Genomic DNA, 144179 nt, shown 5'->3' with positions numbered 1-144179 from the left:
AATATGATTTATTAAATCGTCAATAAATTTAAATAATAAAATTTTTGATTTTTATAAAATCCGTTCATGAATTTTTACCGCACGAAGCAATGGACGCTAAGTGTTACCTTTAAGGGGTGTTGTATAGTGCGGGCATGCGACGACGAGCAAGGGAGTTCGTCGCCCATGCGGTACGATGCAACGAGCAAGGCCGTGGCACACGCGCGTAAGGCAGCAGCCCTACTATGTGATGTGTGCTACAAGCACGTGGGCGGATGGGCGAGAAGCAAGGCAGCAACAGCAAGCGTGGCCGTGCATGGGCAGTGGGCGCTGGCTCGCACAGCGAGAATTGCCCCGCAGCCATGCCCCGCAGCCGCGCCCAGCTAGGGTGCCCCTGCCACAGCGAGCGAGCTTCTGCGCGCAAGCGTGGCTTGCTCAGCTTGCTGCGTTTGTGCGTGGCTGCTCGTGACTTGCGATACGATCAGTCGAGTGGCAGCCCATGGGGCGTTGCTGCTACGTGGAATCGACGAGGCATGGGCGCGAGCCCATGGCCTTGTCTTGGCCCGATTGGTTCGTTTTAATTTTGATTTTTCGGTTGAAAAACGATTTTAATTAAATTTAAAATTCGTAATTTAATTTTTTCTCGGAATTTAATTTTGAGTAATTTAATTATTATAAATTTATTTATACTAATTATTTTACTAAAATTAAAACCTTGATTAAATTTAAATTAATTAATTTAATCAACTGAAAATAAATTAAAGGATTTAAATAATAATTTATATGAGCTTTAAATTTTAATTAAATTTGTAAGTTTCCAGTTGGACTAGGAAATACAATTTTATGTTTAAAATTCGTAAAGCATGTAAATTTCTTGGTTTTAGTGGGAGCGTTTTAGTCATAAACTCTAAATTAGGTCTACGTTCCTTTAAGGTTAAAACAACTCGATTAGAATTAATAAGGATCGAATAATTTGTAGATTATTGGAAGCCTTGATTAATTGATGTAAATATTTATGTGATGCAAATATTTATGTGATGCATAATATGTTCTACTAGCCAGCTATGTGGGCCATTCATTAATAAATGAATGGGTGAATGGTATATTGTAAATGTACTGTTTTGCAGGTTATGGAAAGTGACTAGTATGGCCCAAATAGGATAGAAAATATGGTCTGCGTACCATTAATTTGAATGTAAAATTGGTCTAATGAACCAAAGTTTTTAATTTTAAATATGGTATGCGTACCATCAAATAGTTGTAATTAGTTTCACTTATAGCTTCTCCTATTTGAAGCAAATGGCGCCTCCCATGGTGAAATTCAAGATGGAATTTCCAATCCATTTTGAAGACGGATCGGAGTTTGAAGTTGAAGTTTCAAGATGAAGTCGGGCCATACTAGATCACATTTATATCTTATGCGTGCTGTAGACACCTACTTTTGTCCCCATTCCCGCTAGGGAAAGGTTCGATGATGAAAGCATAAAAACTCCACTTGACAACGCATCTCCTATAAAATAAACGAGTCTCAATTCCCCATTTCACCCGAAACCTGCTATTTATGGAAACCCGCTAAAAATAGTAACTGCCGTAAAAGGTAGCTTCTAAAAGTGGCAAATCATAAAAGATAGAAACCTGTCAGATTTAGGTGTTGCATTCCAACATAAATCCTAAATGAGATAGAAAACCGCGAGAATCCTATTCCTAATAGGATTCGGAAATAAGAGTTACGTATTAAATAAAATCATAACGAGCCTAGAGTTCGTAACGGGCCCAGACGCATTCCGTCACAAAATTGATACGCGCTAAAAGACTCGAATTAATCTCAAACTCTACGGATTTTAGGAATCCGAATCTGACAAAACAAAAACTGCCCAGACCCTATTTTCAACGCCTGGCTCTGGGCGCCGATATCTTCGACGCCCAGGCCTGGGCGCTGAAAATACCTGGGTACGTTTCTTTTCCTGATTCTTTGCGGATTAGAACTATACAATTCTATCTTTCCACGAACTCTTCCCTATAAATAGGCCCCTAGTTTCGACGTGAAACAGACAACAACACATAATATATTCTGAGTATTGACTCTAAACCCCTTAGCCTAAGCCTCTCGCTGCGAAACTGTTCACGCGTTCTGTCGCAATCAATCCATAAATCGAACAGAACGTATCCTGTCCCATAATCGAGATTCGTTAAATAAAAAGGAGAAATAGCAAAGTCAAAGTGGTTAGTTTTCTGAGAACCGTGACGCACCTCTCAAGGGTGCGTCGTAATGTGTCCCTTTTCGATGATTTAACTGCTTTCCTCGCCCTTTTTATGAACTGTTAAACTAACCTAATATGATTGTTCTATCACGCCTAACAAATATAATATTTTTGGGAAATCGGATTATCATGCTAGGTCCCTTAATGCTATTTAAATCAGATAATCATGATCGAATTAGTATTATATGTTGCATATTGCTAAAATCAATTCAGATTAGTTTAATAGTTAATGCATGTCCCTTCAATTATTTATGCTGAGCTAGTAAGGATATCCTGCCTCTGGAGTTATCGACGAGCGAATTACTCCTCTCGGTAGTTACAGTCCCCCGAACCCTCAATCTCTACCTTGCGGGTGTATATTGAGAGATCCCCACACCAGGGATCACAAGGGAACCTACGGCCGTCGTGGTCAAACATAATTGCACTCCCTTTATGTCACGATAACCGGGTTTTGTCAGTTTTTCTCATTGTTGTTAAAAACTGAATGGCGACTCCTATATTACTAGTCAATTGGGTGTATACTCACAGGAAATCCAATTACACTTGATTGAATAAAAATAATCGTCACACCCACGAGGGACAAGGTCACACATTAGCCTCGCGCTTTTTCGACCCCCTCACAGTGGCGACTCCACTGGGGATAGTGAAGGAAATACTCGTGCTCGTAGGTAATCAAAATATCCGAAGGGTGAAACGATCCTACCCCGCGTTTATTTCCCCATCAAGTTGGGACGACCTGAAAATCAGCATATTAATGTGAACGGGCAGAACATCATAACGAATCTCGGCTCCCTCGGGAGTTGGGACTAAGGATACCTTTTTTCGCCAATAGGGGGGTGCATACGCCGCGCATGTTTCCCACTCGTTACTTGTGCAGGTAGTACACCTATCCCGAACCCAATCGCTCGCTCATTAGGTCCCTCTCGCCTGCATGCCCCCTTGGCTTGCACTTGCGGGTTGGCCTCTTGAGCGAAATTCGTCTGTTGAAGACACTACCTCGACCGGGGCATGTGTTGGATCTACGATAGAAGCGGTACCAAGCCAGGCGCAAATAAACTACCCATAGAAGCCTATCATAAACTACGTGACATATTTAATTTTCAAATCCATGCTTGTAATGTAGTTATGTGTAGCGAAATATGTGATTGTGTGTGACAAACTATCCTAGAAAACCAATGACCTTAAAAATTGCCCAAACATTCATAGACTAATTTGCCAAAGAGTTATACCGAAGCACGTGTTCCGCAAACCCGAATGATCGCGACAAAATAAGCGACGCTCGGGATGGCCTGTAACGAATCCCACAAACGCTGTTACGCGTAAAGAACGTTATTAGGCAAGCACGCAAATCGAAGTCGCATAAACAGAAAACAGAAAACGAGAACCAGCTAGGGACGCATTTTCAACACCCCTGGCTGGGCGCCAAAATTTCTCACGCCCACTGCTGGGCGCTGAAGTTGCCGCTTGGCTTTCTGGTCAGGCGCAGCAGCTTCGGTGCCCAAGCAAAAAGAAAGTACGTAGCACAAAAAATGTTCATCAAAAGAATTGCTACGAGGGCGTAAGAAAAGCACTCGATTTCAAAAGGCGACTCGCGAAAAATTAATAACTCTTCGTGTCGTCGTTAGGCCTCCTACGACGGCAATGCTCAGCACCAAAACCGAACATGCTAACAACTATGAATGTCACACAGGCAAGTGTTTCGAAAATCCAAAGAATGACCAAAGTAAAAAAAAACCCCCCAAAAAGTGTACCGACAGAAGAAAGAGCGAAAAAGTGAAAAACCAATTTAGAGAGTCGAAGTCTAGACTAAGTAATGCTTGAAACTTTGGGAACCTAAACTTTAGCTTATCTTATGCCTAGGACCGGTCCTGCCACTTGGTGCCGATCAGGGAATCAACGGCTAGTGCGTCTCGAAGATACATCACCAACATCAGGTTTAGTAACTCCAAGCTCCGTCCGTCGTCCCTCATTTCAAGGATCTCCGCTTCCCCAACCTCGATTCGCACCTCCAAACATGTCCATCGATGATTTGCGAGACCAGATGGTCCAAATGACCCAACTCATGGGCCAACTGAAAATGGAAAATGAAGCCTTAGCGGCTGCGCAAGCCAAAAATGACCTCAAAAACGAGAAGAGGATTGAAAAAATGGTCCTACAGCAAACCATGGGGAGCAAATACTTCTCCCTCGAGCCTGAACCTTTTTCTGGCAAATTACCAGAAAAGTTCAGTTCATCTGACTTACCAAAGTTCAAGGCCACGGATAACCCCCGTGATCATCTACTGAGCTTTGTGAATACCATGAACTTGAAAGGCGTGGACAAGTCCATGTACCTACCTGCCTTTCCTTTGTCCTTGGAACCTGTGCCGCTCAAATGGTACTATCACCAGGACCCTATGCTCTTCCCCACTTGGGAAGACTTTGTCAATGTCTTCATCCAGCAATACTCGTCGAACATGGATTTCCAAGTCACCATGCGCGAGCTGGAAGTTCTCTTCCAAAAGAAAAATGAGGGTTTCACAACCTACTTTGCTAGATGGAGGGACCAGGCGGCCCAGCTAATCAATAGGCCTCCCGAAACAGAATTGGTCCAAAAATTCATTGACAACTTAGACCCGGCTTACAGACAACACCTTAGGTACCTGGGACTCGACACTTTCAAAAGGGTTTATGATGTGGGAATAAAAATCGAGGAGGACCTCGCCAAAACCATACAGAGCAAACCTGCATATAAGACCAACACCTATAATCGGGGTAACACACCCCAAGCCCAAGAAGTCCATGTTGTAGAAGAGGCTCCCGCCCGAAGATACCCTGTAAGATGGGTCCGAGACCGAAAGTTTGCCCCACTCGGGGCAACTAATTTGGTACAAGCCTTTGAAAGACTAACCAATCAAGGAAAGTTGAGACCTATAGGCCCCACCCGTGACCCTCCTGTCAAAAACAAATATTGGGTCGAAGGTACTTACTGCAAATTCCATCAAGGAAATGGGCATGACACTGAAAACTGTTGGCATCTAAAACATACGATCCAGGACATGATAGAGGATGAAGTAATACCTCTCCCTAACGTTGGCAAACCCAACAACAACAAGAGCCCACTCGGCTCTTGTCACATCTCTCTTGACCAACCAGAGAATTTCGACCCCACGGTGTATATTACATCTCAAGGTGCACCACTCGCTGTGGTACCTATGGATCGAATCGAGGGGGAAGTATGCGGTGTGTGGAACGATGATGCTGAAGATATTTACCTATCTCAAGTCTCGGGCCAGGACCTCTTCACTGAAACTTGGCCCGGGAACGCTCTCATTGACACCACCCCTCAGGAGCCCGAGGTCGACAACCTCACCCGATCCGGAAGGATATACCAACCGGATATTCACCCAACTCCTGAGAACGGGCGGCACGCCACCGTCGCGGAAGTCATTGAAAATCCTCTCCTGAAACAACTGAAAAGAACCAAGGCTGAGATTACCATCTGGGATCTTATGTGTACTTCAAAGGAACCTCGCGAAAAGCTTATTCGCTCACTTGACCTCATCTTAGTACCCACAGATATCACACCTGACTCATTGGTTAGCCATGTCACGAGAGATGCCGGAGAAAAGGCCATAGTTTTCACTGATAAAGACTTACCCAAAGAGGGGGTTGCTCACAATAAAGCCCTTTACTTAGTGGTTGGATGCAAAGGACAAAACATCCCCCTAGCACTCGTAGATAATGGTTCGGCGGTTAATGTCTGCCCATTGCGAACCGCCCATTGCTTGGGGCTAGGAAGCGATGACTTCCAAACCTCCTCACAAGGGGTACGAGCTTATGATAACTCCCGAAGGCCTGTGTTGGGAAAAATCAACCTTACCATACAAACTGGGCCTGTGGCACGCACCACGGAGTTTCAAATAATTGACATCAAGCCCACTTTCAACCTCCTCTTGGGGCGACCTTGGCTCTATGACTTAGGAGGTGTGGCTTCAACCTTGCACCAAATGGTTAAACTTAACCATAACGGGGTAATACTAGAAATCCGCGCCCCTCCTCTCGACGTCAGTTGTACTATGGTTGGAACGGCCGAAACTGCAGATGACCTTTATGGGTTTCAAATGGAAGAAGCAATCCAGTTCATCGAAGATTATGATCCAGCATTCCTAGACCCGCATGCATCCCGAGTTATCCCTAGAATGCTGTTGGCTCAAGGTTATTTCCCAGGAACCCCATTGGGCATAAGGAAGAAGGAATGCACATTCCATCCTTTTCCCGATAAATCTACTCCCTTTGGCTTAGGTTATGAACCAACGGAGGAAGATATTGCTGACCGCCTATCTAGGCTACGCCTTAACAAAGCCAAACAAACCACCCTCCTTCCCCCATATCAAAGGACCCTTAACGGGATGTTTGTTCGGGAAGGAGAAGAACACCCATGCTGTGATTTCCCTGAACCCTTCGTTCAGGATGGCTTGCTAAAACCCGGATTTGAAATTTTCCATGACTGCCACACCTTGGATGAGGCACCCCACCTCACCAAGACTAAAACAGCTGAAATATTGGACAACCAGGCTTTATGGACATTGTTTAACGAATCGAGGCCTATGGAGAACGAGACTGTGATGACTACCTTAGCTTTACAAGATGTAGGTTTCGATCTAACCCGGTTAATTTCTCCCGCATCAACACTAGAAGAGGTCGGGAACGGATGGGTGAAGACATGTCAGTGGGTCAACGCAAAAGGAATAGGATTCAAGATGAGTACCGGTGAAGGACCGAAGTTTTATGAGACTAAACCCCAGGCTTGAGCCATATAGAGCACCATTAGTAAAAAACGCCTAGTAGTTCTTTAGATTGACAGAAAAAATAATAGAGACTTTAGATGGTCCTAAGGCCCTTTAGAATATGGGTCAGTTTTATTTCAGTGTGTTTTCCTTACTTTCCAAATCAATAAAGGCGTAATATTTCTCCTAAGAATTTTATTCTAACACTAAATAAACACCAAATGTACTTGCAAAATAAAAAAATAATAATAATAAAAGCGGCCCACTATAGGCCCGACAAACAAAGCCTACTCGGTTTTGAAATAATGCCATGTGAACCAGTTCCCGAAACCCACAAAATAAACCACACTATCCCATCCTAAAAAGCCAACCAATGTCATCATAAGAGCCAATCCATGCAACCCAAAATCAAAAAGAAATCAAAAATTTAAAACAAATGCAAATGTTACCAAAAAATAAATTCATAAAACATAGAATCCACCAACAGCGGTTTCACATAGATTCCATCATACCCTCCACAAAGATCTTCATAAGTTCCGCACCCTAACTCCATTTTCAAAACTGTTTTGAGTCACCAATAGAAAAAATTAATCTGGACAAAAATGCGTTTCACGCTAACAGTCAAAAAAAGCCTCCAAAATAGCCTCAAAATTAACTTTAACTACGAAGCAAAATATCAAGGCACAAAAAACGAAATAGAAATAAACGCAAGAACATGTGAAGCAAAAACGTCAAAATTGACCGCCCAAGTTATTTTCAGCGCCCAGGGCTGGGCGCCGAAAATTCTGACGCCCCAGCCTGGGCGTTGAAACTCTCTGCCTGCCAAAAGTTTTCCTTTTTTCGAAAAGTGCTCGTCATTTTATCCGCACACAATGGAAAAATAACGAACACTTGGGGGGTACAGTACGTATCCAAATAGGTTTACCAACAAATTGGTCGAATTTTACGCAACCTATGGAAAACGGCAGATGAAAATAATGGCAAATACTTCACTCATTTGACCGGTTAAGTAATATGTTTCCACTTAAGGACATATCTACCGAAATCCGGCATACTAGAGCTTATTCTAAAGCTAAGAACTACGCGCGACCTGATTCTGACAAGATACGTAGGCAATCCTTACCAAGGATTCGGTCCAAATAATAATAAAAAAATTATATTCTTTGTGTAAAAAAGTGTTAGACATATAAACAAAATTGAATGGGAACTAAAAATACGCCTTTATTAAAATATAATAAGAAGGAAAACAAAATGCTAGGAATAAAAACAAACACAACTGAAATTAATAGAGGGCACCTACACCCTAGCAAAGAACTACACTACTCTAGTTCTTCCGGATCATCAAATAAAGTCTTGAAGAGAGCAATGTTCGCAGGATCCACCCCCATAGTCTTCTGCGCTGCCCCAATATCAATCTCCATAAGAACTGGTTCCTGGACACTAACTTCCAAAGATGCCAAAGCTTTATAAACATTCTCAGTTATAGCCCGCTCAGCCTCAAGGGCACAAACAGTGGTGGGAGAAGGATTACTATCATCAACTGGACTAGCCACTATTTCTACAGGCGGCTGAGCCTTCCTAACCCATACATTGTTCCGGCGACGATCTCCGCGAGAGCTTGCATTTATTTTAACAACAGCAGGCCCCTTCATGTTAGGCACCTTTTTAGGCCTGACACTGGAACGGGGAAGAACTTCCTTTCGCTTTCGATCAGGACGAGCTTTCACACTATAGGTACGAGGTCTGGCAGAATCAGGACCCTCATACTTAACACGAATACGAGGTATCAAAAGCTCAGCCAGCTCCCCATTACGAGCCTCGGTCCTCACATCCTTGTCATCGGAACTCATCCACAACTTATAGTTTTCAGAAAGACCCACAAACACATTTGTAGCTACAGCCCAACGCGGGAGACCATCATAATACCTAGCCCACGATAAGACCCGTGGTTGTGCAAAGGTCGCTACCTTAGCTGGTACCGTATCAGAAAATGGGATAGTCTGCCTTAAACCATATTGACGCATGACTCGGTAAGGGAAAATATAAATGGGACAAGATAGCCCCAACAAAGAAATATAAACCGATACATCAGACCCCCCTGTCATAGTAGTCAAACCCCACCATGGTACCACCCACTTAATAGAACAAATGCCATAAGTAAAAAAGGAGGTCCATTCGGCCTCGTCCTGGCCTTGGTGCAAGTATTTTCGGTTACCCAAAGCTATAGGGCGATAATGTTTAGGATCGGCAGGAGCTTCCAAAAGTCTAAGCCGTTCCGCAAGCCAGATCTGCAAAAACAGGTACGATCGAATCAAAAGAATGAAAAGAAAAAAAAAAGGGGTTCCTGGGGCGCAGTTTCAACGCCCAGGACCGGCGCCGAATATTCCAGCGCCCAGCCCTGGGCGCTGAAACTCATCCCCAGGCAAAAAGAAATATATAAAAGTGGCGTATGTGTGCGCAAAGAAAAATAGATTACCTGCAGTAATAGGGGGCTTCCCTTAAAAATATCGGATTTGGCATCCTTCTTCAGCTCATCCGCACTCAGCAAAGTCTCAGCAACAACCAACGGCATAATAGAATAGCAACTTTCCATCTGGCTAATCAAGGGGATCAGCCTTATGTCACCGAACTCACCATTAATGTTCGACAGCAAATAATGATTCAACAAGCAAAATACAAGGGCTAGAATGTTCAATTTTTGTTCGGTCATATTCTTACTAGGCCTAAAATGATGTTTTACGAGTTTTGCCAAGTTAACCTTATCGTCTACAACAAGTTCAGCAAACATGTTATCATCTAGCCCTAGGAAAGCCCTTATGGTTGTTTTACCCTCTTCAATAGTGCCAGGGGTAACAAGAGTAGCATTAGTAGGATAACCAAGGATCGCAGCAAATTCATCAGGCAAATGACATATTTCATTGCCCCGAAAGGAAAAAACATGATGATCGGAGTCCCAAAAGTTTAGGGCAGCATGCAGAAAATTATAATCGATATTAATTTGTTGTAAGCCTAAAAGTGCCTCTAAGTGGTATTCTTTTAACAAAGCTTTTTCTGTGGGAGTAAGGGCTCGTAGCCAACGCCTAACAGTCCGTTGGAGTGAGAAAGTACGGACCGACATGGCAAAAGCAGTAAATAATTAGAGCACAGCAAAAAAGAGAGAAGGAATTTGAGAGTGGTGGAAAAAAAGGACGTACCTAGCCCCTATATATAGCTGAACGCACCCAATAAACATCCTGATCCCATTCGGAAACGTGTTTAGAAATCCGAAAATCAAACATTACCAGGAAAGAACTTTCAGCGCCCACCTCTGGGCGCCGAAATTTTTAACGCCTGAGCTTGGGCGCTGAAAATGCAGCCCAAGGCCCAGATTTCACAAAAACACGGAATAGGAAAGAACTTAAGACTGTGTTGCTAAAACACGAGGCCCTATTACAAGAAAGATCAAGCCCAAAGCACCTTTAGCTCCCAAATAAGCAAAAAAAATAATAATAACATTGAAACTTGGTCGAAACTTAGACTCATCTCAGAAAACGCTCATGTACACTTTTTAAAAAAAAAGCAAGTTAAATATCATGGTCATTCTTTGAAACACCAAAAATATGTGTCGTCAAGTCATTGGTTTTCCAAATAGAAAATATCTGTCTGTCAAAGGGATAATCCGGGCCAAGCCAAAACCGGATGTCGCCTGAAAGCTAAAGTCGCACTCCACGGCTTCACTAAAATAGCATACTACTATAGGAGGTCGCTCGCACATACGAGCGTGACCCCACACATGATTACAAGACGCGAAAAACAACCGACGAGCCCCAACACTTGGGGGCTCGCGAAAAGTGGACTCCAACAAAGAGCGCGCAATCAAAATCACATTCCCAGACTGCGCCACGCACCATATCATGTTTGGATATCTCAAAAAAAATATTGTTAAATATACACAGTGTGGACCCACTTATAGGACACATCTAATCGGGAAATATTACGACCCACCAACAGGTTGTAATCACCGAAGGCTCTTCTACATAGGCAAAATAAGAAATTCAAAATGGGCTCGCCCACCCTCAGCGGGCGGGGTCTGCGTCACTAGCCGCGCAGGTCCTCAGTTTTCCGAAGAATAAAAGTCTTCAAATTTAAAATAGGTTCGCCATCTTCAGCCGGCGGGGTCTACGGCGCAAACCACGTAGGTTCTTATTTTCAAAAAAAAAACAAAAAAAAAAAAAAAAAAAAATTTCAAACAGATTCGTCCACTTCTATCGGACGGGGGGTCCACCCTCAGCGGACAGGCTCGCCATCTTCAGCCGGCGGGGTCTACGTCACAAACCGCGTAGGTCCTTATTTTCAAAAACATCAAACAGATTCGTCCACTTCTATCGGACGGGGGGTCCACCCTCAGAGGACAGGCTCGCCCACCTTCAGCGGGCGGGGTCTGCGTCACTAACAGCGCAGGTCCTTAGTCGCTGCAGCGATAACTTTTATTGGTTTTCCCTTTTTCCAAAAATTAAAGGATTGGTTTGTTGGATTTTCCTTCGTTTTACATCCTATAAAAACAAGGGGGTTTTCTCGTTTAGTAGCCCTGAAAATGAGAATCTTTAAAAATGTTTTACCTCGTGATTGGGCTTGGCCAGGCCCAATTACACTTTACAGCTTTAATTTCGAAAACATCTGTAGTTACTCCCAATGACAAAGTGAGGGAGTTTCTACGCATCTTTAGATCCTTCCAATGACAAAGTGAGGAAGTTTCTATACTATCAGTTGACAAATCCCAATGACACGTGAGGGATATGTCGACACTTCAAGTGATGACCCTTAAGTCAAATGTTATCACTCGGGGGCTCGTGAGACCCTCGCAAAACAGGTCACATACACCATGGCTTGTGTGACGCACTCCGTCTAATACTTTGACCATCGTCTTACTCCAAGACTCAGTCAAAGTGGGGGCTAACTGTAGACACCTATTTTTTGTCCCCATTCCCGCAAGGAAAAGGTTCGATGATGAAAGCATAAAAACTCCACTTGACAACGCATCTCCTATAAAATAAACGAGTCTCGATTCCCCATTTCACCCGAAACCTGCTATTTATGGAAACCCGCTAAAAATAGTAACTGCCGTAAAAGGTAGCTTCTAAAAGTGGCAAATCATAAAAGATAGAAACCTGTCAGAATTAGGTGTTGCATTCCAACATAAATCCTAAATGAGATAGAAAACTGCGAGAATCCTATTCCTAATAGGATTCGGAAATAAGAGTTACGTATTAATTAAAATCCTAACGAGCCTAGAGTTCGTAACGGGCCCAGACGCATTCCGTCACAAAATTGATACGCGCTAAAAGACTCGAATTAATCTCAAACTCTACGGATTTTAGGAATCCGAATTTGACAAAACAAAAACTGCCCAGACCCTATTTTCAACGCCTGGCTCTGGGCGCCGAAATCTTCGGCGCTCAGGCCTGGGCGCTGAAAATACCTGGGTACGTTTCTTTTCCTGATTCTTTGCGGATTAGAACTCTGCAATTCTATCTTTCCACGAACTCTTCCCTATAAATAGGCCCCTAGTTTCGACGTGAAACAGACAACAACACATAATATATTCTGAGTATTGACTCTAAACCCCTTAGCCTAAGCCTCTCGCTGCGAAACTGTTCACGCGTTCTGTCGCAATCGATCCATAAATCGAACAGGACGTATCCTGTCCCGTAATCGAGATTCGTTAAATAAAAAGGAGAAATAGCAAAGTCAAAGTGGTTAGTTTTCTGAGAACCGTGACGCACCTCTCAAGGGTGCGTCGTAATGTGTCCCTTTTCGATGATTTAACTGCTTTCCTCGCCCTTTTTATGAACTGTTAAACTAACCTAATATGATTGTTCTATCACGCCTAACAAATATAATATTTTTGGGAAATCGGATTATCATGCTAGGTCCCTTAATGCTATTTAAATCAGATAATCACGATCGAATTAGTATTATATGTTGCATATTGCTAAAATCAATTCAGATTAGTTTAATAGTTAACGCATGTCCCTTCAATTATTTATGCTGAGCTAGTAAGGATATCCTGCCTCTGGAGTTATCGACGAGCGAATTACTCCTCTTGGTAGTTACAGTCCCCCAAACCCTCAATCTCTACCTTGCGGGTGTATATTGAGAGATCCCCACACCAGGGATCACAAGGGAACCTACGGCCGTCGTGGTCAAACATAATTGCACTCCCTTTATGTCACGATAACCGGGTTTTGTCAGTTTTTCTCATTGTTGTTAAAAACTGAATGGCGACTCCTATATTACTAGTCAATTGGGTGTATACTCATAGGAAATCCAATTACACTTGATTGAATAAAAATAATCGTCACACCCACGAGGGACAAGGTCACGCATTAGCCTCGCGCTTTTTCGACCCCCTCACACATGCTTTAAGTTATTTATTGCTTTAAATATGTCTTAATTATGCATGAGATTATGGCTTGATTATGTTGCATGATTAAGGATTTTAGTTCACTTAAAATCTAACCAACATAGTAAGAGCCTTAAGTTCCAAACTTTAAAAATTGAGTTAAAAAGTGCCATGCCAAAATAACACTTACTTGGATAACCTTTACATCAATCTTATTAATAGTTTTCCACCATAGCGAGGTGTTACTTATTGATCCTAAAGGGGTAAGGTACACAATAATTGTGAGTACATGTTAGTTTTAGTGAAACTCAACGATATAAGTAAGGAGTCCTTTTATGTCGTGGCAAACAGGATAGGTTTACCTAATAAAATCTTAGACGTACCTATCAAAGACTAGTTTCTAGACTATTAGCAAAGGATTTGCTTACCTAAAATATTTTAGAATTGAGTCTAAATACATAATGTGCTTAATTCTTCAATGATTTAAGGATCTTGGAATTATTTTATTCACACCTGCCGGAACAATAAATTCGAATAAAATACAAATGACTTGTTTAAAATTGCATGATTGCTCTAATATTCAAGTTATTACTCATGATAAATGTTTAGACTTTGCATGCTTCAATATATGTTTTAATTATTGTTTATAGTTATATATCTTGCACTGCAGTAAATCCTTTTAGAAAGGTAACAGTAAGTTTCCTCGATTGGTAGTGAATCCAAGAATGATTCACGGAAATGAGAGAATTCGAAAATGAGCAATTTAAAATGTACGTTTCTTTTAGCGACTTTTATGGTTGTTTTTGAGTATCAAAGTCGAATGGCAAACCGATTGGTGCTTGTGAATTCAAAATACAATGTAGTTTTGAGATCATAAAGCATTGAGTTTAAACGCTCAACTTTACCAATGGTTAACAGCCTAATATCTTTGTCAATTTAATTCTCGAATGAGTCTAGTCCCTAGACATTCGAATAGATCGATGCTTAGAGAACTTTAGAAAGTTCTGGTAAGATCATCTAGTTGAAAAAGAATATTCAACATAAATAAAATGGTGAGAACCTTGTTGGAGTGACATTGGACATGTCTAACCAAGTATAAAATTAAACACTAGAAGTCAATTCTTAAGACTATAAGAAAGGGTACAAGAAATAGGAAAACAAGGAACAAATGAAAGGAATTTACGATTCCGTTTCTACCCATAAGTTTATGTTTGAAGAGAAGTGACCTAGCAATAAAACTTCCTTTGTATCATATACCGCTAGGCTACACAAATGGCCTACAAGTGGGAAATGAAGAATGGCAATGCTACATTAGTTGTAGGGTCATCTGGTTTGTTTTAAGTCCTTTCAAGGATGGAACTTAATGGCTATTTTGTTCCATAATCAGCACACCTAAATTTCTGTTTTCAAACACATAAAGTCTCACATTCAAGAGAAACAAAAACAATGTTTGTTTGTTTATTTGAATGAAATGGTCATTTACGGGTTGAGTCAATATGCATGATTAAAACAATCAACTCTTTACCAATAAGAACTTTACTAGGTTCAAATCAATCTCTTGATTTGAGTTCCACTAACCCTTTAGCATTGTTGCTTAGACCATATCAACAAGTTAACATTCTAAAGCTCTATTTTGATGGACTTTTGAAAGTTGATTGATTTCTAGATCATTCAAGACAAGCTAGTCTTACTTGTTGAAAGTAACAAAAGATATGAACTATTGTAAGAACACCTAGACAATAGAATTCAAAAGCTAAAGAAAGATTTTATGACTTTATTATTTCACATGGCTTTGAGTGAATATGAATTTATTTACTCAATGTGATATAAGTTTGAATCTGTTTGGCTAATTCAAAGATTCAGAAGTATAAAATCCACTTGGCAAGAAATCATAAAGATCTAGGTTAGATCATGACGATGATTACTTTAAGACCAAAAATGATCATCAATGATTGTGTGTAGTAATTTCACGATCTAGCTCCATAAGATATGGCATACCTACCTTGGAATGATCGAAGTAAATTAGTACTTGATTCGATCAATGATGAATCAAAAAGACTTTTCCTATAATTTCTAAAACAAAATACTCAACTACCAACAAACTAAGCCAAATTCGTCAAAACTATTGAAAAGTAATTTCAGAATATCTTTTCAATAATATATATCTAAAGAGTTCCTAAACTCAGTGGGAGCTTAGTGTTTGTTATTCTACAAACTAAGGCCCAAGTATAGATATATGTTTCATTGTGATTTATTCAAATGAGACACATGGGTATTGTTTCTACCACGAATTTTGAGAACATAATGTTAGTTTGCTCGAAATAGTGTCCTTTTGGGATTCTTTTCCAAAATAACAAGTGGGAGAAAATAGACCTTGAAAAGTCTTCGAGGCGAACAACAAACATAAACGGATGTTCCGGAGGCTTTTCGAAGTTCCTCAGAAAATCCGAACACTTATTCTTTAAGGACTTTAGAAGTGTCTTTAAAGAATAGACATCTCTTAAAAGACTTTACAAGTGCTTCAAGGAGAACAGAATATCAAAGGACTTTCAAGTGTTTGTTGATATTCTATTGTTTGATGTTCTATACCCAAGTCGGCATAGAGTTCAAGTCACTGAAACTATGAGATTCTTCTATTAGATAGTGAAGAAACATAGAGTTCAGGTCACTGAAACTATGAGATTCTTCTATTAGATAGTAAATAAACCTACAACTTGCAGTCAAACTATTATCATGTAGATTAATGAGTTTGTGACTTGTAAGAAAGCTATGACGAAACCCAGATTCCCTAAAATGGTTAGATGCCATATATAGACTCAAATGTTTTAGATGGTTAAAGGCCATAAAACATAACCAATGTTTTGATGACAAAATTGAAGTTTTATTGATTTGCAAGAATGGTTTACATCTATTGGTTGCAAATTGGTTTTAAGGATAAAAACCATCTAACATGGAATTGTGTTCACAACTCAAAGCTAGATTAGTTGCTAAAGGTTGCAAGCAAATTCACGGAGTGGATTGTGTTGAAGCCTCATGCAAAATCATAATGCTCAAGTCTATAAATTAAGCAATGATTGCATATTGGTACATATGGCAATTGGATGACAAAAAAATCTTCCTCAATCAAATTTTGGAAGAAACTATGTATATGTCATGTCATTGGATTTGTGGATCCAAATAAATACTTGAAAAGGAAAGCTAGCTTATGAAATCTAAGTACAGATTTAAGCAAGCAATTGGGAATTAGAATTGTATTTTAGTGAAACTAATAAGTATTTTAGTTTCATAAAATGTACATGATTATTATACATATATAAGAAGTTTAGTGGGAGTACGTTAAACTTAATTGGTCCTATGTGTATCACACACATATCTCTCTTTTGTGAAATAACATTCAAATGCTAATGACTTAGATTTGAAATTATTCATCACTGATGGACCAAGGCGAAACTTAGTACATACTGGGTACTAAGATCTATTTACAAAGATCTTAGAATATTGTTTTAGATTAAGTAATGGCATTTACTAAATCAAACACGAAAGATTCCATAGGAGATATTCGACCCATATGAATAAATCTAAGTAATGAATGTTTGAACTATGTATAAGCATTTACTAAGTTAAACATCAAAGAACCTAATAAGATTATTCACCTATATTATATGTCAAAGTATTTAGCTGGATTCAGTATCTACTGAAATTGGATAGCTAAAGTTACATGAATAGAATTCAATTGAGAATAACTTTGCAATAGAATTTATCATGTATGATATAATATGAGGATCGCCAAAAACGTATTCTATGGCTTTAGTCATGACGAACATATACCAATCTGTATTGGTCTAAGTGAAGATCAGCTAGATTGAGATCAAGAAAAACTTATGGTACTTGAAAAGGTACATAAGATTAGTTCTTTATTCAAGGAAATGAAGATATGCTAAATAATTGATGCTACACGCATAAACACTAGCAAAGGATCAAGCAAGATCTCTTTGGAGTTAACCATTGGCAAGGACGAGCTATAGAGCATCGTGTTTTGAAATGGCAACATGGATTGAAGACCATGAGTTGTTGCGTGGGAAATTAAAAATTAATTTCTATGTTCTGAGATACGGATGGAAAGTCTTCCACATATCTGTGAACTGCTTGGATAAGTAAATCCAAAACAAAGCATCACTAGCAACCTATACAGTTGAAGTAAAAGTACTTATTGCCTAAGATGCAATGAAACAGAGATGTTTACGTAAAGAGTTCTTCACTGAACTTGGGTAGATCACATGTCTGTTGACTTAATGGTTCTTCATTGCAAAATGCGTAGAACCACTATTGAAGTAAGAAAGACTAGATCACATAATAAACAAACTCAAAAGATCTTATCATCCTATCTCGAAAGACATTCGATGAAAGGGATATTAAGAATGGCAAAGCATGATAACTAAACCTATGCAACAAGTGAGAAGCAACACTCACACTGTAGCACTGGAAATCAAGCATAGCTTTGAAATCCATGAACTGTTTTAAAGATGGGCTAGAGGCCCATGTTAGGTTATGACAAATATAAAACATATATTTCATGCGGAAAAACCATAAAGCTAGGAATCCAAATTAATTGCCACATAACAATTAGCATAATTTAGGATGCATACATTTGTAGCGTGCCTTCCCTAGCTGCTCCCGAACCGAACAAGAACAAGTTTAGGACTCCAAGTATAGTCCCTCCGTAGATAGTCCAAAGCACGTTCGGATCCGCCTTAGATTCAATTAACTAGAATTAAGCCTAAGGTTTTATGTTATTCGATTATAATTTGTGGCAAATTATTAACTTTAGTTTTTAGCTTAAAACTATATGAATACTTTTTGATGTATTATAAATTGTGATTGCCATCACCTATTTATAGGGTAGGATCATCGGAACTAGAAACCTACTAGGATTTCATTAACCTAATCTTATTAGAATTATATACTAATTAAATCTATTAAGTTAGTGTTTAATTCAACAACTAACTCTAGTAGTTTTAGGAAAATAATCTTTAATCAAACTAATCCTAAACGCTTAAGGATTCGATGCATGCACGAACTCAACGCACACACACCCACAGCCCATGAAGGGCGATGGGCGCGCGCGCGTGGAGAGTTCGGCCCAGCAGCGCTGCACCCCACGCTTGGGTGTGCCAGCCTGCTGGCCTCGCTGGGCATGGCCTTGCGTGTGGCTTGGCTGGGCCTTGCGGTTCTTGGCGGGCTTCTTGCTTGCCATGCTGCGAGCGGGCTTTGCTAGGCGCAGGCCTAGCTTCGTGCTGGACCTTGCGTCTAGCAAGCTCGTCCGATGTTTATTTCGTACGACGCGCTTCCAATTAATTTTCCGATTCCGGAATTCATTTCCGATTCGAACAATATTTAATATTACCGTTTCTGGAATTAATTTCCGTTTCGAACAAATATTTAATATTTCCGATTCTGGAATTTATTTCCGATTCCAATAATATTTCCGATTCCGGCAATATTTCCGTTTCCAGCAATATTTCCGATTCCGGCAATATTTTCATTTTCGATAATATTTTCCGATACGTACCATGTTTCCGTTTCCGACAACATCTACGACTTGGATAATATTTATATTTCCGATACGATCCACATTTCCGTTTCCGGCAATATCATCCTTTCCGGAGTATTCATAATTTGCCTTTTGACGATTTCAGCTCCCACTGGAACCGAGATCCGTCGATTCCGAATATCCATAAATAGAGTATTTAATTCACTTAAATACTTGATCCGTTCACGTACTATTTGTGTGACCCTACGGGTTCAGTCAAGAGTAAGCTGTGAATTAATATTATTAATTCCACTTGAACTGAAGCGGCTTCTAGCTAGGCATACAGTTTACTTGATCTCACAGAATTATTAACTTGTATAATTAATTAATACTGAACCACATTTATTAGACTTATCATTGAATGCATACTTGGACCAAGGGCATTATTTCCTTCAGTCTCCCACTTGTCCTTAGGGACAAGTGTGCATTTCCTAATTCCTTTGTCGCTTGATGCTTGCTCTTGAACATAAGGTAAGAGTTGTCATCCTTATTATGTCCAGAGGTATTTCTCGGTTTCAGAGTTCAACTGATCAAATAAACAGATACTCAAAACCTATGATTCATCTGAGCACGGCCATACATTTTACAGTTTCTAGCTCTCCGAGTGGCCTTGTACAACTTTCAGCATCTCATCCCGATTTATGGGAGGACAATCCCAATCTTGTGATCTTGAGATTAGACTTCGTTTGATAGGTGATTACCCGAGCGTTGCTGTTATAGCCTCCTTTTACGGTGCGACGGTTGACAACGTCAAAGTAACTAGTTCTCAAACAAGTAATCTCAAATCACTCAAGTATTGAGGATTAGTGTCTAAAAATTTTAATGAAATTTACTTATGACAGATTTTCATCTCTTATAGTAAAGTTTCATAGGTCTGTCTGATACTAGTCTTCCCAAAGTAAGTATCTATGCAAATGTTTTCGACATTGCCATGTCCACATAGTTCAAGAAACAGAACTACTAGTCATCTTGCATTTTACTCGTCTAGAGTTTTCTATGCGTCCACCTTTATAGAAAACTACCGACCAGGGACCATTTTCAACTTTTAACATTCAAGTTCACTTGATAGACATTTCTTAGTAACATGACTGGTCCTGACAGTCTATCTTAAATATATTGTCAAATTGAAAGGACTCATCATTTAATACTAAACCAAGATTAAATGGAATATGAAAATACATTTCATATATGATAAATTTTCAACCCCGGTGTTTTACAACCATGGGCCTCTAACCCATCTTTCAAACAGTTAATGGAATTCAAAGCTATGCTTGATTTCCAGTGCCACAATGTGAGTGTTATTTCTCACTTGTTGCATAGGTTTAGTTATCATGCTTTGCCAATCTCAATATCCTTTTCATCGAATTTTCTTCGAGATAGATGATAATATCTTTTGAGTATGTTTATTTTGTGATCTAGTCTTTATTGCTAAAATAGTGGTTCTGCGCATTTTGCAATGAAGAACTGTCAAGTCAGCAGACATGTGATCTACCCAAGTTCAGTGAAGAACTCTTAACGTAAGCAACCCTGTTTTATTGCTTCTTAGGCAATAATTACTTTTACTTCAACTGTATAGGTTGCTAGTGATGCTTTGTTTAGATTTACTTATCCAAGCAGTTCACAGATATGTGGAAGACTTTCCATCTGTATCTCAGAACATAGAAATTAATATTTCAATTTCCCACGCAACAACTCATGGTCTCCAATCCATGTTGCCATTTCAAAACATGATGCTCTATAGCTCGTCCTTGCCAATGGTTAACTCCAAAGGGATCTTGCTTGATCCTTTGCCACTGTTTGTGCATGTGGCATCAATATTTAGCATATCTTTATTTCCTTGAATCAAGAACTATTCCTATGTACCTTTTCAAGTACCATAAGGTTTTCTTGATTTCAATCTACTTGATCTTTACTTAGACCAATAGAGATTGGTATATGTTCGCTATGCCTAAAGCCATACGATACATTTTTGGCGATCCTTATATTATATCATACATGATAAATTCTTTTGCAGAATAATTCCCAATTGAATTCTATTCATGTAATTTTAGCTATCCAATTTCAGTAGATACTGAATCCAGCTAAATTCTTTGACATATAATATAGGTGAAGAATCTTAATAGGTTATTTGATGTTTAACTTAGTAAATGCTTATACATAGTTCAAACATTCATTGCTTAGATTTATTCATATGGGTCGAATATCTCCTATGGAGTCTTTCGTGTTTGATTTAGTAAATACCATTACTTAATCTAAAACAATAATATAAGATCTTTGTAAATAGATCTTAGTACCCAGTATGTACTAAGTTTCGCCTTATTCCATCATTGATGAATAATTTCAAATCTAATTCATTAGCATTTAAATATCATTTCACAATAGAGAGATATGTGTGTGATACACATAGGACCAATTAAGTTTTATGTACTCCCACTAAACTTCTTATACATCTATAAGATTTATGTAAATTTTATGAAACTAAAGTACTCTATTAGTTCCACTAAAATACAATTCTAATTCCCAATTGCTTGTTTAAATCTGTACTTAGATTTCATAATCTATCTTTCCTTTTCAAGCATTTATTTGGATCCACAAATTCTATGACATACCATGTACATAGTTTCTTCTAACATTTGATTGAGGAAGATGTCTTGTCATCCAATTGCCATATGTACCAATATTTAATCATTGCTTGATTTATAGAATTGAGCATTACGATTATGCATGAGGTTTCAACACAATCCATGCCATGAATTTGCTTGTAACCTTTAGCAACTAATCTAGCTTTGTGTGTGAACACAATTCCATATTTGATGGTTTTTATCCTTAAAACCAATTTGCAACCAATATATGTAAACCATTCTTGCAAATCAACAAAATTTCAATTTTGTCATTAAAACATTGAGAATGTTTTATGGCCTTTAACCAATTAAAACATTTGAGTCTATATATGGCCTCTAACCATTTTAGGGAATCTGGGTTTCGTCATACCTTTCTTACAGGTCACAAACTCATTAATCTACATGATAATAGTTTGACTGCAAGTTGTAGGTTTCTTCACTATCTAATAGAAGAATCTCATAGCTTCAGTGACCTGAACTCCATGTTTCTTCACTATCTAATAGAAGAATCTCATAGTTTCAGTGACTTGAATTTTATGCCTACTTGGGTATAGAACATCACACAATAGAATATCAATAGCCACTTGAAAGTCCTTTGAATATTTCGTTCTCCTTGAAGAACTTGTAAAGTCTTCTAAGAAATGTCTATTCTTTAAAGCCACTTCTAAAGTCCTTAAAGAATATGTGTTCGGATTTTCTAAAGAACTTCGAAAAGCCTCCGGAATGTCCGTTTATGTTTTTTGTTCGCCTCAAAGACTTTCGAGGTCTATTTTCTCCCACTTGTAATTTTGGAAACGAATCTCCAAAAGGACATTATTTCGAGCAAACAAACATTATGTTCTCAAAAAATCGTGGTAGAAACATACCCTTGTTTCTCATTTGAATAAATCACAATAACATATATCTATACTTGGGCCTTAGTTTGTTGAATAACAAACACTAAGCTCCCACTGAGTTTAGCAACTCTTTAGATATATATATGTTATTGAAAAGATATTCTGAAATTACTTTTCAATAGCTTTGACGAATTTGGTTTAGTTTGGTGGTAGTTGAGCATTTAGTTTTAGAAATTATAGGAAAAGTCATTATGATTCATCATTGATCGAATCAAGTACTAATTGACTTCGATCATTCCAACTTAGGTATGCCATATCTTATGGAGCTAGATCGTGAACACACAATCATTCATGATCATTTTTGGTCTTAAAGTAATCATCGTCATGATCTAACCTAGATCTTTATGATTTCTTGCCATGTGGATTTTATACTTCTGGATCTTTGAACTAGTCAAATAGATTCAAACTTATATCACTTTGAGTAAATAAACCAATATTCACTCAAATCCAGGTGATATAATAAATTCATAGAATATTTCTTTAGCTTTGAACTCTATTGTCTAGGCGTTCTAACAATAGTTCATATCTTTTGTTACTTTCAACATGTAAGACTAGCTTGTCTTGAATGATCTAGAAATCAATCAACTTTCATAGATCTTTTGAATGTTAACTTGTTGATATGGTCTAAGTAACAATGCCAAAGATTAGTGGAACTCAAATCAAGGGGTTGATTTGAACCTGGTAAAGTTTTTATTGTTAAAGAGTTGTTTGTTTTAATCAAGCATATAGACTCAACCCGTAAATGACCATTTCATTCAAATAAACAAACAAACATTGTTTTTGTTTCTCTTGAATGTGAGCCTTTCTGTGTTTGAAAACAGAAATTTAGGTATGCTGATTATGGAACAAAATAGCCATTAAGTTTCAGCCTTTAAAAAACTTAAAACAAACCAAATGACCCTACAACTAATGTAGCATTGCCATGCTTCATTTCCCACTTGTAGGCCATTTGTGTAGCCTAGCTTCCATTGTTTGAGTAATTACCGAAGTAAGAACCTCAAGCAGGATATAATGATACCAAGGAAGTTTTATTGCTAGGTCACTTCTCTTCAAACATGAACTTATAGGTAGAAACAGAATCATAAATTCCTTTCATTTGTTCCTTGTTTTCCTATTTCTTGTACCCTTTCTTATAGTCTATAAATTGACTTCTCTAGTGTTGACTTTTATACTTTGTTAGACATGTCCAATGTCACTCCAAAAAATTTCTTACCATTTTATTTATGTTGAATATTCAGTTCAACTAGATGATCTTACCAGAAGCTTCTAAAGTTCTCTAAGAATCGATCTATTCGAATGTCTAGGGATTAGACTCATTCGAGAATTAAATGGACAAAGATATTAGGTTGTTAACCATCGGTAAAGCTGAGCGTTTAAACTCAATGCTTTATGATCTCAAAACTACATTGTATTTTGAATTCACAAGCACCAATTGGTTTTCCATTCGACTTTAATACTCGAAAACAACCATAAAAGTTGCTAAAAGAAACGTACATTTTAAATTGCTCATTTTCTCTCATTGCCGTGAATCGTTCTTGGATTCACTACCAATCGAGGAAATTTGCAGTTACCTTTCTAAAAGGATTTACTGCAGTGCAAGATATTTAATTATAAACAATAATTAAAACATACATTGAAGCATGCAAAGTCTAAACATTTATCATGAGTAATAACTTGAAAGTTAAAGCAATCATGCAATTTAAACAAGTCATTGGCATTTTATTCGAATTTATTATTCCGGCAGGTGTGAATAAAATGATTCCAAGATCCTTAATTCATTGAAGAATTAAGCACATTATGTATTTAGACTCAATTCTAAAATATTTTAGGTAAGCAAATCCTTTGCTAATAGTCTAGAAACTACTCTTGGTTGATAGGTTCGTCTAAGAACTTATTAGGTAAACCTATCCCGTTTGCCACGACATAAAAGGACTCCTTACTTATATCGTTGAGTTTCACCAAAACTAACATGTACTCACAATTATTTGTGTACCTTACCCCTTTAGGATCAATAAGTAACATCTCGCTATGGCGGAAAACTATTACTAAGATTGATGTAAAGGTTATCCAAGGAAGTGTTATTTTGGCATGGCACCTTTTAACTCAATTTTTTTTTAAAAGTTTGGAACTTAAGGCTCTTACTATGTTGGTTAGATTTTAAGTGAACTAAAATACTTAATCATGCAACATAATCAAGCCATAATCTCATGCATAATTAAGACATATTTAAAGCAATAAATAACTTAAAGCATGCATAAGATATAAATGTGATCTAGTATGGCCCGACTTCATCTTGAAGCTTCAACTTCAAACTCCGTCTTGAAAATGGATTGGAAACTCCGTCTTGAATTTCACCATTAGAGGCGCCATTTTCTTCAAATAGGATAAGCTATAATTGAAACTAATTACAACTATTTGATGGTACTCAGACCATATTTAAAGCAATAAAACTTTGGTACTTTAGACCAATTTTACATTCAAATTAATGGTACGCAGACCATATTTTCTATCCTATTTGGGCCATACTAGTCACTTTCCATAACCTGCAAAACAGTATATTTACAATATACCATTCACCCATTCATTTATCAATGAATTGCCCACATAGCTGGTTAGTAGAACATATTATGCATCGCATAAATATTTGCAGCAATTAATCAAGGCTTCCAATAATCTACAAATTATTCAATCCTTATTAATTCTAATCGAGTTGTTTTCACCTTAAAGGAATGTAGACCTAATCAAGAGTTTATGACTAAAACGCTCCCACTTAAACCAAGAATTTTACATGCTTTACGAATTTTAAACATAAAATTGTATTTCCTAGTCCAACCGGAAACATACAAATTTAATTAAAATTTAAAGCTCATATAAATTTATTATTTAAATCCTTTAATTTATTTTCAGTTTATTAAATTAATTAATTTAAATTTAATCAAGGTTTTAATTTTAGTAAAATAATTAGTATAAATAAAATTTATAATAATTAAATTATTCAAAATTAAATTCCGAGAAAAAAAATTACGAATTTTAAATTTAATTTAAATCGTTTTTCCAACTGAAAATCAAAATTAAATTAAAACGAACCAATCAGGTCAAGACGGGGCCATTGGCTCTCGCCCATGCCCCGTCGAGTCCACGTAGCAATAACGCCCCACTCGACTGATCGCATAGCAAGGCACGAGCAGCCACGCGTAAACGCAGCAAGCCGAGGCAGCCACGCCTACGCGCAGCAGCAGCTCGCTCGCTGCAGCGCTCGCTGGGGGAGGCATCCCTCGTTGCCCGCACGCGTAACCTGCTTGCTTCGCTTGCCTTGCTTCTTCACCCCACCCACCCACTACTCGCAGCACTCGACGCAAGGCATGCTGCTGCCTTGCACTCTCGTGCCACGCCCTTGCTCGCTGCATAGGTACCGCATGGGCGACGAGCTCCCTTGCTCGTCGTCGCATGCCCGCACCATTCAACACCCCTTAAAGGTAACACTTAGCGTCTATTGCTTCGTGCGTGCAAGATTCGTGAACGGATTTTATAAAAATCAAAACTTTATAATTTAAATTTATCGAAGAATTGATAAATTTTATTAATTTCATAAATTTAGGGCAAAAAATCGAAAATTTATTATTCAAATTAATTTCCGATCAAGTTTATTTTTATGGATTTAAATCTAGGTCATAAAATTTTAAAATTTTCCAAATTTAACAAATTTAATGGTGGTTTTTAATCATGAATTCCTAATTAAATTGCTAATTAATTATGAAAATCAAATCAAATTCTAAATTATTCGAATTTCAACAAATTAATTACAATTACAAATTAGGTTGTATAATTAACAAGCTTAGGCATTAAAATTGTTAAACATGTACAGTAGGTCAATCATAGATTCAAGATTTACAAACAAGAATCGCAAATATTTAATTTAACATCCTAAAAATTATAAATTTTGCGTTCGAAAAACTAAAACCTCCGAAAAGTCATAGTTAGGCTTCGAATTTGGGAATTCTGGGCGTCAAATCATAGATTTTAGTCAAAATTTTAAAACGCAGTTTACATGCGAAATTCACTATAAAATTATACGATTCCGACCATTATTGACTAAACCACCGAAAATCCGGCGAACATATAATTAAATAATCGCACGAATTTGCAATTAATTACAAAAATTGAAATTAATCACCCCTTTAATTCATTGCAAATTTATAAAATTTAACCATGTTAACTATAATTGATTATGGAATTAATTAGAGGCTCGTGATACCACTGTTAGGTTATGACAAATATAAAACATATATTTCATGCGGAAAAACCATAAAGCCAGGAATCCAAATTAATTGCCACATAAAAATTAGCATAATTTAGGATGCATACATTAGAAGCGTGCCTTCCCTAGCTGCTCCGGAACCGAACAAGAACAAGTTTAGGACTCCAAGTGTAGTCCCTCCGTAGATAGTCCACAACACGTTCGGATCCGCCTTAGATTCAATTAACTAGAATTTAGCCTAAGGTTTTATGTTATTCGATTATAATTTGTGGCAAATTATTAACTTTAGTTTTTAACTTAAAACTATATGAATACTTTTTGATGTATTATAAATTGTAATTGCCATCACCTATTTATAGGGTAGGATCATTGGAACTAGAAACCTACTAGGATTTAATTAACCTAATCTTATTAGAATTAGATACTAATTAAATCTATTAAGTTAGTGTTTAACTCAACAACTAACTTTAGTAATTTTAGGAAAATAATCTTTAATCGAACTAATCCTAAACGCTTAAGGATTCGATTCATGCACGAACTCAACGCACACACACGCACAGCCCACGAAGGGCGCTAAGGGCGCGCGCGCGCAGAGAGCTCGGCCCAGCAGCCCTGCACACCACGCTTGGGTGTGTCAGCCTGCTGGCCTCGCTGGGCTTGGCCTTGCGTGTTGCTTGGCTGGGCCTTGCGGTGCTTGGCGGGCTGCTTGCTTGCCTTGCTGCGCGCGTGCTTTGCTAGGCGCAGGCCTGGCTTCGTGATGGGCCTTGCGTCTAGCAAGCTCGTCCGATGTTTATTTCGTACGACGCGCTTCCGATTAATTTTCCGATTCCGGAATTCATTTCCGATTCAAACAATATTTAATATTTCCGTTTCCGGAATTATTTTCCGTTTAGAACAAATAATTAATATTTCCAATTCCGGAATTATTTCCGATTCCGATAATATTTCCGATTCCGACAATATTTCCGTTTCCGGCAATATTTCCGTTTCCGGCAATATTTCCGATTCCGGCAATATTTCCATTTCCGATAATATTTTCCGATACGTACCATGTTTCCGTTTCCGGCAACATCTACGACTTGGATAATACTTATATTTCCGATACGATCCATATTTCCGTTTCCGGCAATATCATCATTTCCGGAGTATTCATAATTTGCCTTTTGATGATTTCAGCTCCCACTGGAACCGAGATCCGTCGATTCCGAATATCCATAAATGGAGTAATTAATTCACTTAAATACTTGTTCCGTTCACGTACTATTTGTGTGACCCTACGGGTTCAGTCAAGAGTATGTTGTGGATTAAAATTATTAATTCCACTTGAACTTAATCGGCCTCTAGCTAGGCATACAGTTCACTTGATCTCACTGAAATATTAACTTGTATAATAAATTAATACTGAATCGCATTTATTAGACTTAGCATTGAATGCATACTTGGACCAAGGGCATTATTTACTTCAGCCCATGGTTGTAAAACATTGGGGTTGAACATTTATCATATATGAAATGTATTTTCATATACCATTTAATCTTGGTTTAGTATTAAATGATGAGTCCTTTCAATTTGGCGATATATTCAAGATAGACTATCAGGAGCAATCCTGTAACTAAGAAATGTCTAACAAGTCAAAGGTCAAAAGTTAAAAAAGGTCCCTGGTCGGAGTTTTCTATAAAGGTGGACGCATAGAAAATGCTAGACGACTAGAATGCAAGATGACTAGTAATTATGTTTCTTGAACTATGTGGACATGGGAATGTCGCAATCATTTGCATAGATACTTACTTTGAGAAGACTAGTATCGGAGAGACCTATGAAACTTTACTGTAAGAGATGAAAATCTGTCATAAGTAAATTTCATTAAAATTATTAGACACTAATCCTCAATACCTGAGTGATTTGAGATTACTTGTTTGAGAACTGGTTACTTTGACGTTGTCAACCGTCGCCCGTGAAAGGAGGCTATAACGGCAACGCTCGGGTAATCACCTATCAAACGAAGTCTAACCTCAAAGATCACAAGGTTGGGATTGTCCTCCCATGAATCGGGATAAGATGCTGAAAGTTGTACAAGGCCACTCGGAGAGCTAGAAACTTTAAAATGCATGGTCGTGCTCAGATGAATCATAGGCTATGATTATCTGTTTATTTGATCAGTTGAACTCTGAAACCGAGAAATACCTCTGGACATAATAAGGATGACAACTCTTAACTTATGTTCATGAGCAAGCATCAAGCGACAAAGGAATTAGGCATTGCACACTTGTCCCTAAGGACAAGTAGGAGACTGGAGGAAATAATGCCCATGGTCCAAGTATGCATTAAATACTAAGTATAATAAATGCGGTTCAGTATTAATTAATTATGAAAGTTAATAATTCAGTGAGATCAAGTGAACTGTATGCCTAGCTAGAGGTCGCTTTAGTTCAAGTGGAATTAATAATATAAATCCACAGCTTACTCTTGACTGAACCCGTAGGGTCAAACAAATAGTACGTGAACGGATCAAGTATTTAAGTGAATTAAATACTCCATTTATGGATATTCGAAATCGACGGATCTTGTGAGGGGGTCGAAAAAGGACGAGGCTAATGCGTGACCTCGTCCCTCGTGGGTGTGACGCTTCTTTTTGTCAAATCAAGTGTAATTGGATTTCCTGTGAGTTTACACCCAATTGACTAGTAATATAGGAGTCGCCATTCAGTTTTTAACGACAATGAGAAAAACTAAAAAAACCCGGTTATCGTGACATAAAGGGAGTGCAATTATGTTTGACCACGACGGCCGTAGGTTCCCTTGTGATCCCTGGTGGTGGGGATCGCTCAACGTACACCCGCAGGGTAGAGATTGAGGGTTCGGAGGACTGTAACTACCGAGAGGAGTACTCTCTCTTCGATAACTCTAGAGGCAGGATATCCTTACTAGCTCAGCATAAATAATTGAAGGGACATGAGTTAACTATTAAAATAATCTGAGTCGATTTTAACAATATGCAACATATAGTACTAGATCGAACGCGATTATCTGATTTAGATTGTTTTAAGGGACCTAGCATGATAATCCAATTTCCCAAAAATATCATATTTATTAGGCGTGATCGAACAATCAGATTTAGTTAGTTTAACAATTCATAAAAGGGCGAGGAAAGCAATTAAATCATAGAAAAGGGACACATTACGACGCACCCTTGAGAGGTGCGTCACGGTTCTTAGAAAACTAACCGCTTTGATTTTGCTATTTCTCCTTTTATTTAACGAATCTCAAATTATGGGACAGGATACGTTCTGTTCGATTTATGGATCGATTGCGACAGAACGCGTGATCAGTTTTGCAGCGTGAGGCTTAGGTTTAGGGGTTTAGAGTCAATACTCAGAATAATAATTGTGTTGTCCTTTTTTCACGTCGAACATGGGCTATATTTATAGAAAAGAGTTCGTGGAAAGATAGAATTTGCAGAACTCTAATCCACGAGGAATTAGGAAAAAACACGTACCAGGTATTTTCAGCGCCCAGAACCAGGCGTTGAAAATAGGGTCTGGGCTGTTTTCTTAGTCAGATTCGAATTCCTAAAATCCGGAGTGTTTGAGATTTAATGGAGTCTTTTAGTGCGTATTAACCTTGTGACGGAATGCGTCTGGGCCCGTTACGAACTCTAGGCTCGTTAGGATTTTAATTAATACGTAACTCTTATTTTCGAATCATATTAGGAATAGGATTATCTCATAATCTCTATCTCATTTAGGATTTATGTTGGAGTGCAACACCTAATTCTGACAGGTTTCTATCTTTTATGACTTGCCACTTTTAACAACTACTCATTACGGCAGTTACTATTTTTAGCAGGTTTCCATAAATAGCAGGTTTCGGGTGAAATGAAAAGGGGAATTGAGATTCGTTATTTTATAGGAGATGCGTTTTCAAGTGGAGATTTACGTTTTCATCATCGAACCTTCCCTTTCGGGAATGGGGACAAAAGTAGGTGTCTACAGTTAGCCCCCACTTTGACTGAGTCTTGGAGTAAGACGATGGTCAAAGTATTAGACGGAGTGCGTCACACAAGCCATGGTGACTTGTTTTGGCGAGGGTCTCACGAGCCCCCGAGTGATAACATTTGACTTAAGGGTCATCACTTGAAGTGTCGACATACCCCTCACGTGTCATTGGGATTTGTCAACGGATAGTATAGAAACTTCCTCACTTTGTTATTGGAAGTATCTAAAGAGGCGTAGGAACTCCCTCACTTTGTCATTGGGAGTAGCTACAGATGTTTTCGAAATCAAAGCTATAAAGTGTAATTGGGCCTGGCCAAGCCCAATCACGAGGTAAAAAAAATGTTTTTAAAGATTCTCATTTTCAGGGTTAGCTAAACGAGGAAACCCCCTTGTTTTTATAGGACGTAAAACGAAGGAAAATCCAGCACATCGTTCTTTTTTGGAAAAAACGGAAAACCAATCTTTGGAAAAAGGGAAAGCTACTCACATCGTTCTTTTTTGGGAAAACGGAAAACCAGAAAAAGTTATCGATGCAGCGACTAAGGACCTGCGCGGTTAGTGACGCAGACCCCGCCGGCTAAAGATGGCGAGCCTGTCCGCTAAGGGTGGACACCCCGTCCGATAGAAGTGGACGAATCTATTTTTGAAATTTGAAAATAAGGACCTACACGGTTTGTGACGTAGACCCCGCCGGCTAAAGATGGCGAACCTGTCCGCTAAGGGTGGACACCCCGTCCGATAGAAGTGGACGAATCTATTTTGAAATTTGTTTTGTGTTCATTTTTTGAAAATAAGGACCTACGTGGTTTGCGCCGTAGACCCCGCCGGCTGAAGATGGCGAGCCTATTTCATTTTGTTTTTTGAAGATTCTATTTTTCGAAAACTGAGGACCTGCGCGGCTAGTGACGCAAACCCCGCCCGCTAAGGGTGGGCGAGCCCATTTTGAATTTCTTGCTTTTTCATTTTGCCTATGTAGAAGGGCTTTTTGCGATTACAACCTGTTGGTGGGTCGCAATATTTCCCGATTAGGTGTGTCCTACAAGTGGGTCCACACTGTGTATATTTTTTTGTTAACGATATTGCAAAAATACCGTTTTTGGGAAAGAAATGTCCAGATAACGGATGTTTTACACAAATAGGGATTGCGCGTGCCCGACAGCGAATATTTGCTGTCTGGGAAACACTTTCAGCGCCCAGCTCTGGGCGCGAGAATTTCTAACGCCCAGAGCTGGGCGTTGAAAATGCGAAGGGGAGACTGGTCTTTAAATACGCGGACCGTCTCCTTCCTTTCCCATTTCCGCCATTTTCGCTCAAACTCCTCACCTCTTTCAACTGATCTTTTGCTCGTTTCATCACTTTTCTTTGCGAATTCTACTCCAAGTCACTCCCTAATCTTCCCAATGTAAGTTATTTTCAGTAATTTTGAGCTGTTTTGTCAATTTCAGTATTTTTGGTCAAGTTTTTTGTGCATGAAATTGATTTGGGGGTTTTTGATTTTGTGCCCCTTTCCTTCAATCAGATAGTTGGAAATGTTCTACATAACATGTTAATTAGTTTGTGCATGTTAATTTTCTCAAGTATGCTGATTCTTGTTGAATTTGGGCATGTTTATACTAACCCCCAAGTATTCCTGCGACTCTAGTGTTTTCTTACAATGTAGGTGTTTTGGTATATTGCTTGCGTTCCTCATAATTCATGAATGACAAATTATGGAAGAATTTTGATTTTGTTGGAGTTAATAATAATTTTCTCTACTTAGGGAATTTTTGCTCAATATGAACTTAGTATCATGTTTTTAGGGAACAAAAATTGTATGACTCCATTTTATGAGCGCAATGCACTTTTTAGTGATTGGTGTGAGTGCCAATTTTGTTAAAGGTATAATGCCTTGTTGTATCGTTGATCAGCATGTCTGACGAGTTGTCACCTCCTTCTGGTGGCCACGAGGAGCGTGGCATGACGCGTCAGTCTACTGGCGCGGGACCCCTATGGGTGGGTCCTAAGTTCTACGACGGTCAAGACCTGCACTACGACCTAGAGCACCACGTGACTACCCGCCTTCACGCGAGGAGGGACACTACGGTTCGCGGCTACGGTGCAGCGACGAGCAAGACTATTTTTGGTTTCCTGAGCTCGGACGCCCAGGCTTTGGTGAGGGCGAGGTCACTGTTTCCGGTGGTCGAGACCTTCTGGGAGATTCTGCGGCTTAACATCTCCCTGTCCTTTCTGCGGTCGTTCATGAGGTGGTGGTGGGATACCACCAACACTTTCCATTTTCCTTGGGGTGAGGTGACGATCACTCCTGAGGACTACACGGCTTTGACGGGCTTGACCTTTACAGGGAACCCCGTTCGCCTGGGGTCGGATGGCCCGCCGCCGACGGTTGCTGAGGGTACCAGGCTCCTAGGCTCGTGGATGGGCATGAGATTGCGTTCGTACCAGCCCCGTGGGATACCTTTTGCTGACCTAATGTGGGCCCTGGAGCATGGAGTGGAGGAGTCGTCTTCGAGACAGGCCCGGCTGTTCTACCTCCATTTTATTACTTCCACTTTTCTATCGGGTCCGATTGACACCTTTGACCCGAGATGGATAGGCATGGTGGAGGACGTGTCTACGCTGGGTGACTATTGCTGGGGCGATTTGGGCTACGCGATGCTCGTCGGCCAGATGAGTTTGGCGGTGCGCGACTCGGACCCGTGTAGACGTCACTTTGTCATTACATTGGCGGGAGTGCCGCGTTTGATCGAGGTATGTGCCTAGCCTTTCTTTTGTTTTCTCGCTTTTACCGGGCCCTTTTTTTTTGACGTATTATTGTCTTTTCCTTTTATAGCTGTGGGCTTTTGAGCACTTGCCTTGGCTGGCTCCCCGAAAGGGGTAGAGGCCTTTGGAGAACCCTGCCGGTTGTCGTTGGGGTTGGAAGAAGAAGCTGACTGCGCGTCCACCGCCCGATACCGTGTGGGATCTCATTCGGGACGGGAACCCTGAGCATGTACAGAATCTTATCCTCTATCTCGTATTTCGTCATTTTTCTTTTATTTTCTATGTGCGAGATCTGACCGTGTCTGTACGAAACAGGTGGTTTGGACCCCATGGCTCTCTTTTAGGGGTACTTATGCTTCGGTCAGGGATAGTTATGCCCTGAGCCAGATGCGGGTCTTGTTCGTTGGCCGCCGCGACCCTGTCTGGTACCTGGGAGAGCGGGTACGTATGCAGACGGTCGGGGTTTTTTCGGTGCCTAAGCCTCCGCCTGCGACCATGCTGTCTACTCGTTCGATAGGCGAGTCGTGGAGGGTCCACTCGAGGACTGGCGTGCCAGCGACGGAGTTGGTGATAGCGGGAGCTAGCTATTATCAGTTTATCCAGGATTCTCTTCGTCTCCCGGAGCCTGGCGTTGTGAGTTGCTCTCTCTTTTTGTACTGATTTTTTTAGTGAGGGTTTTTATGCTCGTGCCTATGTGTTTATGTTTACTGTGTTTTGTGCAGGAGTATCCTGACCCTTCGTTAGGGGGATGGGTGCTTCCCGGTGCTGGAATCTCGTATACCGGAGAGAGTGGATCCGAGATTGTGGAGACTGTCCCGGAAGATCGGGTTTTCCATGCTCCGCTCCATGAGGGAGTACAGGCGGTATGCACCTTTTATTTGTGCACTCTTCTTATATCTTTTGTTTTTTTTTTCTTTTGTTACTAACATTCCTGTTTCAGGTTCCGGCCCGTACGGCCAACGCGATGGTGGGGGTGATCAACCGGTTGAAGTCCGCGTTGGTTCGGGCCCGATCTGCACTTTCTTGCAGGAGCCCCCACTCCACTCGGGTAATGTGCCCTCTTTTCCTTTTCTTTTGACCCGTACCTTTTGTTTGGCTTTCCGTTACTCACCCTCCTTTTTGTTTTTGCAGACGGGGGCTGGACGAGCCGGGGCCGACGACGCAGGTCCCTCGGGTGGGGGACGCGGTCGTGAGGAGAGAGAGAGGGCACGGCACTCGCCCCTACGGCATCGTCGTTCCGATGTGAGGGCGAGTTCTTCTGGGGAGAGGTCCGAGCCGGAGCGTAGGCGACGTTCCGTATCGGTGGCTCGAGAGCCTAGCCCCGAGTTGCAGCCACAGCCTCATTTTTGGGGTGATTCTGGTTGGGGGTCCTCATACCACGGGGAGTGGAGTGGATGGACCGGCGAGGCTTGGAGACATGAAGCCGATGACGAGTCTTAGGCTTGCCTCCTGTTTTGTATATATTCATTCTTGTATTCCGCATGTATATATATTTTATTTTTTGCGAATTTTTGGTGCAAGAATGTTTTGAGCCTTCCACGGGCTTTGCCTCAACACATTATAGCGGTACTAGCTTTCTAAACCAACGACGAATTTCGAAAAGAGAAAGAATTCTATATATAAAAAAAATGAGTTCATACAAGAGTGCACACATATTTTTAGACTAGCCGACTACTTGGGGTATTACATATGCATGTTCACTATTTTTCGTTTTTTGCCGACTCATGCCATACTCCTTTGTTGGGCTTGTTCCTGAAAATTCTTGTGTCTTTGTTATCATTCTATTTGGCCTTGCCCGTGCATGGGTTGGGGTATAGTGCCCTTTGTAATATCCCTTTGTCTTGATGTGCTCCATGACTTTAGTATTTTTTAACTTTTATTGGATCGAATCCTTGATAAGGATTGCCTACGTATCTTGTCAGAATCAGGTCGCGCGTAGTTCTAGCTATGATTTTTTGAAATTTGAAAGGGGCGGCGTTCATTACACATCTGCTACCCCCCCCCCCCCCCAAGTGTTCGTGGTTCTTTTGCTGATCCGAAAAAAGGAGTACGAACACTTGCAGAAGCGGGAGGATAGGTGGCAAGAGAGAATGACGCCCAAATTCGGGCGTAGGAAATATCTGCGCCCAGGCCTGGGCGTTAAAAATAAAGGCGCCCAGTCCTGGGCGTTTAAACTTTGTCCTTCGTCCTTTCTACTTTAGCGAGTTTTAAGCCGTTTGCCTAGAGTAATGCGCAGAATGCTTGCTTATGAGTCTTAATGTGTTTTATTAGATGCCTTAACTCCGGACTGAATTTTATTAAACATAGTACTTTTTCAATTGGTCTAAATTCGTGAGGTTAGCGAATTCCGCTCCATCTATGTCGGCTAGTTGGACTGCTCCGCCAGGTAGGATGGTCTTTACAAAATATGGTCCGGTCCAATTAGGCCGGAATTTTCCTCGTGGGTCCGTAGTAGGTGCGCGGACTTCTTTTAACACAAAATCGCCTTCTTTGATATTTCGAGGTTTGACTCTTTTGTTGAATTGCCTCGCGATGCGCTTTTGATACACTTGCACGTGATGTAAAGCTCTCAACCTCCGTTCGTCTAAAAGGACGAGCTCGTCGTACCTAGCTTGAACCCAATCGGCCTCGGGCAGCTTGCTTTCTAGGACGATCCGGAGGGAGGGAATTTCCAACTCGATAGGTTGAACTGCTTCCATTCCGTATACCAAGGAGTAGGGTGTTACTCAATTGGAGGTGCGGATTGAGGTTCGATAGCCCCATAATGCGATGTGTAATTTGTTGGGCCAATCCTTATAATTTTCGGCCATTTTTTCGATTATGACTTTAATATTTTTGTTGGCCGCCTCTACCGCGCCGTTCATTTGCGGCCTATAGGGAGAGGATTTATGATGTTTGACATGATATTTTTCGAGCAGGTCTTGGACTTCGGCCCTAAAGTGGGAACCTTGGTCACTTATGATTTCATGTGGAACCCCGTATCGACAGAATATGTTCTTTTCTAGGAATCGAGCGACATGTTTGGCCGTTAATTTTGCATAGGAGACTGCCTCTACCCATTTAGTGAAGTAATCAATTGCGACTAAAACGTACTCGTGTCCCCCTACGCCTGTTGGTGTTACCTTGCCGATTATATCTATACCCCAGGTGGAAAAGGGCCATGGAGAAGTGAAGGTGTATAGTTCTGAGGGAGGCAAGTGGTTAAGGTTACTGAAGATTTGGCATTTTGGGCAAGTTTTTACAAAGTGATGGCAATCGGTTTCCATAGTGGTCCAATAGTACCCTGAGCGGGATATTTTTCGGGATAGCATTTTTCCGTTCATATGAGGTCCGCACATGCCGTTATGGTATTCTTCCATTAGTCTTTGGGCTTGGTTTTGGTGGACACAAAGTAACTTGATTTTATTTGGCGTGTATTTGTACAGTTTCCCCAGAATTATGCTATATTGTGAAGCGAGGAGGCGTAGGGCCTTTTGTGCTCGCGGGGAGGTGTTTGGGGGGAATTCCCCACTTGTTTTGTAACGAAGGATGTCCGTATACCATGGTTCTTCTTCGGTGTTTTCAGGTTCGGAGTCTATGGCACAGCAATAAGCCGGCTCTTTCCTTCGTTCGACCCGAAGGGTCATTCCGTCCCATTCATTCGGGATGTTGAGCATTGAAGCTAGCTTTGCTAGTGCATCCGCGAATTGGTTGTCGTCTCTTGGTAAGTACGTATACTCGATTTTTTCGAATTGCTCGACTATTCGGTCTAAGTGAGCTTGATATTTTCAGAGACTAGTGCTTCGGACCTTCCATCTTTTAGATATATGGTTGAATATTAGGGAAGAATCCCCGAAGACTTGTAGATGCTTGACTCCGAGGCTAACTGCGGCCTCTAGCCCAACTATGCAGGCTTCATATTCGGCGGCGTTGTTTGTGGCCTCGAAAACCAGTTTGACGGAAATTGGTATATGGGCCCCTTCGGGACTGACTAGGAGAACTCCGACGCCGCATCCCTTTTGATTGGACGCGCCATCGAAGTATATTGTCCAATAGTCGTCTCGTATCATCAGAAGTTCCTCGTCGGGGAGGAGGTAAGCTTCCGTGGTTTCCTCATTCGTGGCATGTTCGGCCAGGAACTCGGCTACCGCTCTTCCTTTGATTGTTTTTTCTGGCATGAATTTTAGGTCGAATTCTGAGAGCATGACTAGCCACCTGGACAGGCGACCATTTAGGGCGGGCTTTTCGAACATATATTTTAAGGGGTCTGGTTGTGACACTATATGAACAGTGTGGGCCAATAGGTAATGTCTGAGTTTTTTGGATGCCCAGACGAGGGCGAGGCAGGTTTTCTCAAGTTCTGTGTATCTCGTCTCGTACTGTATGAACTTCTTGCTCAAGTAGTAAATGGCTCGCTCGGATCCATGTACGCACTGTGAGAGCATATCTCCTGCTGCAGTATCCGTGACGGTTAGGTATAGGCGTAAAGGGATTCCGGGCAAAGGCGGGGAAATGACGGGTGGTTTGCTTAGATATTCTTTGATTTTATCGAAGGCAATTGGGCATTGTTCATCCCATTCGGCTTTTTCTTCTTTTCTTAACTTTTTGAATATTGGCTCACAAGTCATAGTAAGCTTGGAAATCAACCTACTAATGTATTGCAGCTTTCCTAGGAAGCCCCTTATCTGTTTTTCAGTTTTCGGTGGGGCATTTCGGTAATAGCTTTGATCTTGGATGGGTAAATCTCGATTCCTCGCGTACTAACAACATATCCTAGCAATTTTCCAGAGGTTACCCCGAACACACATTTTTGTGGATTTAGTCTCATGTTATATTTCAAGATTCGGGTGAAGAACTTTCTAAGTGCCGGGAGGTGACGGTGCCGGTCTTTAGATTTGACGATCATGTCGTCTACATAGACCTCGATTTCTTTGTGTATCATGTCATGGAGTAACGTGGTGGCTGTTCTTTGATAGGTGGCCCCCGCGTTTTTTAAACCAAAAGGCATTACAGTGTAGCAATATGTACCCCAAGGGGTAATGAAGGTTGTTTTTTCCATGTCTTCTTCTGCCATAAGTATTTGGTTATATCCGGCGTACCCGTCCATAAAGGAAAGAAGCGCGTGTTCTGCGGTGTTGTCTACTAGTATGTCAATGTGAGGTAGAGGGAAGTCATCTTTAGGACTGGCTTTGTTGAGGTCTCGAAAGTCTACGCACATTCGCACTCGTCCATCTTTTTTAGCTACGGGGACAATATTGGCCACCCATTCCGGGTAGTTGGAGACTTTTATGAAGCCCGGCGTCTAATTGTTTAGTGACTTCTTCTTTTATTTTCAAGGCTATTTCTGGTTTGAGCCGCCGTAGCTTTTGTTTTACTGGCGTCATTTTGGGATCTAGCGGAATTTTATGCTCAGCGATTTCTCGATCTATTCCTGGCATGTCTTTGTAGGACCAAGCAAATACACCCTCGAATTCCCGTAAAAGCCTTTTCAGTGGGAGTTAAGGTGAGGCCAATTTTGATGATTTTAGGATTTTCTTCTGTTCCAATATTTACCGATTCTGTGTCCTCAATTATAGGAGTTTTGAGTTCTTATTCACTTACAGCTTTTATTAATTCGGTATATTCCTCTTCTGGCTCTTTTTCGTGCTCATTAGTGGCGAGACATTCTGCATTATTGCTCGGATTTTTAAGCGGCGTATACTCAAAATTTTTGTTTATCTTATTAAAGTCATGAAGCATTACATCAAAAAGATCTCCCGGAGTAGATATTTCCGGGTCTAAACTATTTTTGGGAGTGGTTACAATTTTGCTAGGTTCGGACTCGGAGTCAGACTCGGATTCAGACTCTAATTCTTCGTACACCGGACCCTCTCCCGCAGATATCTTGAACTTCATCCCACGAGCATTAGTCCATTTGAAAGTGTTGCGCCACCCTCGTTGGATTTGGTTATCTTTTGAGGGTGATGGAGCGATCAATTTAGTAGGATCGAACAATTCATCTTGAAGGGCTAATGCCATAATTTCTGTTTCATTCCTCGCTCTTTTCTTTTCTAACCCAAACAATAGCCCGAAAGCATGCGAGTTGGGGAGAGTTTTTGGCATAGCGTGGTTCTTTGAGGCGAGTGGCCTTTGAGAACATAGAGGGTCGTGTTCCAGAGCATGCATTTCTTGGGTTTGTGCGACCTCTAGGTATAGGTGTTCGGGATATGCTCCTTCCATTGCGCTCCTTGATGGCTATCACGGGTAGGTATTCAGGGGCCCTGCATTATTGTTTTGGAGTAGGAGACACATTAGTTTGTTTCGTGAGTCGGTTTTTAGACATTTTATGACTACCCTTAAGTCGGACTAGTATATTTGGACTACTATGTGTGCAATTTGAACTCTTTATATTTTCGAAAATCTTTGCCCGCGTGACATTTATAATTATTGGCAGGTTCGGTTTTGGTGTCGAGCATTGTCGTCGTAGGAGGCCTAACAACGACACAAAGAGTTATTTATTTTTTATGAGTCGCTTTTAGAATCGAGTGCTTTTCTTACGCCCTCGTAGCAATTTTTTTTTTACGAACGGTTTTTTGTGCTACGTATTTTCCTTTTGCGCGGGCACCGAGGCTGCTGCGCCTGACCAGAAGGCCAAGCAGCAACTTCAGCGCCCAGTGTAGGGCGTGAGAAATTCTGGCGCCCAGCCAGGGGCGTTGAAAATGCGTCCCTGGCTGGTTCTCGTTTTCTGTTTGCGTCTACTTTTGTTTATGCGACTTCGATTTTGCGTGCTTTCCTTATAACGTCCTTTACGCGTTGTGCAGCGTTTGTGGGATTCGTTACAGGCCATCCCGAGCGTCGCTTATTTTTGTGGCGATCGTTCGGGTTTGCGGAACACGTATTTCGGTATAACTCTTTGGCAAATTGGTTTATGAATGTTTGGGCAATTTTTAAGGTCGTTGGTTTTTTTAGGATAGTTTGTCACACACAATCATATATTTCGCTACACATTACTAACATCACATCATGAAGCAATAATAATATGTCATGCAATTTATGATAGGCTTCTATGGGTAGTTTTTGCGCCTGGCTTGGTACCGCTTCTATCGCAGATCCAACACATGCCCCGGTCGGGGTAGTGCTTTCAACAGACGAATTTCTTCCCAGAAGGCCAACCCGCAAGTGCAAGCCAAGGGGGCATGCAGGCGAGAGGGACCTAGTGGGCGAGCGATTGGGTTTGGGACGGGTGTACTACTAGCGAAAGTGCCGAGTGGACAACATTCGAAGCGTATGCACCCCCCGGTTGGCGATGGGTATCCTTAGTCCCAACTCCCGAGATGAAACACCAAGGGAGCCAAGATTCGTTATGCGGTTCTGTCCGTTCACATTAATATGCTGATTTTCAGGTCGTCCCAACTTGATGGGGAAATAAACGCGGGGTAGGATCGTTTCACCCTTCGGCTATTTTGATTACCTACAAGCACGAGTATTTCCTTCACTATCCCCAGCAGAGTCGCCACTGTGAGGGGTCGAAAAGGCACGAGGCAAATGCGTGACCTCGTCCCTCGTGGGTGTGACGCTTATTTTTGTCAAATCAAGTGTAATTGGATTTCCTGTGAGTTTACACCCAATTGACTAGTAATATAGGAGTCGCCATTCAGTTTTTAACGACAATGAGAAAAACTGAAAAAACCCGGTTATCGTGACATAAAGGGAGTGCAATTATGTTTGACCACGACGGCCGTAGGTTCCCTTGTGATCCCTGGTGGTGGGGATCGCTCAACGTACACCCGCAGGGTAGAGATTGAGGGTTCGGGGGACTGTAACTACCGAGAGGAGTACTCTCTCTTTGATAACTCCAGAGGCAGGATATCCTTACTAGCTCAGCATAAATAATTGAAGGGACATGCGTTAACTATTAAAATAATCTGAGTCGATTTTAACAACATGCAACATATAGTACTAGATCGAACGCGATTATCTGATTTAGATTGTTTTAAGGGACCTAGCATGATAATCCAATTTCCCAAAAATATCATATTTATTAGGCGTGATCGAACAATCAGATTTAGTTAGTTTAACAATTCATAAAAGGGCGAGGAAAGCAATTAAATCATAGAAAAGGGACACATTACGACGCACCCTTGAGAGGTGCGTCACGGTTCTCAGAAAACTAACCGCTTTGATTTTGCTATTTCTCCTTTTATTTAACGAATCTCAAATTATGGGACAGGATACGTTCTGTTCGATTTATGGATCGATTGCGACAGAACGCGTGATCAGTTTTGCAGCGTGAGGCTTAGGTTTTAGGGGTTTAGAGTCAATACTCAGAATAATAATTGTGTTGTCCTTTTTTCACGTCGAACATGGGCTATATTTATAGAAAAGAGTTCTTGGAAAGATAGAATTTGCAGAACTCTAATCCACGAGGAATTAGGAAAAAACACGTACCAGGTATTTTCAGCGCCCAGAACCAGGCGTTGAAAATAGGGTCTGGGCTGTTTTCTTAGTCAGATTCGGATTCCTAAAATCCGGAGTGTTTGAGATTTAATTGAGTCTTTTAGTGCGTATTAACCTTGTGACGGAATGCGTCTGGGCCCGTTAAGAACTCTAGGCTCGTTAGGATTTTAATTAATACGTAACTCTTATTTTCGAATCATATTAGGAATAGAATTCTCTCATAATCTCTATCTCATTTAGGATTTATGTTGGAGTGCAACACCTAATTCTGACAGGTTTCTATCTTTTATTACTTGCCACTTTTAACAACTACCCATTACGGCAGTTACTATTTTTAGCAGGTTTCCATAAATAGCAGGTTTCGGGTGAAATGAAAAGGGGAATTGAGATTCGTTATTTTATAGGAGATGCGTTGTCAAGTGGAGATTTACGTTTTCATCATCGAACCTTCCCTTTCGGGAATGGGGACAAAAGTAGGTGTCTACAGATCTCGGTTCCAGTGGGAGCTGAAATCGTCAAAATGCAAATTATGAATACTCCGGAAACGATGATATTGCCGGAAACGGAAATGTGGATCGTATCGGAAATATAAATATTATCCAAGTCGTAGATGTTGCCGGAAACGGAAACATGGTACGTATCGGATAATATTATCGAAAATGGAAATATTATCGGAATCGAAAATATTATCGGAAATAAATTCCGGAATCAGAAATATTAAATATTTTTTCGAAACGGAAATTAATTCCTGAATCGGAAATATCAAATATTGTTCGAATCGGAAATGAATTCCGTAATCGGAAAATGAATCGGAAGCGCGACGTACGAAATAAACATCGGACGAGCTTGCTAGACGCAAGGCCCAACACGAAGCTAGGCCCGCGCCTAGCGAAGCCCGCGCAAGGCAAGCAAGCACCGCAACAGCCCGCCCCACCAAGGCAAGGCCCTGTCGAGCGCAAGGCAAGTCCAGGCCCAGCCAAGGCGAAGCAGCAGGCTGGCGCGCCCATCGTGGGCCGCGTACCAACGCTGCTGGGCCGAGCCAACCCGCGCGCGCGGACAGCGCCCCTTGTAGGGTGTTTGTGCGTGTCGATGTGTTCGTGCATGCTTCGAATCCTTTGGCATTTAGGATTTGTCCGGTTTGATTATTTTCCTAAAACTACTAGAGTTAGTTGTTTAACTAAACACTAAAAACAAAGGTTTAATTTAAGTCTAATTCTAATTGAATTAGATAAATTGAATCCTAGTAAGTTTCTAGTTCCGATAATCCAACCCTATAAATAGGTGATGAATAATCACAATTTATACATCATATTCTCAAGTGTTCAAATAGTTTTAAGATTAAAACTAAGCTTAATAAGGCGGATCCGTACGTGCTGTGGACTATCTACGGAGGGACGACACTTGGAGTCCTAAACTTGTTCTTGTTCGGTTCGGGAGAAGCTAGGGAAGGCACGCGTCACATGTATGTATCCTAAATTATGCTACTTGACTATGTGGCAATTAATTTGGATTCCTAGCTTTATGGTTTTTCCGCATGAAATATATGTTTTATAATTGTCATAACCTAAGAGCTCGATGGCCGTGGTCAGTGTTTGGGCGATGTACCAAAGGACTGGCTCCCCGGCTAGCTTGTGGGCGGGAACTTTCTCCTGCTCTCCAGACGTTAGACCTGAGCGGCATTCTGCTTATCCGATTGACGCCTAGGCTGAGGGGCCTTTGTGGGGCCATCCTTTCAGTGTTATATATCAGCATGTTCCTTCGTATTTCATCCTGCAACGTGGTTCTCATCTACTGTTGGAAAGTTTGATTCATTTGTTGTTGGAACCCTGCTAGGATTTCGCGTTGCGATCCTACCGAGACTGGTAGGTCCAAATTTTCATCCAACACGGCGTCCCTGAAGCTGGGACTTAGATGGCCGCATGGGGGAGGTTCCTCGACGTCCGATTCCTCCTCAACAGTCACCTCGGCTTCCTGAACTCGGCATGGTGTGTTTCCAGCATTGGCGACTCGATTTGCTTCCTCTATATGGTGTTGACTTCTTTCTCGGGGCCGTCGTTCCCCTGATCCGCCGTTGTGCTCTTCACCTTCAGATTGCGGTTCGGCCATGATACTATACCTCCCCAAAGACGGCGCCAAATGTTGTGGGGTCTTTTGTGGTGATGGCGTGTCACGCGTTCCTCGGAGGTATCAAGTATGCGGTGGCACGATCTTCCTGCAACCTGCAAAACAAGAATATTCCCGTAGGAATATTCCCTCCGGTGCCTTAGTAAGTATTGGCTAGAGAGAGAAGTAATTTGTAGAGAGAAGACAGAGCAAAGATAGTTTAAGGTAGGTGGGAATGAATTGAATGCCCCCTTTACCTTGGGATCTGAGCTATTTATAGGGTTAGGGTTTCTTGGGAATTGATCCCTAAACCCTAGATGCATGATTGGATGACCTCTGAGATTAGGACATGTGTCCTTTAGATGATGTTTTCTAGGGCTAAGGGTGTCTTTCTGAGCTGGGCCTGCCTTTTGAGCCAGCAGTCTATTTTCTCAATAAGACGTTTCTTAGGTGTCCATTTTATCATACGAAGACCATGTGTCACCTTTTAGTTTAGGCCACATCAATAATGACTAACTATTTTGAAACAAATCTTCAAAAATTATGAAGTAAATTAAAAAATAATTATAATCAATTTAACAAATATAGCTGTAGACACCTAATTTGTGTCTCCACTTTGGGATGATGACGATACCATTATCCTTGCTAGGTAATTAGAGTAACTCCACGCGGTAATCCCAATTGCTAAGAACATCTCCAAAATTCAAGGTCCAAAATCCAATCCCCGAGGCCGTTCCCCTCCCGGAACTCGGTACAAAATACAACTTCCAAAATCCAATTTCAAAATCCAAGTACAATCTCAACTAGTAGACCATCCCATTGGTTTTACTAGGCCTTTTCCACTCAAAATCATATAAGGCAAGTCAAATTCGGGCGCCGACCCACAAAACCGAGCATGCCGGGCCCCGTCCCGTAAAACCGGAATTCAAAAACCCGAGAAAGGCTTGTTTTTAGACGCTAAACGATGCCTTAACCTCCAAGAAAATACAAAACTCCAAACCTAGTACTATTCGTACAACAGGTACAACGCTACAAGACGAAACAAGGAGGATTCCCCGTCCTTGCTTTGGCGGCATTCAAGCCACGTCAGCAGCGCGCAGCGCTGGCCTGGCGCCAGGCGCTGGCGTGTGCTGGCGTTTTGCACCATTCCCTCCTATAAATACCCCTCATTTCCATCGAAAAAAGGGGGAGGACAACACATACAACGTCGTAATTTCGACATTACTCCTCACAATACAAACTCAAAAACTCCTCAAAAACACATACAAAATTCAAAAGCAATTGGGACCTCGTGCCTAAACCTAACTAGGTAAATCCGAATCCCATTTCAATCAATCATGCCATTTTGATTTCAAATGATTAGCAAGTTGGTGTTTTTTTCCATAAAAAAACACCACTTGCAACAATCATACACGTTTTTCAAAAATACAAACCTTTTCAAAATACAAAATACAAACTTTCAAGATTCAAGGATGTTCAAAGTTGCTTGCATTCATCTCTTTGAACTAGAATCACCTTCAAGCATGGAGTAATCAAAGATGACACCTTTTAGCATTTAAAGGTTTAATCTTTTGAGATTCAAAACTCCATTTTTCAATATACAAGTTCAAGTTTTCAAATTTCAATCATTTCAAGTTCAAGTTTCAATCTTTTCAAGTTCAAACCTTTCAATATTCAAGCTTTCAATTTCAAGTTCAATATGCAAAATCTAGGACATTTGGGTTGAGCAACCTCTCCCAAGTTGAGATTTTTGGCTTTGAATTCATGTCGGGCGCACTTATTTTTAAGGAGCCGCTTGGCGTTCGAATCTCATGTGCCCAAGTACAAGTTTCAATTATGCAATTTCAATATCGCAATTTCAATATCGCACTTTCAATTATGCCATTTCAATATCGCAATTTCAATGTCGCACTTTCGATACCGCACTTTCAATTCCGCAATTTCAATTATGCACTTTCAATTCCGCAATTTCAATTCCGCACTTTCAATTGCGCACCTTTACTTGCCTAGTCCATTTCTAGGCAATGTGGACCTACTCCCTAGTCCATTTCTAGGGGGTCTTGTATTTACTAATTCCGCATTTTATTTAGTATTGTGATGTTTCTTTATTTGCTTTATTGCTTTCATCACCAACATGCTAAATACAACAAACTACAAAGGTTACATCACGCTTAACAAAGATAATTTCTTGGACAAACCGGCCTTAGGTTCCTTAAATTAATCTTTAAAGCAAAGTGACCACCATACAATTAGAAATTCTATTTGCTCTAAATTCAAACCCACATAGTCTAATCTAGGGTGTATTTTCGAAACAATGTTGTGTCAACGTACTTGAATATTTCTAAAGCTCGCCGAATAAGCATTTTCGTTCCCGAGCCCGGATCTCACCCATCCGTTTCAAGGATTCAAGGCCTTATCCAAAAATAGAGTCATTTTGCGATCTTCCCAAACGGGACCTAAAATAAAGTTTGGTGGCGACTCCTTCGAGGTGCAAAAACAATTCAACGGTTCTCTAAACGAACCGCCGCGTGCCAACCCCCCTTGTAGGAAATGGGAAAAAAAAAACGAAAAAAACCCCCTACAATTCTGTTGACTCCACTGGGGACTTTTCTAATTTCAATTTCGAAAATGAGAGCAGATTTCGAGCAACCGGCCACTGATCTGCCGAAGTACTGGATGCCAGCATTGGCGCCAGGCACAGCCCCTGCGCCCAACGCCACTTCCTGCATCCAGGACAGTGGCTCACAGTGGCTTGTCGCCCACTTTTGCTCAACTTTTCTTGTTGGGAGTTAGTCTGTTTTTGCATCTGGAAGGACGCTCCCAAACCTCGTGAACGAGTGCCGAAAAACAAGCTTTACAAATACAAATTCAAGTACGATTTCAATTTCAATTTCTAGGCATTTCATGCATTTTTCGAAAACCATATTGGGGCAAAATGAATTTCTACCTTTGCCCAAACGGATGTGTTCTACATTCGGGCTAGCCCCGGGGGCAACGAAATGGTGACTCTCCATACGGTTCCCGACCAAAGTGTGTGACCATTTCCGCACCTACCGAAACTTGGCATTTACTTGACATTCCTGATGTCAAGTATGGAGGCCGTCTGCCGACACACACTTCCTTAGACGGATGTGCAAGCATGTCGCCGGATCCGTCTCTTAGCCGAGTACCTTTTGACACCCAAAGCCGACAACTTGCATCATACAAAACTTAGACCGACCTTAGGTTGAGAACTTTGCATGTCGCATTCATATTCATGATTAGTGTGACAACGTGCTACTTATGCATTGTGTGGGCGTCTTTGCACGCGTGAATGGCTAACCTCGAGTTCTAGCTTGCCAAAACCAATTAGTCTCCAACTAGGAAACCAAACCCCTAGGAGCATCATTCAACCTCATGCATCTAAATCGCCGATTTTTAGGGTCTTTAGGGTGCCACTCCGTTCGATTCAAAACCCTCAAACACGCCTCACGCACAAATCAATCCAACGGCGTCATAATGCCGGATTTTCAAGTCCAAATTCCAAGCTACAAATTCAAAATCAATCCAACGGCGTCATAATGCCGGATTTTCAAGTCCAAATTCCAAGCTACAAATTCAAAATCAATCCAACGGCGTCATAATGCCGGATTTTCGAGTACCAAATTCTAAATTTCGAATTCAAATTCAATCCAATGGCGTCATAGTGCCGGATTTTCCATTTCGAGTTCCAAATTTCAAGTTCAAAATTCAATCCAACGGCGTCATAATGTCGGGTCTTCAATTCCAAATTTCAAGCTTCCCATTCAAAACCCAATTTTCTAGTCCAAAACCTCAATTGTCAAGTCCAAATCCAACGGCGTCATAATGCCGGATTTTCTAGTTCAAATTTCGAGTTTCAAGTTTCAAGTCAAATCCAAATCCAACGGCACCATAATGCTGGATTCTCTAGTCAAAATTTCAAGTTCAAAATTCAAAACCCAAAACCAACGGCGTCATAATGCCGGATTTTCTAGTTCAAGTTTCGAGTTTCAAAGTTTCAATTCAAAACCCAAATCCAACGGCTTCATAATGTCGGATTCTCTAGTCAAATTTCAAGATCAAATCCAACGGCGTCATGCCGGATTCCCTATTTCAAACAATCAAGTCTTCAAACCTCAAACTCAAGTTGCTAACTCCAATCTCAAAACCTCAAGTTCAAATATCCAAACTCATTGCCGGCGTAATGCCGACTTTTCAAATCAAACCTCAAGTTCCATGTTCAACCTTTCGAACTTCAAGTCCTATACTCAAAGTTTTAAGTTCCAAATTCACACCGTCATAACGCCGACTTTCCTCAAGTTCGAAGTTCAAAAATTCCAAACCTTCAAACCTCAAGTCCTGTACTTCAAGATTCCAAGTCCACGGCGGCATAATGCCGGACTTTCAAGTTCCCAAATTCAATGTTTCAAATCCAACGGCAGCACAATGCCGGATTTTCCAAACACAAAGCCTCATATTCTATATACGAAAGTGCATCTCCTCCCATTTCAAAATTCAAACTTCAAGTCAAATTCAAAGTTCAAGCTCATCTTCAAGCTACAAAAAATCCTTGCCTTCCCAATACAAAAGTCAAAATACTTCCAATGGGTTGAAAATCCCCTGAAATAATACAAGTTTCACATCGGGTTAAAAATCCCCTGAAATAGACTCAACTTTCCCACTAGTTGAAAGTCCCCTGAAATAATACAAACCCCTTGCCAATCTTCCAATGGGTTGAAACTCCCCTAAAATATTGACGGGTTGAAATTCCCTTTTAAATAATACAAAATCAATCCCCTTTCAATTGGGTTGAAATTCCCTTCAAATATTCCAATCTTCCAATGGGTTGAAACTCCCCTAAAATATTGACGGGTTGAAATTCCCTTTAAATACTACAAAATCAATCCCCTTTCAATTGGGTTGAAATTCCCTTCAAATATTCCAAGTCCAATGGGTTGAAACTCCCCTAAAATATTGACGGGTTGAAATTCCCTTTTAAATAATACAAAACCAGTTCTCTTTCAATCGGGTCGAAATTCCCTTCAAATATTCCAAGTCCAATGGGTCGAAATTCCCTTTAAAATTCAATTTCCTAGTACAAATTTCCAAATCCTAGAGCGGGTTGAAATCCCCTTCAAATAAGTTCAATTTCCAATAGGTCAAAATATTCCTTTTCGATTTCCCAAATTCTAGTACTAAGAGTCAACTTTCACAAAAGAATGAAGGCTCCTCTCAAACATTTCCAACGGGTTGCAAATCCCGAATACAAGTACAAAATCCAAAATCCCGAATCTTCGGAGTGGCACTTAGAGTCAAATCTAGGTCTCATTCATTGCATGCATATATCATATCATGTGTCGGGAAGTTCAAGTTCTAAAGTTCAAAATCATGTCCAAAATAGGTACTCAGACTCCTCTTCTCAAGATCCTATTCAAGATGACTTCACTAGCAGCAGCTGTAGCAGAGCTCTATGAACGTGTTGAGGAAGCTGAGGCTCGCATAAGGGCTCTCGAAGACAATCAAGAAACCCTTTTCCATGCTGTGGGCCCATTCGAGGTAGAGGAAATATTTCATGGCTAAGGGTCAGTGCCACCCCTTGTGCAGCCAAGTGAAGACTCAGAATCGGGGTTACCTCAAGGAGACATTTGTGGGATTTGGGCCAGCGACGATGAAGACACATATCAGGACCCTCCTATCGAAAACATCTCTGATGATGAATGCAGAGAAATTGTAAGCGCCAACTGGTATTTGGACCCTAAGGCAAAAAACAGTGTTCAAGTCATGACTAGGTCTGGTCGAATTCAAGAGCCAGCCAACAGAACGGCACCGGCAACAGATGTTCCTCTACCCACCGAGGAGAACCCTCTAATCAAGCAATTAAAGCGCACTAAGGCAGAGGTTAATATCTGGCAACTCATGGCTTCCTCTGTGGAGCACCGCACTGCTCTTATAAATGCTCTGGTCAAGTTGAACGTCACCCCAGAAGTCACTCCTGACGAGCTAGTCGGGTTACTTACGAATCTGGAAGAAGGGATCACCTTTACTAATGAAGACCTCCCACCTGAGGGGGCGGGCCATCACAAAGCTCTCTATCTGACTGTTGAATACAAAGACAAGATCATCCCCATGACTCTGGTGGACAATGGATCAGCTATCAATGTGTGTCCTCTCCGCACTGCTGAAAATTTGGGTTTCACCCCTAGTGACTTTTCTAGTTCCTCCCAAGGTGTTCGTGCCTATGACAACACTCGCCGGGAAGCAATGGGAACTCTCACCCTACTACTCCGCACAGGGCCGATCGAGCGGAAAGTAAGCTTCCAAGTGCTCAACATCAAAGCAAGTTTCAATCTCCTACTGGGAAGACCTTGGATTCATGACCTCAAAGCAGTGCCATCTTCACTTCACCAGAAAGTCCGGATGGAGGTCCAAGGAAATGTCATTACCCTGCACGCGTCTCATCCAAGGACCAAGATAGCCGACAAGGCTCTGATATTAATCAAACATGATGACAAGGACGAAGACCTCTGGGGATTCAGTGCTGAAGTTGGAGCCATCGAATCCCGAATCAATCCCATGGCAAAACGCATGATGATCAAGCGTGGGCGTTTCCTGGGCACTACTCTGCCACCATCCACCGAATCTCCCTTCCAAGCCAAGGACAGACTAACTGTTGCGGTCTGGGATACAAGCCAACTAAGTTCGATGACAAGCAGCAAAAGGCTAAGCTAAAGGCCCGTCGAGCTGGCAAAGATCAATTCAAAATACCTCCTCATCAACTCACACTCAATGGACAATTCGTGAAAGAAGGAGAGGATAACTTATACTTTGACTTCCCAGAACCATTCTATGACTCTTCAAAGGGGGTTCTCTACCCCGGATTCGAGATCTTTCAAGACTGTCACTTTCTAGAGGATGCTCCTCCAATACAAGATAAGGCCTCCCCTGAATGCCTTGATTCATCAGCTTTCGGTCTATTGTTTGGCCAGGAGATAACCCCAACCATTTCCGAAGACACCATGGTTCAAATGATCACTCAAATCGAAGACTTCGACCCATCTAAGCTGATTACTCCGAGTGAGAAGATGGTCAATGGCTGGAGAAAGTCTCTCAAGATAACAGCTCCAAATGGCAAAATGTTCAAGATTACTGTGGGCGAAGGATCTATGATTAGCGAGTCCGAGTCGGAGGATGAGTCTGGATCTGAGTCTAGCAATGAGTCTAAGTGTCTAGAACTAGAGTCTTGCATCAATCAAGTGCCTCTAAAGGTCGAGCTACAAGTCAAAACAGTCCATGTAATGATTGCTGATTTCAATAACACTTCACTTTCTACTTACTCTTCGAGTCCTAATTCAAAATCAAATCCTAATCCACACAACTTTGCTTCACAAGAAACTGACCTTGAAATTCTAAAAGCTATCGAAAATCATGAAAACAGGACGCCTGTAATTGAGGAAACAGAAAAAATCAACCTTTCTAACAACAGTGATTCAAAACTAGTTCAGATTGGTTTAACTCTTTCTCCAGCAGAGCGGGACGATCTTATCAAGCTACTGTCAGAGTATGTAGACGTCTTCGCATGGTCCTATCATGATATTCCAGGGGTTGATCCAAGCATCGGTCAGCATACAATTCCCCTTATTCCAGGGTCAAAGCTCATCAAGTAGAAGCTCCGTCGCATGAAACCGGATGTTTCCCTCAAAATTCAAGAAGAGGTCTCCAAGCAGCTAGAGGCCGGGTTTATTCGAGAAGCAAAATATCCAGAATGGATCGTAAATGTCGTCCCAGTTCCAAAGAAAGACGGAAAAGTACGAATGTGTGTGGACTACAGGGATCTTAACAGGGCCAGCCCTAAAGACGGTTTTCCATTGCCTCGGATCGACATCTTGGTCGACAACACCGCAAATCATGCCTTACTCTCTTTTATGGACGGGTACGCAGGCTACAATCAGATTCCCATGGCAGAGGAGGACATGGAGAAAACAACCTTCATCACTCAGTGGGGTACATATTGCTATACAGTTATGCCGTTCGGACTAAAGAACGCAGGAGCAACTTATCAAAGAACAGCAACAGCTATCATGAGCGATATGATTCAGAGGGAAATTGAGGTATATGTCGACGACATAATTGTCAAATCCAAAGAACGGCACGAGCATACCTCAGTACTTCGAAAGTTTTTCAACAGGCTCAGGCAATACAATATGAGGCTCAATCCTCAAAAATGTGCATTCGGGATAACGTCAGGCAAGTTACTCGGATATGTTATCAGCTCTCGGGGCATAGAGGCTGATCAATCAAAAATCAAAGCAATTCTCGAGATGCAACCACCAACGAACGAAAAGGAAATTCGGGGTTTTCTCGGCAGACTACAATATATCAGCAGGTTCATTTCAAGACTCACAATGATCTGTGAGCTGGTATTTCGAAAGCTCCGAAAAAGCGAGCCCAAGGTGTGGGATGACGACTGTCAGCATGCATTCGATACAATCAAAAGCTACCTTTCCATCCCACCAGTACTAAAGCCAGCAATGCCAGGGATTCCCCTCAGGCTCTACCTCACAACAACAGATTCAGCAGTGGGGGCTATGCTTGCTCAAGAAATTGAAGGCAAGGAGAACGCCGTATACTACATAAGCAAAAACCTGATCGAGTACGAGACCAAATACACTCAGCTCGAGAAACTCAGCATCGCCTTGGTTTGGGCCACAAAGAAACTGCGGCACTACTTGCTCTCCCATACAATACATGTGATCAGCAAAGCCGATCCTCTCAAATATCTATTCGAGAAACCAGCACTCAACGGACGTTTGTCCAGATGGTTGGTCATGCTAGCAGAATTCGACCTCAAATACATTCCACAGAAATCTATCAAGGGTTCAGCAGTCTCAGATTTCCTAGCCGACTGTCCTGTCCAGGCAGAAGAGGAATATTACGACTTACTCGACGAGCAAATCTTAATGACCAGTGATGACAGTTGGTCAATGCATTTTGACGGTGCCTCCAATCAGAACGGATGTGGTGTTGGAGTAATTCTAGTAGCCCCAGACGGCACACACATTCCTATATCAGCAAAACTGCAATTCAACGTCACAAACAATGCGGCAGAATATGAAGCATGCATCATGGGCCTGGAAGCCGCCTTAGCCCTAGGCGTCCAAAAACTTCGAGTGTACGGGGATTCCTCCCTAATCATCAATCAAATTTCCGGCAAATGGAAAGTAAGGAGCGAGAGCCTGGCTCCATACCAGTCTTACCTTGAGCAGTTGTCCGAACAAATAGAAGAGCTCCGCTATACATACCTCCCAAGAGAGGAGAATCAATTCGCCGATGCACTGGAAAAAGTGGCCTCAACGATCAACATTCCAAGCGGCATGGCTGAAATGCCACTTACAATTGAAACGCGTCAAGAAGCAGCATATGTCCATGCTATTGACAACGTCGAGCAAGACGAAGAAGAACCTTGGTTTACAGACATTCAAAGGTATCTACAAAATTCAGAGTATCCCCCACACTTTTCAAGCAAGAATCGAAGGGCTCTGCGACTACAATCAGCCAATTTCGTCATAGAAGGCGGCATTCTATACAAAAGGTCCCTTAACGGTCCTAACCTCCGATGTGTTGAAAAGCACAAAGCTCAAAGAGTCATGGACAACATACATGCAGGAGTCTGTGGCACCCACATGAATGGGAAAATGCTAGCTCTCAAGATCGTCAGGGCATGATACTACTGGACTACCCTCGAACGAGATTGCTACTTCTTTGTCAAGAAATGTCCCACATGCCTAAAGTGTGCGAATCTGAAGCACATTCCTCCATCATTGCTATACTCTCAATCATCACCGTGGCCAGTCTCAGCCTGGGGTATCGACGTCATTGGCAAAGTCACCCCAACAGGAACCGGGGGCCATGAGTTCATACTGGTTGCTATCGACTACTTCACCAAATGGGTCGAGGCCAGATCATTCAAAGTATTGGGTACTAAGCAAGTGGCCCAGTTCACACAAGAAAACATCATATGAAGATATGGCGTTCCTCACAGTTCATCTGTGACCAGGGAACCCATTTTCAAGGAGAGTGTGAAGATCTATTCACCGAGTACAAGATTCAACATCATCGCTCTTCGCCTTATCGCCCACAAACCAATGGGGAAGTCGAAGCGGCCAACAAGAATGTCAAAACCATTATCATGAAAATAACTACCAATTACAAGGACTGGCCCCAAAAGCTGCACTTCGCATTGTGGGGATATCGAACTTCAAATCGAACTTCAATTCGCACTTCAACAGATGCAACTCCGTTCTCATTGGTCTATGGAATGGAGGCAGTACAACCTATCGAACTGAAGATACCTTCTCTAAGGATAGTCCTAGAAAGCAAAATCCCAGAAGCTGCATGGGTACAAGCAAGGTATGACGAGCTAGTCATGCTCGATGAGCGTCGGCTTCAAGCCGCTCACCATGTACAAGTCTATCAGCGCCGAGTGGCCAGACATTTCAACAAAAGGGTTAGAACCCGAAACATCAATGAAGGCGAGCTTGTCCTGAAAGCCCTTCGCAAAAGCATCATGGACCCAAGGGGAAAATTCAAACCCAGCTGGGCAGGCCCATACATCGTCAAGAAGATCCTCTCCGGGGGAGCAGTCGAACTAACAGACATCGACGGAACAGAATTCAGATCTCTGACCAACCTCGATCAACTCAAAAAGTTATATGTCTAAGTTCCATGTTCAAATTCAAGAATCCAAATTCAGTTCCTGTAAGGTAGGCAGAACTACGTCCGGCCTGATTCCCTAACGGGACACGTAGGCAACCTCATTCCGAGGCCCGGCCACTTTAATACAAAAAAATTCAAAGTTTCCTCAATTAAGGGCATCCTAAAAATCAAATCAAATCAAAACTCAAATTTCAAAATTCAATCGTTGTTATTCCAAATGTGCCAATTCAAAGCAAAGCATGTTCAAGCGGAATTTAACACAATAACTCTTTATTTGGGCCCTAATGCCTTCAAAGCTAATTCAAATACAAAGTCAGGATCAAGTGAAGCAAAGTTCAAAAGCCTTTTCACTTCCTAAACACATCTTCTAATCACATCTTCCAAACACATTACAAACACATTCCAAACAAAATTCATTCCAAACACATTTAGCCTACAAAGATCTAGGGTCGGGCGACTATGCTCTCGAGTCTTGGCACCTTGAGTACTATCCCCTGGCTCCTCCCGCAATCCATCATCAATCTTCCCCTTGCCCAAGCGGCGGGAGAAGGAACTTGCAAGCCTTCCAAGACGGGAGGACGACGAACCTCCTTTGGATTCCGAACGGTCATGTAACACCCTAATAATTCCTTGCTTTTATAAAACCATTTTCCAACTCAAAATAAAGGAATTACTAAAGCATTACCGCCACCGTGATAACGGTTAAGGCTATTACCAGAATTACGCAGCGGAATTAAATGTCAACTAACTTTTAAAAACCATAATTTATGAAATATTGAGGCCTTCTACAATTTGGAACCATAATGGCCCAAAACCCGAAGTATAAATAATTCAAACATTTCAAACATAATTAAAATATTAAATAAAATAGTTTCAAAGAACGAAATCATGCAACTCTCTCAATCATCCCAAGCCACATGATTTCGATCGTACTTGATCTACCAACCTGCTATATTATTCTACTCCCCAACAATGCAAGTGCAAATGATGGATCATCATAGGGTCATTAAGGCAAAGGCCATGACCAGAAACACACAAAGCACGTAGTCAGCAAAAGCTGAGTACTTACAAGCATAGAGTAAATGAAACTAAAACATGCATCACTCACTAAGTACTAATCAACATGCAAAAGCCATATAATACTTAACAAACAATCATGAGACACAAGACTCGACTCTTGACTCGACTCTTGACTCACAATTTAATTAGAATAAGCTTCGAACGGGACAAAAGAATAATCCACAAAGGGAAAAGGTGATGGGAGCCAACCATACACCAAATATAATAATAATAATAATAATAATAAAATCGGGCCATACCGACGGAATTCCTGCGCATAATATAAATAAAACAACGTCTTGTATCATTAGTAGGAGTACGAGATTTCCGGCAAGACTCCCCCCCATTGTTCATACTCAAGGTATATACGTTCCAAGAGTTTTGAAGCTTGTTCCGGTTGCACTTTACGTTTATTAATATTTTAATAAAGGTGAACTCAAGACTCGACAACATGCATACATACAATTAATAAACAACAACCAAAACAATCTTATTTTAATGCTTTAAGACTTGTGATCAACCAAGCAAGACACTTGTGATATTACTACCATGTTCCCCCTCACCAAAGTGAGACTCCACATCATGCACATTAACATGAGGGTTGTGCCCTTGCACAACAAATCCTAATTCATTTCATACATAATATTCCCAACTAAACCCTACATGTGCGGTGGCTTACGTGAGCTAACCCTTCACATGTGGTAAAGTAAATAGTACAACGAGGTACAAATAAATGGCTCAAAGTATGCTAGACATCCCGTACAATAGCATACAAATAAATAATCCATCCCTTGCCTGTGAAATAAACCATACATGCATAAATATTGAACAACATGATTGACAATGAAATCCATACTCATAATAATTTCAACATGCTTATTCAACAATTAATCCAATAAATCCAACATCACAAATCACATGCTCGTTCACCAAAATAAACATGATTCCACATAATGTAATTCACATCATCAACAATCATGTAATGTCATTGACAAAAGGTGTGGTCGCCCTAGACTTGTACGTACCTTGAATACCTAAGCGTAGGGGCCACTTTGCAATAACGAGCACTCAACTAGAAATCACCTCCTATCATCAAAATAATGAAACTTAAATTATTTCCATGTTCATTAAATTTCCAGCAACTTTATAAAAATTAAAACCTCCTTTAGACTTTAGAATTCAATCGTTTTTCAATAATAAAATCGTCTCAATTTGCAAAATCAATCCCTAGTACGAAAACATACTTTTTCCGCCTTTAAAATCAATAAAAATCGACACTTTAAACCTTTATTCAAATCTGAAAATATAATTGATTATCATAATTAAAATCACCACCTAATTATGCTAATCAATTGACTCATTAGGTCTAGGTTAAAACCCTAACATGAAAATTCCAATAAAACTAGTTTAATATCATAAAAATCAATGCTTTATTAAATAACCAAATCTTAAAATTCATCATTTGATAATTAAAACAAGCCTAATGAATCACAACACACAAATCCTCAAACCACGGTATTCATAACCGGTTCCCAGCATTTTAATTACTCAAAACAATATTAATATAATAATTTAAAATACGGAATTTAAATAGAATAGGTAAGGAAGAAGAGAATTATACCAATCCGGCCTATAGCACGGAACAACCACGAATTTAATGTGATTGGGCGAAAAGAATTGAATAACGAACGAACAAGCAACAATGACAACACACAACGTACCAACCGTGTGCGTGTGTGCAGCGACGAAGAGGAGCGGGCAGCAGGGGCCGCGCGCGGGCTGGGAGAGAGGGGAGCAGCGCGCTGGGCGCGGACGAAGAGAGTGAGGGAGTGTGGGTGTGAGGCTGGGCGAGTGAGGGAGAGCAGCAGCGACAGCCACACAACACAACAACAACGACGCAGCAAAGAGAGGAAGGGGGTGTGGGCGTTGGGCGCGCGCGAAGAGGGAGCGAGCGAGGACGAGAGGGAGTGCAGCGCGGGGCGCGACACACTCGAAGGCACATGGCAGCGCGCGGGCGTGAGGTCGAGCACGCGAGAGCACGAGCACGGTTTGCGTGCGTGCGGACGAGAGAAGAGAGGGAGAGGAGTGTTGGGCAAGCAAGGCAAAAATAGGGTTTATGAATTTTAGGGGCTCATTTAATGATGGGGGTGTCTATTTATAGGCTCCCTAATCCCTTGATGGGCTAGGCTTAGGATATTTGAGTTGGGCTTAGGAATTAAATGAATTGTGCTAGCTTAGGATTTAAATTAAACTGTTTGGATTGGGCTCGATTAATAAAACGAATTGGACTTTTTATTTAAAACCCGAAGCTTTAAAAATCATTTACAACTCATTTAATTTCCCGACTCAAGAATTAAATTCGTTTCGTAATTAATTAAAATAATAAATATTCTAATTAATTAAAATACATTAAATGTAATGCGTTTAAATATTATTTAAACGATAATAAATCGTAAAATGCTTTATAAATATAATAAAATATATTTATAAATATTATAAAAATAGGAGGTATTACAGGTCAAGCACGGGATGGGCCACACTCCCGTCACCTTCCTCATAGTCAGTTGATGCAGGACGTTTAGCTCTAGAACCTCGGACTCTAGCTGGTCCTGGGAAAGAAATGTCCCTCTGGCTTAGGCCTCTCATCCATACAATATACCCCGTAGACAGAGTAACTGACTCAGGTGGGAACTGAATACTCAAGAATGGTTTGGCAACCCAATACCGCCTCCAAACTTCAAGTCGACTGGCATTCAGCACAACAGGTTTCGGGTTCTCTTCAGTACGGTCCGGGATCTCCTGTTTCAAGCCATATTGTCTCATCACTCAAGCAGGCGAGTAGAAGACCAGCATTGTGAGGCTTGGCGCCCTCAAAGTAGTAGAACCAGGGGCATGTCTCATAGCAGCAATTCCCCACCAAGGAACTACCCACCTTATACAAGATTCAATCCCAGAGAGTGCGCATCTCCACTCATCCAATGAAAGCCGGCCATACACCAGGGGCCGCACAGTGAACCCTTTCCTATTATAGCTCTCCATGTTCTCCGGTAGTGCCACCAGCATGAGCCTCTCCATAAGCCAAACCTTGGGGAGTATACAAGAAACACATTTCAAAATTCAACATTCAAGATTCAAATACAAGTACAAGTTCAACAATACAAAGAAGGTTCCAGATCCTTACTTGGAGTAATACCGGACTTCCCGACGGCAATGAAGAGGGGTCCGAATTCAGCATATCAAGGCCCATCATTGTTTCGCCAACCACGAGCGGCATTGGGTCCCGACCATTAGCAAACTGTTCTATAATCTCAATTAGGGAGGCATCGCCATTGCCAAACCCCTGCTTCGAAAAGAGGAAGCGAGCAAATATACAAAAACTCAAGGCTCTCAAGTGGAAAACTTTGGGAACATCAAGCCCAGCAAAGTAGGTGACAAAAAGGGACAAATCCACCCCTCTGCCATATACAACAGCACTCAAAAGTGGGGGCTTCAGGTCCATATACCTTTCAAAGCTAAAGAAAAAGTGTTCTTCAACACAAGGCATGCATGGCTCCAGCATCATGGGCCACCCCAATATGGCACTAAATTCCTCAGGGAGAGGACATACCTCATTATTTCCAAAGCGGAAGACATGATGATTCGGGTCCCAAGCCTCCAGAGCAGCAAGAATGAAGTGCAAATCCAATTTTACAAACCGGAAAGAGACGGGCACCCCAAGATGCATGCCATCAAGCTCCCTCTTCTCCAACTTGCCTAGCGAACCAAGCCACGAGTTCAAGGCATTTTCAAAAGACACAGCCATATTTTCTCTTCGTGAGGAAGAAATATGCAATGATAGCAGGGAAGGGTTGATACAAGAAATGATCACAAATGCTCCATATTTATACAAGATTTGGCTTGCACGACAGCTCACAGGCGCCAGGCGCCAAGCCCGCGCTGAGCGCAGGGAGCCTGCATCAAAGGACGAGGCCACCGTCCTCTCTTATGACTCCAAGTACACACTCTTTAGTGTTTCGGACAGCAGAGTACAACCTTCGTTATTCAAGATTCCAAAGCCGCAAGCCGCGCAATTTCAATCAGTCCGGATCAACGCTTCGAGCAGATGTCGGGTCAATTTTATTCAAAATTCAAGCATTCTAGTCCTAGATCGGCATCCTAAGTCGAGTCTGCATGTGCATAAGCAAGAGTTGAATATACTTTGACTTGCGCTTTTCCTAACCAAAAAACCTCAGTCAAAGTGGGGGCTTATAGTGGGTATATACACCCGAAAAAAAATGGGAAAATTTTTTCAAAATTTTTCGCAAAATTATCATGCATGCATATAGCTACAAAATTTCAAGGCACACACAACGCATACAATTCCAAATATTCAAACATACAAATCCCAATCTTCAAAAAATTTCAAGCCGATTCAAGTTCAAAGCCAATACAACCATACAAAAAATTTCAAGTTTTCAATCCATACAAAACAACCCAGCCTATACAAAATCAACCCAGGCAAGCTGGAACTCGCTACCATGCAGGGTCAGTCTGAATCATCATCTACAGCGAACTCAATCACAGGCGCCTTGTCCCTAAGACGCTCCAGCTCTTGATCCAACTCCGTCCCAGGGGTACTAGGATCCTGCTCCGAGATACGAAGTGTGCCGGGAGAGGGATGGACTCCCTGCTGAGGAGAAGAATATTGATAAGGCGGCGGCATCGCCATGTACTGGTATGGCCCGAACATCTGAGCCTAGCGCATCCTATCCATCTCCGACCAGTAAGCCCATGAATCGGCACCCCAAGGCTGAGGACCACTCCCTCCGAAGTAGCAACCGGGAGGAGGAACAAAGGGCCTCGAACTGCCAACACCCCCAAATGAATGTCTGGTGGGATCAACATGTGCAAAAAGGGAAGCTCCCCGCTCAGCATCAGAATGCCACTGATGAGCACTAGCACCGGACCCCTGTCCCAGCTCCAAACTCGGTCCTTCCTGCCTCAAGGACGTCTCCACCTGGGGCTCTCTTTCAAAGGAACCTCCACGGTCTCGATGGCGTTCCTATACAACATACAAGTTCAAAAATCAATATCCAACCTCGAATTTCCATAATACAAGCTTCAAGATCAAGAAAGGCACCTCTCTGTTCTGGCCAGCAAGCTTCCGGGTCAGTTTCGCACACTGCCTCTTCCAAGAATCAAGCAAGAGCATCTAGCGACGCACTCTCACCCGAGGCGCCTGCATACAAAATCCAAGATCAATTTCCAAATACAAGATTACACACAGTTCAAAGAGATGCAGCAGTACTTACAGGGGCGTAATGCTCAGGTACAGCATCATATGATTTCCGGTGCGGAGAAGAAGACCAAGGGATGGTCTCCACCGCCTCTTCCCCGTCCGAGTTCTCATAGCGGAGGATCCTATCAGCATGAGGAGTATCCTCAGGATCAACCTCCTCCTCCTACATACAATCATGCAATCAATACAAGAATACAAAGAATACAAGAATACAAGATACAAGGTCCAAAGCTCACCGGCAGTACGAAGCGTACTGGTGGAGCCAACCTCCTCAAGAAGTCATCATAGCTACCCTTCTTGTGCACAAACTCCCTCCAAGAGCGGAAAACCGCATCGCCCCTAGCCTCCGCGTAGAGCCGGGCAAGATCTTCATCTAGAGCCAGCGTGGACTCCGGTGGATCCTTGGGGACAAGCCTATCCCCCGGATGACGTTGAAGGGACACCCGCTCCCTTAGATACCACATATGGCGGTACACCCCTGGAAGCAAAACCCGCCACGCATACAGGAAATGGGCACGAGCAGCTGAGGTAGGTACAACCGCGTTGGCAAAAGGACGCCATACCACCTGCGAAACCAACAGCTCAGGCAACAGTACAAATACAAATACAAGAGAGCAAAACAGTACAAGAACATTACCCTATCAGCAGGTAAAACTCTCCAAGCTCTGCGAGAAGCCGTCAGGGACGCACCCACGCGCACCGCTCCTATCCAAGAGGCAGCATACGGGTAAGCCGCATCTCTAGTACGCTCCGGCGCCAAAGTCGGAAAGTGCTCATAGATCCAAATCTTTCATGGAACAAACAAAACATCAGTCAAGTTCAAGATACAATCATACAAATACAAAGTACAAAGTACAAGGAGTCTCGAATACCTCCAGCACGCTCCACAGAGCAGCCATGCTCGGGTCACTCCCCAGTGCAGTCCGGGAGGCCCGCCCCATTTCATACAAGAGGTGGCTATATGCCAAACCACCCCAGTTATAACTCGAGACAGCTCTCAAGTCCCTCAGAGCGGACAAGAAGCTAATATGCACCCGATTTTTCCTACTCGGGGCAACCACTCTGCTAACCAAGACAAGGAGGAAGAGCCTAACCCTCTGCTCCACGGACACACCCTCACCACAGATAGCATCCACAAGCACCGTCACAGAAGCGTGGAAGTCGTCCTTTGACAAATCAACAACAGGGCCGAGCAAGTCCCTGGCAATGGCCGAGCGCCACGTCAGCTCAGAATCAAAGGTCACATTCCTCTCAGAAAAAGGAAGACCTGTAATCATAGCAAACTCAAGAGGGGTAACAGTGATCTCTCCCCATGCTATGTGGAAAGTGTTGGTGGTATCCCACCACCGCTCTAACAAAGCCCACAAACGGTTTTAATCCTCGTTCTCCTCGGGGAACCTCCCATGGTGCGCCAGAAATCGGCCAGGCCCATCTGCGACCAAATCTCCATAGCCTCTGCGTCAGCACGAAGAGCTTTAAAGGCCCTCTGAACCTCCACCAAGGACCAGTAAGTACGGAACGGCTTTCCATCGGCCTACAGGTGAATGAGTTAGCTCAAGACCTATACAACTACAAAGTACAAATTCAAAACACAGTACAAGACTCACCATGCGAGCGCGAGGCCGCTGAGACAAGTGCCAATCCGGCCAAAACACCAGGTCGGAAGGGGTCCAACCAACACCAGGGAAAGCAGACGCATCTCAGGGAACCATACCCCCACCTGGCGCATTTATTGCAGCCCCTTCGTCATCCGAAGCGTCTTCCTCAGCAGCTCGAACCACAGATGATTCAGCGAGCTTTCTCCGAGTGTGACGAGGCATACTAAATCAAGCAGCATACAAAGTGTCAAAATTCTAAACTGGGGGCTATCCTATACTGGCCCACACAAGGTCAAACGATGCAAAACAAAATCCCCAGTGGACCTTTAATTCAAGATACAAGTTCTACACCAACGCCTAGGCTATCCACGCCGAAGCAGGTATTCAAGTTCTACACCAACGCCTAGGCTACCCACGCCGAAGCAGGTATACAAATTGTACATCAACGCCTAGGCTATCCATGCCGAAGCAGATACAAGTTCAAAAAAAAAATCAAAAGTACAAGTTCCAACAGTTCAAGTTCAAGTGGCTATCAAACAGTTTTCTACAAGATTCAAGGAGCTTAAGCATACGAGCATCATTTAAAGGTACGAGAAAATCAAAACTACATGCAATCCTAGAGTTATTTCATAAGCAAAACATGAAATACTTACATGGACAAGGCAAGAACAAGACCAAGGGGAGAAGCTAATCGACCTTTGAGAGAAAAGAAGCAAGAAATCAAGAATATGTGCCTCAAAAATGGCACGGCAAGGGGAGCTTTTATAGCTCAGCCCCGCGCCAGGCACCGCCCCAGCGCGCTGCGCTGACCTGCTGCATGCGCGAATCTGCAGCGCGCGCGGTCTCCCGTGTTGATTGCACGTCCTTTGCTGCTACGGTCTTCCGCACCAAGCATCAAACGTCGCATCGAACCATCCATCGAAAATACGGGTATACACCTGTATCTCCAAGTACAAACAGATGAATATTTCAAGAATGCAAAGTCCAAAAAAATACAACGACTCAGGTGTACAACTCCCAACGGACCCAAGCTCCGGGAAAGTCAGTCGAAATTCAAAAATTTTAAGGGCCAATAAAAAGCTCTTATCCCCAGCAAAGCACATCCCAACGGATTAACTCCGGGTGTTCAAGTTCAAAAATTCAAGATTCAATTTCAAGATCCAAAGTTCAAAACTCGAGTTCGAGGTTCAAAATTTTCAATTCCAAGCTCCATCCTGAACTGAAGGCAGAAAAATACAAGTACAAACCGGAGTCATCACCAACCGCACCGAGGTAGACTCTATCCCTTTTCTAACGCCTGTTTTATGCAGCTACCGGCGTACAAAGAATTGTCTTGATTGCAGAACATCTTGAACATTCTCCGTCCCTTTCGAAATACTTTGACTTGCGCTTTCCTAACCGAACGCTCAGTTAAAGTGGGGGCTTCTGTAGACACCTAATTTGTGTCTCCCCTTTGGGATGATGACGATACCATTATCCTTGCTAGGTAATTGGAGTAACTCCAGGTGGAAATCCCAATTGCTAAGAACATCTCCAAAATTTAAGGTCCAAAATCCAATCCCCGAGGACGTTCCCCTCCCGGAACTCGGTACAAAATACAACTTCCAAAATCCAATTTCAAAATCCAAGTACAATATCAATTAGTAGACCATCCCATTGGTTTTACTAGGCCTTTTCCACTCAATTCGGGCGCCGACCCACAAAATCGAGCATGCCGGGCCCCGTCCCGTAAAACCGGAATTCAAAAACCCGAGAAAGGCTTGTTTTTAGACGCTAAACGATGCCTTAACCTCCAAGCAAATACAAAACGCCAAACCTAGTACTATTCGTACAACAGGTACAACGCTACAAGACGAAACAAGGACGATTCTCCGTCCTTGCTTTGGCGGCATTCAAGCCACGTCAGCAGCGCGCAGCGCTGGCCTGGCGCCATGCGCTGGCGTGTGCTGGCATTTTGCACCATTCCCTCCTATAAATACCCCTCATTTCCATCGAAAAAAGGGGGAGGAAAACACATACAACGTCGTAATTTCGACATTACTCCTCACAATACAAACTCAAAAACTCCTCAAAAACACATACAAAATTCCTAAATTCAAAAGCAATTGGGAGCTCGTGCCTAAACCTAACTAGGTAAATCCGAATCCCATTTCAATCAATCATGCCATTTTGATTTTAAATGATTAGCAAGTTGGTGTTTTTTGCCATAAAAAAACACCACTTGCAACAATCATACACGTTTTTCAAAAATACAAACCTTTTCAAAATACAAAATACAAACTTTCAAGATTCAAGGATGTTCAAAGTTGCTTGCATTCATCTCTTTGAACTAGAATCACCTTCAAGCATGGAGTAATCAAAGATGACACCTTTTAGCATTTAAAGGTTTAATCTTTTGAGATTCAAAACTCCATTTTTCAATATACAAGTTCAAGTTTTCAAATTTCAATCATTTCAAGTTCAAGTTTCAATCTTTTCAAGTTCAAACCTTTCAATATTCAAGTTTTCAATTTCAAGTTCAATATGCAAAATCTAGGACATTTGGGTTGAGCAACCTCTCCCAAGTTGAGATTTTTGGCTTTGAATTCGTGTCGGGCACACTTATTTTTAAGGAGCATGTGGCGTTCGAATCTCATGTGCCCAAGTACAAGTTTCAATTATGCAATTTCATATCGCAATTTCAATATCGCACTTTCAATTATGCCATTTCAATATCGCAATTTCAATATCGCACTTTCAATACCGCACTTTCAATTCCGCAATTTCAATTATGCACTTTCAATTCCGCAATTTCAATTCCGCACTTTCAATTCCGCACCTTTACTTGCCTAGTCTATTTCTAAGCAATGTGGATCTACTCCCTAGTCCATTTCTAGGGGGGTCTAGTATTTACTAATTCCGCATTTTATTTAGTATTGTGATGTTGCTTTATTTTCTTTATTGCTTTCATCACCAACATGCTAAATACAACAAACTACAAAGGTTACATCACGCTTAACAAAGATAATTTCTTGGACAAACCGGCCTTAGGTTCCTTAAATTAATCTTTAAAGCAAAGTGACCACCATATAATTAGAAATTCTATTTGCTCTAAATTCAAACCCACATAGTCTAATCTAGGGTGTATTTTCGAAACAATGTTGTGTCAACGTACTTGAATATTTCTAAAGCTCGCCGAATAAGCATTTTCGTTCCCGAGCCCGGATCTCACCCATCCGTTTCAAGGATTCAAGGCCTTATCCAAAATGGAGTCATTTTGCGGTCTTCCCAAACGGGACCTAAAATAAAGTTTGGTGGCGACTCCTTCGAGGTGCAAAAACAATTCAACGGTTCTCTAAACGAACCGCCGCGTGCCAACCCCCCTTGTAGGAAACGGAAAAAAAAAAACAAAAAAAAACCCCTACAATAGCAAATGTCATATTTTAATTCTGCATGTGATGTATATTTAATCAGTTTAATAAAAAAAAAAGTAGGTATAGAGAGACCGACATAGATATATCCTGATTTATTAATCTCATAACTACCTCCTATTTGTGTTACTACCATAATAATGTACAAAGTAAGAGTTTTAGATCTAATGTACTATTTTATTTATTTTCTAGTTTTATAGAATTCTCGTGCATTGGCACGGGACTATAATAGTGTAAACTTATTTACGTGTGGAAGTGTTTTAAATAAAAAAAATTCCCCCCAAACTTAGTTTGTCTGGTATCTTCTTATCTAAAAAAGCCGAACAAACTTCTTTTTTTGTTGTAATTTTTATTCCAAAAATACCCCTCCTCTTGAAAACTAATTACAAATCAATTTGTTTGTGGTTTGAAAGGCACATGTCTTCCACGTGGCTACTAGCTAACTCTGCAAAAAGAAGGCAATCGCCGCAATCCCATCTATACCTAGTATTTAAAAACTCAAACCATAGTTACATTACTGACATGTGTCACCTTCTCCATTATCTTACATTTTTTCATTTTTTTTATTTTTCCTTTTCTTTTTTGTTTGTCTCATTTTAATGCTAATTCAATACTTCCAAAACATAAACAACTCAAAAGACACTCATAATAAAAATTTAGGTATAATCACTAATCAATAAACTAACATAAATTGTGATGAATCAACTAATGTTTTATGCCAATAAAAATAATATTTTATATTAGTACCGATACGTTATTACTTAATAGTCTTTTTAAATTCTTAACTTACAAAAATAATAAGAGTACAAGAAAACTAAACATCTTTTCCCAATTAACCATCAACTCCTCATCTTCCGAGCCCCTTATAAATAAATTTTACTACCAAACATTATTCGTGATATCATTTACACAACAAACTATATTACCCCGTACCAATTCATCGTACAATTTTCAAAGGTAATATGTTTTTATTTTATGTATGTTCCTCTTTTCTATGGTATAATCTCAAATTTTCTCATGTGTTTTTATTATGTTCATTGTTAAATATTTTTCTTTGCTATTTTAGAGAAATTATGTTGTACGTTACCTTATCCTTCAAAATTATACCATTGTCGTTTATTGTTTCCCCAAAATTTTGTGAGGAAGTCTTTGTTACAAGTGACTTGTGTCCATATTGGACACAAGTGAGTACCAATACAGAATTTGGAGTACCAATACAGAATATGTTAGTACCAATACAAATTATGTGAATACCAATAATAACACATATGACTTATATTGGTGGTATTTCTAAGCAATTTTGCATTTTGGTACTGACATATTATGTGTTGGTACTCAAGATGATTGTATTTGGATCACTTGTGTTTATGTGGACACAAGTCACTTGAGGTTTAGAAACCCTCAAATTTTGTTTGAAGTAATTTTATAATAATTGTAGCTTAATGCAAAGAAATATTAATAGACATAAAATGATTCTATTTACGCTAATCAAATATTTGTCGTAGCATAAACAAAAATTATTTTGTAATACCTCATCTAAAGTTTGTATTACGAACTGTTTAAGTTTTTCAAACAATTCATATGATGTTCTTGTGCGTTGCACGGGCAAAATAGATTGTTCTTCTTTAACAGAGATCAAAAGCAGAACTATCAGCTATCAATCCCTCCTTTCCCCATCCCTCTCTTCTTTGTTCAATTACTGTCTGTTATTTGTTTTGTTTTCTTTGTGATTCCATTTTCTTCAGCGGTGATTTTTTGCAGAAATTCAGATGGACCGGATCCGAGAGATGAATTTGGAGAACTCTATAGTCTATAGACTAATCGCGGAGTTTCAAATTGATGTTGATACTGGGAAATCGAGAAATGGCAGATGCCCATATTATTGATCTCATCGATGGTGAATAAGCAGTACTAGATAAAGGAGTAGCAGGAAAAAAAAAAAAAAAAAAAAAAAAGGGAGAAGGAGAAGAAGAGCAAGCTCACCTCGATTCTCTCCCCTGAGCCAATATGTAATTCGTCTCTTTCTCTCTCCTATTTTTGGTTTTAGGGTTTTTGTTCTTCCCTTTTTTTTTTTTTTAAAGAATAACTGATTGGGTTTCAGGCTTTTTTTGGTTGGAATATTGGGATTTTGGGATGGTTTAGAATTCAATTAAAATGGGTATTTTTGCTGAGGAAAGATGGTTGTGGTGTAAATTTATTATTTTTTCCCAAGTGTATTTCCATGTAATTTAATGTGCAAAGTATACTAATTGGTTAAAAAAATTATGTGAATTGGGTTATGTTGCCTGAATTTTGGATGGACGATTGTTATTTAATTTGATGGTCAGAAGTAGGTAGTGGTTTATTTGGTGGCCGGGAGAATTACATTGTGAGTGTTTTTGTTTGAGCATGTAGTTATATACATCGGCCGAGTCGCAGTTCCTTGTGCTGATTTCTTCATAACTGGGAGTTGCGATGGTGAGTAACCTGTCCTTGCTTGCTTGTCTTTGTTTTCAATATGTATTATGTTGGTTTGAATACCTTGTTGCTTATTCAAGAAGAAAAACACGAGTATTAAGTAAAGAACATATGAGGGGAAGAGATTAAGTGGAGATGAGAAAGTGAAAGAGGCCAAAGAACGAGAGGGAGATGAGGTGAGAGAAAATAGTGGGAGGCGGAGAGAACAAGAGAAGAAAGAATGTGATGTGAGAGGATGGAGTGGGAGCGGAGAGAACAAGAGAATGTAGGGTTTTCTTTTTTATACTAGGAGGATCAGTCGTATTCTAAAAGTTGAAAAAAGAATTACCTACTGCTATAGGGTCGGTACATAATTTTCTCGGTCGGTAATTTCCGACTGTCAATTTTTTCGGTCGGTAATTTCCAACTGTAAATGAAGAAGTCGGTAATTTGTATATTACCTACCAATATTAGAGCTGTCGGTAATTTTTGGTAGGTAAAGTCCGGATTTCTTGTAGTGTTGGTTTGGTAAATTCATTTTTCAGTAGTTTTATCTTATCTGAGGATTAAATCGGAGGAAACGGGACGGATGAAGAGACTAATCCAATTTCAAGCATAAGAATCGCATAGTTATATTTGATTGAGATCTTATTATTATTTGGGGCATCGCTTTATAACTTTTTATCAATTGAATTTGTCCATCAAAAATTACATTAGCATGTAGTATGTTGGGCACAATAAAATCTAGAACCTGTCGTCTACATCTTATAATAAATTGTTTTCTTTAGTTTTGATTTTGGTTCTTTTTAGATTTATCATTGATGTTATTTATGTTTTTGTAATCTAATTGAAGTTTTTAGTTGTTCAAAGTGTGTTTTTTATGTTTATTTCAGGTGGACAGTGGACAGAGGTGCCATTCTTCGAGGTACTATCTACTTTCTATTTTTATTTTAAAAACATAGTATGTTGATCAAATTGAAAATTTTTATATGCTAATTTTTTCGGTTTTGCTAGGATTGTTTTTTTGGTACTTTTAAGGTGACAATTGATTTGAGATTGTTTTGCTCGCTGGTCTAATACTCTAATTTCATTGTTTTGCAAAGTTGTAGCTTTGTAAATATCGTCCTTAAATGCAACAAAGTAGCCCATAAACAAAGACTTGTTTTAGAACATAGGTTATTAAGCCTTGTTTTATTTTTGGGAATTTATGGTTAATAAGAAATATAATACTCGTACATTTTAGCAGTACTGCAGTTTTAAGGCTTGCTTGAAATACGAAATACTTTGTACTTTTATATTTATATTTTTGGGAATTTTCAGATAGTGTTGTACTCCGTATGAAACACATCTAGGAGGGATCTATAGAGAGTTGAGACCATTTTTTTTTGACATTGTATCGACTGATGAGATTAATATGGTTGGAGTTTTCTAATTTTGTAAATTCTGACAGGCTTTGCTTAAGAAGAGGAAGTTATCTAATTCATTGTTAATGTGGGCATGCTTTGCCGCGATGATGTATTGGAATGCCAAAGAAGCTAGATTGAGTTCTCTAATACGTATTAGAAGCTACCATAGTATATTTTAATGTCCTCCTATTAATAATAGATACATAATACGGAGTACCCCGTAAAGAACATATTCATTACATGTTCAAAATTATAGTATATATGAAGTTCTTTCACTTGCAAATGAGAATGATACACTTTTGTTTTATTAAATAACTAAGAAGGTTACACCGGAAGAAGAGGTAAAAACACTTTGTTCTGTATGGAGTACGGAGTAGTAAAAATTATAGATGTAGAGTCAACACGTGCAGGCACGTGCTTCTGACTCGTAGTCAAAATAAGTTAAAAAGAACATAGTCTAAACTATTATTCATCTGAATGCATAGGCTCCTAAATTCTAATTTCTTCAAAGGCTTAATATTAATAATAAGTGTTGTAATGGTGAATTTGCATCAGAAACCATGCTAGAAAGCTTTGAAAATTTTAGATTCTGATCAAATAAATTTTTTTAACCATCTTTGTGAAACGGAGGGAGTACTTAGTAGTAAACGTGGATGACCATTATCTCCACTAGATTGGTCTGTCTAATGGGCTGATTGAAGGTTAAAAAAAAAACCAGGCCAAAATATAACTCCTTCATTCAAACTTCAAAAGCCACCCGTTTTCCCTTTCTTTTGCTGGGAATTCGTCGTCGTCGTCTTCTTCTTCTCCATCATTTTCATCATCATCTTCTATTCATCATCAAATTCCAATTTTATTTTTTCTGTTGATTAAATATATTTTGTTTGTCAATTAAAAAAGGGGACATAAATTTGCTTTCAATTTTGATTACTTCGTATTAAAATTTAAAAAATGGGAAGATTGACAAAAATGCAAGTGCTGCAAAGTAGATTAGGGGAAGGGGCGGATTAAGGATTTTGAAGATAAAAAAAAATTATGATTCGCTTTTTAATTTCTCATATTTGCTCGTCGTTTTAGGGGGTTAAAGTTGAGAGGTAAGTAGTTGAAATAAAAAACGCCATGATAAAATATGCGGAGGATTTAGGATCTTTAATTTTAGGTTTTCATAACAATAAAACTAGTCTAAATTGCAACAATAACTTGGTTTTAATTTAAATTGGAAAAAAATGATACTTTAAGGAGATTTAGTTTATTAATATCTCCGTTTCAAAATGATCTTTACACTTTCCGTTTTAATCTGTTTTACAATGTTTTTTACACTTTGTTTTATTCTATTTTTAGACATGAAAATTAACTACCTTACCCTTCTACGGTTCTATCCCATAATATTTACAATTTTCCAACCATTTTCTCTTAATTTATTTATTTTTTTTCTTACACTCACCCACATTTTTGCACTTTTATTTTACTTTATCCATATTTTATTATATTCAACCAATTTTTCTACTTTTATCTTAATATTTGTCTAAAAATTAACCGTAAAGATCTTTATGAAATGGATGTAGTATAATCATTGTCACTTAACATATAGCACACAAATACACTAATAAAAAACATTAACCAAAAAAAAAAACATCATTCTCAACGCTTATGGGGTATTATGCTATTATATAAGAAGGAATTAATTAAGTCTCTAAAAAGTTCAAAGAAACATGCAACTATAAGTCTATAAAAGTGGAGTATAAAAATACATTACTAGAAGTATATCTTATGGAAAAATACAAAAACTTTTTGAAGAAAAAATAACATTATATTCTTTTATGTTTTTGTAAAAGCAAAATCATGAACCATTATAGAAACAACAATAAAAAAAATATTTAACGTCCTCTCAGGAGGATGCGAACCTACACAACCCGTGTAGCATAGTATTCAAGCAACCATTATACTACAAGTAATTTCATTGTTATTAGTGTAAGTTAATTACACCTAAGTTAAATATTTCAAGCGCATGTAATTACCCCTAATATCAGTTTTACAGTTTTTTTATAAAAAAATTGGGGGTTCCTTTAGACCCCTCCGGACCTATATAGGTCCACCCCTGATTAGGGGTGCTTGGGGTGGGATAAGGAAACACCCTTGTGTCCCATTTTAATTGTTGCCATTTACCTGAATGCAAAGGGTCTTAAATCCTAATTGCTTCTAGTCCATATAAGCATTGTAGTGGTGAATTTGCATCAGAATCAATGCTAGAAAGCTTTGAAAAAATTTAGATTCGGATAAAATAATATTTTTTTAGTATATCCTAGTTGATCTCTAGTTCCTATGAGTTAACAATAGGTGTGTATGAAGAATGGTAAGGGTCTTCTGAGAAGGGTTGTTTTGCCATCTGTTTGATTTGAGAGTTGTAAATGGGTTTTCGGCGATACTTATTGAAACCTTTTTACTGAAACATTTCAGGGTGAACGTCTGCCTAGGACCTACTGAGGGACGACTCCTTGCCAGCGGATTGCATGCTGTTTGTGACATATATTGTAGCTCTTGCCAACAAATACTCGGTTGGAAATATGTAAGTATCAAAATGATCATTTTTCTGTTCATTCCTGCCATCAGCTATTCGAGCAAACATTTTTCAAGTCTGTGTTTTATTAGTATAGTATACTTGAAACATCTTGAACTTCCCCTTTGTCCATTCCAACCTCTTGACTCTTGTTTGATCAAACTCTTACGTCTTCATTTCATGAAAAATCAAGTATCGTGTTATTGAAAACAATGTAGAAGATGAGTATCTTCATATGCATAAAATGTAAAGTCTTTCACCTCCCTTACAGTTTGTCCTTACCAATTTCTTGGTTGATGTGTTTGCTAAGCATCAAACGCATACGCTAATTAATCGTAAGGTTTGTTAAAATGTTAATCTAGAAAAATCTAAATCTAGAATGTACTATACAACAATTTCATAGTAAAGTGTGTAGAAAAATCTAGCTAGAATTTATTTAATAAATATCTAGTTAAGAAGAATCTAGATATGTGACAAGTAGAGAAAAATCTAGAAACTATGATATACCAACTATATATATATTGTATGCATAAGTTGAGAGGTGGGCCTATCAAAAGAGCTCCCACAAAATATGAGGGTAAAAACAAGGGTTCTACCAATGAGATAAGTGAGAGACAGGAGCTCTCGCAAATATTGTTTTACAATTCTTATTAATGTAATCAATGATGAAAATGTAATCAATGATCAATATATTACTCTCTTTAGAAGATTCATGGAATCTCAGATTCCTTTATTGTATTTCGCATTTACAGCACCCTCTCCTTTATCTTAAATAACGGTTAATTTTATTTTTAAATAAAGAATTCCCTAATTTTACTTTGTCAATAGTTAATATTTTTAATTACATCCAATTCCCTTCTAGATAACACAGAGAATTCTGAAAAATTGATGGCCATCCGAGTTACACCAAAACTTTTCAGAGATTTAACCAAATCACAAAGGCTTTGAGTTCTCCATCTTCCTTACCCGTTTTACCTCTTAATTTCGATGAAAACCCTGAATCATTCGTCGTAATTCCCGAAGCCGAAACTGGAACCGGAATCTTTCATCGAAGCTTTTCTTCCTCCTCAATTCTTGATTTTGAGGATACCAAAAGTTGTTTTCAACTTTTTCAAACACAAAATTGGAAATTAACGGTAAGGTTACAGCTGATTGTGTTGATATAAGCTTCACTTGCATTCTCCACATTCAAGATCATCATTTGCTAATATCATCCGTAAGGACAGTAACTAATTTCCCACTTAAGTAGCATCCTTGCCTGCCCTAGAACTAAGCTGGTTTCTTGGACCAAACAGGCTGAACTTTCAGGGAATTACATATAGATGGTGTTTGCTGTGACTTGAGGATTGTTGCACTTGTTATTCAATTCAAGTACATATTGCTTCATACAAGTGCGGGTTTTGCCGTGACTAAGTTTGAATTCATTATGATGTTATAGGGATTGTTGAATATTATTATATTTAGTTACTGTATTGGTAAAAAAAGAGAATTAACGGAAACATTTACTTAGTTGGTGACCAAGTTCTTTATTGTTGTATTATGAATTATTGGATACTCACACTTGGCTGTGAATGCAGGAGAAGGCGCATAAAGATAGTGAAAAGTGTAAAGAAGGGATGTACATTCTCGAGAAAGAGAGAATGCTTAAGGATGGCCGGTGATTTTTTCCAATCATTTCATGTTATTCAGGCGCTTAGTGTAGCCGTATAGGTCATTCTAGTATACTTTATACTCGTATTCATTAGATTTCAACTTTGGATATCTTATTTATAAAATTATATTAACAAGCTAGTACAGGTTTTTAATTCAATTTGGCTAATCATTAGTGTTCTAAAAGATCAAAAGATATTCAGAACACTAATGATTAGCCAAATTGAAACGACATAGAGTTCCATAGTGTCAGTTCAAATTGTACAAGAACAATGACTATTAACTATACTTACATGTTAAATAGAGGATTGAAAGTGGTATGTACGTTAAATGAGATTCGATTTTTGATAGCTTTTTAAGAGTTTGCATCATTCAAAACTCTGAGACTTTCGTTATGTGATTATGGACCAGGAATTTTTCATTTTTATTGTTTCTTACCTTTTCTTTTGCTATGAAAGAATATGAAAAATAAATTCTTTAATTTTTTTTAAAGAAAAAATTCATTCCTGTGGACTAGATCAAATGTCAAACTCAAAAGTAGACATTTTACAGTAAATCTCAGTTAAGAAATGGCCCTGGTGGTCCAGCACTAAGAGACCACTGGGCCCACACACTAAATAGTAAAATGAGCCTTGTTCTCATCTCAAGTAACTTACTGTGTCTTTTGTGTGCTATGTGAGCCCGACTCATTGACCCGGAATTGCATGACAATGAAATGTTAGTAAACAAAAGGGATCGTAGCCCTTTTTGTAGCCATGAAATTGGGATAAGTCGGATCGTATTTCAAAATAACGGCTTCTTATCACTCACTCAGTGATTCTAGTGCAGTTACTCATAGGACTCATATCAGGTCAACTTGTTTCATTGGGGATGAGTCAATTTTTAATGCTCTTTAGTTATTCTCAAAGGTGATTGAAGTCACATAAAATAAGGTGTAATGATACATAAACTTCTCCGTATAATATTTTTTAAAAGATCTAATAATCATTCGTCTTTTTTTGATACAACTACCATTAAATTCCTTTTTTCACTAAATTATTTATTGTGTCTGAATCAGAATGCAGAAACTTGCAATATCATTGGAGTTGCTCTTAATCAACAATTATGCTAAACTAAGAATTTCACAATTTAGAGGGGTAAGTGGGAGAGAGTTCATAAATCAAATTTACAACTAACTTTTTTTATTTTCGATTGAGGATTCTTTTTACAATAACATATATTAGGCATTGTTTGGCAAAAAAATATTTAACTAAATCAAGAAGTTAGTTTAAAAGGAGTAGTTTAGAATTGTTAGGCCAAATAAGTACTAAATTACAAGCCAAATTGTTTACACAAAAACGGTCTGGTTTGTATCCCCACCAATAGCCACCATATTTATTAAATCATGTGCTTATCTATTTATATAAACATGTCCCTGTTACATCACTATCGTAGATTTCAACTAGTTTACATAAATTATTTAATACATTTAAGTAGCTTGATAGTGTCAAACAGTTGAAATACAATACAAAAAATTTAGTTTTAAACTAATTTTCGACTACTATTACCAAAAAAAAAGTGTTGGAATTTCCACAAAAGAAGTGTTTTCCTTAATTTAGATCAATTTTTACTTGAATGGTTAAAACAAGCATATATCTTATCGTTTTTAATGATGAATTCGATTGGCCTATTATAAAATCTTGACTCCAAACCTGATTTTCGTCTCCTTATTATATTAACAAAAATAAACATTTAAAAACCAGCATAGCTTATCACCAGTGAACAAGGGCATGTGTGTGCCCCGAATCCGGATTAACCCTAAGGGTGAACCGGGTGCTAACACCAAAAAAAAAAAAACAAGGGCATGTGTGTTTGTCCCATGATTAGTGTGAAAGGACAATAATAGTCTCGGTTTAGTATAATGTGATTACTATGTCTGGAGTCTGGACATAAGCAGAAATAATCATGAAATTAATCAACACCAAACCCATAGAAATAAGATTAGACTAGCTATATGAAGTCACAAAAATTCTATCGGAACGGTATAAGCAGCTCACAAGCATTCTGAAGAGTTTAAACATTACAAACTCGACAAGATGTTCACTACAGCAATTGAGTACCTCATAAGAATATAAACAACTTGGCTGGAAAAACTATTGTGAAAGGAGAAAATCAGAAACATCCACTTCTTAGTTCTTTATGTACCCGCCGCATGTTGCAAGTGATGGATGATGATACTATGTGTACCCCGTAATTCAATTTACAAATTCCAACTAATCAAGACCCAAAAAAAAAAACCAGAAAAATAAAACCCTATGATAAACTGACCAAGTAGTAAGTGCCGATCTTTGTTACTTGTATATTGTGAATCCAAGCAGCAACTCCTGATCAATAATGCTACGACCCCCAAGTTTCTACTTACTGAATTACAGAAAACAGTTCTTGCAGACTCTGTTCGTCTACAGAAACTTCGACATCCAATTGAATAATTTTCCTAGGCAGCATCCCTGAAACTAACCACAACAGGAAGCATAAGTCAATACATGGACAACATGCATGAAATTCACGCGCAGTGATAAAATGTGCAGGGTAGAAGATGAAGTTACGATTCAGTTAAATCTTATCCTTATCAGTTCAATTGGCATATAAGGTAAACAAATCATTCAAACTGAAACTAATCTTTCTGTCTAAAGTTGACTTCCCAAGTCATAACTGAGTAAATTTAGCATGTGTTAAGAAGAAGATTCCTTAATGAGACTCGTAGAGAATGTATGGCATGACGCACCTTTTCAATCATCCATATAAATAAAACTAGAATCATTATAGAAAAAACAACTAAGAGGATTCGTGAATGATGAAATAACTATGAACATAAAAGAAACAAGTATACCACATTCAGCTATCTTTGTTCATAAGCTATCTTAACTTATAAGATTGCACCAGGAAACTAAGATCAAAATCTATCTAACATATAGGTCTTTGTGTCTACTCATTAACCAAAAACAGCAGGTGGTTAGAGCCAGGGAAGCAGATGGCACTGATATGGACAGATCATCTCCAAAATTAAATACTTTAAAGACAAGCAATACTTCCAAACATCAAGATCAACAGATATCTTTAACCAAATTCTCCAGAGATAAAATTATGATGAATATTCAAATCAAATTTAAAACTGAAGAATGACAATAAAATATGAAGAGTTCAAGTTACACCAATATCCACTTCAGTAAAATAAGAGTTTCACTAAGTTAAGTCCTGATATCAGTCTGACATACCCTCAGAAATCACCAAACCTGAGACAAGCTCCTAAGTTTAAACTAAAACGGAAGCCACTAAATTATTGGTTAGCATAGAGTGTTTATTAGATGTATGTCTTTAACCCTGACATTTTCATTCAAAGAGTATTTAAGATTGAGTATTGGTTTTTCTGAGACAAATCTGAAACAAATGAACTAATTATGTAGTATCGTATGATTTAACCACAACACTTTTTTAACAAGATTAACCACGTTAGGCTAATTGGGTTTAAATGATTGCATTTTCTTTTTTTTCACAATGTACTAGCAATTAATCACACATTATGGCTATATCAGTGAATACTTGGAGCTCGTTAAGCATGCTAATACCAAAATAAAAGAAGCAAAGGCCAGAAAAAAGATGATGAAAGCATGTCTCATTTTTTTTAGAAAGCGCGTATATTAGGATGTTGCAAAGAGAACGGGTTTTTACCTCTAATGTTGCTATTGACAAATGCTATAACTACCAGCATAACCCAGCAGGGTTGTTGAGTGGAACATCCGACACTGAATTTCCGAGTCCAAATTCAAATGAACCAGATCCCTTCAGTCCCAAAGATGGCAAAAGCAAGGATTGCTCACCCCCACCACCAAGAAAATCATCAAACTTAGCATCAAAACCAACATCTAAGGAAGGGAAAGATGAGACTGGCTGTGTCCTGGTTCTGATGTCTCTGCCATACAATCCCATTGCTGATCCAAGATTGTTATCTTCCCGACCATAGCTAAGACTGAGACCATTTGAGACAGAAGCACGCCCTCCCCCTTGAACAGGAATGGCAGAAGTATTCCAAATAAATTCAGTATTCTTAAGAGCATCTGCCTCAATATCTCTGAAGTTCATAGAAGCATTGTTTCCAGAGAATGGAGAGTCATTAATGCTCCCATTTCCATTTCCATTTCCATTTCCATTTCCCCACAAGCTCCAGGAAGATGAACCAATGGTGGAACCACTACCCCTGTTCACCCCATCAAACTCAACAAAGTTATCGTGCCTGTTAATGTTGCCATTGTGCAAAGCACTTAAACCTTGCTCAAAACTCAACTTTGGATAGAGATTTGCAGTTTCCCCAAAGCCTGGACTCATTCTCGGCTCATAATTCAATGCACTACCATAACTAGAAGGGCTAAATGAAGGAAATCCACCTCGAGCAAAAGGCATGGGACTTTGTCGTTCATCAATTTTGACTCCATGTCCTCCAATTGGGCTTGGATTGTAACCCTGTGTAAAACCATTGAGGAAGCTATTAACTCTAGTAAGTCCACCACTACCAGCTCCTAAAGGACTCCTGCTTGGACCTGGTGACAGCTCCTTGGGAACAGCTCGTTTGACCTCAACCATTTTACCATTGAGTTCATGAAAGGTTTTCATCAGCGCTCTCTCAACTGCATCTTCTGAGTCAAAGGTGATAAATCCAAATCCTCTTGGCCTTTGGGTATTGTGATCATACATAACAACAACATCAGTGATGATCCCAAACTGATCAAAGTACCTTTTGAAGTCCCCTTCAGTCACAGTAGACGGTAAGCCCCCCACGAATATCTTCTTTGTGCGAGCAGGCACTGGTGAAGCAATAGGACTGCTGTGGTTTCTGGTAAGGACATGCTGATCATCTCTAGGAACAGCCTTTTTTGCCTCAACCTGATCACACATAATTAATTCAACCATGTAAGTTAACACCTTAAACTTCTGCACATGCTCTATTGTAGCATTACGGAACATCGATCAACACCTTAAATGTGTTCTTGTGTTCACAAACAGATTGGCATTTTACAAAGAAGATGCCAACAAAACACTCAAATACAATGTGAAGTTGTCAATCAAGAGCACCAAAAGTAGATTAATTTAGCCACTCTATACGTCATAAGTAGGCAGCTCCTTCCATTAAGTAGCAAAATCATCTTAAACTGCTTCGTGTGATTTCCACAAGCTACATCATCATAACTAGTTATTCTACATTAGCCTTAATGAATTCTTTTCCCCCCTTTATATGATTAATAGATGGATTCATGATTTAGAAAAAACAGTTACCATGGACATACAAAACCTAGCTCAATGTCATTAGAATTGAACATTTCTAGCCTATGTATGACCTTTAAGCATAATAAACAATCAAATGATACTTCCACAGTTCCCACCAAAACGAAAACAATCACAATTAGCACTTCCTAGAATAAAATGCAATAATTTCCAATACAAACATCACACACCAACCAGAAAGGCAATTTGAGATATGCAAACATCTTACAGTTCTGCCATCTATCATATGCTTCTGCCTCACAACTCGCTCAGCAACAGCCGGGTCAGCATAGATAACAAAGCCGAAGCCACGAGCTCGGCCCGTGGCTCGATCCTTCATGATCACAGCCTCAACCACCTCACCAAATGTTTCAAAATACTCCCTCAGACGATCTTCATTTGTGTCCCAAGAAATCCCACCGATGAATAGCTTCCCTGGCTCCATCTTCCAATCTACCAATAATGTTCAAGTGTTCATCATCCAAAACAACATCATATATATATATATATATATATATCACACACACTTCAAAAATTCGAAAAAAAAAAGTCATACAACTTCTACACAATTCCACCAAAAAAAACATGTCTAAAGCATGTAATACTACTTCAATATAATCACCACAAGGTAGTAAGCAAAAAAACCAACGGATCCGAGTCATCCGACACGGCAAAAACAGCAGAATTACCACATAAAATGCTGAATCCAATCATATTAATACAAAAAAGCACAGAATTATGGGGGAAATGAAATGGGTATTGCTTAAATCAAATTAAAAACAACAGATCCTTCATGGGTAACTACTAGATCAATGATCAATCAAATCCGTAATCAGGAATTTCATTAAAACCCCAGAAAAAGTAATAAAATCAACAATCCCACATAATAATCAAAGTTGAAAATTTTAAAATTCAAAAATGGATTAAAATTAGTACCAGATTGTTGAAATTTGCTCGGGGTTAAAACCCAATAAATATATAAATTAATGGATCTGAGAGGAGGTATAAAACAAGAACAAGAGAGAGATTAGGGTCCTCTCTTCTTCTTCTTCTTTTCTCCTCAACCCCCTCTCTTAATTATTTTTCAAATTTTTTTTCGTTTTTGTTTTTGTTTTTTTGAATATTTAGGGTGTTCTTACAAATTTCTTAAGATGAAGAAAATCTAATGGAAACAGAGGTTTGAGGAAGAGGAGAAAAGAGGGTATATGTAAAGAGAGATTAAAATAAATAAATAAATAAAGAAGAAAGGATAAAAATAATAAATGGGCAGAAATGGAGAGAGAGAAGAGAGAGGTAGCTTTGGCTATCCTCTCGTGGAGAAGAGGAGACGAAGAAAGATGGTGACTTGCCCGTTTTTAAGATGGATTTTCAAAAGTTGAGTGTGTGCCTCTTCTTTACCTTCCTTTTTTTTAATTTTCGGAAACTAATTGTCATTTTATTTAAAACGATTTCCTTCAATATTGCATAAAGATCTAATAATTTTCAAAATATATTATTTTCTAAGTTAATTCTCACCATACCGTCTACGTTAGCAAGGGAGAAAGAGAAGTAAAAAAAAAAACCCCGGTTCAGCGTTAAACCGCCATCTGAGATTGCGGTTTCGTTTTAAAGCAAACCGCCATCTCATATGGCGGTTCAATGTTATAAACCGATATCTGAGATAGCGGTTTGCTTTAAAACAAAACCGCTATCTCAGATGGCGGTTTGCTTTAAAACATAACGGGGGTAAGGTTTGATTTACTTATGTCAACCGCTACCTGAGATAGCAGTTTAGTGCTGCTTTATTAAAAAAATAGACCGGTTTTAATGCTGACGTGGACGGTATGGTGGGAATTAAGTTAGAAAGTGGCGCATTTTAGGAATTTGACGTTCTTTAAACAATATTGAAGGAAATCGCTCTTTTATTTACAACTATTTGTCATTTTATAAAAACTACTTAGATTTTTGCATTCAAATTTATGCAAAATAAAAATAAAATTACAAGTATAGTAGAATAATTCGAGAATATTCCAACTGAATGGGTTGGGGGTTCATAGCTCTCCAATCTTGTTCGCTTGCTCTAAGTGTGAGGAGTGTCCGCATATACCCATGCCCTCATGAGAGTACCGAGTCATTAAGAAAAGTGACTCGATCTTGGTTTGATCTTGAGCCAAGAATCCCATTTGTTTGTGACTTCAGGTCGTTGGGATTGCTCTATAAGCAAGTTAAGTGACTTGCTTACCAATTCTCTCCTTTCGCATTTTCCATCATCAAATTTGTCCCGTTTGTTTGTATTAATGTTGTCCCGATGTTCCACTACCAACCTCATGAAGAAACAAAAGCAAAGAACAAGTATAATTTCTTTTTACAGGATGCAAGTTTAAGTTCTAACAGTGAGTTCTCCCAACCACCAAGATCCCTCCATAGTGATCCTTACGCAAATGTTAGTTGTCTTCTAAGTAAGCAGCTTGTAAGAGCATGTATTGCTCAAGTTAGTAATTGTTTGCTATTTATATTTCAATGTTGTATGATCGTTGCTATAGCCCATTCTAACCAAAAAGTTAGAAAAGGGGAGTAGCTTTGTTTAATTGATTAGCTTTCTATGCTGTAAAAAAAAGAGTAGTTAATAAGAAGGTTCAAATATAAAAATTACCTTGTATTATTTCTTGCGTACGTAATACATATATTCTATTTTTTCGGATCTCTTTCATATACTCCCTCTGTTCCTTTAAGTTCTTCCCAGTTGGAATCGGGGAGGGGATTGAGAAAACTGGAATCTTGGTTTGTTTGGGTATATGTGTAATGATTGAGTATAAAAGTAATGATTGTGTGTAAGAGATTGAAATAAGTGATGGAGAGAGAAAATAATAAAGAAATAAGGTAAAGAGAGAGGAGTGATAAGGATGGGTGATAAAGGAGGTGAGAGGTGGGTGTATGGGGAAGGGAAATGAATTAAATAATAAGGATTGGGAAATTTAGGTTGGAATTTGGGTAGAATCTTTAGGTATTTTGGTAAATAGAAGGGGATATAAGGGTATTTTGGGGAAAAAAGTATGTCCAATAATAGTATAGATTCTAACTGGGAAGAATATTTAGTAACGCCCAAAATAGAAACGGGAATAACATTTAGGAACGGACGGAGTACTCTGTAATAAGTAAGAAGAAGTACATGTCTAACTTATGACCACTAACATGTTAAGGTACATCATACAAGCAAATATGAAAGATTAAACAATTGGTGACCACCTAAGAGAAAACCTAAAAATTGTATTAAAAGAAAAAGGATGAACCCTAAAGGAGTTTCTCCCCTATGTATTTGTTAGATATAGAAAGGATCCTTTTCTGACTTACTATGGATTATAGTGATTGTCAACTTGATCCCTCAAAATAACTCATAGTCAACAACTCAACATGTATACATAGTTAATAAGAAAGCTAGCTATTCAACGTACTCCTTTCTTATAACAATAATCTTTAGTTGATGGAATAAGAAAGAAGTATTATATATGTCTACCTCACGCCACCAACATGTTAAGATATAGTCTAACTATTAGACATTTGACAGCGAACGTAAGAAACCCTTGTAAAAAATGTGTTAAAAGACGAAATTAAGAAGAACCATAAAGGAATTGCCTTGTGATTCATGCCCTAATTGCAAATAGATTATGGAGTACTTGATAAAAATGATAATCTATATGTTTTCACTCGTGAATTATTTTGATATTGGTGTATAAGTGACTATAATATACTTCGTATTAGATTCTCGAATCCTCCACAGAGCTCTATCTTGTTCTAACCAGCTCAAGTTGAGAGGAAGCCATTCAAATTTTACAACATGTAATAATGTAACATATATTTTCCTTTACGGCTTGTATGGAGCGACTAAACCCCAAACATAACACATACAATATCAACATGTGATTGAACGTATAAAATACTGATGAGCGTTAGAATATAGTCTAGTGCTTGAGGCATCACATTTGATTCTAATCCCTTAAAATTAAGTCTTACTCGGACACACTTGGGGACTTTTCTATCACCCCACCACTCCCAAAATAAGGACCACAACAATTGTTCCAAAACTTATTCGAAAACTTGTTCATTCCACCCCCCTAGCCCTAGTAGCTTAGGCTAGTAGTAGCTCTTTGTTACTTTCAACAAGGATTCCCACAACTTAAGTCAGCTACTTAAATTTTTGATATTAATTAGCCAGTTATCATTAAAGAAAACAAGTATTAGTAATGGTAATTAAGTTAATAAGTAACATCTTTTTTTAGCATGGTTTTGAGAAGAATAAATTACTTAATATAGTAAGCTGTAGAAATCGGCGGCATGGTGCATAAGGTTTGGTATTTGTACCAAAATTGCCACTTGATAATCAACTGGCAAATTTAATTTGTGGTATACTCCCAGTTAATAATCCTATATTTATTTAATTAATGAAGACAACATTGCATAACATGCTTTGTTTCCTTCATGTGGGAGCAAGGCATAAATTATTTGCGTTGTCAATTTACTAATCTCTTCATTTATATTTTATTTAATGGAAATATCTATTATGGATAGCTTTATGCATCAACACCTTTTTTGGGGTAAAGTTTCAATAATGGATTAAAAAATTCATTTGGTCTTATATTATATCGTCTGACACTTAGTTAACTGTTAGATTATGTTTAGTAGTTTGGCAGTTGGATAGGAGATGAGTGATATGGCATAGGATATGACACATACTCCGCACTACAAGAATTTGTATCTTTAACGACAACCTAATTACGACGGGTCAAAAATCCCGTCGTAAAAGCCTTTTGCGACGGGGCTAACAACCAAACAAAGACGGGAACAACCGTCGCAAATGTCTTTTACGACGGTTTAACGACGATATTTTTCATTAACGACGGCCCCCTTTTATGACGGGTTCGCGACAGAAAATCCCGTCATTAATCAACGATTATTGGCCTTTAGCGACGGGATTTTCCGTCGTTAATGGTACAATTTTTTGCAGTGTCCGTAGTCTAATAATTTACTTATGATGATGTAATATATCTTTTACCAGAATATGCGGGAAAAAAATTAAATTGGCAAAAAGTCTAGATAGAAAATGTTTGCACAATAGTTGGAGTGTTGGATTAGTTTTTTTAAATTCGGATCATAATAAAGTCAAGTTAAGTTTTATTTTATGTTATGTTCTATTCACCAAATTTTCACTTACTTGAACTTATAAAAATAATTAAGGCGGAACTTAGTTTTAATGATAGTAATCTAAAAGACTAAAACTAAATAAATTTCAAATGAGACCCATGTATTGAATTCTCATACCATAACTTGGTACAAATGCAAGTTATGGAGTACATATAATTTGTACGGGTACGAATGAGTCTCGAGAGCATTTCAAATAACAATTGTAAGAAAATAGGAGATTTAAACATGTGACATGTCGTACATAAACTATCAACCTCTTTCATTACGCCAAAACTTCATTAGTTGTAAGCTGCATATATCGTAATAGAATACAAGTAATTAAATAGAATCTTAAGAAGGTTCTTATAGTTAAAGATGTATAGGTAAATAATTATTGGATTAAAAAATTATGGCCAATTTGTTAAAAAGGACCTTTTATAACCCAAATTTTGCGAGAAAGGACCTTATATAATTTTTTTTGTGAAATCACATCTTAACGTAAATTTTTTTGCGAGAAAGGACCTTATATAATTTTTTTTTTTGTGAAATCACACCTTAATGTAATTTTTTTTTGCGAAAGACAACCAAAAGTAAATTTCCGGCATTGACTGAGCTTTTTCGGCCATTGACTTGCACGTGAGAAGCACGTGTGACTTTATTTTGCTAATCACACCCAATTTTCCTCCAAAATTCTAAGCTTTAAAACCTAAAGTTGAAAAAAAAAATCGAAATAAAGTCAAGTTTGAAAATTCAAGACTCGGGAAAATCTATGTCTTTAGCCAACGTAAGCCACACGTGCTGCTCACGTGCAAGTCAATGACCGGAAAAGCTCAATCAATGCCGGAAACTTCCCTTATGTCCTTTCTCGCAAAAAATAATAATTTAAGGTGTGTTTTCACAAAAAAAATTATATAAGGTCCTTTCTCGCAAAATTTGAGTTATAAAAGGTCCTTTTTGACAAATTTGCCAAAAATTATTGAACTTTTGTTGATCTAGCTAACTTTATAAAATAAAATAAAAGATAAAATGAGAAATAGTGAATAGCAAAGAAGGGATAACTTTGTGGCTCCACTTCCTGGAAAAAAGAGAGAGAGAAAGAATGGAACGTACAGCTAATTACAATCCAATAAAAGATGTAAAATGGCGCACATTAGCACATGTGTGATCACTTGTTTGTGCTAGCTTGCTTGCTAATCACCACAACTTATACAACTATTATCCAACCTAATATCTATTCTGATTCTTTAATTATTGGAGACTTCTTTACTTTTTGTTAATTATATTATAAATAAAAGGCGGTCCATTTTTATAATTTATAAACTAAAACTTAAACATTTGTTGAATTGACATTTTCCTCAACGCATATAATTAATTAATTATATACTAACTGTACTAGCTTAAGCTTAATTAAATACAAGAATTATAATAATATAGATGCAAAATGCAATGTACCAATTAATTTTACCCTCTTCGGTTGCGTTCTATTCACCTGATTTCCACTTATTTTTCCTGCACTTATCTTATCTGAACTTATCTTAACTTATAAGAACTTATCAAAAATTATTTTAGTTATAAATTGTATTTGGCCAACCCTTATTTTCCTTGAACTTATCTTATCTGAAATTATCTGAACTTAACTGAAATTATCTGAACTTATTTTTCCTAAAATAAGTGGAAATAAGGTGAACAGAACATGGCCTAATTAATTACAGTTTCATCCTATTTTCCATTCCTGTCTCATCTATTTAAACATGTGACTAATACTTTTATACTACGGAGTACTACTCCGTAGCTTTTTTTTTTTGGGTTTGGAATCTTAAAAGGTGATATTTTACCAAAATAAATAATATATTACGGTGATCACATTAAGCTTGGATAACTTTATTTGGTGTAGAACAAATGTAGATGAATCACTATCCTTCAGAGATTTCTCCTTATATATTATCGAACACTTTGACCCCTGATTAATGCATTACCACCCCAACCCAAAAAAAAAACTTGGATTACTTGGATTGTTACCAATTTCAATAATTTTGATAGTAAGCGAGCTTATGTGCCAACTTCGGTCACGTTCGATATATTAAAGTTATTTTGACTTATTTCAAACAAAATGAGTTATGATAAATTCATATTTAATTTAAATAAGTTTAGATGAAATGGTTTTTTTAACCTCGAAAAGTTTATAATATAAATAAGTTCACTTTGCACAAAATTAAGCTCGGGGAAATTAGTCGAGATAAAAGAGGTTAACAATAAGTTTAGACTAAGTTTATATTTGGTTTAACTAAATTTGACTGGAATTAACTTATCTGAAGTTATGTTTGCTGAAAATAATCTATTTGTGTGTTAAGTGTCTAAAAAAATCTTTTGTTGAACTTATCTGAACATTATCTTATTAGCATACTTTTGCTGAAATAATTCAAAATAAGACTCTGTTTAGTTCAACCTATTTTGACTTACTTCAGACAACATAAGTTCAGTTAATTTCAGAAAAATTAAATTAAAAAAGAACAAAAAACAAAAAACATCATACATTTTTCTACACAAATAAATTTATTTCAGACAAAACAATTTTTTTCCAAATAAAAATAAATTCAGATAAGTCCAGATAAAATAGTCGAATAAAACGGAGTATAAGGCTCCGTTTGGTAGGGCGTAAAACGTTTTCATGGAAAACGATTTTCCCCTTTTCAATCATTTTACGTTGTTTGGTTGGGTAAGGGATGTAAAGCAATTTTACATGACTCCCTCAAATGTGGAAAACCCTTTTCCATTTGAAAGGGAGGGAAACCACTTTTCCTTCTTTCCTCCCTACCCCCCTCTCCTTTCTTCCCCTCAATCTTCACCATTTTCTCCCATTTTCCTTTAAGTTACCAAACAAAGGAAAACTAGTTTGGAATTGTGTTTTCCTTTGAAAATTGTTTTCCATGGAAAATCATTTTACGTTGAAAACGTTTTACGCCCTACCAAACAGAGCCTAAGTGAAAACATGGAATATGTTGAATAGAACAAAACGTTAGAGAATCAATATAACGATGTTTTTGTACAATTGTGGAGCTGAAATTCTTGGAAGGCTACTGTTCTACTTCGTATTAATTAAAAAGGTAGGGGAAGTTCTATTAAGTTGAAATGACAAAATCAATACTTGGTATTAGCTAGAGCTTAGAAATAACAACGTATTAGAGCTGTTAACCAGAACATTAGGACATATTATATCTAGTCATCAATTTTGTGCTTATCATAAAACTATATGACTAATATTTGCCAGCTCGGCTTATCAAGAGTGGCAGTCTCGCCTCCTTTTAGATCACCACCAGCTAAAGGGCACCCCTTTCACCTCTCCCACTTCCACTATTCCCACCCCACCTTCCCCTCCTATCATGGTTCGTTGGCTTCCTCCTCCGACGGGTATCTTCAAACTCAATTTTGACGGCTCTAGTAAAACTTCATCAGCAGCAGCAGGAATTATCACCCGCAACAGTACTGGAAATCCGATTTCGGCTTGTACCTACAACCTCGGTCATACCCAGGCTTTCATGGCAGAAGCTATTGCCTTTCACAAAGGACTCAAAGAAGCTAGGCGTCTCAACATTGCTCACATTCAGATTGAAGGTGATAATCTTCTGGTCATCAACTCTGTTAAAGGAAATTGGGCGCCTCCTTGGAACATTCATAACATCATCAAGGATATTAAGCATCTCCTCGACCTCTTCGACACTTGGGAAATCAACAGGCCCGGCCATAGGGCGGTCTCATCGGATACACAGCACAGGGCCCCAAATTTTGGGGGCCCAAAAACAATTACACACTGTTGGGTAAAAAAAAAAAAAACTTCCCTTTCCCATAACTTCCCCTTTCCCGCAGCTTCTTGAATAAATCAAACATGGAAACCCAAAAAAACCTCTTCAAATTCTCTTCCAATGGTCATTTCCAAAAATTAGTGAATTACAACCTTCATCAACTACTCCACGCTTGAATCTTCGACCACCATGGCACCATTCCTCTTCTCCCTCCTTCGATTCTCACTTTCTCTCTCTTCCTTTCAAGCCTCCAGGTATTTTTCTTATGCTAGAACCTCAATATTTGATTGTTTTGTTGTTGACTTGTTGTTGTTGCTCTTAATTTATTCTTGGATTTCAATTTTCGGTTAGGGTTTTGAAATCCAGTAATTCATCTGAGAAATTTCGTCGAAGTTCGATGGTGAAGGCGGTGAATTTGGACGGATTTGGAACTCCGAGTAGAAATGAACGCCGGTGGAATTTGGTCAATTAGGTAGGGTTTATTGAAGATTTTGGGTTTGATTTTTTCGATTTGATTGTTATTGTTATTGCTGTTGTAGAATTTGTTTAATTTAATTGCAAAATGGCGTGTAGTATATTAGTATGTGAATTTTGAATTAGTATTGTTCATCTTTATTTTCTTATTTATTAATCCATTTAATTCATTTTCTAAAAAAATCCACCTAAAAGTTATCCATCAAAGAGGAAAAATTTGACTGTTATTATTGCAAGAAATTTGACAAAGCAAAGAGGGGCCTCATGTGAACTTCATTCATAAGTTTAGCACAGGGCCACCAAATCACCGGAGCCGGCCCTGGAAATCAAACACATTTTCAGAGAAGCAAACTCAGCAGCAGATTGGATAGCAAATGTAGGACACCTCATTATTGGGGAAATGTATATAGATCCTAAGAATAGTCATAGTTTATCTTCCATCCTTTGTAATGACTACTCAGGAATGACTCTCGTGCGGAGAGGCTCCTAAGTATATTCTTCTTATCTCTCAAAAAAAAAAAAAATTTGGTCCTTTATACGCATAAGAAATTAAGAATAATGTGGAAAGCCATTTTAGGCCTCATTTTCAATAGGGCCCTAAACTTTAGGGATCAAATTTTCTTTTAAGGCTATAACACCAACAATCTTAGACTAATATTTCATGAGTAGTTCACCCAAACTATTTGTGTAGTACTAACTTCGCTTAGAAAAGAAAACGGCTCATGATAGAAAACTGAGTAAGTCAAAATAAAAAAAATTATCGAACGTAAATTATTCGTACATAATTCTTATTTAGCTAAGTAATGTAAATATTTACGAGTGTAGAAGTATTTAACTATCAATCTATGTATAATAGTATGCAAAATAGGTAGGAGGTGAATGATGTGATATATGGTCAGATAGTCTATTATGCGTGAAATTAATGATCTTTACAAGAGTTTATAGATAGCCATCCCGTAATCGATTCAATTAACTTAACCATCTCTAAACAAATTCAATTAGCTTTGAGGTTTTGGGATAGGGGCCTTTTAATAATTGAAACAAAATTCAAATGATGATGAATTCTTTCAACAAGCCATCATAAAAGTTCCTCCTTAAACACTCTCTCTCACACACACACCTAACCCCTCAATTGTTTAAGATTTAATGAGGCTACAACGTTACTTTCTGTTCATCTAAGCATTTTGGCTTAATCACTAAGGTATGATAAGAATATACGAAAATGATAAAGGTCGCAACATACAACTTTTAAGTCGTGTCACAATGATGACATGACATGCTTATGTGTCATGATTTAAATTGGAAACTAAAACATTTAACTTATATAACCTATTATACATGTTACAAAAAAGGTAGGAAAATCTTAATATTCTAATTTGTTTCCTTTTTCATATCGATTACCTTAGTTACTTGTTTTCATAGTAAAAATATTGCATTGATAGTAAAACTAATCTGATGACGCATAGCCTACGTGACACCTATATGTACCAATTAAACTCCGACACGTAAGATTGCGACAACTAAATGTTGTCGCAACTTGCGACATTTATCATCACCAAAGAATATATGTATAGTGCTAGGCAAACATTACACTTTGATGAACAAGAAAGGACCTCATTACTCGAAGCTCGCGGAAAAGAACATTAATTAGCCCGTCCTATGAAGGAATTATGTCCTTAGACATTTCCTGCAATTACTAAATATAAATAGGAATTAATTATGAGGATAATAAGTTAATTATTTTAGTAATCATATTTGCTTGCTAGAGAATAAATGTGATTAGCAGGACAATATTGATTGGACCTACAACTAAAATATATTAATCCTATAAGGTCACACATATAAGCATTAATTGGAATGGGCCCAAAAGGCCCGATGGCAACCGGTCTGTTAAGGGAAGAATGTTGGGCTTTAGTTTTGTGTTAACCTAAAACTCTCACATTATAATAGTTATAATGTCAGGGATTTAGAAACGACGTTCATTCAATATATCTGACAAAAAGGAAAACACAAAAACCCTAATTATTTTTCCTCTGAAACGCCGTTCTTCCCAAACAAAGCAAGAGATTGACCGTGATCGTTCTCTTCCGTACTAGCATACGTGGGATTCAATTGGTGCTTGTGGACTAAGTAGAGGAGCAACAAGTGGGGCTCTAAGATCTTCGAAGATTGCATACGAACGGGAGAACACGCTACAAAGGTGATTGTTCTTTCGACTTAATCTGATCTATACTATTGTTATGCATGAGATCCTGTGATAGATGTTAGGAAATTGTTTCCTGAAATTCCGCTTTATACATCTATATGTTCCTACAGTGGTATCAGTTTTAGCCTCTTGCATAATATTTTATGATCATGATTGTATGCAACATTATTATTTTGATTCAATTAATGGAAGATTTATTTATGGCTTGAATTTGCAAAATTAATATATGATATTAATTGATTGAAATCATTAAATCGTGATTTAATTAATTTTTGCTCAAAATAAATTTATAAAATTCCGAAATTTTTATCACAGGGTCGAAATTAACAGTTAATATCACATAAAAAATTTCGGATTTTTTAAAATAAAATTCGTCAGATTTTAAATTATTTATTGGTTAATAAGATTAATCATGGAAATAATTTGTTAACAATTAAAGATTTGATTTTTAATTTGTTAAATAAATCTACTGATTATCCCCTAAATTTTGTACAATAGCCGAAATTTTTTGGTAATTTTTTAACTATTTTTCGGAATTTTTGTATATTAATCATTGAATTTGGTTAATTTTTATGTTTAATTCGATTAATCATAAAATTTAAGGATAACAATTAAAATTTTTGATTTTTTTTGTTAAGGAAATTCAATAGAACTTCCTAATAATTTAATTCGAATTTTTCGGATTATAATTTGTATTTTTCTGAATTATTTGAATAAAATGAGATAATTATGCCCTAAATTTGAATTCTTATTAGATTTAATTTGAATAAAGATTCTAATTGAAATCTAACTTTTAACAAACCTAAAATTTAGTTTTAATTTTGTTAATTTATTCAAATTTTCTGACATAATTTTCGGATTATCACCCCTAATTAAATTGTTAATCTTTAAACAAAGTTGGATAAAGATTAATTAAATTTGGGTAATTGTTGCACAAATTTAAAGATTTACCCACCATGGCTGGGTGGCCCCACCTGCGACGGTGGAGCCACGATGGAGGGTTGCTAAAGGCGACGGGCAGGCAGCGGCGACCTGCTGCAGAACAACACTGCGCACGTTCGACGTGCGGTGGTTGCTGTCCAGGTTCCGGGCCACGCTGCTGGACTTCTGCTGCCGGCGTTTTTTGGGTGGCTGGTCTGACCAGTGCGACAAGGGTCTTCAGGCGCGTTATTCCGGCGGTAATTTGGTGCTGCCCGGCGCCGTCCCCACGTGGTGGCGTTAGGGTGTTGGTTTAAGTCGGGCTTTTGTGAGGTAAATCGCAGCAGGTTATCATTAAAATATATATATATATATATATATATATATATATATATATATATATATATATATATATATATATATATATATATATATATATATATATATATATATATATATATATATATATATATATATATATATATATGGAAATTAAAATCAGATTCCCTAGTTAGTTTGACTATTTGACTATTTTGACTATTCTAACCATATTAAAATCAGAATGGGACGCATTTGACTATTTTGGTTTTTTTTTTTTGGGAAATTCAATTTTTTTTTTTTTATTGAGCATAAATTCATAATTTTTCAATAAATGCAAATTCATGATTAATGAGATTATTCTAGCCATATTTAAATAGTAATTGAATTAAAATAATAAAGTTTCCTAAGTAATGTTAAACTTAAATTGTTTAAGTTTTTATAATTATTTTGGAAATATTATTTGCCTATTAACAGTTAATAAGTAAATAATTTGTGTTTAATATAGTTTGATATTATATGCGTGTATGGAATATATATGATATTTTGTTACAGGCAAGTGACTAGTATGGCCCAAAATAGGATAGAAAATACGATCTGCGTATCGTTTTGTATTCTTGTAAGTTTTGAAATACGATCTGCGAATCGTTCTGTATTATTGTAATTTAATTTAAAAGTTTAAATTAGATTATAAAGTTCGTATTATGAGCTCGATGGAGTAAGAAGGTTCAATCCGAAATTCAAGGATGGAGATCCAAGAAAGATGAACAGGAACCCAAGAAGATTTGAGCTTATTTTTTAGGGGCCATACTAGGATCACATTTATTTTTATGCATTTTATATTGCCTTAAAATGCTTATTGAGTTTATATATGTAGTTATTTAAAGCAATGTGTTCACTTTTAATTAACCAACATAGTAAACTTAGGTCCCAAATAATATTGAGTTTATGTGCTTTTCCATACAACACCTATAAAGCCTTAGATCATGAGTAATAGGTTCTGCCAAAGCAGGGTGTTGCTTATAATTCCGGGGATAGTAGGGTAGGTTTTTGAAACTTACATGTTAATGTTTGGTTTAACTCAACAAAACTATCAAAAGACAAAGTTTTGGGTTTTGAAGCTAAGAGATAGGAAAATACAAAGAGTTGTTAACCTGTCTACCAAGAGTTATAATCAGTTATAATTAGTAAAATGTTTACTTACCTCGAATACTATAAATTAAAGTAGCAGGGCCAAAGTCCGTTTGATTGTAGTGGGAGGGGATCTTGGTTAATTCTTTATTCAATGGGGACTTCTAATTTTGAATAAAGGGTAGTAGTGAATTGAATTGGTTTAATTGCTACTTTTGATAAACATTATATTGAATCTTGCTTTACCTTTTATTGTAGTTATCATGTCTGGTGCAAACAACAACTCTACTTTTAACTTGCGCCCTCTAATTGAAAAAGACAAACTGAATGCTACCAACTTCCTACAATGGCAAATGGCTGTGAGAATTGTTCTCAGAGCGGAAGGAAAAGAAAGTGTTCTTGACAATCCTCTCCCTGAACCCCTGCCAGAAAATGCTACTGCAGCTCAAAGGCGAGCTAGACAAACTCTAGAGGATAACTCCCTGCAAGTAACATGCTTGATGCTTGCTTGCATGGAACCAGAGTATCAAAAACGTTTTGATGGTCTGGATGCCTACAGCATAATCCAGCAACTGAAAACTTTGTTTCAGAAAAATGCTAGATTGGAGAGATTTGAAGCAAACTGCAAACTTCTGGATTCCAAGTTGGAAGAGGGGAAGCCCGTTGGTCCGCATGTGTTCGATTTGATTGGACATTTTCAGACCATGGAGAAATTGGGCTTCCCTTATCCTAAGGACCTGGCAACTGACATAGTCATCAGATCCTTGCCTGAAGATTTTCATAACTTTAAGTTGAACTTCTACATGCAAGGAGGGGAGGCTACCCTGCAAGAGTTGCATGGTTCACTAATTCAGGCTGAGAGAAACTTACCAAGTAAACCTAAACATAAGGATGTTCTAATGGTTAGTAAAGGTAAGCAGTTCAAGAAGAAAGGGGCTCCCATGAAGAAGAACAAGGGCAAGGTAGTTGCCAATGAGAACTCTTCAACCAAGCCAAAGGCCACTCCCAAGGCTAAGGTAGCTGCTCAACATGAGTGCTACCACTGCCACAAGATTGGTCATTGGAAGAGGAACTGCCCCAAGTATCTGGAGGATAAGAAGACTGGTGCTTCAATTTCAGGTATCTATGTCATAGAAGTTAATTTAGCTACAACTGCTTCTTGGGTATTTGATACCGCTTGTGGATCTCACATTATTGGTAATGTGCAGGGACTAAAAAGAAGTAGGAGCTTGAGCAAAGGCGAAGTGGATCTCCGAGTAGGCAATGGAGCAAGAGTTGCTGCTTTAGCTGTAGGAGATTATAGTTTACGCTTGCCTTCTGGTTTAATATTAGAACTTTATAATTGTTATTACGTTCCAGTTATTACCAAGAACATAATTTCTATTCCGATTTTGGATTCGGAAGGTTTTTCATTTCAAATTATGAATAATTGTTGTTCAGCATATTTGAATGGTATGTTCTATGTCTCTGCTAAATTATCAAATGGTTTGTATGTACTAGACTTACAAAACCATATCTATCACATAGAAAACAAGAAACACAAACCAAATGATTTGAACCCTACTTACCTATGGCATTGTCGATTAGGCCACATAAGCTCAAAGCGCATAGAGAAACTTCATAAGGATGGAATTCTCAAATCATTTGATTTTGAATCATTTGAAGTATGTGAGTTTTGCTTAATGGGGAAAATGACAAAGTCTTCGTTCACGGGCTCAAGTGAAAGGGCCAATGATCTTTTAGCCCTCATACATACTGATGTGTGCGGACCTATGAGTACTTTGGCTAGGGGAGGGTACGGGTATTTCATTACTTTTACTGATGATGTGAGCAGATTTGGATATGTTTACCTCATGCGGCATAAGTCGGAATCCGTTGAAAAGTTCAAGGAATTCCAAAATGAAGTACAAAACCAACTTGGAAAGAAAATTAAAGCATTGCGATCCGATCGTGGTGGTGAATATTTATCTCAAGAGTTTGGTGATCATTTGAAAGATTGTGGAATACTTTCGCAATTGACTCCACCAGGGACACCACAATTGAATGGGGTTTCCGAAAGAAGGAACCAAACTCTATTAGATATGGTTCGGTCCATGATGAGTCTTGCTAACCTTCCTGCCTCATTTTGGGGATTTGCGCTTGAAACAGCGGCATTCACACTCAACAGAGCTCCGTCCAAAGCAGTAGAAAAGACGCCATATGAGATGTGGACTGGAAAAGTTCCAAAATTGTCTTTTCTAAGGACATGGGGTTGTGAAGTTTATGTAAAACGTTTACTTTCTGATAAGCTTTCACCCAATTCCGATAAGTGTCTCTTTGTGGGTTACCCAAAACAGACTAAGGGATACTACTTCTACAACCAAAGCGAAAACAAAGTGTTTGTTGCTCGCGATGGTGTCTTTCTGGAAAAGGAGTTTATTCCAGAAAAACAAGTGGGAGTAATGTATATCTCGAAGAAATTCGAGATGAGCAACAAATGGATGAGGTTCACACCTCGTCAGAGACGACCCAGCATGAAAATGCTCAGGAGGCGGTGCATTCCATTCATGCGCCTTCTACCGTCCCACTTGGAGATAATCCATGCGAAGTCCCTCAACCTAATGAGGTGGAAACTTCTCCTGTTGTTCCCCAACGTAGGTCTAGTAGGACCGTCATTCCGTCAAAGAGATATATTGATTTCCTTTTGACTGAAAGTTCTGAAATAGAGATTTTAGAACATGAGGAACCTACTAGCTACACAAATGCTTTGACGAGTCAAGACTCCGAGAAATGGCTTGAAGCCATGAGATCCGAAATGGATTTGATGTTTGAAAATCAAGTATGGGACTTGGTTGCTTTGCCTGATGGGGTTAAACCCATAGGTTGCAAATGGATTTTCAAACTGAAAAAGGACAAAGATGGAAACATTGATGTCTTTAAGGCAAGACTAGTGGCAAAAGGTTTTAGACAAATTCATGGTATTGACTATGATGAAATCTTCTCACCAGTAGCCATGCTGAAATCCATCAGGATAATTCTTGCGATTGCTGCCTTTCATGACTATGAGATCTGGCAGATGGACGTCAAAACCGCTTTCTTGAATGGGTTCTTGAAAGAGGATGTGTACATGACACAACCACAAGGTTTTGAAGATCCAAACAGTCCAAGAAAAGTTTGCAAGCTTAAGAGGTCCATTTATGGGCTTAAGCAAGCATCCCGGAGTTGGAACCTCAGATTTGATGAGGCAGTCAAATCTTTTGGCTTCCTTAGAAATGAAGAGGAATCTTGTATATACAAGAAGTTGAGTGGGAGTAGTATTGCTTTCCTAGTCTTGTATGTGGATGACATACTTCTCATAGGAAACGACAAGACCATGCTTGAGTCAGTCAAGGAATGGCTTAAAAGTTGTTTTTCCATGAAAGACTTAGGAGAAGCTGAATACATCTTGGGAATAAGGATCCATAGAGATAGATCCAAAAGGATGATTGGACTTAGCCAAGAGACTTATATTGATAAGGTTCTTGCAAGGTTCAAGCTGGAAAACTCCAAAAGAGGTTTCATTCCCATGCAACATGGCATTTCACTTGGCAAGACTCAGTGTCCTTCGACACCTGATGAGGTCAAGCGCATGAGTAATGTTCCTTATGCCTCTGCAGTAGGGTCAATTATGTATGCCATGGTATGCACTCGACCGGATGTTGCATATGCTTTGAGTATGTGCAGCAGATACCAGTCAAACCCAAGAGAGGCGCACTGGATGGCAGCAAAGAATATCCTTAAGTACTTAAGAAGGACTAAGGATAATTTCTAGTCTATGGTGGAGATAATGAGTTGGTTGCCACTGGATACAACGATGCAAGCTTCCAAAGTGACAAAGATGATTTCCGATCACAATCTGGTTTCATATTTTGTCTAAATGGAGGGGCTGTGAGCTGGAAGAGTTCTAAGCAGAGTACCATCGCAGATTCTACAACAGAGGCTGAGTATATTGCAGCAAGTGATGCAGCAAAAGAAGCTGTTTGGATCAAAAAGTTCATTAGTGAACTTGGTGTAGTTCCTAGCATTGAAAATGGCATTAAGTTATATTGTGACAACAATGGTGCCATTTCTCAGTCCAAGGAACCCAGATCGCACCAAAAATCCAAACATGTGCTCAGGAGATTCCATCTTATTCGAGAGATCGTTGAAAGAGGGGATGTGAAAGTAAGCAAGGTTCATACTGAAGATAACGTGGCTGATCCTCTGACTAAACCGCTTGCTCAACCTAAGCATGAGAGTTATACTAGGTCTATGGGGCTTAGGCATATTGGAGAATGGCTTTAGTTTGTTTACTTTATGTTTACAATTGTAAAGACATTTATTATGCTTTGAATGTTTATCAATAAAAGTTCATTCTTATTTAATTGTTTGGTTTAGTATTAAATAAAATGTCCAAATAACTTGTGTTTTCAAATAGGATTATCGAAAACGTTTTGATAATGGAACCCTATAAAGTGAACTGAAATCACAACTTATTAAGTCCCTAGTCTGAATCACTAAATTGGTCATAAGTGATTTATGAGAAGACTAGCATGTAATTAATTGGTAGTGCAGTTCCATGGGCTATGGAGACATAGGGATGTCTAATTGATTATATGGATGTATACTTGATGCATTGAGACTTGACCTAACTAGATTCTAAAAGTAGAATCAAAATTCTATATTTAGTGGATTCCTTAGACATGAGTATGTCTTAATAACCATGAGACAATTAGTTTAACCTTGACTTTGTCAAACGCCGCGCCGTAAAAGGAGGTTATAAAAGCAGTGATCAGGTGGGCTAAGAATTGAATGGGAGTTATGGTCATACAAGAGTGAATAAGTCCTCCTATTTGATAGGAATGGTGTCTGGGCCTCTTGATGAGCGAGAACTGAAAAATTGCATGGCCATGCGGAATGGGATTAAAATGTTAATCTTTATTTGAACAGTTCGAACTCGGCGATCAAGAAACTAGAATTTGAGAATAACAGTGTGTTATCAAATTTTGGCATTAAGAGACTTAAGGAATTTAGCATTGCGTTCTTGTCTTCGGACAAGTGGGAGATTGAAGGAATTATGTCCTTAGACATTTCCGGCAATTACTAAATATAAATAGGAATTAATTATGAGGATAATAAGTTAATTATTTTAGTAATCATATTTGCTTGCTAGAGAATAAATGTGATTAGCAGGACAATATTGATTGGACCTACAACTAAAATATATTAATCCTATAAGGTCACACATATAAGCATTAATTGGAATGGGCCCAAAAGGCCCGATGCCAACCGGTCTGTTAAGAGAAGAATGTTGGGCTTTAGTTTTGTGTTAACTTAAAACTCTCACATTATAATAGTTATAATGTCAGGGATTTAGAAACGACGTTCATTCAATATATCTGACAAAAAGGAAAACACAAAACCCTAATTATTTTTTCTCTGAAACGCCGTTCTTCCCAAACAAAGCAAGAGATTGATCGTGATCGTTCTCTTCCGTACTAGCATACGTGGGATTCAATTGGTGCTTGTGGACTAAGTAGAGGAGCAACAAGTGGGGCTCTAAGATCTTCGAAGCTTGCATACGAACGGGAGAACACGCTACAAAGGTGATTGTTCTTTCGACTTAATCTGATCTATACTATTGTTATGCATGAGATCCTGTGATAGATGTTAGGAAATTGTTTCCTGAAATTCCGCTTTATACATCTATATGTTCCTACATCCTACATAAGGTCTGACGAATCTGTAACAGGTTCAGTCGAATCTACATAAGGTCTGACCAAGCTATCCTTTATGGAGATACTGGCTCTTTTCCTTGTTTATTCTTTGAACCCATCCTCTACACCGTCTAACCCTAATAGTGCATACAACACAACTTTAATTTTCTCACGCGTTATGCAAAGACTATTACTTAAACCAATAGACTAATTCAACGTACGATCAATATTGTGAAACTATAATCAACTTCTTTATACATACGTGAATGGTCAAACCAGTGGTGGTGCCAGGAATTTTCCGTTAAGGGTTCGGAATTTTTTGAAAAAAAAATTAGTTAATTGATCACAATTTTGAAAAAAAGTGAATAAAAATAAAGCCCCTAAACTACAGAGATATTTTTGTTAAAAAAAAGGACTATAACTATAAAAAATAGAGAAACAAATGATAAACAAAACTAAAAAAATTGAAAAGCTAACTAAAAAAATAATGGAAAGCATCTTTGCAAGAATCGATCGGTTAGACCGCTGCGCCATCTTTGCTCATCATCATTTAATCTGTACGCAATTGTATATAACTATATTTAGTTTATTAACTTCTCCAGATTCACGAAGTCCAATAGGGATTCAGTTGAACCCACTGAACCCCTACTGACACCGCCATTGGATCAAACCATAATATCAATCAATTTTCTAATAAAATTTATAACGGAATTATACGGAAAACCCAAATATTTTACATGCATGCTTAGTTATTTCTTAGGCGACATAAATAATGAATTATTATTCGTAACTACTTTGATTTAAGAAAATATACACAATATCCATTTGGGGGGTTACCAAAACAAGCACAATTTACGAAGTAGTGAGCCGCTCTCCTTTTTTTTCTCTCTTCCTCCTTCAAAACCCTAATTTTGTAGGGGCTATCACCAAGGCACCAACCATTGGGTTGATGGTAAGCCCCTCTTTTCTTACTTTTCTAGTTTTTGATTTCATGTTCGGAATAAAAATTTCATTCTCTCCCTATTGGAGAGTCTTTTTACCCACTTATTGAGTTATCTCTACCCACTTATTGGGTTTTATCTCTCTCTTTGTGAGAGTTTGGGCTATAATTTTAATTTCGCAGGAAAAATTGATTTATTGATGAAGATTTGTGCGGCTTTACAACATATGTCAGTCCTACGTGTACAACCAATTGAGCCGAATTTTATTCAATCTCAAAGCTATAACAGATCGAGAGACCCCTCGTTGAAGGCTGTATCAAACAACGATGTGAAAGAAGGTATTCATCATTGTCAGATCTCATCTACAACAATCGTGGTTTTGCCGGATTAGAATTTCGTTTGATCCACGTTGTTTTGTATTTGTTAATTTTGATTTCTATTGTAGATGTCGTATGACTTTTTATTAATGGACTAATTTTATCTTAAAAAAAATAAAAGAATAGGAAAATTTGCAAAAAATGACTTTTTATAACCTACATTTTGCGAGAAAGGACCTTATATAATTTTTTTAAAAAAAACACACACAGCTTTTCCGGGCATTGACTTGCACGTGAAAAGCACGTGTGGCTTTATTTTGCTAACTACACCCAATTTTCTCCAAAATTCTAAGCTTTAAAACCTAAAGTTGAAAAAAAAATCGAAAAAAAATCAAGTTTGAAAATCGAAGAGTCGATAAATAAGTGTCTTTAGCCAAACTTAAGCCATACGTGCTGCTCACGTGCAAGTCAATGGACGGAAAAGCTCAGTCAATGCCGAAAACTTCCCTTAGGTTGTCTTTTGCAAAAAAATGTACATTAATGTGTGATTTCACAAAAAAAGTTATAAGGTCTTTTCTCGCAAAATTTGAGTCATAAAAGGTCATTTTTGACAAATTTGCCAAAAACATATACACAATACGGAGTAATGATTAACAATTTAACGAGTTATACTTTTGCATTTTCCATTTACAGCGCGTCTTCTGTGAGACCAGTCACACCATCAACTTGATGGTGTGATGGTGTGACGAGCGCGAAACCAATAGCGTACCTCCCCTAAAACTATAAAAAAAAAGTAACAAATCTAAACTAAAAAAGTACCTCCTTTAAAATTATTATAAAAAAAAGTAACATGTCTAAACTATAGAAGTAACATACCCTAAACTAAAAATGTACCTCCCCTAAAACTATTTCGTATAAAAAAAAGTAACATACCTAAACTAAAAAAGTACCTCATCAAAAATTATAAAAAAAGTAACATGTCTAAACTATAGAAGTAATACATAAACTAAAAAGGTACCTCCCCTCACTACTACAAAACAGGATTATAGCAACGGCAATAAACCGTTACCATAGACCAATTAACCGTTGTAATAGGCCTATAGCAACGGTTTAAAAACCGTTACCAATAGGGGGCGTTGCTATAAGTCTATGGCAACAGTTTCTCGGATTTAGGCAAGACTTGTGATAAACCGTTGCCATAAATAACTAAGGCAACACTTTTTATAGGCAACACTTTTAACATATGGCAACAATTATTCAACAACTTAAGCCAACATTTACGCATTTAAGGCAACAGTTTTCGCTAACTTAAGGCAACACTTATTAGTTTGGTTTTGGTAGAAGTTTAAAATTAAGGCAACACTTTCTTATACTTATGGTAACACATCGAATTGTATTTATAGCAACACTTTCTATTGAGTGTATGACAACCTTTTGTTTTTTATTTATTAATTATGGCAACATTTTCATTTGAGTTTATGATAACGCTTTTATTTGAGCTTATGGAAACACTTTCAATTGGTCCAAAGCTACGTTCGCAAATGGATTTTAGTTATCCATATTCATGTAATAAATAAGAACTACGTATAATAAGAAATTTCATAACAAATAAGTTCAAAAATGTACACATTTCAAATACCTTAAATTCATAAGCATAATATCTTTTACAATTGTCTGAATAGTAAAAAGAAAACATAAGTACTAAAACTAAATCCACTAAAATAAAATAAAATCTTGCAATCACGGTCCGATTACTCTATTTTTTTAAACCTATCTACTATGTAATATTTTTGTGCCAAAAACCCTATAAATCTTCACATATTTAAAGTAGCTTGTAACTCTTGAATACATGCACCATCCTGCACATCAAACAAATCAAGTGTAACATTTTCATGAGAAACTTATAATCAATGAATAAAATCCAAATACGAAAGAAAAAAGAAGCATGAAAATGAATGACTAAAGCTAAACTTTAAGAATAATAGGTAAATGGCAACTTTTTTCAATACCCAATGATTCATGTAAATTTATCAATACTCCCACTGTAGTCCCTTATGTATTACAAAAGTCTAAACATAAATTGATAGTGAAAGTGGAAAATCCGGCAGAGTTCCATTTGTAATTGAACTATCCACAAAAATAGAACTAATTAAAACCTGTTCCAAATCCATATGACAAATAATTTCAATCCAACACAAGAAATTTGTACAAATCGACAAATAAAAATAAGGTACAAAAAAAAAAGTTCAAATAAGTTAAGTTCAGTTAAATAAAGTTCAACCAAACATAGCCTTTTTAGTACGGATCTGAACTTATTAAACTTTATCCGAACTTATATTGGTTGTAAAATTAACTTAAAATCCCTAACCAAAACTTAACCAACTTATATTGCCTAATAATTTTTAAAGAATGAAAAGAACAAAGGCCTTTAATTCATAAAATAGTATTAGATAGAGAAAACACATAGCTAATGATAAGGGTAAAACAAAATTAATAAAAATAAAAGAAATGAAACAACAATATAGCAATTACTGATATTTGTCACTACAAGGAAACGCAAAAGGTCAGAAATAGTAATAGATTCATAGCATAGGAAACTTGATGACTCACTTGTGATGAGAGAGTTCAAAAGGATCACATAATCACGAATAAAGACTTGTTAAAAATAAACTAGTTTGCACACTTTTTGTTGAAATTCATATGAGTACATCATACAACTAACACTTTTTTCTATTAAGCAACTCCTTTTGTGTTACCAGTATTATTTCTTCCTCGCTACAACATGTAACTTGGTTGAAACCCTTATTCAAGGCACATACCGATGTTCTGTTGTTGTTGCTATCAATGATTAAAGTGCAGTTGTTGCAGAAGTAACGGCTACAAAAGCACGATATCAGTACAGTTGAATTGTGTATTCTTTTATTTTATGTACTTTGTGTGTACCTATTGGTGAATGTGTATTCCAAAACATAACTTGACATTGAATGTGACTAAAGTTGCTTGATATGGAATGTGACCAAAATTTCCTGATATTGAATATGATCAATTAAAGTTTGTGTTTTTTGGGGTCTACAGGTGCTTAGAAGTTCTTTTAAGAAATTTAAAAGATGGGGTATCTACAAGAATCGGAGTACTGATGCCAAAAGCGTAGATTACCTTGGATGGAGCTGTTCTGTTCTATATCAAGACTTAAATCGAACAATGTCTCGTCTCTAACTGTGACGGTCTCACGCCTCAGGCACTTCGTTTCATTTGTCAATATACCCTGCATTCGTGTCTTGCCATCAGTAACCATGAAATAATTTGCAGAATTAATAGCATGAATTACATATTGCCTGCAATATATTGCTACAGTACAAATCAGTGTTTAGGATCATGACAAATCAACTGAAGTTATCAAAAGCTATAAGAAAATGTTGCTGAAAGCCTGAAACAACCATCGCCAGTTCGCCACTCGATATAAGTCTTGTTGATGCAGGGTCTAGAGGACTGGAGACATACAATAGTGCATAGCCTTACCCTAATTAGTCTAAGACTTCCACAAATGTCTCCAAAAGATCACCCACATGAAACTTTTTAAGTTTAAGGGCAAATGGTTACATAGAGCTCTTGCTTGGCTTCTATTCCTTGTGAGAATTTGCTTTAAAAAGGGGAGGGGGGAGAAATATTATGGGGTCTGCACTTCTGCTCGAAGGGACAACTATATAGTAACAAAGCATGCCAAAGATCCCCAAGTCGAAACATTAACGAAGTAAAAAAGCAGCAACTACTGGAAAAAAGAAGAACAGAAAAGCTCGACAAAGGACACAAGTAGTAATAGGAGTCCAACGTGAATATTTTTATGAACCCAAGTAACAAGAGGTTCCTTCTGTACACCATTGGCAAAGCCGTTTCAGCTTCATTACAGAAGGGTGTCATGGTGAAACAACGAATACATGGGCCATGGTTGGCATGGTAGAACCTGTCAACATGCGAGTACAATACAAGAAAATACAATGGTGACCAAAATTATTTTCTCAAATTGTCACGAGAGAAAACTAGGCTAGCCTCTAGAAAAACACTCGAGTGAAACATCTTTTTGTATAATAGAAGCCAGGTTAACATTAATGGGATTGAACCACCTTGACCAATTGAGGAGGGACAATGATCAGAATGTGTCTACTATTAGTTGGCTATTAGTTTGTTGTACTCATTTCATGCCTTTTTTGGATTTAAGTCAATACATATCCTGTCAAGAATGTGTCCTTTGGTTTACTTGCTTAAGGCATGGAAAGTTCAAACTAGCATCCACCAGTGGATCAACCAACAACAGAAAATATTAGGTTGAAATGCATAAATTTTATGTCTTAATACATTTACACCAGTGGATGGAAGACTCTAAGTTACATAGCCTAGGCCAGTCCCCATCTCCTCTAAATTATCAAAATCAAGCTAGGCTCGTGCACCTTATGTATCTATGGGTTTGTACATGTTGTTGGCATGGTATTTGATAGTGAGATCAGGAGGTACAAAAGGCAATAAGGTTACCTGCAGCTCAACAGTACCAACTAAACAAAAAAGCAACCAACTCCAATCGTCAAAAACACCAAAATCACTATAGCAGTAGTATAGACTAGAGTACAGCAAATTGCAACTCAACATCATCACCAAACAACCAACTGATCAAGACAACAAAAGAAATAAACAGAACTGCAGCAAAACAACTGAATATTTACTAAGCAACGCATTGAGTATGTGAGTCTGTGACCACTAAATCACAAACCAATTACAGGTACACTATTATTTCTGCCTAGATCAGACAATCGTTTGTTTAACATTATTTTCAAGTAATTTTTCTTGTTTTTCATTTTCTATGTAGACTCAAAGAGTAGTTAAACTTCTGCAATACTCCGTTCAAACCAGAGGCAGATTCAGCCTGCCCCAATAACTGTGATGTGCTTAAAACGCAAAGCACAGGCTAATATCGGAAATTTACAAGGAGAAAGTACAGGGAGCTAGGGGATTAATATGGGAAGTTCCAAGACAATTTGCAAACCCCTGTTATAAACTATTTAGAGACACACTGATTGGGAAAAAGTACAAGCTGAAGAAACGCTAAACATGGGAACTCAACAACAAAAATGAATGTAATGACTAATTGACTTTGTATCTTTATACACCCTTTGAAACAAACTTGAATCTAAATTAATTGTATTGATCAATCTTAATTATCTACAAATCATGATGAACAATCTACTCCGACTCCCTCCACAAATAATTACAGATTTCATCCAAAATAAACCATTGAATCAAAAAAATACATGAACAAAAATCAAATAAATTCCCCAATTAACCTAATTCCCTAATAGAACCCTAATTTAGCTCTAAAAACCACACAAAAAAATATTCAATTATAATCACTTAATAACTTAAACAGCTAAATCGTGAATTTTAAGACCAAATTCGAAAAGATCCATACCAACTAACCTTGTTCTTCTCGTTGATTCAGAAACGCAATTTGCTAATTTGTCTGTATCTCCAACTCAGAGTCCCAATCGCCAATTCAGAAACCTCCAATTCCCTAATTAGCCTAATTCCCTTATAGAACCCTAATTTAGGTCTCAAAACCACACAAAAATAAAATCAATTATAATCACTTGATAACTTGAACAACAAAATTGTGAAAATGAAGACCGAATTTGAAGAGATATATACCGTCTAACCTTGTTCTTCTCGCCAAATCGGAAATGTAATTCGCGATTTTGTCGTTATCTCCAATTCAGTGACCCAATTGCAAATTCAGAAACGCCAATCTCCATTTTGCCTTGCTTGAAGAAATGATTATGAAAGGATCAAGAGCCACGATGTGGATGGAAGATAAGAAGAACGAAGAGGGTTTGGGGATAACTAAAATAGTGAAAAGTGGGAAAGGAGGGAATCCTAAAAAAACTGCGATCTATGGAAAAATTCAATAACCTAATCCAATAATTTTATTAATTATTTTTTAATTTTTAACTTATTTTAGATACTTGACAAAAACCGTTGCAATATTTCATCTAAATATAAAAAAAAAAGTAAAAACTGTTGCAATAAAATAGTGATAATATACAATTGTTGCCATAATTTTTTTATAGCAACACTTTTTCAAAGTGAAAGTCTACTCAAATTGATAATTATTTAACTGTTGCAATAGCTATGATATAGCAACGCCAGTAAAACTGTTGCATAAAAGGGCGTTGCTATAACCCTTTTTTCTTGTAGTGCCTAAAACTAATGCGTATAAAAAAAGTAACATGTCTAAACTATAGAAGTAACATACCTAAACTAAAAAGGTACCTCCCCTAAACTAAGAAGGTATCTCACCTAAAACTACTCCGTATAAAAAAAAGTAACATGTATAAACTATAGAAGTAACATACCTAAACTAAAAAAAGTAGTTCCTCTAAAATTATATAAAAAAAAGTAACATGTCTAAACTATAGAAGTAACATACCTAAACTAAGAAGGTATCTCCCCTAAAACTACTCCGTATAAAAAAAAGTAACATGTATAAACTATAGAAGTAACATACCTAAATTAAAAAAAAGTACCTCCATTAAAATTATAAAAAAAAAGTAAAATGTCTAAACTATAGAAGTAACATACCTAAACTAAGAAGGTATCTCCCCTAAAACTACTCCGTATAAAAAAAGTAACATGTATAAACTATAGAAGTAACATACCTAAACTAAAAAAAAGCACCTCCTCTAAAATTATAAAAAAAAAGTAACATGTCTAAACTATAGAAGTAACATACCTAAATTTACAAATGTAAACTGATCTCACTATCAGTTGATGATGAAGACAGTCTCATATAAGAATTTTGGGTTCCATTTAATACATTAATCAAAGAACAAATTATTCATAAATACATAAAAAGATTTCCCTAACGAACATTAATCCTCTCAATTGATTAGTCAGTTGTTCTGTCTCCTTTTTCCCTCCAAACTAAAACCCTTTCCCCCAAAAATAAACTCAAAAACCCTCACACCCTTTTTTTCTTCATCCTCCTCTTTTCCCTATCCAAAGCTTCTCACCCCTCTCTCTCTCTCCTCACCTTCAAACTCCATAGCTATGGCTAAGCTCTAAGCTTACTTTCTCTCTCCTCCTCCTTCCCCTCCCCAAGAAAAATTTGGGAATGTTGTATAATATAGCAAAAATGAAATCCCTAATTTCCCCCAAAACTTTCTCTCTCCTCCCTCCACCCCACAAATCACCTTCCTTCCTTCTCTATTTTCGGCCTTCACTTCTTCAAAACCCCCCTAAATTTCTCTCCCCCCTTCAACCCTCTTACCCCAGGTTGCGCACCCTTCGTTGTTACGCTTCTTCTTCTTCTCAGCATATGCAGCAGTATCCTTCGCCACAGCCGCCGTCTTCTTCATGCGGTGAAATTCATGTTATTGTGGGTCCCATGTTCGCCGGGAAAACCTCCTCTCTCCTTCGCCGCATCCAATCCGAGAGCAGTAATGGAAGGTTATTCTTCTCCTAATTACCTTCTTTCATCTTCGTTTATGTATATTTAGCTTTAATTATATGATGGTTTTTAATTGCTATTACTATTATTGTTTATTCTTTGATCAGTTTAATGTTAAAATCTTCAAATGTGAATTAGGGGTTAATTGGTTGCCCTAATTTCCCTCTTAATTAATTTGTTTGATAAAAAATTTGTTGCTTTGTACATTTGAATGATTGTTACTTGTTTATTTGTATGCTAAGGTTATGCTCTTCGGAGTAAGGTTTATGTGATCCATGGTTGTTTGATCGTATGATTATAAGTTTATAACCACTCTCGCCGTCTCAAAATGATTGTCTTGTTATTTCGACTTCTCATAATTAAGGATTGTTGGACTTTCTAGTAGTTATATCATTTTCACACCCTCTTAGTACTTTATTGGCTTTTGAGCTGAAATTCCTAGGAATTTTTTGAGAACTTTGAATTTTTAGAAGCATACTGAGCTTGTAATGGGTGGATAGGGTTTTGAATTAGGATTGTATAAAAGTACCATTTTTAGAAGAAAAAAAATGTAATTCCTTTTGGGTTGGGCGATAAGAGAAATAGTGACATGTGCATCTCGGGACAGCCTACTCAGAATGCAGCAGTGATGTTTTAGCTTGGTTACCTTCATCCTTAGACGTCCAGGGGACACATATATTGTACTTTTGGCTGCTGGATATTGTTGTCACTGTCAGTATGTCCCAGTTTTCAGGCTGCAAAAATCAAGAGCTCGTCGCTACTGTTGGATAAAGCATTGAAGGATCTTTGCTACTCTGGAAGACTGAGGGAAGCAATTAGGTTACTCTGCCGTACTGAAGTAGCTGTGGACTGGCATACTTATGCTCTCTTACTGCAAGATTGTATACATGGAGGAGCACATGAGTGGGGTAAAAGTATTCATGCTCATATGGTGGTTGTTGGTTTTACTCTGAATGAATACCTGAAAACCAAACTGTTGATTTTGTACTGTAAGGCAGGGAAGTTGGGGACTGCCTGCATACTCTTTAATGAGTTGCTAGAGAAGAGCTTAATTTCGTGGAATGCAATGATTGCAGGGTATGTGCAGAGAAGCATGGAAGATGTAGGATTGAGTCTGTATCACAAGATGAGACATATTGGTGTGACTCCAGATCAATTCACCTTTGCATCTGTGTTCAGAGCATGTGCCTCTTTGGCGTTGCTGGAGCAGGGAAGGCAGGCCCATGGTATACTGGTTAAATGTGGAATTGGGAAAAATGTTATCGTTAATAGTGCTCTCATGGATATGTATTTCAAATGCAGCTGTTTAACAGATGGACATCAGGTGTTCATTAAATCTCCCGATAAGAATGTAATCACTTGGACTGCCCTCATATCTGGATATGGACACAATGGAAGGACTGATGAGGTTTTGGAACTCTTTGACGAAATGATAAAAGAAGGTCTGAGACCCAATTACGTCACCTTCCTTGCTGTTCTTTCTGCTTGTAGCCATAGAGGTCTTGTTGATGAAGGTTGGAAGTATTTCTCATTAATGAAGAATGACTATGGCATCCAACCTCATAGGAAACACTTTGCAGCCATAGTCGATCTTTTAGGACGTGCTGGGAGGTTAGATGAGGCTTATAACTTTATTAATAGCTCACCATGTAAGGACAATTCTGTGGTCTGGGGTTCTTTGCTTGGAGCTTGTCGACTTCATGGTAATGTTAAGTTGCTGGAATTATCAGCAAAGAAGTACTTTGACTTGGAGCCAAAAAATGCTGGAAAATATGTTGTTTTGTCCCATACTTTTGCCTCCCATGCAATGTGGGAAAGTGTGGCTGAGGTTTGGGGTCTGATGAGGGACTCTGGGGTGAAAAAAGATCCTGGATATAGTAGGATTGAGCTCCAGAATGAAGTCCATTTCTTTTTTAAGGGTGACGACACGCACAAAGATGCTAAAGATACATATGAAATGCTTAAAGTTTTGACTTGTGCAATAGTGGACAGTGGTTATATTCCTGATTTAGTTTCTGAGTAGTCATTAATACAAGTTACAACTATCATGATGTTCAAGTCCCATAATCGGTGATAACCATAAAAGGTTGATTTGCAGAATGTATGTGAACAATTTAAGACAGGTAAGATATTTAGCTTCTCTCTCTCTTGTCTTGCTCATATTTTTCATTTCAGCCATCTAACCAGTACCCAACTATAGATTGTCTGGATATGATATGCTACTTCGGGTGTTGGACACTCCAAATCAAGATAAAACATAGAGAAATAACTCGAAGTAGCCAAGTGCAACCCTTCGTTCCACACTTCCACATCCATACATATTTACGGTTTAGTAACATAATTCCTGTCAATTGAAAGACAGGGATGTGCATTGAATTTTTTCATTGTCTTTGTTTTTCCTTGAAGTATGTAACGATTACCATACTTCTTTTATTCGTTCAATTCTTCGTTGCATGATAGATATAATTATTAGAATATTAGTACTCTGTAATGTTTACTATGTATACATGTGGCTGTTTAAGTGATTGATGATTTGACTTCCGAGTATGTATTATGCTCTAGAAGTCTAGAACAAATCATTTTGATGCAAGGCAAACAACTCTTTTATATCTCTATAGTCTTAAGCATGGTTTATAGGAAACTAAGCTCAACTATTATCTCGGTGAAGAGTGTTAGGAGAATGAGACTTTGGAACCCCCTCTACCATTCTTCGTCCCCCGCCTTCCCTCCATAAAAAAGGAAAAAGATGAAGGGTAGTAAAGTCAAAACTTTTTTAGAGCATTAAAGCTTTATATTTTGTAATCGGTATTTCATTCATTTTCATATATGTTCTCTGTTGCTTCCACATAGAGGGAGAAAAAGGATCAATATGTGAATCAAATTTCATTGAGTTTGAGACAATTTGTTCTGTTCAGAACTTTCTTGCCTTGCCTTTGTTATGCTTTGACATTCAGGATAAATATGCATCATGATCAGAACACTAAACTGCTCCTTTTCTGTGTTATCTGTGAAACAGAAAAGTGGCTGTGATCAAATCAAGCAAAGACACAAGATATGAACTGAACTCCATTGTCACTCATGATGGAGATAAACTTCCATGCTTGGCATTGCATGACTTGTCATCATTCAGACAAAAATTTGGCTCAATCGCTTATGACGAGGTATCGCAATAGAAAAAGCTACTTTGTGTATTTGGGTTTATTATGGGAAATCTCCACATAAACAGCCAAATTTTCTGCAAAATCTTTCTGATTTTTGTTTCACGGCCGGTGATTTATTGTGATGGTAGTATGGTACATTTCTGCTGCATATGCTAGCCATACAATTTAGTTTCCTTGTAGATAACACAGCACCTAATGAGTGAGTATCTGCAGCTAGATGTGATTGGTATTGATGAAGCTCAATTTTTCGAGGATCTATACGACTTCTGTGAAAGGGCTGCCGACCATGATGGCAAAACCATTATAGTTGCTGGTCTAGATGGTGATTACTTGAGGTACAAAGTACTATTCATATCCTCGTTGAGCAGCTATAGGCTGTATAACTTAATGTTCTGTGTGAGGTTTTTCCTGTAACTCTACAGTCTACAGCCCTGTTGCCTTTTCTTTGTCATGTGCCCCATAATGTTGGGTGCTTTAAGATTAAAAATTTACTGCTTTAGATCTACTCTCTAGAAATAATTTTGTACACATTGTACTTGGTGTATTTGAAAAAAGTCCACATTATCTTGACAACTTTCTAGCGGGCTAATGTCAAGTTTTGTCACAGGAGGAGCTTTGGTTCCGTGCTTAGTATAATTCCAGTAGCAGACTCAGTGACGAAGCTAACTGCTCGATGTGAGTTGTGCGGCAAACCTGCCTGTTTCACGTTGAGGAAAACTGATGAAAGACAGACTGAACTGATTGGTGGAGCTGAAGTCTACATGCCTGTGTGCAGGCAGCACTATGTTAGTGGGCAGGTAGTCATTGAAACAGCAAGAACGGTCCTGCAACAAAAAGTTGAGTGTGGACAGCGAGCTTCTTAGGTTTGTGATATTATTTTGCATCTCTGGAAAGGTTTTCACATCTAGATCTTAGAGTTATTAGATGGAGAAATGCAGATTTTGTTAGCTATAAAATTAGAGCAATTTAGCTGGATAATACGTATGCACGAACCATTGCTCTAAAAGACAATTCCACACTACCTCGGATGTAGTAGAACATTTGCGGTTGCCCTCCAGGGTGCCCTCACAACCCTCAGTTGGAGACCAGAATACTTGCCTAGAGGAACAAAAAAGTGTTTTAGAATTTGAGAGAGAATGCTGAGAACTGTTTCAGTAAATGTATGTTCATGGAAAAACGGAGGAAAACTATTTATAGGAAAATTGTAACAGACATAAAATGGCTAGTAATGACCGTTAGAAATAATAAAATAGCTTTCTACCAAAAAGAATAACCCACCCCACGCCGTCGAACTGCATTAGCTAAGTACCAAGGCCCACGGCCTGGTTCGCGTGTGAGTGTGTTGGGTATCCACCCATGCCACTCTCATGCTTTCTTAAACAAATGTTTCCCTCAAGTTCCCAAATATAAACAATGAATGTAGTTTGTTTTTCCATGTGAGACTTTTCATATTCCCAAATTTTCTCATTTCCAACTCATTTTCTTTTGTATTCTCACTAGGGTAATGAAGGAATTAATGCCCTTGGTCAAAGTATGCATTCAATGCTAAGTCTAATAAATGCGGTTCAGTAGCGGTTCAGTATTAATTAATTAAACAAGTTAATAATTCAATGAGATCAAGTAGCTGTATGCCTAATTAGATGCCGCTTCAGTTCAAATGAAATTAATAATATTAATCAACAGCTTACTTATGACAACCTGTAGGGTCACACAAATAGTACGTGAACGGATCAAATATTTAAGTGAATTAAATACTCTAAATATGAACATTTGGAAACGACGGATATCGGTTCCAGTGGGAGCTGAAATTGTCAAAAGCCAAAATATAGAACGCTCTAGAAATGATGATATTGCCGGAAACGGAAATATGGATCATGACGGAAATATAAATATTACCCAAGTCGTAGATGATGTCGGAAACGGAAACATGGTACGTACCGGAAAATATTATCGGAAATCGAAATATTACCGGAATCGGAAATATTGCCGGAAACGGAAATATTACCGGAATCGAAAATATTGTCGGAATCGAAAATCAATTCCGAAATCGGAAATATTAAATATTTGTTCGAATCGGAAATAAATTTCGGAATCGGAAATATAAAATATTTGTTCGAATCGGAAAACAAATCGGAAGCGCGTCGTGCGAATGATCGACGAACGAGCTTGCGAGACGCAAGGCCCAACGCCAGGCCCATCGCCCAGCAAGCCCGCGCGCCAAAGCAGCGAGCAAAGCAGGCCGAGCAAAGAGGCCGAGCAGCAGCAGCGCCCAAGTGGGCCACGTGCATGCTGCCAACGCCCTTGGGCCAGCGAGCAAGCAGCAGCGCCACTCGTGGGCCTGCGTGCTGCGGGCTGCGCGTCGCTGCGGGCTGTGCTTGCTACACGGCCATTACCTTGGTCGGTTAGGATTACTTCGTTGTCAAGTAATCGCGTTTTCCTAATTCTATTCAAATTGGATATTTTAGTTAAATCTGAAATACTTAGGTATTTGATTAAACATAAAATTCTAATGATATTATTTAACTAGAATCCTAATGGATTTAGTTATTCGAATCCTAGTAGAATTCTAACTCCGTTATTTCCACCCTATAAATATGTGGTTCATGATCACAATTTATAATACATTTTAATAAGTATTCACATACATTAAGTTCAAGGCAGAATTTAATATTTGCCTAATATTATATTATGTTTTCCGAGTGCACATAAAACCTTAGATAATATTATAGTTAATTGACTCTGAGGCGGAACCGAACATTCTGTGGATTATCTACGGAGGGGCGACATTTGGAGTCTTAAATTTGTTCTTGTTTGGTTCGGGAGCAGCTAGGAAAGGCACGCATCACATCGTATATATAATAATTATGCTAATTGACTATGTGGCAATTAATTTGGATTCTTGACTTTATGGTTTTTCCGCATGAAATATATGTTTTATATTTGTCATAATCTAACAGTGGTGTCACGAGCCTCTAATTAATTCCATAATCCAGGAAAGCAAAAGTCAGACTTTTGGGTAGCAAGGGTAAAAAGTTGGTCTGCTAAGCTGCTTAGTTATGCTGGAAGGTGGCAACTGATTAGATCAGTTTTATTTGGCATCCAGTTGTACTGGTGTCAGATATTCATTATGCCTAAGAAGGTGTTGAAAGAAATACAAAGAATCTGTAGATGTTTTCTATGGACTGGAGCTGAAGGGAATTCCAGGAAAGCGCTTATTGCTTGGAATCAACTGTGCTTACCCAAAATCTGTGGGGGTTTGAATCTTAAAGATTTACCTTTGTGGAACAAGTCAGCTGTTGCTAAACATTGTTGGGCTTTATCTTTGAAAGCTGATAAGCTGTGGGTGAAATGGATTCACACATACTATGTGAAGCATAATGACTTTTGGACCATGCCAATCCCTAATGGGCTGTCTTGGTCTTTGAAGAAGATTTGGCAGCAAAGGGAGACACTGAGTAGCTCTGGTGATTTGCAGCAGTTTGTAACTGCAGGGAGATTTAGGATTCAGAGAATGTATAATCATTTGAGACAGCAAGGGGAGTCTGTGGGGTGGAAGAGAATTGTTTGCAACAGTCATGCTAGCCCTAAAAGTATTTTTATTGTGTGGTTGGCCCTGCAGGATAGACTTGCAACTAAGGAAAGACTGAGAAGATGGAATGTTATAGCAGATAGTGTGTGTTGCCTTTGTCACAGCACAGATGAAAGTAGGGATCACCTTTTCTTTGCCTGCAGTTTTTCAGCTGATATTTGGAATCAGGTCCTACAGAGAAGTGGCATTCATAGAAATGTTGGAGCTTGGAATGATGAAGTGCAGTGGGTGCAGAAAGCAAGCAGGAGTACTAGAAGTAAAGCTAGAATGTGTAATAGTTTGTTTTGTGAAACTGTGTACTCTATCTGGCTAGCTAGGAACTCTAAAGTTTTCTCTAACCAGTTAGACAGTAGCTTAAGTATTGTAAACAGAATTCTGTTTAGGGTAGCTTGTAATAGCTAGTTGCTTCTTGGCCTGGTGTGGCTGTGGTTTGGTTGTATTGGTGGTGGGGTTTTTGCCCTCTTGGTAATTAATAAAATCTTATTACTTGCCAAAAAAAAAAAAAAAAAAAAAACATTCCATAATCAATTATAGTTAACATTGTTAAATTTTATAAAGTTGCAATGAATTAAAGGGATGATTAATTTCGATTTTGTAATTAATTGCAAATTCGTGCGATTATTTGATTATATGTTCGCAGGATTTTTCGGCAGTTTTGTCAATAATGGTCCGAATCTTATAATTTTATAGTGAATTTCGAATGTAAACGACGTTTTAAAATTTAGACAAAAATCAAAGATTTGACGCCGAACCCAGAATTCCCAAATTCGAAGCCTAACTATGACTTTTCGGAGGTTTTAGTTTTTCGAACGCAAAATTTGTAATTTTTATGATGTTAAATAAATATTTGCGAATCTTGTATGTAAATCTTGAATCTATGATTGACCTACTGTATATGTTTAACAATTTTAAAGCCTAATCTTGTTAATCATACAACCTAATTTGTAATTGTAATTAATTTGTTGAATTTCTAATAATTTAGAATTTGTTTTGATTTTCATAATTAATTGGCAATTTAATTAGGATCCTATGATTAAAAACCACCACAAAATTTGTTAAAATTGAAAAGTTTTAAAATTTTATGACCCAGATTTGAATCCCTAAAAATAAATGTAATCGGAAATTAATTTGAATAATAAATTTTTGATTTTTGCCCAAATTTAATGAAATTAATATGATTTATTAATTTGTCGATTAAATTATAAAAATGATTAATTTTTATAAAACAGATCACCAATCTTACACGCACGAAGCAATGGAAGCTAGTTGTTACCCTTAAGAGGTGTTGCATTGTGCGGGCATGCGACGACGAGCAAGGGAGCCCGTCGCCCATGCGGTATGAGGCAATGAGCAAGCAAGACATGCGCGGCAGGCAGTGGCCTGTGCCGTGTGTGCCGGGTGGATGGTCGAGCAAAATTGGGTAGCGATGCATCGTAGCGCTAGGCACGAGGCAAGACAGCAGCAAACGAGCAAGGGAGCTCGCGTGCCACTGCGCATGCCACGGCCCAGCGCGTAGCTAACGACGAGCAGGCAGCAGGCACAACAAAGGCTGTTGCGCTGCGATGGTGCGTCACTCGGCCACAGCAACGCGGGCCTTGGGCGCTGCTTCGTGCATGCGGCCCATGGCGCTGCGGAGTTGGTGCTTGGGCGAGGCATGGGCTTCGGCCTATGGCCTTGCCTTGTTATGTTTGGGCCGTTTTGTTTATGTTTCGGTTGAAAACGATTTTAATTAAATTTAATTTCGTAATTTAATTTTTTTCTCGAAATTTAATTTTGATTAATTTAATTATTATAAATTATTTTATACTAGTTATTTTATTAAAATTAAAACCTTGATAAAATTTAAGTTAATTAATTTTAATCAACTGAAAATAAAATAAAGGGATTTAAATATTATTTTATATGAGCTTTAAATTTTAATTAAATTTGTAAGTTTTCGGTTGGACTAGGAAATACAATTTTATGTTTAAATTTTGTAAAGCATGTAAATTTCTTGGTATTAGTGGGAACATTTTAGTCATTAAACTCTTGATTAGGTCTACATTCCTCTAAGGTTAAAACAACTCGATTAGAACAAATAAGGTTGAATAATTTGTAGATTATTGGAACCCTTTGATTAGTTGCTGCAAATGTTTATGTGATGCATAATTTAATTTGTTCTACTAACTTGCTATGTGGGCCATTCATTGATAAATGAATGGGTGAATGGTATATTGTAAATGTACTGTTTTGCAGGTTATGGAAAGTGACTAGTATGACCCAAATAGGATAGAAAATATGGGTTGCGTACCATTAATTTGAATGTAAAGTTGGTCTAATGCACCAAAGTTTTTATTTTAAATATGGTCTGCGTACCATCAAATAGTTGTAATTAGTTTCAATTATAGCATATCCTATTTGAAGAAAATGGCGCCTCCCATGGTGAAATTCAAGACGGAGTTTCCAATCCATTTTCAAGACGGAGTTTGAAGTTGAAGCTTCAAGATGAAGTCGGGCCATAATAGATCACATTTATATCTTATGCATGCTCTAAGTTATTTATTTCTTTATATATACACGCCCGGATGTTGCGTATGCACTCAGTGCTACGAGCAGATACCGGCCAGACCCAGGAGAGACACATTGGACTGCTACCAAAAATATTCGGAAGTACCTGAAAAGGCACAAAGATGACTTCCTGGTCTATGGTGGAGATGATGAATTAATTGTTAAAGGCTATACGGACGCAAGTTTCCAAACCGACAAGGATGATTTCATGTCACAGTCTGGGTTTGTCTTTTGCCTCAACGGAGGTGCAGTAAGCTGGAAAAGTGCTAAGCAGAGCACCATTGCGGATTTTACAACTGAACCGGAGTACATTGCTGCACATGAAGCAGCAAAGGAAGCTATTTGACTAAGGAAATTCATAGGTGAACTTGGTGTAGTCTCCTCCATTAAATGACCAATAGCTCTATATTGTGACAATAACGGAGCTATAGCACAGGCAAAGGAGCCTAGACACCACCAAAGAGTCAAGCATGTACTTCGTAGATTTCACCTTCTACGAGAGTTTGTTAAAAGAAAAGAAGTCGAGATAAGCAAGATTGGAACTGATGACAACATCTTAGATCCATTAACTAAACCTCTGCCGCAAGCGAAGCACAACTCGTACACTGCAACTATGGGAATCAAGCATGTTGGAGAGTGGCTTTGATGTCCTTAATAAATGTTTTAAAGTTTTAGAGTTTAATACTTTGTAAAACGTTTTGGTTAACCATTCATATAAAGGAATAGAATTCATTTTTCCATTTAATTTTGTGGTTTATTAAATGATGGGTCCTTTCAATTTGACGATATATTCAAGATAGACTGTCAGGACCAGTCCTGTGACTAAGAAATGTCTATCAACTGAACTTGAATGTCAAAAGTTGGAAAGGTCCCTGGTCGGAAGTTTTCTATAAAGGTGGACGCATAGAAAACGCTAGGCGACTACAATGCAAGATGACTAGTAGTTCTGTTTTTTGAACTATGTGGACATGGCAATCGCAATCATTTGCATAGATACTTACTTGAGAAGATTAGTATCGGACAGACCTATTAAACTTTACTGTAAGAGATGAAAATCTTTCATAAGTAAATTTCATTACATTATTAGACACTAATCCTCAATACCTGAGTGATTTGAGATTACTTGTTTGAGAACTGGTTACTTTGACGTTGTCAAGCGTCGCACCGTAAAAGGATACTATAACGGCAACGCTCAGGTAATCACCTATCAAACGGAGTCTAACCTCAAGATCACAAGATTGGGATTGTCCTCCCATAAATCGGGACGAGATGCTGAAATTTGTACAAGGCCACTCGGAGAGCTAGAAACTAAAAAATGCATGGTCGTGCTCAGATGAATCATAGGCTATGATTATCTGTTTATTTGATCAGTTGAACTCTGAAACCGAGAAATACCTCTGGACATAAGGAAGACTACTCTGACCTTATGTTCATGAGCAAGCATCAAGCGACAAAGTAATTAGGCAATGCACACTTGTCCCTAATTAAGGACAAGTGGGAGATTGAAGGAAATAATTCCCTTGATCCAAGTATGCATTCAATGCTAAGTCTAATAAATGCGGTTCAGTATTAATTAATTAAACAAGTTAATAATTCAGTGAGATCAAGTGAGCTGTATGCCTAGCTAGAGGCCGCTTCAGTTCAAGTGGAATTAATAATTTAATCAACAACTTACTCTTGACTGAACCCGTAGGGTCACGCAAATAGTACGTGAACGGATCAAGTATTTAAGTGAATAAAATACTCTATTTATGAACATTCGGAAACGACGGATTTCGGTTCCAGTGGTAGCTGAAATCGTCAAAAGCCAAAATATAGAATGCTTTGGAAATGATGATATTGCCTGAAACGGAAATATGGATCATGACGGATACATAAATATTATCCAATTCATAGATGTTGCCGGAAACGGAAACATCGTACGTATCAGAAAATATTACCGGAAATAGAAATATTGCCGGAATCGGAAATATTGCCGGAAACGGAAATATTACCGGAATCGGAAATATTGTCGGAATCGGAAATAAACCCCGGAATCGGAAATATTAAATATTTGTTCGAGTCGGAAATAAATTCCGGAATCGGAAATATTAAATATTTGTTCGAATTGGAAACGAATTCCGGAATCGGAAAACAATCGGAAGCGCGTCGTGCGAACGATCGACGAACGAGCTTGCGAGACGCAAGGCCCAGCGCCCAGCAAGCCCGCGCGCCAAAGCAGCGAGAAAAGCAGGCCGAGCAGCAGCAGCGCCCAAGTGGGTCGCGTGCATGCTGCCAGCGCCCTTGGGCCAACGAGCAAGTAGCAGCGCCACTCGTGGGCCTGCGTGCTACGGGCTGCGCGTGGCTGCGGGCTGTGCGTGCTACACGGCCGTTACCTTGGCCGGTTAGGATTACTTCGTTGTCAAGTAATCGCGCTTCCTAATTTTATTCAAATTGGATATTTTAGTTAAATCGATCTGAAATACTTAGGTATTTGATTAAAAAAAAAATTCTAATGATATTATTTAACTAGAATCCTAATGGATTTAGTTATTCGAATCCTAGTAGAATTCTAACTCCGTTATTTCCACCCTATAAATATGTGGTTCATGATCACAATTTATAATGCATTTTAATAAGTATTCACATACATTAAGTTCAAGAGAGAATTTAATATTTGCCTAACATTATAATAAGTTTTTCGAGTGCACATAAAACCTTAGATAATATTCTAGTTAATAGAATCTGACGCGGATCCGAACGTGCTGTGGACTATCTACGGAGGGGCGACATTTGGAGTCCTAAACTTGTTCTTGTTCGGTTCGGGAGCAGCTAGGGAAGGCACGCATCACATTGTATGTATACTAATTATGCTAATTGACTATGTGGCAATTAATTTGAATTCTTGGCTTTATGGTTTTTCCTTATGAATTATATTGTTTATATTTTTCATAATCTAACACCAACAATCCCCCACAGGTCCGAAGATGAGAAGAAAAAAGAAATAAATGAAAGAATTGAATTTCTGGGCAAAACAAACAATTGAATAAGTGTCAATTGTCTTGCGACTTGAATAACAATTAGTGACATTCAAGCTATGATATTTTTCCTACCAAGTGACTTTCGTTTTGAACTTAATAGGAGGTTAGAAACCCGTTACTCAAAGCACACAATTGAACATGTATAATACTCTGAATATCCGCCAATAAAAGTGACGCATTATACTGGCCATACATCCATAACCTGGATGCTCATAGGTGCTCTAGAGAATAGCCCATGCAATTCTCATTAGAAGCGACCTCACTTCCACACCTAAGTAGGTGAATCCCATCAAGTGTGAGCTACATCACACCACCAAAAAGTATGGATATGGGTTCATTATGAGCGTATGCTCAACCTCGTTCAATAATAGCAAGCACATCATAAACATCTAAGGGAAGAAAAAAACAAAAAAGTTTGTGCTTCTGAGTTACCACATAATGTTCCCCTTTGAACTCATAGGGAGTAGGAGTTCATTACCTTAAAAATTCATGGGCCTCAAGCCCATCCCCTCCGACTTTTCCAAAACTAGTTTCTTACATAGGCCTTTCGTTAACGGATCCGCGATAATCTTTTTAGACTTTACATAGTCTAGTGATATCACTCCACTTGACAACAATTCTTTGACAGTCTTGTGCCTCAAACGAATGTGTCTCTTCTTCCCATTGTAGGCTTGGTTGTTTGCCACGGCAATAGAAGATTGCGAATCACAATGAAGTGCAATTGAAGGAGCTGGCTTCCCCCACAGTGGAATATCTGCAAGCACGTTCCTCAACCATTCTGCCTCATGACCTTCTAATTCAAGAGCAATAAACTCAGATTCCATAGTAGACATAGAAGTAAAGATTGCTCACCTGATTTCCAAGAAACAGCTCCACCCCCTAGGGTGAAGACATAACCACTAGTGGAGTTGACTTCATCATTTCCGGATACCCAATTGGCATCACAAAATCCCTCCAACGCTCCTGGAAACTTGGAGTAGTGCAATCCCCAATCCATGGTACCCCTTAGGTATCTAAGCAACTGCCTCAAAGCACCCCAATGCTCATTGCTTGGGTTATGAGTGTACCTTCTCAACCTACTTAGAGAATAGGCGATGTCAGGTCTAGTATAGTTCATAAGAAACATGACACTACCAATAATTTTAGCATATTCAGATTGACAATCATGATCACCTTTATTTTTCTTTAAATGGATGTCTATATCATAGGGGGTCTTGATTGGGTCGACATTGAATGAATCAAGACAGATCTCATTCTGAATTTTTCAACATAGTGAGCTTGACTAAGACAAATGCCATTTGGACTTCTAATAATTTTTACTCCCAAAATCACATCTGCCTCACCTATGTCTTTCATTTCAAATTTCGAACTCAAAAATTCTTTTGTTTAATTCACTCGATCCAAATCAGTACCAAAAATTAGCATATCATCCACATAAAGACAAATAATCACACAACCAAAAGAATCATGTTTATAATAAACACAAGAATCACCTTCATTTACATGATAGCCATTACCAGTCATTCTCTTGTCAAACTTGTCATGCCACTTCTTAGGGGCTTGCTTAAGCCCATACAATGACTTGACCAGTTTACAAAATTTGTTTTCTTGACTTGGAACAACAAAACCTTCAGCTTGAACCATATAATCTCTTCATCTAAATCACCATTCAAAAATGCAGTTTTCACATCTATTTGATGCACAACAAGATCATGAATGCATACAAGAGCAATTAAAGTTCTAATGGTTGCAATCTTAGTTACAGGAGAATATGTATCAAAGTAATCAATGCCATGTTTTTGAGTAAAACCCCTTACCACAATCCTGACCTTATACTTGTCAATAGATCCACATAATTTCAACTTTTTCCTAAAGATCCACTTACAAGTAATGGGCTTGCAACCTCTAGGCAAAGCAACCAATTCCCAAGTATTATTACTTAGGATTGACTGAAGTTTGCTATCAATAGCCTCTTTCCAGAAAACTACATCAACTGACCTCATTGCCTCTTCATAGGTTCTAGGGTCGTCTCCTAAAATAAAGACATAACAAAATCATCAGTGAATTAAGAAAGGTTCAGTTAGAAAGACAGTAACGAAATAATCACCATAGTTTGTTTCCTTTCTTGCCCTTTTGCTTCTCCTTGGCTCCAAATAAGAATCATTATTATTAGTGGAAGAAAGAGAAATGGGTTAAACATTAGAAGTTCTAGAAGATGGTACATCATTACTAATGCAAGAAATTTTTAAAGGAAAAGTGGTTTCAAAAAACTCAGCATCTCTTGCTTCAATAATGTTACCACTTGCATAAGAGTTGTTAGCACCCTTAACTAGAAAACGATAAGCAGCACTTTGATAAGCATAACCAATTAAGATAGAATCAACCGTTTCGGGACCAATCCTGTCCCTTTTGAAGCTGGGTATGACAACCTTTGCTAGGCACCCCCACACTAAAATTATTTCAGGCTTGGTGCTCGACCTTTCCATAACTCATATGGAGTCTTGTCTAGCTTCTTGTGAGGCACCCTGTTCAAAACATGACAAGCAGAAAGAATAGCTTCCCCCCACATATTATCAGGAAGCCCAGAACTAATAAGCATTGAATTCATCATATTTTTTAAAGTTCTGTTTTTCCTTTCATCAATCCCGTTTTGTTCGGGTGTGTAAGGAGCCGTTGTTTTGTGAACTATACCATTTTGTTCACAAAATACCTTAAGAGTGTTAGGGTCATACTCACCACCCCTATCACTCCTAAGTCTCTTGATTTTCATGTCTAGTTGATTTTCAACTTCAGTCTTGTACTTGAGGAACATCTCGTCGACCTCGTCCTTTGACCTGAAAAGATAAACCATGGTAAATCTAGAACAGTCATCAACAAAAGTAATGTAATATCTTTTACCACCCCTGCTCTCATAATTTTTAAAATCCCCCAAGTCACTATGAATAAGTTCTAGTACTTATGTCTGTCTGTCTATTGATTTAAAAGGTTTCTTTGCAAATTTTGCTTCAACACAGACTTCGCATTTTGAAAAGTCAGTGTTGGAAAAACTTGGAATCATATTTAAGTGTTTAAGTCTTTTGATTGAAGCAATATTAATGTGACCCAATCTAGCATGCCATAAATCAATAGACTCAGCAATATAAGCAGAAGAAGTACTAGCTTTCTTATTCATAACTTCAATGGAAACATCAAGAGTAAACAACCCCCCATTACAAAATCCCTTTCCCACAAATTCCCCATTGTGGGTAATAACTAGCCTATCAGAATCAAAGGACACCTTCAAACCAACTTTCATAAGTAAACTACCACAAATTAAGTTCCTACGCATTTCTGGAACATGTAAAACATTTGTTAAGGTAAGATTTTTTTCCAGAAGTTAGAGTGAGAACGATCTTCCCTTTCCCTTGCACAGTTGTAGAAGCAGAGTTACCGATGAAGACATTTTCACCATCAATCTTGTCATAGGAAGTGAACATTTCTTTGTTGGTGCAAATGTGCCTGGTTGCTCTTGTATCAACTATCCATTCAGCAACATCACCTTTCAGGTTAGCTTCTGAAACAACAACAACAAAATTGTTAGGATCAACAACAACTTCAACAAGGTGGGCTTGATTTTGATCAGACTTCTTCTTGACCCTGTAATCCCTGGACTTGTGACCAGCTTTTCCACACTCAAAATAGTTTCCCTTAAACTTATACTTCTATATTTTCCCTTGAGGCTTGAACGGACTGTCCCTTCCCCTTAAACTTATCAGAATAAAAGTTTCCCTTAGGTTCAACAAGATTAGCTTTTGCAGAACCAGAAATAACAGATTGGCCCTTATCCTTAATACGGTTCTCCTCCTCAATTTTCAGGTGCCCGACGATTTCCTCTAAGGTAAGGTCTTTTTTCTTATGCATTAACTGATTTCTAAAGTCCTTCCATGAGGGTGACAGTTTCTCAATTAAAACAATAGCAAGAGTTATGTCACAAATACTCAAACCCTCGGCAGCCATAGCAATGCAAATATTCTCATAAGCATGAATCTGATCAATAATAGGTTTATCATCCTCAACTTGAAAGGCTAACCACTTACTAACACAATAACGTTTAGTACTAGCATCACCAGTTCCATGCTTCTTATCTAAACCATCCTAAATCTCCCTAGCATGATTATAACCCATATAAATATCAAGCAATGCATTCGACATATGATGCAACAACATTCCCTTACAAGTTCTATCATCCTCAGAAAATTTCACCTCAAAATCATGCAATTCAGATTCAACATCAGGTTTCACAACATCATAAATGACATACGCAACATCAATTTGTTCCAAATAAAATCTCATCCCAACAGCCCAACGTTTATAATTCTTTCCATCAAGAGGTTCCAATTTCGACATGTCAGGAATAAGAAATTTTGAATTCATAGCCATAATAATTGTCTTTTAGATTGTTAGCTATAAAATTAGAACAACTTAGCTGGATAATACGTATGTACAAACCACTACTCTAAAAGACAATTCCACGCTACCTCGGATGTAGTAGAACACTTGCGGTTGCCCTCCAGGGTTAACACATCACCAAGGTTTGTGTGCACTCACAAGTCTCGGTTGGAGACCAGAATACTTGCCCAGAGGAACAGAATAGTGTTTGAGAATTTTAGAGAGAATGCTAAGAACTGTTTCAGTAAGTGTATGTTTATGGAAAAACGGAGGAAAAGTATTTATAGGAAAATTGGAACAGACATAAAACGGCTAGTAATGACCGTTAGAATTAATCAAAATAGCTTTCTACCAAAAAGAATAACCCGGCCCATAGAACCCACCCCACGCCCGCGAACCACATTCGCCAAGTACCAAAGCCCACGGCTTGGCCAGCGCGCGCGTGTGTGTGTGTTGTGTGTCCACCCATGCCACTCTCATGCTTTCTTAAACAAATGTTTCCCTCAAGTCCCCAAATATAAAAAATGAATGTAGTTTGTGTTTTTCCCATGTGAGACTTTTCATATTCCCACATATTCCCATTTTCCACTCATTTTCTTTTGTATTCTCACTAGGATTTCCAACAGATTTCTACCATGGTTCTGTAAAGTAATGCTCGAGTATCTCAAATGTGCTATTACGGAGTACATCATATAACAAGTGGTATACCTCATTGTATTATTCCTCTTAAGAAGTGCAATATTTAGTGGAAAAATTACCACTAAAATCTTGTTCTTTGATAGTCCCTTGTCGACTTACGGAGTATATATATTTTTGGAATAGAATGGCCATTTCCCCCCCTATTGACGAACACTTGTTTTAATACATAGAAAGTGATATGTCCTTAACGTATCACTTGCAAAGTTGGGCTGGATACCCTACGAGGCTACGACCGACTTTATGAGATGTGACAATTCAATGGAATTCAGGTAACTTTAAATTGAACTCCTATAGAGTACAAAGTTTTTTCAATGGATTGACTTATATACATGCTAGGTAAATCTGAAAATTATTAAGTACACTAGGGTGCACTATGCACCCGCGGGTGTCTTTGTTAGGTTATGATTCATATGACAAAACATAAATCATGCGGAAAAACCATAAAGCCAGGAAAGCATATTATTTACACATAATCATTTAGCATAGTTTAGATGCATACACTTTGTTGCGTGCCCTCCCTAGCTGCGCCCGAACCGAACAAGAACAAGTCTTTAGGACTCCAAGTGTCGTCCCTCCATAGATAGTCCACAGCACGTCCGGATCCGCCTTAAGCTTGACCAACTAGAATCTCCCTTAAGGTTGCTTAGGAATTTCAGCTATTTAGGTGCAAGTGTATGGCTGATTTTTCTTCAAAATCTTACCTTTAGAATACTTCAATTGTATCTATAAAATTATGACCCTAGGCTCCTATTTATAGAGGTATGGAAAAGGAATTATAATCCTACTAGGATTTGGATTTATTAATTAGAATCCAACTTGAACTCTAAATAATAAACTTAATCTATTAGGATTAGGATTTAATCAATACACGAATTCCGATAGGATTAGGATTCGTTACGAACATGAGCATCGTATGGCCATGAGCATCGCACTACCCGCGCAGGCCTTGCGGCCCACACGAGCAGCCGCTGCTCGAAGCCCAACAGCACGCCTAGCGTGCGCGCGCCAAGGCCTTGCTGGGCCTGGCCTTGCGCTGGGCCTGGCGAGGCTGTGGCATCTCCATGTTGGGCGCGGGCCTGGCTTCGTGCTGGGCCTTCGTCTAGCAAGCCTCGTCCGATGCTAATTCGTACGATGCGCTTCCGATTAAATTCCCGGTTCCGGAATTCATTTCCGATACGAACAATATTTAATATTTCCGATTCCGGAATTAATTTCCGTTTCGAACAAATATTTAATATTTCCGTTTCCGGAATTATTTTCCGATTTCGATAATATTTCCGATTCCGACAATATTTCCGTTTCCGGCAATATTTCCGATTCCGGCAATATTTCCATTTCCGATAATATTTTCCGATACGTACCATGTTTCCGTTTCTGGAAACATCTACGACTTGGATAATATTTATCTTTCCGATACGATCCATATTTCCGTTTCCGGCAATATCATCGTTTCCGGAGTATTCATTTCTTGCTTGTGACGATCTCAGCTCCCACTGAAACCAAGATCCGTCGATTCCGAATTTCTATAGATGGAGTATTTAATGCCATTAAATACTTGATCCGTTTACGTACTATTTGTGTGACCCTACGGGTTCAGTCAAGAGTAAGCTGTGGATTAATATCATTAATTCCACTTGAACTGAAGCGGCCTCTAGCTAGGCATTCAGCTCACTTGATCTCACTGAATTATTAACTTGTTAATTAATACTGAACCGCATTTATTAGACTTAATATTATATGCATACTTGGACCAAGGGAATTATTTCCTTCAGTCTTATGCCAATTAGTGGTCTTCATTACATTTTCTCTTCACATGTAAGGAGAAAATGTGAGATCCTAGAATGCCGACCAATGATTTCTTTCAAGCCAGTGGCGGGTGCATATAAATTTGTAATATGTTGTAAGGGAAATTATGTAATTTTGACAATATATGTTCACCAAGCTTGGATAGAGATTTGGAAGCTCGATACGATTCCGAAGGTGAGTCACTTACTTTGGAGATCATGTATCCGAAAATCAGACATATGACGGAGGTGGTGGGGTGCCCTTGGTGTTGTATTTGAAACGATAAATCATGTTTTTTTTTACAATTCGTGACTTATGGCTGGAAACTGACTGCACCAAATTGATGAGAAAGAGGGATGAGTTGTCTTTCATTGACCATGTGGGTTCTTGGAAGGAGGAAAATGCTAGAAAATGCCAAACTGATGTTGTTTTGCTATGGTATATATGGATTAGGCAAAATAACAAAGTAGTTGTACGGGTGTGCTACCAGCTCCCTGGTAACACCCTTACTTGTGTAAAGATTATTAAGCCTGGTAGACACAACTTCAATACCAACGTCTCTTTTATTCTTATCAACACTCGAAGGATGCCGGTAGCAGCGATACAAGTCTTTCACCAAAAAGTCAACGGGTCGCTGTCCCATGGGTAAAGACCATATTGTCCGTACATCCGACCCACGTCTATATATATGGATCTCATTTATTGTAAAAGGTACGTGATCCCAATCATTTCAACCAACCGTAAACACATATTCTATATAATCTCTGACTTAAGCATCAGAGGGGGGATCCTCGAATCACCTCCTAGGGTAGCTTACCAGTGTCATTTGTGCAGGATTCCATCAAGAGAACAAGATCATACATCCAGCAAGGCCTCTTCAACCGTTCCTAATTGATACCGGAACAATTGGCACTAGAAGGAGTGGACTTCCTGGTTTTATGAAAGCAATAGTCATGGATATCTTCACAACCAGTAACAAAAAGTCTAAAAAAAACGTTAGTCTCTCCCAATCGGTGGAAACCGCTTCCGTTCTTAAAATAACACTCAAGCCTGTTCGAACCAATCCTGCCATACCAACACTCAAATCCAAGGTGACGATGCCTCCAGGGTTTGAAAATCTCAATAAGGTCTTCGTGGAAGATGAAACTTCCTTGGAAGAAAGATTGCAAAATCCCCCCCCCCCCCCCACCTGTTTAATGCAACCTCTCATTCCTATACCAAATGTTTACTCTGCAACAGCTTCTGAATGCCTCATCGGTCATGAAAGTGATGGCTGACTTGTCCTCAGGAGGTAAGGAGGGAGGTTAGGCCATTGCTACCAGCACCAAACGCTCCAGGCTGCCAAGGAGAAATCTCATACAAACCCTGGAGCAAGAGATAGTGCTACCAGAGAACCGGGAACCGGTACTTATTCACGATTAGCCTACACCCAGGCGCCAGAGACATAATTCCATGCATAAAGAGCGATCATCCAGGTATGGAGAAGCAACACCTAAATGTTGGGAGCCCACCCCGATAAGCAGAAATCCCACACCTCACTATCATGAGGAATATTTCGTCCAATCTCCGCAACCAGATTGGGATTGGTATGATGGATACGGATCCCATCAGAACCGAGTAAGACATACAATCCACCCCAAAGATTCGCCATTGTACATATGCATCTTGTTGCAACCCATGGAAAAGGTAAAAATGCCAACGTGCAAATACAACGAAACCACAGATCCCGAAAACCACTCCACTTCCTTCGAGCAACTTATGATGTTATACTCAGATTCCGATGCCATGTGGTGTAAAGTGTTCAAAACCACCTTGTCAGGAGTAGCAGCAAAATGGTATAAGAAGCTACCTGCCGGTTCGATTTTCAGTTTTAGGAACATATAAGAAGATTTTGTGAGGCATTTCATCAGTAAGGTGGAAAGAAAGAAGACATCCAGAGAATTGATGTCAATTTCCCAGAAGCAGAAAGAGCCCTTGAGAGAGTATCTGACTCGTTTTAATAACGAATCCATTGCCATACCAGACTTGCAACAAGAAATAGCGGTACTGGGCCTGCTAAGGGGAACGGAAGATTGCGAGTTCAAGAAATATCTAGGGAGGAAATCATTTACCACCTTAAGAGAAGCTTTGAATAAAGCTAACTAATACATCCGGAGTGACGAGATGATGCTAATTTCCCACCTTACGATGGGAAGCCAGGTACCTAAGGCAGCTAGAAAGGATCACCCCTCACATCAGCAGAGTTAACGGAAGGATAAAAACAGAAAAGAAAGTTACCAACAGAGAGGAGGTTTCCAGAACATGTAACAGGTTGGAGCATTCCAAGTCTATACCCCACTCAACACTGCTAGAGCAACTATCTACGCGGTGAATAAATCAGCGGTTTGGAGAAAGCCGTTACCATTGGACTCTTTAGGTAATTCAAAAAATTTATGTGCTTTTCATAACGACCACGAACATTACATAGAGCATTGCAAGGAACTGAGAGATAATATCGAAGAGCTGGTAAGAAAGGGGTACCTCTCTCAGTACAGAGCCCGCCAAGATAATAATAATGGAAATGGAAGACAACAGAACCCACACCACCATGCTCCCCATGTCCCTACACAACCAGGGTATTCTCAATCTGCACATAGGATCGAGCAAGCACCGGTGGTCAGGCAGGAGACCCGAACCCAACCTGAGTCAAGTAGAGACTGGAGAGGGTGCTGATAGAGGGAAGAAGCTACAATTTGTGTAATTTCACAAGGTGCAATTCATGGGGGAACAGTCAGTGGGGCCGGAAAAAGTTTAGAGGAACACCGACACCTGTGTATCATCACAACACAAGGAAGTGGCCAGAACCACCCAGCACACTAGTAGTATCTTTTACTTCAGAAGATTGTCGCAGTATCATCTAGCCACTCTATGATCCATTAAGTTCAGTTCAGTTTAGTCAGTTCAGTTCAGTTCAGTTTAATTCAATTCAATTTAACTTAATAATAATAATAATAATAATAATAATAATAATAATTAAAAAAAATAATAATAATAATTTAAATAATAATAATACTTATATTATTATTTAACAACACAAGGAAGTGGCCAGAACCACCCAGCACACTAGTAGTATCTTTTACTTCAGAAGATTGTCGCAGTATCATCTACCCACGCGATGATCCATTAAGTTTAGTTCAGTTCAGGAGCATTAAGTTCAGTTCAGTTTAATTCAATTCAATTTAACTTAATAATAATAATAATAATAATAATAATAATAATAATAATAATAATAATATTACTTATTATTATTTATATTATTGAATTACTTATTATTTATATTTATATTATTATATTACTTATTATTTATATTTATATTTTTATTATTTATAACTAATTATTTATTAATAATTAATAATATTTATTACGTAGTATTATTTGTATTAATTAGTTACGGATTATTAGTTATTAATTATGAATTATTATTATTAATAATATTTAACATTTATTGTAATTATTTAGTAATCAATTACATATTATTATTATTATTATTATTATTATTATTTATCATATAGTTATTTATTTATTAATTATTAGTTATTCTTTAGTTATTAGTTAACATTTTTTATTATCACTTTTTTTTATTATTAATTATTTATTATTAATTATTAATTATTAATTATTAATTATTAATTATTAATTATTTATTATTTATTATTTATTATTTATTACTTATTATTTATTACTTATTATTTATTATTTATTATTTATTATTTATTATTTATTATTTATTATTTATTATTTATTATTTATTATTTATTATTTATTATTCATTATTTATTATTTATTATTCATTATTTATTTTTTATTATTTACTTTTTACTTTTTACTTTTTATTATTTATTGTTTATTATTTATTATTTATTATTTATTTCGGTATTATTCCTGTTAAGTTAAGTTAAGTTCAGATTAGGAGCATTCAGTTCAGTTCAGCTTAGTTCAGTTCAATTCAGTTCAGTTCAGTTCAGTTCAGCTCTAAAGAACAGGGCCTAAGCAGTTTTAACTTTCACATCAATCTGACGCAACTGAGAAGTCAGCTCATCCGTCTCCTCCAGCTTAGTAGCTATACCTTCCAGCTCTAGGTTTCGCGCCTTGATGCTCTCCAGCTCAATTTCTTTCTTCTTCAGCTCTTGTTCAACATCAGTTATCCGCTTATCCCCACCAGCCCGCGCTTCCTTAAGAGAAACATTCTCTTTCTGGTAATAGAGGTATAGCTTCACTAGCTCCACGCCAGAGTTAGAGGCCAGAAGTTTGGAGAAAACAACTTGAAATAATAAAACTAGTAGGCAGTTTGGAAGAACCAATAACGCTGGTAAGCAACAAAGCATGTAGCATACCTTGTATATATCATTGATATGTTGAGAATCTGGCGCATCAATCTTCTCAGCAGGATTATCGCAAGGAGTAGCCAAATCCTTTAATGCCCTCCACCCTATACAACCACCTCCTCAACAATCATCTATAAGAACCAATTCACCTCGAAGGAGGTCAATCTTGGGATTCCAAGGATCTTCAGGCATACAAGGAGGAATCTCAAAGTACTTCACCTTCTCAGGAGTGAGATACATAGGGGTCGTTTCAATCCACTCACCAGGACGAATAAACAACCCCATGTTTAAAGCAGAATTGGTACTAGCACTATGACTAGGATGAACGTACCCGACTGAAGAGGTGAGAACGCGAGGGGGTGGCGTTCGGATATCATCACCAGCACCATCATTGTCATTTACCTCCTGATCCTGATTCTGAAGAGGAGAAACTTCAAGATCCACAATAGGGGTTACCGACGGCTCTTGAGCAATAGGTGTTTCCTTATTTTCTAAACTCTCCACTACCTGTTCAGGCATTTTCTCAGGATTTTTTCTTCAAAAGTATGCAGCGCAGGGCTTGGGTATGACGAGAGCGGGTTGGACGCTGGTAAGGCACTTCGCGGTTGCGTGGACGCTGTCTAACAAGATAGGCACCGCGACCAGACCCCAGAGATTGCATACCACCAGCCATCTCAGAAGTACCAGTAACAATTTGACCAGTTGCAAAAAGTTCCCTAGGAACAACGCTAGAAGTCCAGGCAACATCAGGATGAGACACAGACTCGCGGATAGTAAGCAGTCTAGGAGCCGACAAGGAACTTAGTATTCTGGTGTTCTTGACAGGTGACTCGCTTACGGGTTCCTTCTCCTTACTTCAATAATGTATTTTATTAGCCTTGGCTGCGTAGGTAGAAAGGATGGTTAAAACACCCTTAGGAATGTCGGGAGTATTGGAAATGGGACGACCATCAACGCCCAAACCAAGTGCTTCGTACCAAAGGGATTTTAATCCTGGTAAGAAGAAAAACAAATAGCAAACAAGATAAGAATACACATAGAATAAGGATGACAGCAGACCATTCCACATTTAGACAATAGAGAAAGAAAAAAGGGGTATGGCTATCAGCTCACGTCCATACCAAGAGAGTGGGTATGACTTCTCCCAATCTTTACAGCTGGACAGCTTGGGATACACGGTCATTTTGTTGGACTTGGTATAAAAAGACCACCACCCATAACCGTTCAGCCAAATCAGCCTCTGAAATAAATTTATTATTTGAGGCCACTGTTTTGAAGGACAGTAACCAGGAGAAAGCAACTATTGCCCTAACGGCCATAGGCGTTATTTGAGCCAAAAACACATTCCAGGCTCGTAGTATTTTCACCAGATAAGAATGTAAAGGAAACCGGAGCCCGATATCAAAATGATGGGCATATATAGCAATATGGCCTGGAGGACAATCCCCAATCACACTCTTCTCAGCGGGAATAACAAGATGGTACCGACGAGGAAGTTTCTGATACTCATTCTGTAATACCTCGTATTTTTATAATATTTATAAGTATATTTTATTATATTTATAAAGCATTTTACGATTTATTAGCATTTAAATAATATTTAAATGCATTTTATTTAATGTATTTTAATTAATTAGAATATTTATTATTTCAATTAATTACGAAACAAATTTAATCCTTGAGTCGGGAAATTAAATGAGTTGCAAATGATTTTTAAAGGCTTCGGGTTTTAAATAAAAAGTCTAATTCGTTTTATTAAACGAGTTTAACTTAAGTCCTAAGCTAGCCCAATCATTTATTTCCTAAGCCCAACTCAAATCTCCTAAGCCTAGCCCATCAAGGGATTAGGGAGCCTATAAATAGGACTCCCCCATCATTAAATGAAGCCCTTAAATTCATAAAACCCTTTTTGTCTTGCTTGCACCCCACTCCTCTTTCCCTCTCCTCTTTTTGCTCGGCTCGTCCGCACACCCGCACAGCCGTGCTCGTGCCTTCGTGCTGCTCGGCCTCACGCCCCAGTGCTGCCCACACACTCGCACACTCCCTCTCTTCCTCTCTCGTCCCGCGCCCAGCAGTGCTGCACGCTGCTGCGTGCCTCGCCTTCCCTCGCTCTCTCCCTCGCGCGCACAGCGCCCAGCCGGCGCGCGGCCCTGCTGCGTCCCCCTTCGTCGCTGCGCATACACGCACACGAGTTGTGAGTTGTGTGTGTGTGTTCGTTCTTGTTCACTTTTTCGCCCAATCACATTAATTCGTGGTTGTTCCGTGCTATAGGCCGGATTGGTATAATTCTCTTCTTCCTTGCCTATTCTATTTAAATTCCGTATTTTAAATTATAATATTAATATTGTTTTGAGTAATTAAAATGCTGGGAACCGGTTATGAATACCGTGGTTTGAGGATTTGCGTGTTGTGATTCATTAGGTTTGTTTTAATTATTAAAAGATGAATTTTCATATTTGGTTATTGAATAAAGCATTGATTTTTATGATAATAAACTAGTTTTATTGGGATTTTCAAGTGAGGGTTTTAACCTAGACCTAATGAGTCAATTGATTAGCATAATTAGGTGATGATTTTAATTATGATAATCAATTATATTTTCAGATTTGAATAAAGGCTTAAAGTGTTGATTTTTATTGATTTTAAAGGCGGAAAAAGTATGTTTTTGTACTAGGGATTGATTTTGCAAATTGAGACGATTATATTATTGAAAAACGATTGAATTCTAAAGTTTAAAGGAGGTTTTAAATTTTATAAAGTTTCTGAAAATTTAATGAACATGGAAATAATTTAAGTTTCATTATTTTGATGATAGGAGGTGATTTCTAGTTGAGTGCTCGTTATTGCAAAGTGGCCCCTACGCCTAGGTATTCAAGGTACGTACAAGTCTAGGGCGACCACACCTTTTGTCAATGACATTACATGATTGTTGATGATGTGAATTATAGTATGTGGAACCATATTTATTTTGGTGAATGAGCACGTGATTTGTGATGTTGGATTTATTGGATTAATTGTTGAACAAGCATGTTGGAATTATTATGAGTATGGATTTCATTGTCAATCATGTTGTTCAATATTTATGCATGTATGGTTTGTTTCACATGCAAGGGATGTATTATTTATTTGTATGCTATTGTACGGGATGTCTAGCATACTTTGAGCCAATTATTCGTACCTCGTTGTACAATTATTTTACCACATGTGAAGGGTTAGCTCACGTAAGCCACCGCACATGTAGGGTTTAGTTGGGAATATTGTGTATGAAATGAATTAGGATTTGTCGTGCAAGGGCACAACCCTCATGTTAATGTGCATGATGTGGAGTCTCACTTTGGTGAGGAGGAACATGGTAGTAATTTCATAAGTGTCTTGCCTTGTTGATCACAAGTCCTAAAGCATATAAAATAAGATTGTTTTGGTTGTTGTTTATTAATTGTATGTGTGCATGTTGGTGAGTCTTGAGTTCGCCTTTAATAAAATATTAATAAACGTAAAGTGCAACCAGAACAAGCTTCAAAACTCTTGGAACGTATATACCTTGAGTATGAACAATGGGGGGAGTCTTGCCGGAAAGCTCGTACTCCTACTAATGATACAAGACGTTGTTTCATTTATAATATGCGCAGGAATTCCGTCGGTATGGCCCGACACTCGGTATGGCCCGAATTTATTATTTATTATTTGGTGTATGGTTGGCTCCCATCACCTTTTTCCTTTATGGAATATTCTTTTGGCCCGTTCGAAGCTTATTCTAATTAAATTGTGAGTCAAGAGTCGAGTCAAGAGTCGAGTCTTGTATTCATGGTTTGTTTGTTAATTATTATATGGTTTTTGCATGATGATTAGTACTTAGTGAGTGATGCATGTTTTAGTTTCAGTTCACTCTATCCTTGTAAGTACTCAGCTTTTGCTGACTACGTGCTTTGTGTGTTTTGGTCATGGCCTTTGCCTTAATGACCCTATGATGATCTATCATTTGCACTTGCATTGATGGGGAGTAGAATAGTATAGCAGGTTGGTAGATCGGAATCATGTGGCTTGGGATGATCGAGAGAGTTGCATGTTTTCGTATTTTGAACTATTTAATAATACTTTAATTATGTTTGAAATGTTTAAACTATTTATGTTTTGGGTTTTGGGCCATTATGGTTCCAAATTGTAGGAGGCCTCGATATTTATTAATTATGTTTTGAAAAGTTAGTTGACAATAATTTCCGCTGCGTAATTCTGGTAATAGCCTTAACCGTTATCACGGTGGCGGTAATGCTTTAGTAATTCCTTTATTTTAATTTGGAAAATGATTTTATAAAATCAAGGAATTATTAGGGTGTTACACATTCGCCCAGCGAGGATGATAATCCATAATAACTTTATTCCGCCATTCAGTCATAATTTTGGTCTTCGCAACCTCGCTATCAACGGCAGGAAGAAATTCAACCTTATACGCAGCATCCTCCTCGTCGGAGTCTGGCTCCTCATCCAGAGATTGTTCCCTCAAGACTTTCTTATAGAGGCCTAAAACATCCTCCTCATCTGATCACAGAGCAGCCATATCATTATCAGACTCCAAAACTGAGTCATCAATCTCTTAATCCTCCTCTTCAACCTCAACATCCTCTGCATCACCATCAGTCGCACGACTACCATCTGCATCACCGTCAGTAGCACGACTGCTACCGACCACATCCTCTAAATGGACCCCCCTAGCAGCACCCTGGTTATACTATACAACAATATTACCAACATTAGTCCCATATTGACCTTTTCCAGAGCCGACAAGATCCGTAAATTGCGACCAAGAGGTGAGATGATACTCAATGGCAAGTGAAGGAACATTCACTGTCGGCACGAATTCAGAAGTGTTTTGATTAAATAAGTTTAAATCACGTTGTATATCATCTCATACCTGGTGATGCATACGGGAGCACAAGCCAAACGCGGCATCCTGATAAGACGACTCGAGATTCTCAGAGGTGGTCGGCCCTTCCATGCCCTCAATATCCAATCCAAAGAGGGAGACACGACACCAACATCATTATTCCCATCCCCACTCAGAGCATTTTCACTATCAAACTCACTCAACATAATACCAAAAAGTACTAAATAGAAGCAACGAGAGAACAAAATAATGGATTAAGAAAATACCTTTAACACATCAGCAGTTCAAGGCACGGACTGGATGAATCAACTCATAAAAACCGATTTACTAACAGAAATCACAACAAGAGACGAGTAAATATCGAAAGAGAGAGAAAAAGGAAAGCGTTGTGGGGGGTTTTTTGAAAGCAAAGAAGAGATTAGATGAGAGAGAAAGTGAAAGGAGGTAAAAACGAGGAAGAATGGGGAAACTCAAAAGTTTCCAATTTGACAGTTAGCAGAAGTTAAAAAGACTCATATTAATGAAACAATAAGATAAGACAAGCGACACATGTCGCAGCAAAATGAAGATGCTTCCACGTAAAGGGTAGTTAAGCGGTAAAAAGTAAAAAATTTCGAATTTTAAATTCCGGGAAAAATTTCATATTAATGAAACAAGGGGGCTAGTCAACGATGAAACAAGGGGACTCCTACCAGCTGAGCACAGTCAACAACGCAAGCATCATATACGTGAAAGAAATAATGCCATGGTCCAAATTTGCATTTAATTCTAAGTCTAATAAATGCAGTTCAGTATTAATTAAGCAACTTAATTATTAAGTGAGATCAAGTGATCTGAATGCTTAGCTAGAGGCCGCTGCAGTTCAAGTGGAATTAATGCCACAAATTACTCTTGAATGAACCCAAAGGGTCACACAAATAATACGTGAACGGATCAAGTATTTAGGTGAATATTATATTCAGTAAATACTCTAACTATGGATATTCGGAAATGATGGATGTTGGTTTCAGTGGGAGCGAAACAAACTGTCAAAAGGCAAAGTAATAATATTTATCGGAAATGAAGATATTACCGAAAAGGGAAATATAGGTTCATAACAGAAATATAAATATTATTGAAGTCGAAGATATTGTTGGAAACAAAATATGGTTCGTATCAGAAATATTATCGGAGATAGAAATATTGCCGGAATTGGAAATATTTCCGGAAAAGGAAATATTACCGGAATTGGAAATATTGTCGAAATCGGAAATATTGTTGGAATCGAATATGTTGTTTTCGATTAGACTTGGAAAAACATTTTTATGTTTTAAAATTAGTAAAGCATATAATTCTTGGTTTGAGTGGGAACTTTTATTCATATTGGTTGAACTCTTGATTAGGTCCTTATTACCTTAGGATTAATAAACTCGATTAGAACTAATAAGGTCGAATAATTGGTAGATTCTTGAGCCTTAATTATTGTGTGATGCATATTTTCTGCTAACTTGCTATGTTGGTCATTCATTGATAAATGAATGGGTGAATGATATATTGTAATATATTGTTTTCCAGGTTGCGGAAAGTGACTAGTATGGCCCAAATAGGATAGAAAATATGGATGCGTACCATTAAATTTGAATGTAAAATATGGTCAAAAGCACCATGGTTTTTATTTAAATATGGTCTGCGTACCATTAATTTGTTGTAAATCCCATTTGGTGAAAATGGTGCCTCCCATGGAGAAATTCAAGAACGGAGTTTCCAATCCATTTTCAATACGGAGTTTGAAGTTGAAGCTTCAAGGTGAAGTCGGGCCATACTAGATCACAAATTTTATCTTATGCATGTTTTAAGATATTTATTGCTTTAAATATGTCTTGATATTATGCATGAGATTGTGCTTTTATTATGTTTCATGATTAAGGATTTTAGTTCACTTAAAATCTAACCAACATAGTAAAAGCCTTAAGTTCCAAACTTTAAAATTGAGTTAAAAGGTGTCATTCCAAGATAACACTTACTTTCTGACCTTTATGTGTTAGTGATAGTTTTCCGCCAAAGCGAGGTGTCACTTCTTTATCTTAAAGAGGTAAGGTACACCATTAACTGTGAGTACATTTTTAGGTCGATTAGTGATAGTTTTCCACCAAAGCGAGGTGTCACTTCTTGTTAAAAAGTCGAGGTACACAATTAATTGTGAGTACAAGTTGATTTTGGTTGAACTCAACGATATATGTAAGGAGTCTTTTTATATCGTGGAAAATGGGATAGATTTCCCTAATAAGTTCTTAGATTTACCTATCAACCAAGAGTAGTTACTAGACTATTAGCATGCCTATAATATTTTAGAATTAAGACAACCAAAGCCTGCTTTGTTCTTTAATGATTTTGAGGATCTTGGATTCATTTTATTCACACCTGCCGGAACACATATTTCGAATAAAATTCCAATGACTTGTTTGAATTGCATGATTCCTTTAATTTTTAAGTTATTACTCATGATAAATGTTTAAACATTGCATGCTTCAATGTATATTTTAATTATTATTTATAATTAAATATCTTCCACTGCAATAAATCCTTTTAGAAAGGTAACGGTAAATTTATTCGATTGGTAGTGAATCCAAGAACGATTCACGGAAATGAGAGAATATGAGCAATTTAAAATGTATGTTATAGAGACTTTTATGGTTGTTTTCGACTAACAAAGTCGAATGGCAAACCTATTGGTACTTGTGAATTCAAAATACAATGTAGTTTTGAGATCATAAATCATTGAGTTGAACACTCAGTTTTACCAAAAGTTAACAACCTAATATCCTTGTCCATTTAATTCTCAAATGAGTCTAGCTACTAGACATTCGAATAGATCGATATTCAGAGAACTTTAGAAGGTTCTGGTGAGATCATCTAGTTGAAGCAAATGTTCAACACGAATAACATGGTAAGAACTTTTTTCAATGACATTGGACATGTCTAAACAAAGCATGAAAGTCAATACTTGAGAAGTCAATCTTAAAGACTATAAGAAAGGGTACAAGAAATAGGAAACCGGGAACAAGTGAAATGAATTTACAATTCCGTTTCTACGTATAAGTTTATGATTAAGAAGAAGTGACCTAACAATCAAACTTCCTTGGTATCATATATCGCTTGAGGTTCTTACTTCAGTAATAAATCAAATAATGGAAGCTAGGCTACACTAATGACATGTAAATGGGAAATGAAGCATGGCATTGCTACATTATCTGTAGGGTCATCTAGTTAGCTTTAAGTCCTTTCAAGGATGGAACTTAATGACTATTTTGTTACATAATAGGCATACCTAAATTTCTGTTTCAAACACAGAAAGACTCACGCTCAAAGTAAACAAAAAAAAGTTTGTTTGTTTATTTAATTAAATGGTCATTTAAGCGATGAGTCATGTATGCTTGATTAAAACAAACAACTCTTTAACAAAAGAACTTTACTAGGTTCAAAGTATTCTCTTGATTTGAGTTCCACTAATTTTTGGCATTATTGCTTAGACCATATCAACAAGGTAACATTCTAAAGCTCCATTTGGTGGACCTTTTGAAAGTTGAGTGATTTCTACATCATTCTAGACAAGATAGTCTTACTTGTTGAAAGTAACAAACGCAATGAAATATTGTTAGAACTCCTAGAAAATAGAGTTCAAAGGTAAAGAAAGAATTTATGACTTTATTATTTCACATGATTTTGAGTGAATAAGGCTTTATTTACTCAAAGTGATATAAGTTTGAATCTGTTGACTTGTTCAAAGATTCATAGAGAAGTATAAAATCCCCTTGGCAAGAAATCATAAAGATCTAGGTTAGATCATGTTGATGATTACTTAGACCGGAAATTATCATCAATGATTGTGTGTTGTAATTTTACGACCGAGCTCCACAAGATATGGTATATCCAAATTGGAATGATCGAAGTTAATTGGTACTTGATTTGATCAATGATGAATCATACTGATTTTCCCTATAATTTCTAAACAAAATGCTCAACTACCACCAAACTAAACCAAATTCGTCAAAGCTATTGAAAAGTAATTTCATAATATCTTTTCAATAATATATATCTAAGAGTTCCCAAAACTTGGTGGGAGCTTAGTGTTTGTTTTTCAACAAACTAAGACCCAAGTATATATATGTTTCATTGTTATTTATTCAAATGAGACACAAAGGTAATATTTCTACCACGGATTTTGAGAACATAATGTTTGTTTTCTTGAAATAATGTCCTTTTGGAGATTCGTTTCCAAAATGAAAAGTGGGAGAAAATAGACCTCGAAAGTCTTCGAGGCAAAAAACAAACATAAAAGGACATTCCATAGGCTTTTAGAAGTTCTTCAGAAAATCCGAACACTTATTCTCTAAAGGATTTTAGAAATGGCTTTAAAGAATGTATCTCTTAGAAGACTTTACAAGTTCTTCGAGGAGAATAGAATATTCAAAGGAATTTCAAAGTGGCTATTGATATATTATATTGTTTGATGTTTTATACCAATGTTGACATAGAGTTCATGTAATCGAAGCTGTGAGATTCTTCTATTAGATAATGAAGAAACCTACAACTTGCAGTCAAACAATTATCATGAAGATTAATTATTTTGTGACTTGTAAGAAAGCTATGACGAAACTCAGATTCCCTAAAATGGTTAGAGGCCATATATAAACTTAATGTTTTGATTACAAAATTGAAATGTTGTTGATTTGAAAGAGTGGTTTATAGCTATTGGTTGAAAATTGATTTTAGGATAAAAACCATCAAACATAGAATTGTGTTTTTACACAAAGCTAGATTAGTTGCAAAAGGTCACAAGAAAATTCACGACGTTGATTGTGTTGAAACCTTATGCATAATCAAAATGCTTAAAGTCTATAAATCAAGCAATGATTGCACATTGCAATTGGATGACAAAATGAAACTATGTACATAACATGTGATAAGATTTGTGGATCCAAATTATGTTTGAAATGAATGTTAGCTTACGAAATCCAAGTATGGATTTAGGCAAGCAATTGGGAATTGGAATTGTATTTTAGTGAAACTAACAAGTATTTTAGTTTCATAAAATTTACATGATTCTTAAGTTTAGTGGGAGTAAAATTCAATTGGCCCTATGTGTATTACACATATCCCTCTATTGTAAAATAACATTCAAATGCTAATGACTCATACTTGAAATTACTTATCAATGTTGGACCAGGGAAAAACTTAGTGTATAATGGGTATTAAGATCTATTTACAAAGATCTTAGAATATTGTTTTGAATTAAGTAATGACATTTAATAAATCAAACACAAAATACTCTACTAGAGATATTCGACCCATGTGAATAAATCTAAGTAATGAATGTTTGAACTATGTATAAGCATTTAGTAAGTTAAACATCAATGAATCCAAATGAGATTTTTCACCTATATTACCAAATTTGGTAATATTAATCCAACATTTGGCCGATTTTCTTTTATTAAGCCCACCTACGACATACTTTTTAATAATCCCACCTTTACTACCCAACGACTTTTATTGGGCCCAACACGTCATAAACCTATTGTAGGCGGTAATATGTCCCTACGCGGCAGGACTCTCTCTCGATATATTCAGTCATCATCATCAATTCATCACCATCTCGATGACCTTTTCACCGATTACCGGTCACTTTAGCCTAATAAAAGTCGCTGGGTAGTAAAGGTGGGATTATTAAAAAATATGTCGTAGGTGGGATTAATAAAAGAAAACTGGCCAAAGGTTGGATTAATATTACCAAATTTTCCTATTATTATATATAAAAGGTTACATGGATAGAATTCAATTGAGAATTATTATGCAAAAGAATTTATCATGCATGATATAATTTAAGGATCGCCAAAAATGTATCGTACGTCTTTAGACATGACGAACATATACCAATCTATATTGATCTAAGTGAAGACCGACTACATTGAGATCAAGAAAAATCTATGGTGCTTGAAAAGGTAAATAGGAATAGTTCTTGACTCAAGGAAATGAAGATATGCTAAATATTGATGCTACACACATAAACATTGGCAAAGGATCAAGCAATATCCCTTTGGAGTTAACCATTGGAAATAACGAGCTATATGCATCGTGGTTTGAAATGGAAACATGGATTGAAGACCATGCATTGTTATGTGGGAAATTAAACATAAATTTCTATGTTCTAAGATACAGCTGGAAAGTCTTCCACATATATGTGAACTGTTTGGATAAGCAAAATCCAAACATAGCATCACTAGCAACCTACATAGTTGAAGTACAGTACTTATTGCCTAAGAAGTAATAAAATATAGTTGTTTATGATGTTCACTAAACTTATGTGAATCACATGTCTGCTGACTTGACGGTTCTACATTGCAAAATGCGTAGAACCACTTTTGAAGCAAGAAAGACTAGATCACAAAATAAATATACTCAAAAGATCTTATCATCCTATCTCGAAAGACATTCGATGAAAAGGATATTAAGATTGGCAAATCATGATAACTAAAGCTATGCAACAAGTGAGAAACAACACTCACATTGTGGCACCATAAATCAATCATAGTTTTGAAATTCCATTAGTTGTTTTAAATATGGGTTAGAGGCCCACTAGTAGAAAAAACCCCTGTTGCAGCCCCCTTGTTGCAGCGTACATGTATTAATACGCTTCAACAACCAGTCGGTCAACGCGGGTCAAACCTTTTAAAGGGTTGTTGCAGCGTACAAATTAATTGCCCCTTGCAAAAGAGTTTGTTGCAGCGTACATAATAAAAGCCCCCTCCAATAGACCTTCCATTTTGCAGCGTACGTGGTAAAAGCCCCCTGCAATTTTTTATTTTATTTTTTTCGCTGCAAAGGTAGGTAGTTCTATTCAGACCCATTTTGTCTCAAACCTCGAGCAAAATAGAAATCTAAAATCCCGCGCTCACTCCTTCTTCTACCCCGAGCATTCTTCTATTTGGATTTTGGAGAGAGAAATCGTTGTTAATTTCATGAAATCAGGGTTCGAATTCGTTTGTTGAAGAGGAGGAAAAAGGAAAATCGATTTTTTTTAGTTTCGTTTTACAAGCCCTAAAAAACCCTAGTTTCGGAAATTAGGGCAAAGGATTTCAAATTTTGCTTGCTGTTTTGCGACATAGGTTTTGCAATCTAAGGGTTTCGTGTTGCGGGGGTGGTGTGTTTTGCTCAGGTGATCTTCTCGACCTTTAATTTTGACCTAATTTTTATTTTTATTTTCGCAAACCCTAGAATGTCATCAAGTTTGGGAAATTAGGGTTAGGGGGAATGAAATTGTGTTCGTTTTGTTTTGATTTTCGACCTACTAGGTCAATTGATGAGTTGGGGGATATTGAAATGTGATTCTGCTTGCATATGCTGCTGAATTTCTGTTGGGATGGTGATGGGGTGCTTTTTTTGGGTTAGTTCTTTAAATTTTGATGCTTTTGAACTGTGGCATTGAGTGCAAATCTTTATTTCGAGCTTTCCCTTGATGCGAAGTGAAACTAGCTGTTGCGCAGGTATTACTTTGATCATTAATAGCTTGAAATTTGTACTTCTAGTTAACTTTTTCCCGGTGGCATCTGTAGAATTTTTCTTTGAGGTGAATTACGAACCATTTTTTCATTTATATGTTCTGCTGTTAATGTCATTATTGACCTGCTTTCATCTCGTAGTACCTTAGTACTCAGTATAGACCACTTACTACGTTGCCATGATGTTGTTCTATATTGGCTTTGTTTGTATGGTACATCTTCAAGTATGTGCTGTCTCTGCACTTTGCAGTGGTTCTGTGCTGTTAGTATT

At 38.2% G+C, this 144179-nt stretch overlaps 4 protein-coding genes and 3 long non-coding RNA genes across 15 annotated transcripts; 4 read left to right on the top strand and 3 right to left on the bottom strand.

The window, feature by feature from the left end:
• Positions 1-60154: 60154 nt before the first annotated feature.
• On the bottom strand, positions 60155-68779 carry LOC130460746 (uncharacterized). Of its 4 annotated transcripts, XM_056828262.1 has the most exons (9): positions 68070-68779; positions 63330-63614; positions 62686-62899; positions 61951-62612; positions 61716-61865; positions 61315-61644; positions 61092-61241; positions 60920-61018; positions 60155-60841 (listed from the first exon to the last, which is right to left on the bottom strand). In XM_056828262.1, the coding sequence occupies exons 4-8, from the start codon at positions 62353-62355 to the stop codon at positions 60992-60994; spliced, it is 1062 nt and encodes a 353-aa protein (XP_056684240.1). In that variant the 5' UTR covers positions 62356-62612; positions 62686-62899; positions 63330-63614; positions 68070-68779; the 3' UTR covers positions 60155-60841; positions 60920-60991. The 4 variants fall into 4 exon arrangements, with proteins under 4 accessions (XP_056684240.1, XP_056684239.1, XP_056684241.1 ...); XM_056828261.1 differs by having other exon boundaries at positions 61951-62899; XM_056828263.1 differs by lacking the exon at positions 63330-63614 and having other exon boundaries at positions 61951-62899.
• LOC130460747 (uncharacterized) lies at positions 66652-70211 on the top strand. Its single transcript, XR_008920864.1, has 4 exons — positions 66652-68095; positions 68481-68543; positions 69416-69447; positions 69973-70211. It is a non-coding gene; the product is annotated as an uncharacterized lncRNA (long non-coding RNA).
• Positions 70212-76104: 5893 nt separating this feature from the next.
• Positions 76105-80775, bottom strand: LOC110800025 (heterogeneous nuclear ribonucleoprotein 1). 2 transcript variants are annotated; one of them, XM_022005316.2, is made up of 4 exons: positions 80367-80775; positions 79660-79883; positions 77844-79052; positions 76105-76621 (listed from the first exon to the last, which is right to left on the bottom strand). In XM_022005316.2, the coding sequence occupies exons 2-3, from the start codon at positions 79873-79875 to the stop codon at positions 77874-77876; spliced, it is 1395 nt and encodes a 464-aa protein (XP_021861008.2). In that variant the 5' UTR covers positions 79876-79883; positions 80367-80775; the 3' UTR covers positions 76105-76621; positions 77844-77873. The 2 variants fall into 2 exon arrangements, with proteins under 2 accessions (XP_021861008.2, XP_021861007.2); XM_022005315.2 differs by having other exon boundaries at positions 76105-76627; positions 80367-80774.
• A 7066-nt stretch (positions 80776-87841) lies between these two features.
• On the top strand, positions 87842-88996 carry LOC110800024 (uncharacterized). The gene is made up of 2 exons (XR_002536529.2): positions 87842-88641; positions 88739-88996. It is a non-coding gene; the product is annotated as an uncharacterized lncRNA (long non-coding RNA).
• A 13019-nt stretch (positions 88997-102015) lies between these two features.
• On the bottom strand, positions 102016-106287 carry LOC130462091 (uncharacterized). Of its 4 annotated transcripts, none has more exons than XR_008922227.1 (4): positions 106101-106287; positions 105873-106005; positions 103563-103671; positions 102016-102265 (listed from the first exon to the last, which is right to left on the bottom strand). It is a non-coding gene; the product is annotated as an uncharacterized lncRNA (long non-coding RNA). The 4 variants fall into 4 exon arrangements; XR_008922226.1 differs by having other exon boundaries at positions 105873-105994; XR_008922225.1 differs by having other exon boundaries at positions 106109-106287.
• A 437-nt stretch (positions 106288-106724) lies between these two features.
• LOC110800020 (pentatricopeptide repeat-containing protein At4g16470) lies at positions 106725-112533 on the top strand. Of its 2 annotated transcripts, XM_056828426.1 has the most exons (6): positions 107335-107897; positions 108625-109592; positions 109707-109764; positions 110915-111059; positions 111273-111394; positions 111667-112533. In XM_056828426.1, exons 1-6 carry the CDS (start codon positions 107563-107565, stop codon positions 111920-111922), a joined length of 1884 nt encoding a protein of 627 aa, XP_056684404.1. In that variant the 5' UTR covers positions 107335-107562; the 3' UTR covers positions 111923-112533. The 2 variants fall into 2 exon arrangements, 1 of the variants encoding a protein (XP_056684404.1); XR_008920933.1 differs by having other exon boundaries at positions 106725-107897; positions 108625-110021; positions 111277-111394; positions 111667-111686.
• Positions 112534-114052: 1519 nt separating this feature from the next.
• Positions 114053-117873, top strand: LOC130460825 (uncharacterized). The gene has a single exon (XM_056828427.1). The coding sequence runs from the start codon at positions 114187-114189 to the stop codon at positions 115048-115050; it is 864 nt and encodes a 287-aa protein (XP_056684405.1). The 5' UTR covers positions 114053-114186; the 3' UTR covers positions 115051-117873.
• Positions 117874-144179: the final 26306 nt, after the last annotated feature.

This window comes from Spinacia oleracea, chromosome 5 (assembly GCF_020520425.1).
Source record: "Spinacia oleracea cultivar Varoflay chromosome 5, BTI_SOV_V1, whole genome shotgun sequence".
NCBI lineage: Eukaryota > Viridiplantae > Streptophyta > Magnoliopsida > Caryophyllales > Amaranthaceae > Spinacia > Spinacia oleracea.
The sequence above is the reverse complement of the archived record's forward strand: the minus strand, read 5'-3'. Positions and strand labels throughout refer to the sequence as shown.

Coding starts and splice junctions, on each gene's coding strand:
- LOC130460825 (XM_056828427.1), top strand. CDS start 114,187: ATGCCTAAGAAGGTGTTGAAAGAAATACAAAGAATCTGTAGATGTTTT.
- LOC110800020 (XM_056828426.1), top strand. CDS start 107,563: ATGTTGTATAATATAGCAAAAATGAAATCCCTAATTTCCCCCAAAACT. Junction 109,593..109,706: donor TTCTTTGCTTGGAGCTTGTC/GACTTCATGGTA, acceptor CCTCCCATGCAA/TGTGGGAAAGTGTGGCTGAG. Junction 111,395..111,666: donor CTAGATGGTGATTACTTGAG/GTACAAAGTACT, acceptor GTTTTGTCACAG/GAGGAGCTTTGGTTCCGTGC.
- LOC130460746 (XM_056828261.1), bottom strand. CDS start 62,355: ATGATTACAGGTCTTCCTTTTTCTGAGAGGAATGTGACCTTTGATTCT. Junction 61,866..61,950: donor CTCTGTGGAGCGTGCTGGAG/GTATTCGAGACT, acceptor GTTCCATGAAAG/ATTTGGATCTATGAGCACTT. Junction 61,019..61,091: donor TACCTGAGCATTACGCCCCT/GTAAGTACTGCT, acceptor TTTTGTATGCAG/GCGCCTCGGGTGAGAGTGCG.
- LOC110800025 (XM_022005316.2), bottom strand. CDS start 79,875: ATGGAGCCAGGGAAGCTATTCATCGGTGGGATTTCTTGGGACACAAAT. Junction 79,053..79,659: donor ATATGATAGATGGCAGAACT/GTAAGATGTTTG, acceptor ATGTGTGATCAG/GTTGAGGCAAAAAAGGCTGT.